The sequence below is a fragment of the Bidens hawaiensis genome, unplaced genomic scaffold (genome assembly GCF_021521415.1).
Source record: "Bidens hawaiensis isolate Kalapana, Puna unplaced genomic scaffold, B.hawaiensis_p1.1 tig00001299_1, whole genome shotgun sequence".
In the NCBI taxonomy this organism is placed as follows: domain Eukaryota; kingdom Viridiplantae; phylum Streptophyta; class Magnoliopsida; order Asterales; family Asteraceae; genus Bidens; species Bidens hawaiensis.
Genome location: NW_027491074.1, coordinates 2,464,299 through 2,608,477, shown reverse-complemented (window position 1 = coordinate 2,608,477; position 144,179 = coordinate 2,464,299). Strand labels below are relative to the sequence as shown.

General features: G+C 38.4%; 1 protein-coding gene across 1 annotated transcript; it reads right to left on the bottom strand.

Moving 5' to 3' along the window:
* Nucleotides 1–38,530: 38,530 nt before the first annotated feature.
* On the bottom strand, nt 38,531–40,412 carry LOC143571083 (uncharacterized). Its single transcript, XM_077056598.1, has 3 exons — nt 40,167–40,412; nt 39,360–39,777; nt 38,531–39,303 (listed from the first exon to the last, which is right to left on the bottom strand). Exons 1-3 carry the CDS (start codon nt 40,410–40,412, stop codon nt 38,531–38,533), a joined length of 1,437 nt encoding a protein of 478 aa, XP_076912713.1.
* Nucleotides 40,413–144,179: the final 103,767 nt, after the last annotated feature.

Genomic DNA, 144,179 nt, shown 5'->3' with positions numbered 1-144,179 from the left:
CTGAACATGGATCTTTGTGACAGCCTCTTAATCAGTATGATTCCATGTTCAGATCTTTTCTTAAACATGTTGGGTTCTCTACAGACTGAAATTTGATCCCGTCAATGCTATTTTTCTTATGTTTATTTTATATTATTTTATACGTTTGTCTTCTGTGAATAACATAAACTCTTCAACGGCTAGTGGCTGAGAACCAAATTCAGTCATCTCTTCTTATTGAACATGGTAAACTTTTTTATACACTTAAACAGTTCTTAGCATCTCAGGGGGAGACTAGTTGCAAAGGGGATGAGTTGATAACCAAGAGGAGAGAGGACAGAGATGATGATCCCAATGCTTCGAAAGATGCAGGTGGTGAGCTTCCAAGAACTGAACAAACTCTTGGAGCTTCCACATCTTAGGGGGAGTCTACTGGTCCATCTAGCAGTGCAAGTGGTGAGACGGTAGTGGTGGATGATGAAGCTACTGATCCATCTAGCAGTACAAGTGGTGAAACTGTTGTGGTGGATGATGAGAAAGATATGGATGAAGATGTGTTGCCCCTTAGTGAGATTGAAAAGTTTGGTGAACAGATTGAGATTGACAGTGGCTTAGAGGAAGGTGAGATACCTGATGATAGTGTTGAATATGATATTCCAAGTCAAGAACGTGTGGGTCAAGATGATAATACGTCGGGTGATTCTGAATGGGAGGAACAGCCACGGTGGAAAGAAGAATATGCTCATTGGTTTAACAAAACAAAGAAGCCAGTGGTACCAACGATGTTCAAAAAGAGTTATAATATTAAAGGGTATGCTGAATCAAAAAAGGGTATTATCTGTTGGTTGTATGATGATCAGCTAAAAGTATTTGTGGTGAAAAGATATGATGGGATTCAGTATTTTGCTAAGAAGTTGAGATCATTCAATACGTTACCTGAGTGTGAGGTGAAGGACTTTGCTCGTTTAAGGTTGATTAATATAAGTGGGGACAACTTTGCTAGTTGGGTTGGTAAAATAGTGTGGAGTGAAGTTGTTAAGGAGAAAAAGTTTGAGTTGTTGAAGCCTCAAAAAGGGAAGTTGGTTGAAGATACAGATCGAGGAATGCGGGCTGATGGCAAGCCCTGGATGGTGATGAAGTACAAACCGATTCGTTGTATGAAAGAAGTTCCAATGAAGACTATGCCTCAAGATGTGTTAAAAGATCTTAAATGGTGGTATGTTGATTGCCAAACTGCTGAAGCCGTGATGGAAGATCAAGATGAACAGGAGATCTTAAGGGTGTATGATCCTATGCACTTGGTTAATTTGTCTCAAGCTGATTTGCAGGTACTCAACGAAAAGAAGATTTTTTATATTCCTGCTTGGAAAGATGAAGCGAAGAAATATCAAAGGGTGGTCTCAGTTTGTGTGAGACAAGGTGTACATGCTTGAAGATGGAAGGAACGGCTTTTTGGATTATATGAAGAGACGAAGATGTAAGAGAAATGAAGCTATTGCCAAGGGGGAGTCTATTGGTGCATTGTGGCAATAGTTTATTTGTCTCGAGTTTATTGTGTATGTAATCATTACGATGTTTGGTTTGTGGTGATAAACTAGTTAGTTTTGTTTTTGGTTTTGGCGAACTGATGGTGTTAGGCGAAGTTGTCGTGTTATATTAACCTAACTTCCGTAGTCAGTTTAAAAAGATGTTTTTGGCATGTTCGTCTTGTAAGCGGAAACAGCGTTTTTGTTTGATTAGCATTCATATCTAATAACAAAGTAACCTTTGTCCTACGTGTTACGTGTTCCTTCACGTGTCTCTCGTTTAAACACTCGTATCGTATACGTAGAGGATTTCACGACCTCGTGTTACGAAATAATCCTGTGTTGATCCGGCTAGGAACCTACAGTTATACTAGACATACCTAGGAAGATTTGGGTGCAAAAACCTCAACCAAAACAGTCCCGAAACCGCTCAATTGGACAGCCACCCGGTTAACCTAAAACAACTCGTTTATCGATCAATTTGCGTAATACAAAGCTCAATTAAGGTGTAAAAGACATGGGGAATCATAAAACCAACCTTGAATTGAAGTTTTATGGCTTAATCTTGGCTGCACAGAAGAAATTCGCAAGGGGGGGGGGGGCTGCTACCTTCCGATCAGCCTAAAGGAGTAAGGGGGAGTTAAGGTTTTATGACTTGTGTTATAATATACAAATAATTCATTCTAGCCCCTCTAAATTGAATAATAAGGCATCTTGGAAGAAAAGTTAAACGAATTAACGTACCGGGATGACGAGAAGGGTCAACGACACTATGCTGATTAAGTTCCGACAAATATACATACTTTACATGCTTTAATTCTTTTAAACCGGAAATTAACGGGTGTTACAAGTCCACCCCTCTTACAATGGGATTCGTCCCCGAATCCCGATGCGACAGAAACAACTGCGGATAGAGTTTCATCATCTCGTCTTCGGACTCCCAGGTCGCCTCAGAACCCCTACAGTGCCTCCATTGCACCTTCACCTGCCTAACCACTTTATTTCTCAGACGCCTTTCCTGATGGTCAAGTATAGCAATAGGTTCCTCAACGTAGTTCAGCTTACTATCAAGCTCAATATCATCAAGAGGCACATGAGCCTCCTCATCCGCTAAACATTTCCTCAAATGGGACACGTGAAAAGTAGGATGAATCCCCGCGAGCTCCTCGGGCAATTCCAACCTATACGCTACCTTACCAGCACGGGATAATATACGGAACAGACCAATAAACCTCGGACTAAGCTTCCCCCTCTTACGAAAACGAATAATACCCTTCCAAGGAGAAACTTTCAACATAACCCAATCCCCAGCCTCAAACATAATAGGTCTTCGCCTTTTATCTGCATAGGACTTTTGACGATGCTAAGCGGCCTTCATAAAAGCCTTAATCTTATCGAGCTTCTCAGTCGTAGCCTCAACCACCTCCAAACTACCCAACTGTTTTTGACCAATGGAACCCCAACAAACTGGAATTATACACCTCCTACCATATAACATCTCAAACGGTGGCATTCCAATCGTGGCGTGATAACTGTTATTATACGAGAACTCGAATAACGGTAAGTGACGATCCCAACTACCACCAAAATCGATAACACAAGCTTGCAACATATCCTCGAGAGTCTGAATGGTCCTCTCGGATTGACCATCTGTCTGCGGGTGATAAGCAATACTGATGAGGAGTTTGGTACCCATCTCCTCATGAAATTTATTCCAAAACCTGGAGGTAAAACTGTTTCCCAATCCGAAACCATAGATACCGGCACCCCGTGCCTAGAAACGATCTCACGAATAAACACATCTGCCAGCTGCTCAAAATTAAATGTTTCTCGAATCTGCATGAAATGAGCGCTCTTGGTCAATCTTTCAACGATTACCCAAATGGTGTCATAACTACCTCTAGGAGTACGAGGCAATTTAGTCACAAAATCCATCGTAAGATGCTCCCATTTCCACTCAGATATTTCCAATGGTTGAAGTTTCCCGAATGGCTTCTGGTGCTCGGCCTTAACTTGTAGACACGTCAAACACCTACTCACATACTGAGCCACCTCAAACTTCATCGCAGGCCACCAATAATTCTTTTTTAGGTCTTGGTACATCTTGGTCGCGCCTAGATGAATGGAATAGCGCGACTTGTGTGCTTCATCCAAAATTTTACTTCTAAATCCCCCATACCTCGGTACCCATAAACGCCCATCCTTATACTTCACCCCATCACCGACGTCTTCCAACAACTTTTCCTAACCCCAAATACTTTCTGACATAATCCATTCCACCTGCAAAGCTTCATTCTGGACATTGGCTGTTTGTTTCAAAATATCGGGTTTAAGAATAAGCTGATAAGATTTCACACGAATAGGTTTCGGTCTCTCCTTCCAGCTCAATGCGTCGGCTACCACGTTAGCCTTACCGGGATGGTACATAATCTCCAGATCATAATCCTTAATCAACTCCAACCATCGACGCTGACGCATATTCAGTTCCTTCTCTTCGAAGAAATACTTTAAGCTCTTATTATCGGTATAGATAACGCAAGGAACATCGTACAAATAATGCCGCCACAACTTAAGCGCAAACACAACCACTGCCAGCTCCAAATCGTGAGTAGGATAATTCGCCTCATGAGGCATTAACTGTCGTGAGGCATAAGCGATTACTCGACCTCGCTGCATCAGAACACACCCAAACCCCTTATAAGAGGCATCAGAATAAACCACCAGATCATCGGTGCCATAGGGTAAAACTAAAATCGGGGCATGCGTCAACCTGCTCTTCAACTTGAGAAAAGCCTTCTCCTGCTCAGTACTCGAAACGAACTTAACACTCTTCTTAGTCAACTTGGTCAATGATGAAGCAATTTTCGAAAAGTCGGGAATGAAGCGGCGGTAATACCCCGCCAAGCCTAGAAAACTACGAATTTCGGATTGCGACTTAGGAGATTCCCATTTGTTTACGGCTTCCACCTTTGCAGGGTCAACCAAAATACCACTCGGGTTAATAACATGACCCCATAACTGAACCTCACGTAACCAAAAGGAACACTTCGAAAACTTCTCATACAACTTGTTCTTTCACAGAGCTTCCAAAACATCCGTGAGATGGCCGGCGTGATCGGATTCACTTTTGGAATACACAAGAATGTCGTCGATGAACACATTAACCGAACGATCGAGCATCGGCCTACACACCCGGTTCATAAGACCCATGAACGCAGCTGGTGTGTTGGTCAAACCGAAAGACATCACGAGGAATTTATAATGCCCGTAACGAGTGCGGAAGGCAGTGTTAGGAATATCTTCCTCCCGAATCTTCAATTGATGATACCCGGACCTAAGGTCGATCTTCGAGAACCAACTAGCTCCTTGGAGCTGATGAAATAAATTGTCGATCCTTGGAAGAGGGTACCGATTTTTAACAGTGAGCTTATTCAATTCACGGTAGTCAATGCACATCTGCATGCTACCGTCCTTCTTCTTAACGAACAGGACCGGGTGACCCCAACGTGAGATGCTCGGTTGAATGAAGCCCTTGTCAAGCAAGTCTTCCAACTGAGCCATAAGTTCTTTCATCTCATTCGGTGCTAGACGGTAAGGGGCTCGAGCAACGGGTTTTGCGCCTGACACAAGGTCTATCTGGTACTCGACCTCGCGGTCCGGCGGCACATCTAACACATCATCTGGAAATACATCTGGGAATCTTGAACGCTAAGAACATCACCGACGATAGCCACCTCGGTTTTCATATTTATAGCATACGCTAGATACGCCCCGCAACCCCGCTGCATCAACCTTCCCGCCTTAAGCATGGATATGATATGTGGCGTCGCACCATTCGGTCACCGAAGACCGTAATTTGGGTCCCATCCGGGGCCCTCAGACGAACAAGCTTCTGATCACAAATGATTTGAGCATCAACACTCGCGAGCCAATCCATCCCGAGCACCACATCGAAATAACCAAGCGGCAAAAAATACAACCGCACCGGAAATCTATACCCAGACAACTCGATGGAACAACCCTGAATAGCCCTAGACACTGAAACGGATTGTCCTACGGCGACCTCAACCTCAAACACATCGACTACGCGCTCAGGTGATTTATTCAACGAGGAACAGAAAGCGGTAGACACAAAACTTCTACTGGCGCCCGAATCAAATAATGCTGACGCATGTAATTCATCAAGTAAAAAGGAACCTGGGATAATATTATTGTCACACCCCGACTAGGTAGTTGCGGAAGCGTAATACGGGAATGTAACAGATAACACTGGTATCAACAACATTGTTTATAAAGAAATTCATAAACTAATTTACATCATAATACATGGGTTGGTACTAAGTTTACAAACTAGATGAGAATCACATAACCGGTTTACGAGCTTTTATATAATATTATGTATCTGCATCTATTCACAGCTATTCAACTCTTCTTCTAACACCAAGCACGTATGCAAATCATTCCACTTTTGCTTTACCTGAAAAGCATGTTAAAACGGGTCAACTACGTCTAGTTGGTGAGTTTCAAGTTTCACGAGTGTCAATGAAATCAGTACACGAGTTCGTAAAGTTTACAGTGTGTATGTATATATGTATGTGTATGATGTATTATACTAAGCCACAAGTGAAACCGAAACGAGCTAAAACACATGGCCTCCACTGCCCATGCACTCCCTTTGGCATTTAACAGCCACTTTGCCCCCAAGTATGTACTATGTCTAACACCACATAGCAGTATGTAAAAATATAATGACAATGTGCAACTGGGTTTACATATGTTCCGGCATACCCCTCCGGCTCTGTCAGTTGGGTTTGTCAAACCGATAGTACTATCCACACGTCACCGGCACGAAGTTAATCACTTGTGTTTGTGGGGACTTGTCAAGTGTTAGTACTTAGATAATCCACATCATCACACGTTTTCAAGTATATCAGTATATGTAAACATGCTTTTCACCCCAAAAGTTCGTAAAACAGTTTATAAAGTGGGGGTCGTGAAACTCACCTTATCGTAGTTCGCACGGAAATTACGTATCAATAAGTCAGATGCCTCGTTTATAGCCTGATTCCTATAAACGGTATCGTATAGTTAATACTAGTACAGTGTTCAAGCTAAGTCGGGCTGTATAGATAATCTGGGTATAGCTGTTAGGCCCAGAACATGACCATAGTCTTAGATTGTGACGTTGTATACTATGAAATGTTTAAAACTGGATTTGGCTCAGTTTCACCGTTTCTCGAGCCTAGCCCAGTTGATCGTTTATACGTTTCGGGATTAGGTAAGATCACACAAACTTAAGTAAAATATATTGATTGATAAAATGATTTGATTTATGAAAGAATTTTAAGGTTTCGGTGTCTGGTTTGATCGCAGGGTTCGTTTCCGTTTTCACACGGGTTTGATTATACAAAACGCGCATAATTCACCCGAATTTTCCGGAATTCTCATAAAAAGTTCGTTTTTATCAATATCATTCAAAAATATGATATTTGACCACCTTTGACATTTTAACATACCAGTCAGTCCGTTAAACACAAAACTGCCGGTTTCGTTAAAACAATTATAATTTAAGTCTTTGATTAATCATAACTAAATATGTACTTATATATAAATTATGTAAATTTTTGTAAAAATACATTAAGACATGGAGAATTTTATAAAAATGTTTTCAGAAATTTTATGATTATTTATTTATTTATAAAAATTCATTTAATAGGTTATAATCGTGTAATAAATGGCCCGTTTATATCAAACGACCTCCGAAAAATCCGATAATTTTTAAAAATGGTCTCAATGTTATTACATAGCCCCTGCAAAATTTCCAGAACCTAACTCTTTTGACAAAATGCCTTTTTGTGCGTTTTTCGGCTGTTAAAATTCGGTTAAACCATGATTGCACAAACCATACTTAGGCATTTCCAATGATCCCCAAAATTTACCAGTGATCTTACTATCACATATTAAACTCCAAAGACAAGTTTCATAAATTTTCAATATGTTTAGCTATTTTTCCCAAATAAACGCTCATAAACGGAAATAAATTCACCAAATATTCTCCGTTTATCGAAAAATTACCAAATTTGAACAGGGACTCATTTATATGATCCCTAATGTTCCTGCAAGTTTTCACAAGCTGAAAACAAGCACGTCACAACCTAATACTAAACAGCCCCTAAACGAGTGTTACGGGTTTACCTTGTCGGTTTTGGATGAATTTTGCTAGCTTAAACGACTCTCCGGGTCTCGGGTTGCAAACTCAGTATATCTACATATCATATAACATCAAACCAAGCATAAATCATCCATGTAACAGCCTTGATAATTAGGGTTTCGGTTTTTGGTTCAAACCGAACTTTCTAATCGTAAAAACGTTGTATTCATGTTCTAATCCGCGTTTTTGACCAAAAAAATATATGTTCCTGGTTTGTAAACATGTTTAACATTAAAACATGGTTTTACTTGATTTTTAGGGTTTTTGGATGGTTAAACCTGTTTAAAACTAACTAATACATGTTTATATGTTAATTATATGAACCAAACTTGGTCAAATTTTCATAAAACTTGATCTTACCTTAGGGTTTTGGATGAAAAGAGATGAAGAACAGCAGGAGCAGAACTTAGGTAAAGTTTGTGGTGTGAAATGAATATAGAAATCTCAAGAAAGGTGGCTAAAATATCTAATGTGGGGGTTTCCCAACTTGGCGGCCGCAAGTTTCTAGGGGCCCTTAATGGGCTGTTTTGGCCCATTAATCTGATCATACAAGCCCAAACATGAAAAGCCCACTTCAAATTTAGTCCGGGTTCAGTTTTTTGCAAGAAAATTAATTCGGGGGTGAGAAATAGCGCAAAAACGAGTGTTTTTCAGCTTATTTTTGTAAAATAAGAAAAACGTACTGACTCGTTGTAAAATTCCAAAATATTTTCACGAATTGCTTAGAACATGTCATATAAGTGTTTTATAAATCTTTTTCGGCTTAACGGATGCTACAATGCTTGTTTTGATATTAACGATTGCGTTTAAGCTTATAGCGTATCGATAAACGAAACCTTTTTCGTTTAAAGAGTTTTAAACGTACTGGGGCCTAAATATCAATATGTTAGCCTCTATAATATATATATAACTCGTATATGACCCCTCAGTATGTATACGGGTCATAATTAGTATCGGTCGGTTACTCGTTTAAGCACTACGAATTAACCGATTTATCGTTTACTTTTTACGTAATGAATATAGTGTACCTCGTTTTATCGCGAATGTCACATTCTCCCCCCGTTAAGAAATTCCGTCCTCGAAATTTAATGTGTCATCGGTTTTATTTTTAGGGAACAGGTGTGGGTATTTCTTTCGGAATTCGTTCTTTCGTTCCCAAGTATATTCGGGTCCTTGTTTTGAATTCCACCGAACTTTTACCAATGAAATTTTGTTGTGTCGTAACTGTTTGGTTTTCCCGTCTACAATTTCTACCGGTTCCTCTACGAAGTTGAGCTTTTCGTTGATCTGAACATCTTCCAGTGGTACTATTGTCGTTTCATCAGTCAAACACTTTTTTAGATTCGATACATGAAACACGTCGTGAATAGTGCTCAGTTCTAAGGGTAGTTTTAATCGGTAAGCTACGGGACCAATTTTTTCGACAATCTCAAAAGGTCCGATGTATCTCGGGGCTAGTTTACCAGTCTTTCCAAATCTTATAACACCCTTCCATGGCGATACTTTTAAAAATACCTTATCACCTATTTCAAAAGATAACGGTTTTCTGCGAACATCGGCATAACTCTTTTGTCGGTCACGGGCAGCTTTCAATTTTTGCTTAATCTGGTGAATTTTATCGGTGGTTTCCTGAATTAAATCGGATCTTGAAATTTGAGTATCACCCACTTCTGTCCAACATAGTGGTGATCTACATTTTCGCCCGTATAGAGCTTCATAAGGTGCTGCTTGTATACTACTGTGATAACTGTTACTATAAGAGAATTCAATGAGCGGGAGGTGTTGATCCCAATTCCCTTTGAAGTCCAGTACACAAGCACGAAGTAAATCTTCTAAGGTTTGGATGGTTCGTTCGGATTGACCATCGGTTTGGGGATGGTAAGCCGTACTTAGGTCGATTCGGGTTCCTAAGGCTTCTTGTACTGCTTGCCAGAATTGTGAAGTAAAGTGACTGTCTCGATCGGAAATAATCGAAAGAGGTACTCCGTGTCGAGATACTATTTCATCGATGTAAATTTGAGCGAGTTTTCGGTGGTGTAGTTGTTACGGATGGGAATAAAGTGTGCGGATTTGGTTAACCGGTCCACAATTACCCAAATTGCGTTGTGTCCTCGAGAGGTTTTAGGAAGGTGTGTCACAAAGTCCATGGTAATTTGTTCCCATTTCCATTGTGGGATTTCGGGTTGTTGTAACATTTCCGAAGGTTTTTGATATTCCGCCTTTACCCTTGCACATGTTGCACACTTACTTACATACACGGCTATATCCTTTTTCATACCAGGCCACCAGTAAAATTCTTTAACATCCTTATACATCTTATCAGTACCTGGATGAATAGAATATTTGGATTTGTGTGCTTCATCAAGAATCAACTTTCGGAGTTTATGAAGTGTTGGAATCCAGACCCGGTTTTTGTAATAATATACTTCATTAATTTTCTTCTCAAAATTCCTTTCATTTCCATGTAGTTCTTCTTTTTCTAGCTGATCTGCCTTCAAGGCCTCATCTTGTGCAACGCGAACTTGTTCGGTTAGGCTACTTCGAACAATCATTCCGAGTGCTCGTACCCTTAATGGTCTGATTCTGTCTTTTCGGCTTAAAGCATCAGCTACTACGTTGGCCTTACCCGGATGGTATTTAATCTCACAATCATAATCATTTAACAGTTCTACCCATCTCCTTTGTCTCATGTTTAGCTCTTTCTGATCGAATATGTGTTGTAGGCTTTTGTGATCAGTATAGATGGTACATTTAGTGCCATACAAGTAATGTCTCCAAATCTTCAATGCAAAGATAACTGCTCCCAATTCCAAATCATGGGTCGTATAATTCTTTTCATGTACTTTTAATTGTCGGGAAGCATATGCTATTACTTTCTTTCTTTGCATCAGTACGCATCCTAAACCTTTACGAGATGCGTCACAATATACCACCAATTCATCAGTTCCATCTGGAAGGCTTAATATTGGAGCCTCACATAACTTCTGTTTTAACGTTTGGAAGGCCATTTCTTGTTCTTCTCCCTATTCATATGCTCGATCTTTTTGAGTTAGGAGGGTTAAAGGTTGTGCAATACTTGAAAAGTTTTCAATGAATCTTCTATAATACCCGGCTAGTCCTAAGAATTGACGAATTTCTCTTGGTGACTTAGGCACTTGCCAATTTTTAATGGCCTCAATTTTACTTGGGTCTACTTGGATCCCTTGATGGTTCACAATGTGTCCCAAAAACTGTACTTCTTGTAGCCAAAACTCACATTTGGACAACTTTGCGTATAACTTTTCTTGCCTCAATAATTTTAAGATTTCCCGCAAAAGTTGTTCGTGTTCCTCCTTACTTCTCGAATATATCAAAATGTCATCGATAAACACTATCACAAACTTGTCAAGGTAAGGTTTGCAAATTCGGTTCATGAGGTCCATAAACACTGCGGGTGCATTTGTCAACCCAAACGGCATAACCAAAAATTCATAGTGACCATACCGAGTTCGGAAAGCTGTTTTTGGTATGTCTTCTTCCTGAATTCATACTTGATGATAACCAGATCTAAGATCAATTTTTGAAAAATACTTCGCACCTTGAAGCTGATCAAACAAGTCATCAATTCGAGATAAGGGGTATCTATTCTTTATAGTCACTTTATTCAATTCCCGATAATCAATACACATTCAAAAACTCCCATCTTTCTTCTTTACAAACAACACTGGTGCTCCCCACGGTGAGTAACTAGGGCGAATAAAACCCCTGTCCAGTAATTCTTGTAACTGGTTGGACAGTTCTTGCATTTCAGAAGGTGCAAGTCGATAAGGTGCCTTAGCAATGGATGCTGCTCCCAGTATCAAGTCAATACGGAATTCAACTTGTCGGGTCGGTGGTAAACCAGGCAACTCATCGGGGAATACATCTGAATACTCGTGTACCACTGGGATGTCTTCCAATCGTTTTTCCTCGGGTTCCTTAACTGTTACCCTCGCCAAGTATAAAGTACAACCTTGGCGTAAATATCTCAATGCCTTAAGTTGAGATATGAGAGGCAGTACCGTACCAGATTTCTCACCTTGAACAATCATAGCTTCATCATTCGAAAGAGGTATCCTAACGGTCTTATCCTTACAGACAATTTCAGCTTTATACTTAGATAGCCAGTCCATACCGACTATAACATCGAAACTTCCCAATTCCACTGGAAGTAAATCAATAAGGAATGGGTGGTCGTTTAGGATAAGGGAACAGTCTCGGACTATTCGGTTAACAAGTATAGACTTACCGTTAGCGAGTTCTATAGTATATGGTCTTGTTAGTTCACTAACCGGCATATTTTCTAAAGGTAAGAAATTAACAGATACGAAACTTCTATCGGCGCCCGTATCAAACAAAACTGAAGCATACTGACCCGAAACTAAGAATGTACCTGTCACCATATTCGGATCATGACGCGCTTCACCCGATCCTAATACAAACGCGCGTCCCCTAGCTGCGTTGGAGGTTGATGCTTGTGCTTGGTTCTGCCTTCTCACTGTACCCGGGTTCAAATTGGGGCAGTATCTCCGAAAGTGTTCCGTACTGCCACATTCATAGCAGACACGGAGGTTCGTGGTAGGTGGGGTTTGTTGGTTGAGTTGTGGGCGGGTTGGTTGAGGTCGAGGGAGTTGAGTTTATTACGGTGGACGGTTAACAATGTTGGTGGGGGTTCTACAGTTGGGGGCATAGTGTCCCGTTCTTCCACACTTTTGACAAATGATCGGTTTGCAATCGCCCACATGATGAAAGTTACATCTTCTGCACTTCGGTAACGTCCCTTTATAGGTCTCTTGTTTTACATTAGAACTGGTCATGGCATAACTTCGGGTATTCGGACGAGCCCGCTTGTTTTGAGGGTTTCCTTGCATTCTTGTCCCATAATCAGTTCGTTTTAAACTTGTTGTTTCACCTGGCATCCTTATCACTCCACTTCTCATCAGATCAAAAGTAACGACACCCGTTTGAGATACAGCACTCTCTAATGTCGGGTGGGCAACTGAATTCACTATACTTCTCAAAGCAGGGGTCAGTCCCCAGATATAACGTTCAATTCGCTTCGCTTCCGGTGTAACTAACCATGGCACTAAGCGGGATAGTTCGTTAAAATGATTCGTGTATCCCACCTGGTCCGCTCCTTTCATTTCCAGATTCCATAACTCGTGTTCCAACCTCTGAATCTCACTTTTAGGACAAAAATGCTATAGCATGAGGGTTTTTAATTCAGTCCATGACATACGATTAATAGCATCTTGTCCCCTTATTTGGACTATCGTGTTCCACCACATCAGCGCTTGGTCTAGAAACATACTGGTAGCAAATTTGACCACGCGATTCGGTGGACACTCACTGATATTAATTATTGATTCGGTCTTTTCTATCCATTTGACCAGCCCGCTAGGTCCTTCAATACCTTTAAAATCAACCGGTTTACATGATGTAAATTGTTTATATGAGTACTCCTGACGCGGGGGTTCTCGGTTATTATTATTATTATTATCGGTATTGGTCCGAGTATTATCATTATTAGTTGTGTTAACAACCGGTACAGGGTTCGGGATATTATCAGGGTGCACAACAGGTTCTGGGTTCCCAGTGACATTCATAGTTGGGAGAGTGTTATTATTATTTATGACATTATCAGTATTCACCGAGGTAGTAACACCCGGGGCTACATTAGTGTCCGGCGGAGGTGTATTAACAGTGGGCGTGGTGGTGCTCGTAGGTTGATTAACAGTATTGTTAGCACGTATGCCTGCAGTGACTTGTGTTACAATTGTTGGTATCACTGCTTGTAGTTGACGAGCAATCATTGCGGCCACTTCCGCCTCAGACAAAGGGTTTGCTTTCTTCGGGGCCATTCTATAAATTAATCAATTATATAATAATCAATATCGTTTCACCATGACCAGCACAACTTTACGATATTACACTTTCACAAGACATAACTATGCCAAAGAAAACACATTTGTATTAATTATAATCATTACTGTACATATGCATCCAAAATTAGCGCATAGGCTTAACCTGGTATAGGCCAGCGCTTGTATATGCGTATCAAAATTTGTCACTAAGTGACATGTAGACTTAACCCGATAAGGGCCAGTGCTTGAAATAGTACTAAACCACAAACAACTCCCAAGTCAGCCCAACACGCTGTAACAAAATGCTGCTTGGGATATCAAAAGACTATATACATAAGACTAGACTATTATGTCCTATCCATTCTTTGCAACATGGAGCCACAACCAAACAACAGCAGCCACTAAGGCCGCATTAACCGCTAAGCATACCCCCAGTAGTATCATTGCTCGATCCTGACGCCCGTGGCTGTTAGCACTGGATCTTTGCACAATTCTGATTTCTTGCTGCATATACCTCATGTGATCATGCATATCATGTCTATGCTGGTTTAGGTTATTTATCGAATGTGATTGTTCTAAAAGCTGATCAGTCGCTAAACCAAACCATGCTGAATCAGAATGACGAGGTGGCTCGGGTACCGGGGCGGGTAAACCCCAAGTAGGAATAGGTATCTCAGTGACCTGGACACGTGATGTTTCTCCCCTATGGTACGTAGATCGAGGTGGGGGAGAGGTGTGCTCAGGTGGACGCACTGAAATGCGAGCAGTCTGATGGTTTCTAATAGTGGGTGGGGGTACTGGTGTATGCTGTACAGGTGGAGTAGGGGATCTGGGTGCTCTAACAGGTGAATGATAAGCACTAGTAGCTCCCTGTCCTGCAACATTCCTAGGGGATTCCCTAGGGGGGTAGGTGTCACAACGGTAACCCGATAAGTCGGGTTGATCTGGGGGTACCTCGTGAGGAATTACCGCATCTGCACCTTCTTCCATTTCCTCTGATTCCTCCTCAGTTTCCTCTTCCGGATCCTCCTCCTCCTCCTCAGGCCTTGTTGGTAGGGTATTAGGTAAACGATCAGTAGATCTTGACATATTCTTGCACAATGGTTAGTGATAAGAATAATATCCTTCTATATTAATCATAGTAAAATACATGCAGGTATTTATACACATAAGCACAAATAATCGTTTATATACACAAATATTTATCTATTATTATATTTTATACACATATGTTGCTGTTTTTACCTATTCGATTGTTTATCGACTTCTTCTCGAATTTCCTCGTACAAACAAGTCTGTTATTACGTTCCGGACCATAATAACCCACTTGTCCATTCGAGTTCATCACGAGAATCATTCGTGTATATTATTTAATATTATTTTATTCCCAGAGTTAATCGAGCCTACGGTTATCTTAGGGTATCCTAAGGGACATCCTAATTCTTTATAACCAATGGCTTTGATACCAACTTCTGTCACACCCCGACTAGGTAGTTGCAGAAGCGTAATACGGGAATGTAACAGATAACACTGGTATCAACAACATTGTTTATAAAGAAATTCATAAACAAATTTACATCATAATACATGGGTTGGTACTAAGTTTACAAACTAGATGAGAATCACATAACCGGTTTACGAGCTTTTATATAATATTATGTATCTGCATCTATTCACAGCTATTCAGCTCTTCTTCTAACACCAAGCACGTAAGCAAATCATTCCACTTTTGCTTTACCTGAAAAGCATATTAAAACGGGTCAACTACGTCTAGTTGGTGAGTTTCAAGTTTCACGAGTGTCAATGAAATCAGTACACGAGTTCGTAAAGTTTACAGTGTGTATGTATATATGTATGTGTATGATGTATTATACTAAGCCACAAGTGAAACCGAAACGAGCTAAAACACATGGCCTCCACTGCCCATGCACTCCCTTTGGCATTTAACAGCCACTTTGCCCCCAAGTATGTACCATGTCTAACACCACATAGTAGTATGTAAAAATATAATGACAATGTGCAACTGGGTTTACATATGTTCCGGCATACCCCTCCGGCTCTGTCAGTTGGGTTTGTCAAACCGATAGTACTATCCACACGTCACCGGCACGAAGTTAATCACTTGTGTTTGTGGGGACTTGTCAAGTGTTAGTACTTAGATAATCCACATCATCACACGTTTTCAAGTATATCAGTATATGTAAACATGCTTTTCACCCCAAAAGTTCGTAAAACAGTTTAGAAAGTGGGGGTCGCGAAACTCACCTTATCGTAGTTCGCACGGAAATTACGTATCAATAAGTCAGATGCCTCGTTTTTAGCCTGATTCCTATAAACGGTATCGTATAGTTAATACTAGTACAGTGTTCAAGCTAAGTCGGGCTGTATAGATAATCTGGGTATAGCTGTTAGGCCCAGAACATGACCATAGTCTTAGATTGTGACGTTGTATACTATGAAATGTTTAAAACTGGATTTGGCTCAGTTTCACCGTTTCTCGAGCCTAGCCCAGTTGATCGTTTATACGTTTCGGGATTAGGTAAGATCACACAAACTTAAGTAAAATATATTGATTGATAAAATGATTTGATTTATGAAAGAATTTTAAGGTTTCGGTGTCTGGTTTGATCGCAGGGTTCGTTTCCGTTTTCACACGGGTTTGATTATACAAAACGCGCATAATTCACCCGAATTTTCCGGAATTCTCATAAAAAGTTCGTTTTTATCAATATCATTCAAAAATATGATATTTGACCACCTTTGACATTTTGACATACCAGTCAGTCCGTTAAACACAAAACTGCCGGTTTCGTTAAAACAATTATAATTTAAGTCTTTGATTAATCATAACTAAATATGTACTTATATATAAATTATGTAAATTTTTGTAAAAATACATTAAGACATGGAGAATTTTATAAAAATGTTTTCAGAAATTTTATGATTATTTATTTATTTATAAAAATTCATTTAATAGGTTATAATCGTGTAATAAATGGCCCGTTTATATCAAACGACCTCCGAAAAATCCAATAATTTTTAAAAATGGTCTCAATGTTATTACATAGCCCCTGCAAAATTTCCAGAACCTAACTCTTTTGACAAAATGCCTTTTTGTGCGTTTTTCGGCTGTTAAAATTCGGTTAAACCATGATTGCACAAACCATACTTAGGCATTTCCAATGATCTTCAAAAATTACCAGTGATCTTACCATCACATATTAAACTCCAAAACCAAGTTTCATAATTTTTCAATTTGTTTAGCTATTTTTCCCAAATAAACACTCATAAACGGAAATAAATTCACCAAATATTCTCCGTTTATCGAAAAATTACCAAATTTGAACAGGGACTCATTTATATGATCCCTAATGTTCCTGCAAGTTTTCACAAGCTGAAAACAAGCACGTCACAACCTAATACTAAACAGCCCCTAAACGAGTGTTACGGGTTTACCTTGTCGGTTTTGGATGAATTTTGCTAGCTTAAACGACTCTCCGGGTCTCGGGTTGCAAACTCAGTATATCTACATATCATATAACATCAAACCAAGCATAAATCATCCATGTAACAGCCTTGATAATTAGGGTTTCGGTTTTGGGTTCAAACCGAACTTTCTAACCGTAAAAACGTTGTATTCATGTTCTAATCCGCGTTTTTGACCAAAAAAATATATGTTCCTGGTTTGTAAACATGTTTAACATCAAAACATGGTTTTACTTGATTTTTAGGGTTTTTGGATGGTTAAACATGTTTAAAACTAACTAAAACATGTTTATATGTTAATTATATGAACCAAACTTGGTCAAATTTTCATAAAACTTGATCTTACCTTAGGGTTTTGGATGAAAAGAGATGAAGAACAGCAGGAGCAGAACTTAGGTAAAGTTTGTGGTGTGAACTGAATATAGAAATCTCAAGAAAGGTGGCTAAAATATCTAATGTGGGGGTTTCCCAACTTGGCGGCCGCAAGTTTCTAGGGGCCCTTAATGGGCTGTTTTGGCCCATTAATCTGATCATACAAGCCCAAACATGAAAAGCCCACTTCAAATTTAGTTCGGGTTCGGTTTTTTGCAAGAAAATTAATTCGGGTGTGAGAAATAGCGCAAAAACGAGTGTTTTTCAGCTTATTTTTGTAAAATAAGAAAAACGTACTGACTCGTTGTAAAATTCCAAAATATTTTCACGGATTGCTTAGAACATGTCATATAAGTGTTTTATAAATCTTTTTCGGCTTAACGGATGCTACAATGCTTGTTTTGATATTAACGATTGCGTTTAAGCTTATAGCGTATCGATAAACGAAACCTTTTTCGTTTAAAGAGTTTTAAACGTACTGGGGCCTAAATATCAATATGTTAGCCTCTATAATATATATATAACTCGTATATGACCCCTCAGTATGTATACGGGTCATAATTAGTATCGGTAGGTTACTCGTTTAAGCACTACGAATTAACCGATTTATCGTTTACTTGTTACGTAATGAATATAGTGTACCTCGTTTTATCGCGAATGTCACAATTATACTACTGCTTAGCTACATGATCATCACATACGATTCCAAAGGAATAAGAAATTATAATGGTGGAATAAAAGCTAAATAAGGAAAAGTACCTGAAACAACATCCGCATCATCCTTCGCCTCCCTCTTGGAGATGTTGAAGGCCCTCGCCCTGGCCTTCGGCTTCTCTTCCATCTTCACCCTCGAGGAAGTCCCCTGACCGGACCCCCCCCGCCTTACTGGTAGGACAGTTTGATGCCAAGTGACCGGAACCCTTACAGCGGAACCAAGTCAACGTCGGACACTCGAAATGGGGGTGTCCAACCTTATCACAATGAAAATAGGAGCCAGACCCACTCTTACATTCCCCCTTGTGCGGTTTCCCGTACTTCTTGCAATTACTGAACGCTGCATCCCTTTTAAACTCAGAAGTCTCAGACGAATTAAAATTGCTTCCCATGGGCCTCTTACCATACGAATTAGTTTTCCAAGTCCTCCTAGTCTCGGTCGGCGGTAACTTCTCCCTCTGATCATACAATGTACCTGCTAGGGTAACCACCGAGTGAAAAGAGTTCATATCGGTGGTCACCACACCCCTACGAATATCCATCGGATGGCCATTAACATACTTCTTAATCCTCTTTGCCTCGGGAGTAACCAGATCGGGGCCTAAGCGAGCCAACTTATTAAACTTTGTGGTATACTCCCGATGCGTCATACTGCCCGCCTCCAAGGTCAAGAATTCCTGTTCGATCTTATCCAATTCATGCGGAGGACAAAACTGATCAAGAACCAACTTCTTCAACTCATCCTATGTCATCCTCCTAATCGAACGATAATCCATGCCAGATTATCCCACCAACATAATGCCTCGGAACGAAACGAGGTAGTAGCATAAGTCACCATTTTATCCCCCTTGCACTTACTAACTCTCAGAACGGCCTTGATGTGCTGCCAACGCATCCTTAGTACCATCGAAAGAAGGAGGGCCATACTTCTTGAAGTCACCACATGAGCAACCCCGACTAGACACATTAACAGTCCGCACTTCGTCTTCATCCCCACTCGGCACATACACCTCTTCCTCCTCATCAACCTGCATCTCCTTACCCTTCTTTTCTTTACCCGAACTCTTACCAACCATAGACTCCTCCATGGCCCTAACAGCCTCAGCAACGATCTTGGGAATGGCGCGATGGAGCACCTGGCAAACCTCATCCGTGATAGCCGTGCGCATAGCAGGATCTAAGGCGGGGTTATCCCCCTCCTCATGAATCAGGGTCTCCTTCTGCTGGGGAGTAGGAATCTCTCTCTCAGCTTCGGCACGTGACTTACGACCACGGCCATGAACACTAGGACCACCTCTCTTAGATGCTCGAGTATTAACCATGACTTATCCCTACAAAGATAGAATTTTAACGCGGTCAAGTACAAGTGGCATTTAGAACAGGTAATGTAAGGGTAAACTGCTAATGACGTTGATCAAGTGTAATTAGTCGTTTACTTTACTCGCCCGTCCTAATCACCCCCTGCCCCTAACCACATTAGCCTTCTATCTAACATTTAAACAGTTAATCACATACTGGAAACTTTTATATTCAAAGGAATGACTAAAGAATTTAGAGTTACCTGTTGGCGTGCAGCTACTCGCGGTGGGCATACTGGTCTCTTTTCTTACAGTTCGAGTCCAAGCATTCGGGGATGCTCGGATCCCTCGAACCATTGCTCTGATACCAAGTTGTAAGGCCCCGAATACTGGGACCCCTACAGTTGGCATTCATGCAAAATACTTTAATTCAAAAACAGTTCATTTCAGTAAAACAACCAATTCAGAGTATAATTTAGCGGAAAACGATATTTAATACAATAAGTTCCCAAAACCAATTTAAATATGTTTAATAAAACTTTTTTTAAAAAAATATTTAATAATGAAATCTTCCATCCGCGTACACCCTTCACCGTCCAAGTAGCTTCGTGCACGTCCAAGTGATAAGGCATCCTCCTCCTAACCTGAAACTCACACTAACATGCACACAAAGTCAGCTTGACCTAAGTGAGTTCAAGTTTTAATAAATAACATCAATAATATTAATCATAATAGTCATTCCAAAGGTTTTAAACTAAAAAAGGGGTACATCAGTTAGGCCATCATCTTTGATAAATAATCATCCTTATATATGTATATATATATATACAATCATACATATAAACACTTTTATAAGTGCATCCCTATATATAAATATATATATATATATATATATATATAACATCCAAGTAATAACATCAGGGTCGAGCAAACGTACAACCCAAACACGTAATATCTCATCAGTGTATGCAAACACAAAGTAGGCATACGTAACGTCCGTAGTCAATAACGACTACTAACATTGCAAATATTGACCATACAATAATATATACATACATACTATAACATACCAAGGCCTACCATATACAAGAAAGCCTATACACGAGTCAAATGGGTTGGTAACTCGCAAGTATAACGAACCAACTATTCAATAAACGCAATTGCGCGATTTACCGACCCGTTGGAGTAACCGACATCCAATTCAGCCCCAAAACTTATAAAAATTATTTTTCAACAGCCCATACATCAAACCAAATGCCCCCGAACTGAATTGGTCATTTAATCACATCAACACTCGTGTTAAACGAATCAAACTACAATTCTAGTCAACCGAACACTAACAATCTAACTAAAACTAGTTGACCAATCTAACGAACAACAATGAACATGATTTTTAAGTATGTTATACTAGACATACCTAGGAAGATTTTGGTGCAAAAACCTCAACCAAAATAGTCCCGAAACCGATAAATTGGACAGCCACCCGATTAACCTAAAACAAGTCGTTTATAGATCAATAAGCGTAATACAAAGTTCAATTATAATGTAAAAGACATGGGGAATCATAAATCCAACCTTGAATTGAAGTTTTATAGCTTAATCTTGGCTGTACAGAAGAAATTCGCAAGGGGGGGGGGTGCTGGTACCTGCCGATCGGCCTAAAGGAGTGAGGGGGAGTTAGGGTTTTATGATTTGTCTTATAATATAAAAATAATTCATTCTAGCCCCTCTAAATTGAATAATAAGGCATCTTGGAAGAAAATTTAAACAAATTAACGTACCGGAATGACGAGAAGGGTCAACGAAATATGCCGGTTAACTCCCGAGAAATATACATACTTTACATGCTTTAATTCTTTTAAACCGGGAATTAACGGGTGTTACAACACGTAGGTAGCTATTCCTGCATATTTATCACATGCGATGGCGAGTTGGCATACCCGCTATCCATCTCCTTAATCATATTCTAGGATTGATCCATACGCCTCCTAATAGCCATTTGTACCACACGAGTACTTAAGAGACGCCATGAACTAATCTCACCGTCACGGGTGGTGCACATGTTGTCGATACCGCAACAACATGCTCGTGGGACACTCCACAAGAAGCGACACTCAGGGTATTGAAATATATATGATCTTATTCACATAACTCATAGCAATTATATTATCGTAACATATATAGGAACATGCGATAATGAGTATAATTAAATATAATACTATCGCATGAATGAAACTTAAATCCAATGTTATAATCATAATTCAAATCTAACGAATAGTCAAGTGAATTGATAATCCAAAGACGTGAAGAGTTATAAAATATATGTATAAACTCAATGGGTTTATATCAATTGAATATGAAAACAATGAAGATGTGGGGTAAGGATCCATACCTTCAATGTTCCGAAGCAATGCTAACTTGTTTACAAATGTCCTAATTATCTTGCTATTATTCCTCCTCCTTCAATAGTTCACTGGAAAAGGAATAGGTTGGCCGGAATTTGTTTTGAGCTCTACGGGTTTCCCTATGCTTAAGTTTAACAACGGTAGTGATTAAAAGAACGTTTTTCGGTTGATGCTGGTTTCGTGGTGATGTTGCGCGGTAATTTGGAGATGGTGAGGGTTTTGATATGGAGTGGAGATGGTAAACAAGGCCACTATTATGGTGTTTGGTTTAGTTCTGGCTTGTCGGAAAGTGGAAAATATGAAGCGTCATCAGGATTTAATTTTGTAGGTTGTGACCGTGTACATGCTTAATCGTTCGAGACACGAATTTATAAATAACCAGCTTCCTTCAAAAAGAAGGTAGAGAGATGGATTGAGTAACGTCTCCATCTATTGACTTTTCTTTATACAACATATATGATTTCTTTTTCTCCCTCTTTATTTTTATATCTTAAAATTTGAATAGAACGATTAATTTGTATATTTTTTATATGTTATTATTATTATTATTATTATTATTATTTAAGATCTTTTTTTAATACATTGTTGTTATTATTATAATAATTATTATTATTGAAATGTTTAAATACATAAAAAAAATTATTAAAAGATTGGTTATTACAGCCACAATAGTAATAAACTAAAGTTGAGTATGGCCTATGAGCCAAGTTCTACTGTAACTAAACAAATTAACTTGATTATGGCATGAATGCAAAGGAAATACTGTATTTGTATATATTATGGGCGGAAGGAGGGCCATAGTGATTGATGGTACGTGGGAAATACTATATATGTCTAAATATATATCTATATGCATATTATGTGGGTAGGCGTAGGAAATACTATAGCGTAGGAAATACTAGATACACACACACACATACACACACACCGTGTAATGGTTGATATTACGTGGAACTGTTGTGGGCGAAAGTGGGCCATACTGGTTGATTGTAATTGGAAAATGTAGGTACGTAGTATGAACGAACAGTTACGATTTTATCGTAGTTTCAAACTTATATCATAAACATACAAACATTCATATGTATATACAAACATACGGATGTACATATATATAAAAGTAAGTAGACGTTTGTATGCGCGCGTACATACAAACTACGTCTGTGTGGTACGCAAAACCGATTTCATTAAAAAGTATGAAACTTACAAACTATTCGTAGTTGACCTATTTTTAACATGTTTTTCAGGTATTTAGAAAAGTGGAGTAGATTACTTATGTGCTACATGTTTGGATTGTGATTGATGCTGTATAAGTGGTACAAGCATTCGAGTTAGGAGTAAAGTAGCTTATCGGGCTGGATTGGTTTGTATCACCTAGTTTGTAAAAGAAGTTAGATCAATGTAATATATTGTAAATTAGTTAGTAAAGTTTCTTTATGAACAATGTGTTTGATACCAGTTGTGTCTGTTACACTACCATTTTACGCTTCCGCAAATCGCATAACGGGGTGTGACAGGTACAATATTATCCCTCGTGTCTCATATTCAAGTGTTAAAGTGTTTATGCAAAGGGTGTACAACATTTTTGAAAAACGTAACTATAAAGAACTCCGATGAAAAACACATAGAAGATATCCCAGCAGTACATGAATACCCCGATGTCTTTCCCGATTTACTACCCGTATTACCACCGACCCGACAAGTTGAATTCCGTGTTGACCTAATTCCGGGAGCAACGCCCATTGTTAAGGCACCCTATCGACTGACGCCCTCTGAAATGCAAGAATTGTCTAGCTAATTACAAGAATAATTAGATAAGTGTTTCACACATCCTAGCTATTCTCCTTAGGTAGCACCGGTGTTGTTTGTAAAGAAGAAGGATGGAAGCTTTAGGATGTGTATTGATTACCGGGAACTAAACAAAATAACCATCAAATTCCGATATCCTCTCCCATGAATAGACGACTTGTTAGACAAACTTCAAGGGGTGAATTATTTATCCAAAATCGATATGTTAGGGCCACTATGAATGCTTAGTTATCCTCAGATCCGGCTATCACCAAGTAAAAATCTAAGAAGAAGATGTTTCTAAAACGACATTTTGAACTCGGTAGGGCCACTATGAATGCTTAGTTATGCCTTTCAGGCTGATTAATGTACTGTAGTTTTCATGGATCTCATGAACCTAGTTTGTAAGCCATACCTTGACAAATTCGTTATATTGTTTATTGATGACATTCTGATATATTCGAAATCAAGAAGGAACACGAGCAACATTTATGATCAATCTTGGAATTGTTGAGGTAGGAGAAATTGTAGGCCAAGTTGTCCAAGTGTGAATTTTGGATACAAGAAGTGTATTTTTTACCACACGTAGTTAACTGACACGGTTCACGTAGACTGAGCAAAATCGTAGCCATTAAAAATTGGCAAGCACCAGAGTCACTAAAAGAGATTCGCCAATTTTTGGGTTTAGCTGGGTATTACCAGCGCTTTATTGAAAACTTTACTAGTATAGCCCAACCATTAACCCTCTTAACCCAAAAAGACCGAGCTTATGATTAGGGAGAAGATCAAGAAATGGCTTTCCAATTGCTAAAATAGAAACTGTGCCAAGCCCTGATACTAAGTCTCCCAGAAGGGACCGAGGACCATGTAGATTACTGTGATGCATCACAAAAGGTTTAGGAAGCGTACTCATGCAAAGAAACAAGGTTATAGCATACGCTTCCCGACACTTAAAAGTGCATGAGAAAAATTATACTACCCATGACCTAGATTTGGGCACGATTATTTTTGCACTTAAGATCAGGAGGCACTATTTGTATGGCACCAAATGTACAGTTTACACTGATCACAAGAGCCTACAAGACATTTTTGACTAGAAAATACTAAACACGAGGCAAAGAAGATGGGTGGAATGGTTTAATGATTATGATTATGAAATTCGTTACCTTCCGGGCAAGGCTACCATAGTAGCGGATACCTTGAGCAGAAAAATAGAACTAAACTACTGAAAGTATGAGCACTGGGAATTGATTTTCGAAACTATCCTTACCGAACACATCTGTATTGCCCAAGACGAAGCCCTAAAAGTAGATCACTGGGAAAATGAAGACTTGCAAGGGAACAAGCAGAACTTTGAGAAAAAAAGTGATGAAATTCTATACTTCAAAAACCGAGTCTGGATTCCAACTCTTGATAACTTACCGGAGTTGACCATGGATGAAGCGCGTAAGTCCAAATATTCTATTCATCCATTAACAGATAAGACGTACAAAGAATTGAAAGAAATTTATTGGTGGCCCAATATGAAGAAAGATATAGCCATATATGTCGGTAAATGCTTGACCTGTGCTAGAGTTAAGGCATAGTATCAAAATCCTTCGGGATTGTAATACCAACCGGAGATATCTAAATGGAAATGGGAACAAATTACCAAAGACTTTGTAACACACCTTCCTCAAACATTCCAGGAAACGATACAATATGGGTGATAGTTGACCGACTAGCCAAATCCGCACAGTTTCTTTCGATTCTTACCACTTACACAACCGAAAAACTCGCCCACATTTACATTAATAAAATCATATCTTGACATGGCATGCCTGTTTCAATTATTTCCAATCGAGATAGTCGTTTCACCTCTTGTCACACCCCGACTAGCATAATGCGGAAGCGTAAAACGGGAATGTAACAGACACCTCTGGTATCAACACATTGTTTATAAAGAAACATTACAAACTAATTTACAACATATTACAACTCATTGTTCTATCGTTGTTTTACAGTCTAGGTGATACAAACAAAACGAGTTCGTTAACTATACATTCTTACTACTAACGCCTTTGCTTCTATTCACATAGCATCAACCACATACTTCAGGCAAGTAACCGGTCACCAAATTACTCCGATTTAGGTACACCTGAAAAGCAGTTTAAAACTGGTCAACTACTAGAGTTGGTGAGTTTCACGAGTTTCAAGAAAACAGTAATGAGTATTCACAAGTCAACACTTGTAATCATGAAATAAGTACGTATGTATGTAAATGATGTAATTATGCTAAGCTACAGTAAAGCCTTGACTGTATGTTTTGCGTGCATCCATTTCCCACGCTCCATCAACCACTATGGCCCCTTCCCGCCCACAACATGCCCCGGTAGCTATGTCTAACACTACATAGCCTATTTGTATAAATATGGTCATGTGCAAACGACGCTATGTGACACGGCAACCAGGCCGATTTCGTTTGGGTTTGTCAAACCAATAGTACTATTCACAAGCCACCGGCTCGAAGTTAATCACTGTGATCGTGGGGACTTTCGTGTGTTAGCACTTAGATAATTCACATCAATACACGTTTCAGGTATGTATAATGAAATCAAACATGCTTTTCACCCCAAAAGTTCGTAAAACTGTCTAAAGAGTGGGGTCATGAAACTCACGGTTTAGTAGATAATCAGTACTGTATCAGCTCGTGGTTGGTTCGGTCCGCTATCAGTAGTTCCTATAATCAATATTATAATAATATTAATATTTTAATATTATTATAATCTCAGTACTAAACTGGGCTGTATAACTAATCTGGGTGTAGCTGGAACGCCCAGAAAGTGGCAATAGGCTTAGGTTGTGATGTTGTTCAATGTCTAATACTTAAAACCGAATTTGGCTCAGATTCCCGTTTTCCCAGCTGGGCCAAGTTGTTCGTTTACTCGTTCAGAAAACAGTTATGGGAAAATAAGCTTGGGTAAATGTATTGGTTAATAACATGATTAAGTTATAAAGAAAGATCACATACTGGGATCCCGGATTAGCCACGGGGCCCGTTTCCGTTTATTAAGTTTGATTTGAGAACAAACGCGCACAATCCACCCGGATTGTCAAGGTTTCTCACAGAAAAGTTCATTTTCACTTAATTAGTCCAAAAATATGATTTGTGATCACTCTTGGTGTTTTGATTTTCCCCCAGATTCACTAGTCGCGAACTTGCCAGTTTTTATAAAAACTGAATTTGTTTAATATTCAGATTAGCATAATTAATTAACCGTTAAACATTAAATTTTGAAAATTTAGCCACATATCAATTAAAATACGTAGATTTTTATAAAAATATTTCTGGAATTTATTTACTGATTTATTAATTTATAAAAATTCATTTTCTCAGCTATATTTCGCCTGAAAATCGTCTGTTTACCCCAAACAATTTCCAAAAATTCCATAAAAATTCCTGAATAATCAAATCATGTCCCAAAACGACCTGTATCAATTCCAGAATGTAAAAAGCTCGTGCGATATTCTTTTCGGCCCAATTTCGGCTGTAAAAATTCACACGAACGCAAATAAACAACACACCTTTAATCTTCTCCAAATGATACCAAAATTCATATGTGATCAAAATACATCAAATATGAGTTCCCAGAAAATTTTCATAATTTTTGAAGTATTTTAGCTATTTTTCCTAAATAAACGTCCGAATTCGGTAATAAATTTGCCAAATATTCTCGGATGGTCGAAAAAATTACAAAATTTGAACAGGGACTCATTGACATGGTCCCTGATTTTGCTGAAAAATTTCAAGTCCTAAAAATATGCACATCACAACCTTAACCGAAATAGCCCGTAAGCGAGTGTTTCGGCATTACCTTAGCGGGTTTGGCTCGTTTATGACTTTTTAATCAAGTTTTCAGGTTCCTGTGCTTCTAAGAAAGCTAGGTACAAGTCCTATATCAGAAACCAAGAAATTTTTCATCAACATAACAGCCCGTAACTTAGGGTTTCGGCTAGTGCACAAAAACGAACTTTTGAACCGTAAAAATGCCGTTTCAACCCTTTAATCCGTGTTTTTGCCAAAAAAAACTATCAAAACAGGTTCCTTACCGTTTGTATGATCAAAACATGTTTATGGACCATTTTTAGGATTTTTACACGGTTAGGAATGATTTTTAGTAACCAATACATGTTTTTATGGTATTAAACAAGTTTAAACAAGTACAAAAGCTACTTATTTAAGCACCTTACCTTAGGGTTTGAAGGTATTCTGACTGGAGCAGAACTTGTGTCCAGAATTTTCAAGAAAATGATGTTTAAAATGTTTTGGATCTAGTTTATATGTGAAAGAACCAAAGGGGGGTGGGGGCTGCTGTTGCGATCGGGATCCACATGGGTCCACCTTGCGCCCATTTTGGCCCAATTTTCTGATTTCTCAAGCCCAAATAAGTAAAGCCCAGTCCAAATTTAGTTCGGGTTCGGTTTTTGGCGCGAAAAACTTATCGGGTGCGTTAAACAGCGCGAAAACGAGTGTTTTTCGGCTAGTTTTGTGTAAAATTATAAAAACATACTATATGTTTGTAAAAATCAAAAATATTTTCACGGATCGCTTAAAATATTTCAAAGTGTTTGGTAAGTCTTTTTTGGCTTAACGGATGATACAATGCTTGGTTTGTAACTATCTTTCGCGTTTAAATCTATAGCGGGTAGTTAAACGAGCATATTTTTGTTTAACTTGTTTGCTATCAAACTAAGGCCATATTTCTAATATTTTAGCTTTTATAGATCGTATATCACTTATAGATGGCCCCCCCGAGATATCTGGGTCATAACCCGACCCGTTCGGTTAATCGTTCGTTTGTTACGCAAAAGGCATTTATTTGCTTAATCGGTAATTACGTACTGAGGTGTATCTTGTTTTGGCTCAAATGTCACACCTCTCGTTTTTGGTATGCGGTGCAAACAGCCATGGGAACCTGAATCGATATGAACACAGCCTACCATCACAAAACTGACGACCAATCGATCTGAACAGGCCAACCATCTCCTCTTGTTTTTGTATCTACCACTTGTTGAATTTTTGTATAATAATAGAGATCGTAGTAGCATACAAGCGGCACTATATGAGGCATCGTACGGGCAAAAATGTAGATCACGACTGCGTGGGAATGAAGTTGATGACACTCAAATTTCCAGATCCGATTTGATTTAAGAAACCACAGACAAAATTCGTAAAATCGTAAACAAACTAAAAATCACCCAAGACCGACAGAAAAACTATGTAGACGTTTGTAGAAAACCATTGTCCTTCGAAGTAGTTGATAAAGTATTCCTGAAAGTATCACCGTGGAAAGGTGTTATTCGATTTGGTAGAATCAGTAAACTAGCTCCACTAACATTGGATCGTTTGAAGTTATTTATAAAATCCGTCCCATAGCCTACCGACTGAAGTTGCCCTTGGAGTTATGATCTATTCACGATGATTTCCACGTATCGAACCTGAAAAAGCGCCTTATTGATGAGGCCGATATCGTACCACTGAAAGACTTAAACATAAAAAAAAATTAAACTTTGTAGAGGAACCAGTGGAAATACTAGAGGGGAAGATTAAACAACTAAGACTTAACAAAATCTCTCTAGTCAAAATTCGGTGAAATTTATAACGGGACCCGAATTCACGTGGGAACGAAAAGCTGAATTTAAAAAGAAATACTGCACCTTTTTCCTAATAAGGGAGTAGCTGACTAATCGAATTTTGGGAATGAAATTTCTAACCGGGGGAGAATAGACAAAACCAGGTACACCTTAGTATGCATTTACCGAATAAACGATTAGCCGCTTATTGCGTATCGAACAAACGAATAACCACACGGGTCTGGTTATGATCTGGATATCCTATGGGGCCATTTATAAGTGATATACATTTATTATAAGCTAACATATTGATGTTATGACCTTATTACTATAACAAACCAATTAAATGAAAACATACTCGTTTAACTACCCGCTATGATTTTAAACGCGAAATATAGTTGCGAAACAAGCATTGTATCATCCGTTAAGCCGAAAAATACTTACAAAACATCTATCTGGGACATTTTAAGTGATCCGTGAAAATATTTTCGATTTTTACAAACAAATAGTATGTTTTTCTAAATTTACAAGAAATTGGCCAAAAAACACTCGTTTTCGCGCTTTTTGTTGTATTCGATATACTTCTCGCAAAAAACCGAACCCGAAATAAATTTGGACTCGGGAATTGTCGTTTAGACACGAAAAACAAGATTAGTGGGCCAAAATTAGGCCCTAAGAAGGCCCAATAAGTCCCGGGCGCCACTTTTGAATTACCCCTTAACCTTTCTTTTCATATAAACCTGTTGTTCTTCAAACCTTCTAGACAAACCCTAAGGTAAATACTTATTTTTGATCATTTTATGCATGAATTAATCATGGTTTTTACATAACTATTGATCCTTGATTATCAAAAATCATCCCTAACCATGCAAAAATCTTAAAAATTGTCCAAAAACATTTTTAAGCTTACAAACGGTAGGAATCTGAATTGGTAATTTTTGGCTATAAACACGAATTAGGGGGTTTAAATCGCGTTTTTACAGTTCAAATGTTCGGTTTAATACCCTACCCAAAACCCTACGTTTTAAGGCTGATCTTTTGATGATACATGCTTGGTTTTGTGATATAGGGACCTGTAGTTAGATTACTTAGAAGCCCAAGGACCTGGACAATTGGGTAAAAGAGTTTTAACGAATGAAAACCGCAAAGGTATTGCCGAATTACTCATTTAAGGGCTGTTTAGGAGTAGATTTTGATGTGCTTGTTGTTAGAATGTGAAATATTTCAGGTACATCAGGGACCATTTGAATGAGTCCCCTGTCCAAATTTGGTAATTTTTCGACCTGAGAAAATTTGGCGAATTTATTACCGTTTAGGAATGTTTATTTGGGAAAAATACTTAAACTGCATGAAAAATTATAAAAGTTTTTGAAGAACTCAGGTATAGCATAATACTATCAAATATAAAATTTTGGCTCATTTGGAAACTCTAGCTATGTTTTCTGAATTCACGTTTATTTGAGTTTTTATGGTCATTTTTGGCTCAAAAAGGTAACTTGGCAAGATTGTTAGGTTCAAGAATTTTTAGAAGCTATTTTGGGATCTATTTGAATCACACATTAAATTTATCGTATTTTTCAGAAATTGTTTGGTATAAACGGACGATTTACGGGTTATAAATAGCATATCAAATGAATTTTTATAAATTATTAAATCAGAAAATAATTCCAGAAATATTTTTATAAAAATCTACATATTTTATTTAGCAAGTGTATAAATTTTTGTAATTAAACCATAAACGGATAATTAATTGTGCTAATTTAAAAGTTAAACAAATTTAATTCTGATAAAAACTGACAGGTTTGTGATTAACAAATCTGTTGGAATACCAAAACATCAAGAGAGATCAATAATTATATTTTTGGGTTAATTATTAAAACCGAACTTTTTGTGAGAAATCCGGACAATTCGGATGGATTGTGTATGCTTTTCTCCTAACCAGACTGGATAAACGGAAATAGTAATCAATGATCTTTCTTTATAAATTTAATCATTTTATCAACCGACATATTTACCCGATTTATGTGGTCATACATGTTTTCTAAACGTGTAAACGATCAACTTGGCACAGTAGGTGAAACTGGGCTAAGTTCGGTTTTAAACATTAGACATTGAACAATGTCATAGTCTAAGCCTATTGACATGTTCTGGGCGTGACAGCTATACCCAGACTATATATACAGCCTAGTTTAGTATGAAGATTATAATAATATTAAAATATTAATATAATTATAATATTGATTATAAGGACTAAGTAAGAACGAGTGAGACGAACCACGAGCTGATACAGTACTGAATACCTACTAAAACATGAGTTTCATGACCCCTTTTTCTAAATTGTGTTACGAACTTTTGGGGTGAAAATCATGTTCATTTATTTATATCTATATACCTGAAACATTTGACAATGTGAATTATCTAAGTGCTAACACATGAAAGTCCCCACTAACACAGTGATTAACTTCGAGCCGATGGCTTGTGAATAGTACAATTGGTTTGACAAACCCGTACGGAGCCGGCATGGTTTTCTGAGACTTTACCCCGTTTGCACATGACCATAATTATACAAACTAGCTATGTGGTGTTAGACATGGCTACTTGGGGCATGATATGGGCGGAATGAGGGCCATAGTGGTTGATTGCGCGTTGGAAATGGAGGCACGCAGCATGACGAACAACCAAGCCTTCACTGTAGCTTAGCATAATTAAATCACATACGTACATACATACATACATACATACATACATACATACATCTTGACATGTTCTGGGCGTGACAGCTATACCGAGACTTTAAACATTAGACATTGAACAATGTCACAGTCTGAGCCTATTGACACGTTCTGGGCGTGACAGCTATACCCAGACTAGATATATAGCCCAGTTTAGTACGAAGGACTAAGTAAGAGAGAGTGAGACGAACCACGAGCTGATACAGTTCTGAATACCTACTAAAACGTGTTTCATGACTCCTCTTTCTAAACTGTTTTACGAACTTTTGGAGTGAAAAGCATGTTCATTTATTTATATCTATATATTTGAGACAGTTGACAATGTGAATTATCTAAGTGCTAACACATTAAAGTCCCCACTAACACAGTGATTAACTTCGAGCCTATGGCTTGTGAATAGTACTATTGGTTTGACAAACCCATACGGAGCCGATATGGTTTTTTGAGACTTTACCCCGTTTGCACATGACCATGATTATACAAACAAGCGATGTGGTGTTAGACATGGCTACTTGGGGCATGCTGTGGACATAATGGGGGCCATAGTGGTTGATTGCAAGTTGGAAAAGGAGGCACGCAGCACGACGAACAATCAAGCCTTCACTATAGCTTAACCTAATTACATCACATACATACATACATACATACATACATACATACATACATACATACATACATACATACAAACATACATACATACGTACGTACGTACATACATACACACTTACTTACATGCGTATATACAAACTATGACTTGTGATTACGCATAACTAATTTCTTGAGACTCATGAGACTCACCAACTATATGTTGTTGACCCATTTTAATGTGCTTTTCAAGTATACCAAAGTTGGAATGAACTGATGATGTGTGACCTGTTCTGGAATCGGTGCTATGTGAATAGATACAAGCGTACTAGTAAGGAGTGGCACAATTAATGAATTGATTTTGTCTTGTATCACCTAGATTGTAATGAAGATAGAACAATGTAATATAATGTAATTTAGTTTGTAATATTTCTTTATAAACAATGTGGTTGATACCAGAGGTGTCTGTTGCATTCCAATTTTATGCTTCCGGATTTCCTAGTCAGGGTGTGAAAGAGGTACACAAACAAACCATGTTAGCTTCGGTTATGATGGAACCCCACTATTTATCATGTTTGTAATTACCACAGATGGATCTTTCAATATGATATCAAGTATACATTCTGTTAGATAGAAACTAACTACGTGGTGATTCAAGAACAAAGATGAAATAAGAATGATGAACACGATAGTATGACTTCAAAGCACACGTATATTACGTCTGGTACTTAAGTCCCTTGAACATAACCGATTACAATGATAACAATTGTGATGTATAACCGTAATCATAATAAACATATCTATATATAGGGTATTAGAAAACCACACAAGGCCAAGCCCATACTAAACCAAAGCCCAAAAGCCCACCAAAACCAACGTAGGAATTTCGGTTATCACTAAGAAAACCATAAACCCATATACAAAAGCGTAAACCATATATCTCCCCCTTAGTTTATTGATTTCTTCTATCAAGGTTTATCAATGAGATGTGCATTAGCTTCCCTCAATGCTCCTACCAACGCTTAGTACGCATCATGGAGTCAACCATGCCCATGAATTCCTTGGTAGCAGGCTCGTACAATGAATCAACAAAAGTGGCAAGTTGTAAGTCCCGTATTAGAGGATCTTGCAATGTGATACCAAATACACAATCAAATGTGAAAATAACAACGTGTTGATTCAATACGTGAACGATAATAGCAATAAGAACACACAAGAAAGGCTTCAAAACACACTATTATAAAATAGTCGGGTGCTTAAGCCCTTAAGAGTTACACAATGTCACGGCTTCAATACTAACAAATGACCAACCATTTACAAGGTGAAATGCATGGTATTTATAGACATATACCATACCTACGCCCAACACAATCACAAGCCCACCGAAAACCCTTTTCGGTTTACAAAAAAAATCCTAACAACATATATATAATCATAAACCATTTATTTTAGCCCAACATTCTCCCCCTTGGTTTATTTCTTGACTAGTCTTCATGTTCGAGTATCTCTGCATCAGCTTCTTTATCAGCCTCCTTATAAGCTCCATCCCACAATTTTGTACGTATTATTGATCCCACCATACATGTGTATTCTTTGGCACAAGGCTCATACAGGGGCTCATCGGTGATTTGAAAACCACTAAGCGTCTTGATGTCTTGTTCACCAAAGCGAAGTAAGTCTCGTGGATCAACAAATCTAAACGATCCCTTCTTTAAACGGATGATAACTATTGTGGTCTCACCATCATAAGTCCAAAACTTCATGTCTTCAAGAACACCATCAGGTAGTCTTGAGTTCAGAGGAATTGAAGTAGCTTTCTTGGTGGGTGGCCACATTACATTCATCATCGTCTTTCCAGTGCGCGGATTGAGAACACCCTTGGCCTTCTTCACAAAATATTCAGCAGGAATCATCGAAGGAAACCCTTTCTCAACTTGATTGCTCAAGTAGATCCAGAAGTTAGTGGCCTTTGACTCCTTACTTGGGTTATGGAAAGGTGCCTTGATCAATTCACTTAAATCCACCCTTGTCCATGAACCGAAGTCCTTTATCTTCTTGTAATACTCGAGTCCTCCAGACTTCCTTTTAACCCACCACATATGTTTTTCAACATCAAATCCCCACGACACAATCCCAGAACGATCGCCGTATTTATCAAAGAACCGCTTTCGAAGCTCAACAACGAACTTCTCCGCAACGATTGGTGCAGCTGCAGCTTCAAGATCAGCAAATTTCCCTAATTTTACCAAGGGATGGAGTCCTTGGTATATAATCTTTGTTCCCTTCCTTGATTGTTTCATCAGACTAAAAGTAGTAGGACCCAAACTCTTCAAATCGAGCGTCTCGACAAATCTCACCAGTTGTGGATAATGTGAATCAAAAATCATCTGTAGAAACCTCGGATACATGAGGAACATCTCCTTCTTCTTCCCCTTGAGGTTGCTCATCATCTCATTGAAAATGAATTTGGAGTAGTTGTAATCCCAATCCATGATCAAAGCAACCACCGCGGACATCTGTGTATGACTTATTTCATCAAAACCTCCCTTTTTTCAGGATATTCAGGTGAAGAAGATATGAATGAGGAAACGCCAGTACGGATGGAATAGATTCTTGATGGCGGGAGGTTAAGCACGTTCGTAGCTCATCCGAGAGATGATCTCTGCGACCGCATCCACTGGGTATTCTGTAGGGTGATCAGGTTGATCACCAAACAGAAGTACTTCGCAGATGATGGCCTCATAGATGACCAACGGAACCTTCTGAATATTTGATTCAATCACCGTTGCTCCCCCTGGTCCCCTTTGGTTGATGGAAGCATGATTCCAAAAATCCGAGACCATCTTCTTGCATATAACAGGATTTTCCCGAAGGGCGTGTGAAATTCTGCATGTATTAAGCCCAACAATCATCGACTTTATCTCCTGGTGAGAAGGAGGGGGATCAAACAGACAGCCAGCTGCATTGTGAGAGTCAGCTGTTTTCAATGGTACTTGATCAGCCATATCTTGATCATTTAGATGATACACACAATGTATATGAGATGATTGTCCTTTGATGAAAGGTTCTGCTAATGTGTTTGAAGAGGAGATATAGGATTTGAATGATTATGATGATAATGATAATTCAAAATCTGAATTATGCCTCTTAAACTTCAATTGTGATCAGATTTGGGCCGAGAACGCATTGGGCCGAGAACACAAATGGGCTTAGAACACATATATGCTCAAATCCAAGATGGATAAGTCCGTATGGGCCAAACCCATGCACATACCAACCAGGCCACACATGACCATCCTTCAATTCATGTTTAATAAAAACGATGCCTTAACATGTCGGTCTTAACGAGAGTACAGTGAGATAAAACCGAGACGCAAAATAAAATAAAAAGTAAAATTAATTAAAACAAAATAAAACACATACATCAAGATTTATCCAACGATCAGGCTTTTAGCAGTTTTAAACAATTTCGGGATCAGATTTCAAATTTTCACGTGGCACTAAACTTTTAAAAAAAGATCCTAACATGGAATCATATCGATTAGGATGCTTTCACAATGATTAATTTTCAGCCTTATTATGACACAGAGAGCAGGTTGATAGCAGGTATTTGCAAACTTAGCAAGATTTTCATTGCCTCAGTGATACGCATTAGGTTAAATTAGGCTTAAATCTTAGATGGACATCACTTTTGAACTTATGATGCCTCTTATCTCTTCTCAAAGCATATTTGGCTTTCTCCGGATCACCCCAACTTGACTCCAACCCCCTAGTACTTGATCAAAAGTTTATGATAAAATTTGACTCTCATCCATAGATGTCATCTCCGAGTCACTATCCCGGAGGTAGACACATTAAATTGTTGAGTCAGCTTTTTAAGCATTTAAGGTTGAACGTTGGACTTATATGCCTTTAATTCGGAATGCTTTGCATTCCTCTAGTTCTAGTTGTACCCTCAAAGCTTTTAAAATTTATTTGAACGTTGATATATATATATATATATATATATATATATATATATTAATATATGCACAATAAGTATTTTTGGTGATCAAGATACTGACAGGCTTGTGTATGACCGGATAATTGCGTTTCTACCTATCATTCGGAGAGATGTATCTAGACACATACATATATGTTCAAAATGACTCTCCACAATAAGTTTTAGAAAATTTTTGTTTATATCACTTTAGACTCTTACGCATCATGGAAAGCTACCGTACATAACAATGACTATTCAAAAGCCTTTTAAGCCTATTAACTTCACACGTTAGGCACACAAAGTCGATTTTCCTATCATTTTCCAAAGGTTGGATCATATTTTCATTTAAAACATTTTAAAAATTTTCATGAGGCTTGTAACTGAATATTTATATCACTTCCCGATGTTAAAACAATAACTAAAAACCAGTTTAGAACTCAGCCGCCCCCGTCACTTTTATCCTTTAGGTCAATGGCTATCCCGTTTGTCTACGACTAAACTACAGGACCAAACACATAAAGATACATGTCCTTCAGGCTTAAATGACCGAAATAATTTTAAGCATGCTAAGAAAAACATTTTTCTTTTTTTTTTAATGAAAACACACACGCACACTCTTTTTGAATATTTTTAACTTTCTTCCCTTAAATTTGTGCAAAATTTTTACCGAAAACCGAAAAACTTTTACGTACAAATTTACCTCATGTAAGACTCAATCATCAAAACGAAGCATCTTAAGGAATCCCACAAGCACATTGAACCTGGCTGTTCCGACCAGTTTAGTAAATAAGTTCGCCACGTTATTATTGGTATGGACTTGTTCAAGATGAATCAGTTTCCGGTCGTAACAGTCACAAACAAAATGGACTTTGATATCAATTTGCTTTGTTTTGGAATGCTGAACAGGATTTTTAACAATTGCAATAGCAGCATCATTATCATAAAAGATGGGAGTGTCAAGAAATTCCAAACCGTAATCCAGCAATTGATGTTGCATCCAGATAAACTGTGAGCAGCATGCAGAAGCAGCCACATACTCAGCCTCGGCGGTAGAAGTAGACACCGTCTGTTGTTTCTTGCATTGTCACAAAATCAAGTGATCACCAAAGTATTGACATCCCACATATGTGGATTTCTTGTCAATATCATCACCTCCATAATTGCTGTCAGCAAAAGCATACAAATCAAATTTTGTGTTTTTGGGATACCAAAGACCAAGCTTCGGTTGCCCTTTCAGATAACGAAAAATACGTTTGACAGCAATTAAATGAGAGAGTTTAGGGTTAGCCTGAAAATGCGCGCATTGTCAAACAGCAAACATGATGTCGGGACGACTAGCAGTGAGATACATAAGGGATCCGATCATCAATCGATAGTATGTTTGATCTACGAATTTCCCTTCAGCATCAGAAGAAAGAAGTGGTCTTTCTGCCATGGGAGTCGCTGCCGATTTGGAATCTTGGAACACGAAATTTGCTAGAATGTCTTCGACATATTTCCCTAGATGCAGTAAAATCCCTGTTGCACTCTGACGAACTTGTAAACCCAAAAATGTCGTCATCTCTCCCAATGAACTCATCTCAAACCTCTTCTTCATAACCCCCTCTTTTAGAGGGGCATTTTGGACATTTTGTCTCTCCAAAAAGCCATAAGCAATTTTAAGAAGCAATCTCAAACACCTCCTTAAATTCAGTACACAGAGTGGTGCTGGTAGAAACGAAAATGATGTCATCCACATAAATTTGAACAAGGATGAGGTCCTTTCCAACCGTCTTCAAAAAGAGTGTCTGATCAATGATCCTACGCTTGTAACCATGTTCCAACAAGTGAGCTGTTAGCGTAGCATACCATGCCCGAGGGGCATGGTGAAGACCATAGAGAGCTTTGTCTAGCTTGTAGACGTGATCAGGATACTTAGAACTTCTGAAGCCTGGTGGCTGATTCACATAGATTTCTTCCTTTACTTCCCTGCACAGAAAGGCGGTCTTGACATCCATTTGATAGACAGTAAATCCCATATAGGATGCATATGCCAATAATATACAATTGCCTCAAGTCGAGCTACGGGAGCGTAAACTTCTGTGTAGTCCAACCCTTCTACCTGACGAAATCCACGAACTACAAGACGAGCCTTGTTTCTTACAATAACCCCAGTATCGTCTTGCTTGTTTCTAAAAACCCATCTCGTGTCAAGCGAATTTTTCCCACTAGGCAGTTCCACCAATTTCCAGACATTTAGCTTGTCAAACTGATTTAGCTCTTCATGCATTGCATCTACCCAGCTAGGTTCATGAAGTGCCATGTCAACTGATTTCGGTTCGATCTGAGAAATGCAACAAAAGTAGAGACAATTGTTTATGTTTCCTGTTTGACTTCTTGTTGATACACCCGACTCAAAGGGACCAATGATATTTTTAATTGGATGATCCCGTTGAATTCTTGATGGAACGGAGTGATCTAGAACAATGCTGGTGGCCGGCAAATTTGTGAGTTCATCAAGCGAATCGATTAGAGGATTTCTCCAACCAGAAGCTGCTGTACTATGCTGATACGAGGTACTAGCAATGTATTTGTTCGGAATAGCATATGGAAAGAGAGTACTTCCGAAAACTTGTCTGATGAGACTCTCCACCTCAACTAATGGAACATTAGCCGAAGGTGTTGAGGTTGAAGGCAAACCATTTTCAATCGGAGAACTTGGAGTTGATTCTGAGACAAGTGTCGGATCAGGATCTTGAGAACCCAGGATGATGGTTGACTATTGTCGAACAATTTTGGCGGATCAATACCCGCGACTGACCCCTTTTGAAGAATATCAAACAACTCTTCATCTTCATCAGCACATCCCACTATATCAGAAGTTTTAGGATCGACAGTTGAAGGCACATTGAATGACTTGAATAGTTCATTGTAGTCAAACAACCAGTTAGGTCCCACTCTAGCATCCGTCTCGTTTTCCTCAAGCCACCGAATATCGTACGATTCCACGATTTGCTTTGTGGACTTGTTGTATACCCTGTAAGTAGTGTGACCCACATAACCCATAAAATAGCAGTCATCGGCCTTTGCTCCAAATTTCGGAGTCGAGTCAAGGTTCAACAGTGTGCAGGGACATCCGAACGCATGAAAATGAGCAACAGTGGGTTTGTGTCCATAGATGATCTCATATGGACTCTTCATCTGGCTTTTGTTGATCAGAACCCGATTCTGCACATAGCATGCAGTGTTAACAGTTTCAGCCCAGAAAAACAGCGGTAGTTTTGAGTCCACAGCATAGTTCTTGCTGCCTCGATAAGAGTTCGGTTTCTTCTCTCAGCAACTCCATTTTGTTGCGGTGTGCGAGCTGAACTGTATTGTCTGAGCACACCCCTTTCAGCACAGAAGTGATTCAACACGAAGTTCTTGAACTCAGTTCCATTTTCGCTACGAATACTCTTAAGCTTCAGATTCAGCTAATTTTCCATTAGTACCACGAACCTCTTGATCAGCTCTGTAGTTTCACTCTTATTTGACAAGAAAAATACCCAAGTAAAACGTGAGTAATCATCAGTAATAACTAAACAATAAGAGCTACGTGAAAGACTCAATACGTGTACCAGACCAAACAGATCCATGTGAAGCAACTGAAACACAGATGAGATGGAATTAAACACTTTCGGCTTGTGAGGTTTGCGGTGATGTTTGCCCAAAGCGCAAGCAACACATTTCTCAATTGTTGTTTTAGAAAGGCGGTTCAAGTTTTTGACATTTTCATGTCCAAGACGACGATGCCCCAACATGGCATTATGTTCCGATACTTTTGAAAATAGACATGTAATTTCTTCTGGAACATTTCTGTTCATGTCGATCACGTAAGCGTTATCTTTTATTTGTGATCGAACAAGAACCCAGTCTTCTGGTATAATTATATCAGGTTATAAAATCAAGCACTCTTTGTTCGTGAAATGAGTTGAAAAGCCTTTATCACAGATCTGCGAAACACTGAGTAGACTGTGTTTTAGTTCTGGAACAAAGTTTACATTTTCGAATCTCAATACTCCATTACATACCGTACCCTTCTGCGTGATTTTACCTTTCTCCCCTCCCGCAAGGGAAACATAGCCTCCATTAAAGATCTGAATGTCGTTCAATTGAGATATGTCCCCTGTCATGTGCCTGGAACAGCCACTATCAACAAACCACGGTCTGATGATATTCCTCCATAGCCGTTCCTACAACATGTGCGAGATTAGTTAGATTTTGGTACCTAGTCCATAGTCACTCTGGGCACACCAAGTTTATCAATTTTAGATACGGATAATCAAGACATGTCTTCCCGATTATCTAGAATTGTACATGAGGAGTTCTGAGGTTTGGAAACCGGAGACTTAGGTAACCATTTGTATTTCGGTTTTAAAATTTTGAGGCTCACACAAATGATTTGATTTGTCTCAGGTTTACGATCGGAAGATCGTGAAAGATTTGATTTGTTTTCTAATTTCGATCCCGAAACGTGTGAAGGTATCAAAACCAAACTCAGTTTTCTGACGTGTTTTTGAGAAATGGCAGGAGTTGCTTGTCTAACTTGGCACGATCGGCCTTGTCTCGAATCCAATTTCCATCAGAAGGACTTGCCTTGAAATACTTTGATTTATTTGAATGTGATTTGTTGATAGTATTCTGAGTCATGCTCCTCAAACGGTGTCCATAATATGGGACATAAGGATGATGCGGGAAGTTTCTAGCAATGTGATCAGGAATGCCACAGTTGAAGCAAGTTTGTCGCTTCACATGTAAATCTGGGTGGCCAATTCCTGGTCTTGATCTAGTTTGCAAATTTTGCTGTCTCGCATCGACCTTAGTGGTTGATTTACTTGCACTTTTCATGCCTGTGTTTACTTCTTTAACAGGTTTTGGTGGTGTGAATTTACTAGCATTTTCCTATTTAACATCAGTATTTAAAGATACATCACACTTATTAATACTACTAGAACATTCAACCACACAATTGTTTATGCTCTTAAAAACAGAGCCCACACAAGCATTAGTCTTAACAGAAGATAAATCACACAATTCAAAACAACCATTATTAAAATTGTCTTTGTTACGCAAAACAAGTAAATCTTCTTCATCGTCCACCCAATCCTCAATGATTACTTCATCAGCACGCGAAGTAGAAACATTAGTATCATTCACTTTCACAACTGATTGAGCTGGTTTGACAAACCCGGTTATTATCTTTTCATTAATTTCAGATTTGTCATATTTCAAAGATTCCTCTTTATCTTCCTCAATAACAAAAGGAGAGGGAGTATAATTATCATTGTATGGAGGTGGAACCACATTATACCCAATTCCCTCACCCTTCTTTTCTTTCCATCTTAATTGCTTTTCAATCATTGACTCAACGACCGCACTAGAAACATCAAACTTTTTAAAATTGAACTCAGTGTTTTCAAATTTATTCATTAATTTAGCGTTTTCCAAAATAGATGCTTCAAGTTTGGCGGTTAGATCAGCAATTTTCTTATTGGCATATAAGATGTGACAACACTTGACATTGAAATCACTTTGCAGTTTTGAAAAGTCTTTGTTTGATGCTTCTAGTTTTTCTGTAAGACCCTTCTCAAGTTTCTTAAGTGTATAGTTTTCGTGTTTTATATTTTCCATTTCCCTAACAAGATTACTATTATGCACACGAAATAGCTCTACCTTTCTAATGCATGCTTGAGAACATAAATTAGAGTTTACCTCAGATGAACCAGCAGGAGTAAAAGCCATGAAAGCAAATTGGAGACTCTTCACCTGATCTTCAGTCTCATTTCCTTCTTCAACATCATCAACTTGAGCGAGGTTTGCTGTCTGACCCAGAATAGTGAGTGCCTCCATCCGATCAGCTAATCAAACTGTTGTGCAACTAATCCTTGCTCGTTTCTTCCAGCAACAACATTATCTCCCCTTGCACCATTCACAGGAACCAGAGCCCTTTCAGTATTTCCCTCCTTTGCTGGATTTGTGCATTCTCTAGCAAAGTGTCCTGGTTCATGACAGTTGTAGCACCTGAGGTTCTCCTTGTTGAAACCCACCTTTTTGTTTGCAGGTAAGTTACAATTGTTCGCAGCAGTATACGAATTTGCATGGTTGATTGCCCGCTTTTTGTCATCCATATCACGTGACTTGATGATAGCGATCACCTTAGATAGGGTTAGTCTAGAAAGATCCTTTGTCTTCTTGATAACAGCAACGTTCATATCCCATCCTTGTGGCAGAGAGTTGATCAACTTGTTATTGGTTTCAATTAGAGTTAAGAGTATGTTGGCTGATCTCATCTCGGTTACAAGTGTGACGAATCTTTGCAGCTGACTTTCCAAGGACTCACCCAGAACATGATTGAACATATTAAACTTTTGGCGCAGCAAGTTTTGACGGCTGCGCTTCATGTCTTCATTTCCCTCATAGACCTCTATAAGTGCCTGCCATAAGGCCTTTGCTGATTGCAACTCGCGGAATCCTTGAGCAATCTCAGGTGATAGGGCCATTTTAAGAGTGGCAAGTGCCCTCTCATCTTCTTCTACCTTGTCATAGTCAACATCAACATACAATTCGATAGGCTTGACAGCAATCTCTCCTTCGGCTGTCTCATATGTGATCGGTTGAAGACCTCTAACTATGCTCCTCCACACCTTAGCATCTTTCATCTTGACAAACTTTTCGAACCTAAATTTCCATTCACAGAAGACTTCGTGCTTCAGCAGACGGGGCACACGGGTAGCAGTACCCATAATGAAGTCTAGCTCCTGGTGAAGTGCTGATTTATTGGATGAGTTGATGGATTGATCCATGATGATTATAAACCGAAAACAAACCCAAAGGCTTTAAACAGCCCAATCCAAACAGGCCCAGATGAACAGTAGGCCCAACAGAGAACCTAAGTGTAAACAAAGAACCCAAAGACTGACCCAAGAACCAGATACTTGACCCGAGAACCCAATTGATGATCCAAGAAGTAACCCATCTATTCTAGAACCCAATTAGTTACCCGAGAACCCGAATAATGACCCGAGAACTGTTGAGTCAACCAGAGAACCAGTGAACCAGTAAACTATCCCGAGAACCCTCAATCTTGGCTGAGAACTCACTTTAACCACCGAGAACGTTCAAAATTGGCCGAAAACGATCAAAGTCTTCCCGAGAACCACTTTTGAAATGTTTTTAGATAAGGAAACCATCTCAAATCCCTAAAAATACGGGATTTGAATTCCAGTTTTGATTTTGGTCAATCTTGTGTTCAAAATAGTCAAAAGAATTCCGATGAACATGATAAACACAACTTCAACAGCCACCACACTTGTAATTCCAGAAAACACACCAAAACATCAACCAAGAACCCAATAATTGAACCTTGATACCATAACCGAGCCTAGAATAGGTCTATAAGCTCTGATACCAATTGTAAGTCCCGTATTGGAGGATCTTGCAATGTGATACCAAAGACACGATGAAATGCGGAAAATAACAACGTGTTGATTCAATACGTGATTGATAATAGCAATAAGAACACACAAGAAAGGCTTCAACACACACTATTATATAATAGTCGGGTGCTTAAGCCCTTAAGAGTTACACAATGTCGCGGCTTCAATACTAACAAATGACCAACCATTTACAAGGTGAAATGCATGGTATTTATAGACATATACCATACCTAAGCCCAACACAATCACAAGCCCACCGAAAACCCTTTTCAGTTTACAAAAGAAAGCCCAACAACATATATAAAAGCATAAACCATTTATTGTAGCCCAACACAAGTTTCTTGATATTTTTCTCTCCAAACTTTAGCAAATCTTAAGGATCCATTATTCTGTATTGTCCCTTGTTGATTCGGATCAAAACAAAAGTCGTTTCACCATAATACGCCAAAAATTGCATTTTATCCAAAGCACCTTCAGGAAACCTCTTAGTAATAGGAATCACTTTTACTTTGTCGGTAGGTGGCCACATTATTGTTATCATTGTTTTATTTGTAAGCGGATCAATAACACCTTCAGCTTTCCTGACATATGGTTCTGCAATAGACATATTAGGAAATCCCTTTAAAGCTTGTATGCCCAGAAGTTAAAGAACTTCCAGGCCTTAGGCTCACCACATGGATTATTAAATAGAGATCTAGATAACTCGGTCAGATCAACTTTAGTCCATGATCTAGAATCCCCTTATTTCTTGTAGTACTCCATGTTCCCACTTTTCCTTTTTACCCACCGCATTACCTTGTCACTATTATATCTCCAGGACATAATCCCTGATCTATCACCATACTTATCATAATAGTTCTCTCTAACTTCAATAACAAAATGTTCTAGATGATCAAAAAATGTAACATTCTAATTTGAGTTCTTCATGATCAGCAATTTCTTTTGTAGCTCAACTCGTTGTTCAGAAGACTCTTGTTCCCTGGCATGAATTTAGTAAAACCAGGTGTATCTCAAACATCAACATCAGTATCTACTTGTGCATCACAATATTCTTGAAAATTTTTGAAATAATCACCAAACCGTTTGATCAGCGTGTGATTCATATCATAATAAAGTACTGTAAAACCACCGATATTGGCTTGTAGTTCCAGGATCTTGCCAACTTTCTCTATATTGTTTTCTTCTAGCTGCTTGATATTAACATATTTAACCACTGAATCTTGCTTCAACATAAACACTATTCATTGTAAAGCTTGAATATCAACCGAAGCAGAACCAACATCAATTCCTTTACCATTGCCCTGAAGAAAACTAATTTTTATGATAAAATATATGGTAAATTTTTTGATGCGCTTGAACTTAAAACAACATGTTGAGAAAATGAACTTGAACGCTCAACATGTGTTTCAGCAGCAATTTGAGTCATTTCCATTTCATCTCTTTGGGCTTTCATTAGACTTAACCATAATCACTAGCTCATCTATGGCTTGAGTAACAGTTGATTCTTTAGCAAAATCACATGGTGTAGGATCTCTTCTTTTTCTTTTTCTTGGAATTTGACCAATTCTATTCTCTTGATCACTCTCAGATGGCAGATCTTGTATAACAGGAACCATTTGAGGAGGCTACAAGGCAGTTTGTTGTATCATTTCTCTCATAGTAGCCATTTGTTCAGGTGTAGGGAAAAGACACTGCACCTCTACATGGTGTTTTTCCTCTACACAGGGTGGTGATTGAGGATTTTCCGCCTCGTCATCAGAAAGAACCTCATAAGTAGGAGAATGTTCTTGATGAGCAGACACAACATGTTCCTCAGTAATAATAGCAGGCATAACAACAAATGGATTAGCCTCTGTTTCGGCAAACTTTCCAAATTTAAATAGAGGACGAAGCCCTTGGTACACAACCTTAGGAGTTTTCCTCTTCTATTTCATCAGCCCAAATGATGCCAGACCCATGCCTTTCACATCCAAGGAGTTACGGATCTTTCCAGTTGAGGATAATGGAAATCAAAGATCATATGTAAGAACCTAGGATACATAAAAACATCTCCTTTTTTTGTTTCCCTTCAAGTTTCCAACCATTTCATCAAACACAATGTCACACCCCGTTAAGCGATATGCGGAAGCGTAAAACGGTAATGTAATAGACACAACTGGTATCAAATACAATGTTCATAAAGAAACATTATTAACTAATTTACAATATTTTACATTGTTCTAACATCTTTTAAAACTAGGTGATACAATCAAAACTAGTTCTTCAACTACTTCACTTCTAACTCGAATGCTTGTACTAGTTTACATAACATCGATCAAAACCCAAACAGATAGCACGTAAGCACTTTACTACACTTTTCTGAATACCTGAAAGCATTTTAAAAACAGGACAACTATGAATAGTTGGTAAGTTTCATAAGTTTTAACGAAATCAGTTATGCGTACCACAAAGTCACAGTTTGTATGTACGCGTGGATGTAAGAAAATGTATTTATATTTGTATATTTACACCGGTGTCCTTGTATGTACATATATATGTGTATAAGTTAAGGATAAAAGTTTGAAATTACAATAAAATCATGAATGTTCGTTCGTACTACGTGCCTTCATTTTCCACGTAAAACCAACCACTGTGGCTACTCTTCTACCCACACTGGTTCTACTTAAGGTCAACCATTACATAGTATGCATATATATATATATATATATATATATGTATATATATATATATGTATATATATATAAATATATGCATACTATGTGAATAGGCATAGGTAATACTATAGTATTTCCAACGCTATAGTATTACCTATGCCTATTCACATAGTATGCATATATATATATATATATACACACACATATACGCGTATAGTATATCTCAGGCATCATCAATCATTGTGGCTCCCCTTCTACCACAATATGCATAGTCACATTATTTTCTTGGCATTCATGACATAATCAAGTTAGTTTGTTTAGTTGCAGCAGAACATGGGTCATAGACCATACTCAACTGTAGGTTATTAAGTTGCAATAGATCTTGGCTCATAGGCCACACTCTACTTTAGTTTATTAAGTTGCAGCAGAACTTGGCTCATAGGCCATACTCAATTTTAGTTTGTTAAGTTGCAGCAGAACTTGGCTCATAGGCCATGCTCAACTTTAGTTTGGTAAGTTGCAGCAAAACTTGGCTTATAGGCCATGCTCAACTTTAGTTTATTACTATTATGCCCCCCCTTCTACCCACAATAGCCCGAAGACATACGATAGGTTGTTTCTTGTCCCCTAATTTGCTCAACATTATTCCACCACAAGCGCGCGGACCACAAACATAGAAGTAACAAATTTGACAATACAGTCTGGTGGACAGTTAGTGATATTAATGATCGATTCAGTCTTCTCGATCCACTTTACCGGTCCATTTGGTCCTTTAGTTCCACTAAAGTTCATAGGTTTACCTAACATGAAGTTCTTTAGTTGATATCCGTGTTGCGGGGGATTTTGGTTGTTACACCTATCGTTCAAGTTCGGTGGCGGATTATCATTATAAAGAGTAACATTAGTATTCAACGGGGGAGTATTAATTGCGATAGTGTTAGTATTTATTGGTGGAGCATTTGTGGTTGTATTAGTATTTGTCGGGGGATTAGTATTCACGGCCACATTAGTATTCGGCATTTGATTTGTATTCATAGTTGTATTAATACTAGCAGCGAATTGTGCTGTTATTGTCGGAAGTATTGTCTGTAGTTTCCGAGCAATCATCTCGACTACATCTGCTTCAGATAATATATTTGTTTTCTTCGGGGCCATTCTGTACAATAACCATTTATACCACAATTAATAACAGTTCGCTGCTTAACTCATCACAAAAGGAAGCATATTAACATGTAATCAGGCATTTCAAATAGCACATATGTATCACACGGATCTGTTCCCGAGTCTACACACTAGGGATAGTACATAGATTTAGCCTAATAGAGGCTGTTGTCTGTAAGTATATATCAAGAGTTGCTACCAAGTGATAAGAAATTTTAACCCGGTAAGGGTCAGTATTGTAACAGATAGCCCAAATTGTCCTCCATATCAGCATACCACACACTATTAGATGCTTGCATGGAGTATCGAAGAGATTCTATACACAACAATATCATACTATCCTTATCTATCTAAGTACACATTATAAGAATTATAAACGGTTTACAACTCGCTCGACAATTATTCCGGTACGATCCTTTCATTGGGCAATTGTGCTTGTCCGAGCTTTCCCGTAAGTAGACATATGCCCGTTACGAGTTTAATCAGTGCGCTATAATAGGGATGAATTTGGATATTCCATTGGACCTCTGAATATTGTTAAATACCGCTATAAAATATATTCTCTCATCCGGTCATTCGGTATCCTTATGTATGCTAGGTCTACTAAAAATGGTAATTTACTGGTTGGGTGTAAGCATGTCCCATACTAGCCAGGGTACATCATCGACTCAAGAGTAAGGGGTTTCCTTTCTATAATAACCGATTGAAGTGGCAAAAATGTCGAAGTGATTGAAGGTATTCGTACAAAAATGTTTTGATGAGTTTATTAATTAAGGAGGTTCATCGGGATTGGTCGTTCTGGCGATTTGTAAAGAAAATCAATATTATTAGTATTTCTTTTTGAAAATCCGTTAGCACATAATATGTACTGGTGGTCACGGTCTATCATATTATAATTGAAGATTTTGTAAAATAATTATTATATTTATGATTTAATAAATCAGGTTCGTCACTAGCTATTTTCCTAGGAATAGCGTCTATTCCTAAACAACGGAAGTGGAAAGATGATCGGAAAGCAGTTTAGTTTACTGTTAGAAAACAGGTTTATAAAATAAAGATTAGGTCCGAATTAGAAAGTACTATATCCCTTATTGAGATGAGCATATGTAGATCGCACCCCCCTTTAGTTCTTTCTTTGGGTCTTGCATTTCACGCCCGATTTGTGATTCTATCATACATTAGGATTCAGTTCGGACTCGATAAAGCGTTATCAGAATTCCCGTTTTGTGGTAACATCGATTCTTCATTCGTCATAAAGTTAATCGATCTCAATCTCTTTAGGTGCAACAGTTAGTCATAAATTAACATTTTTCGATCGCTTTGATCCGAGTAAAGAATATTATTAATTAGGGAAAAAATAAGTTATTTTATTCTTTATGACTTGATATAAGTTTAGTTATAATAAAATATAGTATTAGTTTTTAATAAATTAAAATTTTAATTATGATAAGATTAATATTGATTATAATCAAATATATATTGGTAACGATAAGATTTAATATTATCGTCAGTACCGTACATACAAGTATCCATACACCTTGTTTCAGAAAAACACGTATGCATATAACATATCTACTCCACATCACCTTTATACATGCATGTTGCAATTTTTACCTATCGGTATGTTCCCGACTTCTCCCCGAATTCCTTCGTACAACCAAGTCTGTTATTACGTTCCAGACCATAATAACTCACTTGTCTTACAAGTTCATCCCGGCATCCATCAGTATATATCGTTACTCATTATTAAATTTCTCAGATATAATCTAGCCTACAGTTATATTATAGGCATTCTAATGGATAACCTAATCCTTTATAACCAATGGCTCTTATACTAATTTCTATCACACCCAGTTAAGCGATTTGCGGAAGCGTTAAACAGTAATGTAAACAAACACAACTAGTATCAAATACATTGTTCATAAAGAAACATCATTAACTAATTTACAATATTTTTCATTGTTCTAACATCTTTTACAAACTAGGTGATACAATCAAAACTAGTTCTTCAACTACTTCACTTCTAACTCGAATGCTTGTATCAATTTATATAATATCAGTCACAAGCCAAACAGATAGCATGCAAGCACTTTACTCCACTTTTCTGAATACCTGAAAGCATGTTAGAAACAGATCAACTACGAATAGTTGGTGAGTTTCATAAGTTTTAACGAAATCAGTTATGCGTACCACAAAGTCACAGTTTGTATGTACGCGTGTATGTAAGAAAATGTATTTACGTTTGTATATGTACATCTGTGTCCTTGTATGCACATATGTATATGTATAAGTTAAGGATAAAAGTTTGAAATTACCATAAAATCATTAGTGTTCGTTCGTACTATGTGCCTTCATTTTCCACGTAAATCCAACCACTGCGGCTCCCCTTCGACCCACAATGGTTCCACTTAAGGTCAACCATTACACATAATTTATATATGTGTATATATATCTAGTATTTCTGTCACGCCCCGTTAAACGAATTGCGGAAGCGTAAAACGGAAATCCAACAGATACAACTGGTATCAAATACATTGTTCATAAAGAAACATTACTAACTAATTTACAATATATTATATCGTTCTAACATCTTTTACAAACTAGGTGATACAATCAAACCGGTTCTTCAATTACTTTACTTCTAACTCAAATGCCCATGACATCAATCACCAATCAGACACGTAATGCACAGGAAATTACTTCTCATACCTGATTACCTGAAAAGCATGTTAAAACAGGTCAACTACGAATAGTTTGTGAGTTTCATAAGTTTAACGAAATCAGTTCTGCGTACCACACAGTCATAGTTTGTATGTACGCGCGTATGTAAAAATATGTATTTACGTTTGTATAAATATGTACAGCCATATCCTTGTGTGTGCATATGCACACATGTACGTTTATAATATAAATTCTAAGTTTCGGTAAAATCGTAATTGTTTATTCGCACTACCTGTTTCCAATTTCCGTGTTTAACCAACTACTATGGAACCCCTTCCTCCCACAACGGTTCCACATAAACTCAACCATTGTGGCCCCCCTTCCGCCCACAACGGTTCGGCATTAACATCAACCACTGTGGTCCCCCTTCCACCCACAATGATTCCACGTAAACTCAAACATTATATAGTGTAAACACAAATAATTTGTATATTCTACACATAATATTTCCTACGGCTAATCACATAGCATGTATATAGACACATATAGACATATAGTATTTATCACGTATCACCAAATACTGTGGCTCCCCATCCGCCCACAATACGCGTAATCACATTATTTTCTTAACATTCAGGTCATAATCAAGTTAGTTCGTTTAATAAGTTGCAGCAGAACTTGTCTCATAGGCCATACGCAACTTTAATTTATAAGTTGCGGCAGAACTTGGCTCATAGGCAATACTCAACTTTAGTTTATAAGTTGCAGCAGAACTTGGCTCATAGGCCATACTCAACTTTAGGTTAGTAAGTTGCAGCAGAACTTGGCTCATAGGCCATACTCAACTTTAGTTTATAAGTTGCAGCAGAACTTGGCTCATAGGCCACACTCAACTTTAGTTTGTTACTATTGTGGCCCCCCTTACACCCACAATAGCCCCATAATCATCACAGACCATGTTATCCCCATGGCCATTACGGACCACGTTGTCTCCCAAATTAGTTATGTTTAAAATTACATAACGTGTTTGTATAAACATGCTGTCACGTGTAATTTCATTATGTTTTGCAATTCGTATTACCTCCACTCAATATATCAATCAACGATAATAATCATCTTTCATCAACACGTAGTCAATCATTATGTTTGTAGGGACTTTTCATATATAAATGTTCAGATATTTTATATCTGATCCGTTTTCAGATAGATAACGTGTATAAACATGCTTTCCACCACAAAAGTTCGTAAAATAGTTTAAAAAGTGGGGTTATGAAACTGACAGTTTGGTAGACACTCAGTGCGAGGTCAGCTCGGAGTTCGTTTCCCTTGCTATCACTTAGTCCCTATAGTCCATATTATAATAATATTAATATTTTAATATTATTATGATCTCAGTACTAAACTGGGCTGTATAACTAATCTGGGTATAGCTGGAACACCCAGAAAGTGGCAATACGCTTAGGTTGAGATGTTGTTCAATGTCTAATACTTAAAACCGAACTTGGCTCAGATTCCCGTTTTCCCAGCTGGGCCAAGTTGTTCGTTTACGCGTTCAGAAAACAGTTATGGGTAAATAAGCTTGGGTAAATGTGTTGGTTAATAAAATGATTAAGTTATAAAGAAGGATCACATACTGGGGTCCCGGATTAGCCACGGGGCCCGTTTCCGTTTATTCAGTTTGATTTGAGAAGAAACGCGCACAATCCACCCGGATTGTCCAGGTTTCTCATAGAAAAGATCGTTTTTACTTAATTAATCCGAAAATATGATTTTTGATCACTCTTGGTGTTTTGATATTCCCGCAGGTTCGCTAGTCTCGAACATGCCGGTTTTTATAAAAACTGAATTTGTTTAATATTTAAATTAATATAATTAATTAACCGTTAATCACTAAATTATGAAAATTTAACCACTTATCAATTAAAATATGTATATTTTTATAAAAATATTTCTAGAATTATTTACTGATTTATTAATTTATAAAAATTCATTTTGTCAGCTATATTTCGCCTGAAAATCGTCCGTTTACCCCAAAAAATTTCCAAAAATTCCACAAAAATTCTTGAATGCTCAAATCATGTCCCAAATCAACCTGTATCAATTCCAGAATGTAAAAAGCTCGTGCGATATTCTTTTCGACCCAAATTCGCCTATAAAAATTCACACGAACGCATATACACAAAACACCTTTAGACTTCTCAAAATGATCCCAAAATTCATAAGTCATCTAAATACATCAAATCTGAGTTCCCAGAAAAATTTCATAATTTTTGAAGTATTTTAGCTATTTTTCCCAAATAAATGTCCCAATTCGGTAATAAATTCGCCAAATATTCTCGGATGGTCAAAAAATTAACAAATTTAAACAGGGACTTATTGAAATGGTCCCTAATTTTCCTGAAAAATTTCAAGGCCTAAAAATATGCACATCACAACCTTAACCTAAACAGCCCGTAAGCTAGTGTTTCGGCATTACCTTAGCGGGTTTGGCTCGTTTCCGACTTTCTAACCAAGTTTTCAGGTTCCTGTGCTTCTATGCAAGCTAGATACAATTCCTATATCACAAACCAAGCAATTTTTCATCAACATAACAGCCTTTAACTTAGGGTTTCGGCTAGTGCACAAAAACAAACTTTTGAACCGTAAAAACGTTGTTTCAACCCTTTAATTCGTGTTTGTGGCCAAAAAAACTATTATACCAGGTTCCTCACCATGTGTATGATCAAAGCATATTTATGGACCATTTTTAGGTTTTTTACATGGTTAGGAATGATTTTTGGCAATCAAGCTATGTTTATATGATATTAATCGAGTTTAAACGAACCAAAAATCGATTATTTATGACATTTTTAGCTAGTTTCTTGCTGGTTCTTGATAGAGAGCTGCTTGTGTCCAGAATTCTCATGAAAATGATTTCACAAAATATCTTAAACTTGTTTAATATTTAAAGGAAAACCAAGGGTAAAAAAGTCTTTTTTGGCAGGCTGGGATTATTGGGGCCCCTTTGGGCCCATTTGGCCCAATTTTCTTGATTTACGTGCTCGAATGTGAAATGCCGAGTCTAAATTTATTTCGGGTTCGGTTTTTGGCGACAAAAATATCGGGTGTGACAAACGGAGCGAAAACGAGTGTTTTTCGGCTATTTTTGTGTAAATTTATAAAAACATACTACATGTTTGTAAAAATCAAAAATATTTTCACGGATCGCTTAAAACATTTCCATTAAGTGTTTGGTAAGTCTTTTTTGGCTTAACGGATGATACAATGCTTGGTTTGTAACTATCTTTCGCGTTTAAATCTATAGCGGGTAGTTAAACGAGCATATTTTCGTTTAACTTGTTTGCTATCGAACTAAGGCCATATTACTAATATTTTAGCTTGCATAGATCGTATATCACTTATAGATGGCACCCCGGGATATCCGGACCATAACCAGACCCGTTTGGTTATTCGTTTGTTCGTTACGCAACAAGCGGTTAAACGCTTATTCGAGTTTGTAAGTACTAAGGTGTACTCGGTTTTGCCACGGATGTCACAATTTCCTACGCTATAATATTTCCTATAACTATTCACATAGTATGCATATATATATATATATATATATATATATATATATATATATATTCAGGCAAAGTATAGAATGAAAACCCACTTGAGTTGTGAAAACCCGCGAAAACCCTATGTAACATCGTTTTTTTTTTGTTACATGTAATATATGTTGTAACATCTAATACAAAACATCGAAACATTAAAAAAAATTGTCTTGCTATTTTTTAACATATTTTTTCTAATTTTTATACGTTTTTAGGAGAGAGAAAAGGTTAAATTTATGTTAACATTTTTTTATTATCTTTAATTGTGGATCACAAGATTTAATCTTTAATTAAAAACATGTGGTTGAGAATGAGTTTCTAAAGATTTCATAACTCAAGTGGGTTATTATTTTAACCTAATCCGATATATACATATACACGTATAGTATATCTCAGGTATCATCAATCATTGTGGTTCCCCTTCCGCCCACAATATGCATAATCACATTATTTTCTTGGCATTCATTCCATAATCAAGTTAGTTTGTTTAGTTGCCACAGTTCTTGGCTCATAGGCCATACTCAACTGTACACCTATACTCAACTGTAGTTTATTAAGTTGCAGCAAAACTTGGCTCATAGGCCATACTCAACTTTAGTTTATTAAGTTGCAGTAGAACTTGGCTCATAGGCCATACTCAACTTTAGTTTGTTAAGTTGCAGCAGAACTTGGCTCGTAGGCCATACTCAACTTTAGTTTAGTAAGTTGCAACAGAACTTGGCTCATATGCCATACTTAACTTTAGTTTAAGTTGCAGCAGAACTTGGCTCATTGGCCATAATCAACTTTAGTTTAGTACTATTTTCGGCGCCCTTCTGCCACAATAGCCGACAGACCACGTTGTTACAAACCACGTTATTTCTTAAATTAGTTATGTTTAACATTACATAACGTGTTTGTATAAACATGTTGTCACGTGTAAATTCATTATGTTTAGTCGTTCGTACTATCTCCATTTAATATATCAATCAACAACACTAATCAACTTTCATAAGCACGTAGTCAATCATTTTGTTTGTAGGGACTTTTCATATATAGATGTTCAGATGATTTATATCTTGAACCGTTTTCAGATAGATAATGAATATAAACATGCTTTTCACCTCAAAAGTTTGTAAAAATAGTTTAAAAGTGGGGTCATGAAACTCATAGTTTTGTAGGTGCTTAGTGCGATGTCAGTTCGGGATTCGTTTCCCTTGCTATCACTTAATCCCTATAATTAATATTATAATAATATTAATATTTAAATATTATTATAATCTTTATACTAAGCTGCGGTGTATAGCTAGTTTTGGGTGTGGCTATAACGCCCAGAAAGTTTGAATAGGCTTAGATTGCGATGTTGTTTAATGTCTGATGTTTAAAATCGAACTTCGCTTAGTTTCCCCGTTTCACCAGCTGGGCCAAGTTGCTCGTTTAGGCGTTTGGAAAACAGTTATGGGGATGTAAACTTGGGCAAATGTATTGGTTGATAAAATGATTAAGTTATAAAGAAAGATCACAATTTAAGGGCCTGCATTCGCTACGAGGCTCGTTTACGTTTATTCAGTTTGATTTGGAGAAAAACGCGCACAATTTTTCCAAATTGTCCGGATTTCTCACAATTTAGACACTTATTAATTAAAATACATAGAATTTTATAAAAATATTTCTGGAATTATTTACCGACTTATTAATTTATAAAAATTCATTTTATCTGATATATTTAGCCCGAAAATCATCTGTCTATGCAAAATTTCGTGACCTAACAATATGCACATCATAATCTTAACCTAAACAGCCCGTAATCGAACATTTTCTGTATTACCTTTGCGGTTTTCGCCCATTTCGCTCTCTTAATCCAATTTCCCGGTTCTCGTGCTTCTATATAAGCTAACCACATGTCTTTTATCATAAACCAAGCATGTATCATTAAGAGACCAGCCATGAAAGTTAGGGTTTCGGTTATGGTTCTAAATCAAACTTTTGAACTGTAAAAACGTTGTTTAAACCCTCTAATCCGTGTTTATGGCCAAAAAAACTGATCAAACCAGGTTACTAACCATGTGTAAGATCAAAATATGTTTTTGGACAATTTTTAGGGTTTTTGCGCGGTTAGAAGTGAATTTTGTTAATCAAACTATGTTTATATGTAATTAAACATGTTTAAAATTGATCAAAATGAATGTTTACCTAGGGTTTTTGGCTGGGAAAGTTCAAGAACACCGAGAGCAGCTACAAGGTCTGAAGTTTGTGCGAAAATATCTTTAAAATGTGTCTTATATTGTAAGATATATCAAGAAAGGTAGACTTTTCAACATTGGCAGGCCGGAAGCTTTAGGGCCCCACGGGCCCCACTTTGGCTCATTTGCCTCGTTTTGCATGACCGAATGTCAAATCCCGAGTCCAAATTTATTTCGGGTTCGGTTTTTGGCAAGAAAAATATATCGGATATGACAAACAGTGCGAAAACGTGTGTTTTTTTGGCTAATTTATTGTAAATTTAGAAAAACATACTATTTGTTTGTAAAAATCGAAAATATTTTCACGGATCGCTTAAAACATTCCCACTATGTGTTGTGTAGATCTTTGTCGGCTTAATGAATGATACAATGCTTGTTTCAAAACTATCTCTCGCGTTTAAGTTCATAGCAGGTAGTTAAACGAGCATGTTTTCGTTCAACTAGTTTGCTGTTGTACTAAGGCCATAATATCACTATACTGTCTTATATTAAACGTATATCACTTGTAGATAGCCTCCCGGGATATCTGATTCATAGCCTGACCTGTTTGGTTAATCGTTCGTTCTTTACGCAATAAGTGTAACCGGTTTTGTCACGAATGTTACACACAAACTTAGAAAAGTTGTAATCCCAATCCATTACCAAAGCAACAATGGCAGACGATTGAAATTGACTTCTCTCATATGAACCTCCCATGCTTCTAGCAACATACTGCCCAAATGTGTGTACCAATATCCTTTGAATATTCAGTTGGATGATCAGGGTTATCACCAAACAATAAAGCTTCCTGAATGACATTCTTAGCAATCACAATCTGTCTATTTTAAATAATATATTCAATATATCCCAGTCCCCCCTTACACATTGTGGATTAAACTTTGCTTTGCTCTAGAATCCTGATACAAGCTCTTTTGCAGACAACTTGATTTTCTTTGATCGCGTGAGAAATTCTGCATGTATTCCATCTAACAATCATGGACTTAAACTCTTTGTGAGCTGGAAGAGGGTCAGACAGATATATAGATGTATTATGAGAGTCAATAAACTTCAATTGCACCTGATCAGCCATGAGAGTCAATAAACTTCAATCTATATATCTGTATACATCTATACAGATATATAGATGTATTATGAGGTATAATATGATCACAAACGAGCTAAATTAGACACATATCTTAAAATAATAATATAAATATGGCATAAAAGTTATGGTCAACATCCCTTTTATCTGGTCAACACAAGATAAGGATTTCGGTCAACAACCTTATGATTTCGATTAAACCATGTTTTCGGTCAATCGAAATCCAAGAACCATTATGGGCTCTTCTCCTATCATAAAATTAGGCATTGATAATCACACAAAACATATAATCGGTAATAGCTATGCCTTAAACAAGTATTCATTCAAACTGATTTAAAAATTTTAAAACCCTAAATACAAAAAACCTATGACAAACAGTAATCAAAAGACGATGATCAATCTTTTATCTTAATATATAATTGATTAGCAGAAGAGAAATATTTGGTTTTAGTAAGAGGAACAACGCTTTCGGCTAGAGATATTTTGAAAAGTGATTATCGAAAACACATCCCAAATTAATTTTTAGTGGTCCTGATCTAGCAAGTAAAACATAATAGCATTTTGGGTTGTAATGGGCTGTCAGTATTGATGAAAAACGATCCGGTCACTTTAAAATCTTTTAATAAAAACAGTTTTCTCAAAGACACTCGTTTAAATAATACTTTGCTAGATCTGGTCCACATTTAACTTACCCCATTATTTACACTTTTAACAAAGTTGGGATCAAATCATTCTAAAACCGATCTAGTAACATTTTTCAGCATACACATACTTTGCTAGATCTGGTCCATTGTCGATATTGTTGTTCACTTAAATCCATGCCCGTAATACTTACTTAGAGGGATAAGACTGAACACAATTTAGGTTCTTCATGAGTAGTGTGACACACACTTTAGACCTTAAAACCAGTAGATCAAAATGAATGCACAATCAATGTACAAGTTAAATATTGATGAATTAGCGAAGATGATAAAGGATATTACTGTTGAAAGGACTTGATAGGGTCTAATGGCGTGTAGGATCGACGTGTAATAATGCAATATCTACCCTTCAATTAATGTGCAGAGTCCATTAAAGGTAAAACACACTAGAAATCTCTTTCAAATCTTCTTATATTATCAAAATAGTCAATGTACAATATGATTCTGGCAATATCAATGCTCTCATACAATGGAATTAACTCTTTCTAACAAATATGTCTAATCAAATATTTATAGACATGAAGAACAACTTATGTGTCGCATAAGTCTTATCCGATGCATAACTTATTCTTCTTATATGTCTTATGCATTGCATAGAATTTATGCGCTGCTAACATGTACAAAACACATTATCGACTATTTTTAATACATACAAGACCGTAGCTATAGACGTTTAAGCACCAACAAATCCCCCTCGAATATTGCTAGTTTTTGATCTTCAAAAGTCTTAAGTCCTTAGCTCCAAACACTCTAAAATTTGCATGTTGTATCTTTTGAGGATAGTTGATCAAAATTGAATACATACTAATACCTATTCATATTAATATCCTCTAGTCGAGTTTTATCTGGATGGTGATCAAAGATATTATCAAGAATGTAAGTTTGGTTATTAGTAGACCAAGTATCACCATCATTTTACCCGACTAAATTCATGAGTCTCCTGACCGATTGCATTATAGGCTCAATCATATTAAAATGAAAGTCAAAAGATAATAATAAATCAAGACATTGTCTTTATTAACAACTCTTCGTCCTTTCATTGTAAATCCTTGAATTGTTGTCTTCTCACACAAAACTTTGTCATCTTCTGAATTTTCCTCAACATTCTCACAGTCCATCAATATCTATAAATACACAACAAAACAAAAGGCACATTGTACAGATATTTCACTCGTATCTTCAAACCAATTAGAGTTATACGGACTTAATATATCAATTTATATGTATATCATATATGATGTTTACTTTGACATTTCAATCTTCAAAATAAATATGACTCGATCAACTAAGTTTAATCATGAAAAATTTGCAGATTATCAATACAAAACAATCGATTATTAGTTAACACTTTAGCGAGGTTTTCTATTTTGCTTTATCCAAACCGATATGACCAAAAATTAATGATATTATAATCACTATACTGATTACACACCAGATTAAGTCACGGAGTATACAAATCTTCACAAATATAACAACATACCCAATTTTAGTTTGACCCTAATCTTATACCCTTCATTACACAAATGAATCATTATCGTAACAATCAAGCTTGTTTAAACCATTAATCAAAATTTTAGATTAGGTCTGATTATACCTTTTGTTTTATGCTATGATAAGTCAGAAGCACTGAATTCATGAAGAATCCTACGCTCATTGCAGTGTTCCAGCATTCTATTGTTCTTGAACTCGGTCCCGTTGTCGCTTCAGATTCTTTTGATCTGCAGATTGTACAAATTCTCCAACTTTTTGAATAAAATCATCAATCTGTCAAAGGTCTCATCTTTAGAATTTAAAAACATTACCCATGAGAATCTGTAATAGTCATCAGTGACAAACAAGCAATATAGTTCGACTGTGTTACTTTTCACATTTATTGGACCAAAAAGATCCATGTGCAAATGCTCAAACGGTAAGTTGATAGAATTAACCATCTTCTTCGGATGGGACTTCTTTGTTTGCTTTCCTTTCTTGCAATTTATACGGTCTTCATTAAAATGAAAGCGGACATTCACCCCATATAGTAATTGATTATGTACCAAATAGTTCATCTTTCTCACGTGAATATGACCCATCCGACGATGCAATAGTATTGACTCCTTTTTTGATGCCTTCGACATGAAACATTTAGTGGTACGAGACGAAGTAGTAGCCATACTCATGTTGAGAACATAGAGATCGTTCTCTCGAGGAGCACGCATCAGAATTCACTATTCAGGTATTTTAAATCTTGATTTTATAATCATGCACTCTTTGTTGGTGAAATGAGTTGAGAAACCTTTATCACAGATTTGTGATATACTAAGAAATTGTTCTCCAACTTAGTGATGTAATGCACTTTGTCAAACATCACCATGCCTTTTGACAGTGTACCTTCGCCCATAATTTAAATAACTAGAAATAGTATATTTCTATCATTACTCAAGCATACTTTTGTCTTAACTCGAGCATCCTCGAGACCATGCTCGAGACCTTGCTCGAAAATACTTAGTCTTTTTCTCCGTCATCGAGTATGCTCGAGACCTTGCTAGAAAATACTTATGTTTTTCTTTCTTTTCCTGAGCATGCTCAAAACCAAAAGTGTGCTCGAAAACACTTGTATTTTTCTTCTCTTTTCATGGCCATGCTCACGAGCCAAAGTGTGCTCGAAAAGGTTTTCTCAAGTAAAACAAAGTGTGCTCTACACCAAAAGAGATTGTTTTGAGATAAACAAGGATTTTCTTGGGGTTTATGTGCTCGAATATAAACTTGATGTGCTCGACTTTGCATGCTCGAGTAATCGATAAGCTACCTTTCGAGTAAACCTATCGATGCTCGAACAGCAGAATCATTTCGTTATGCTCGAAAGACTTCATGAAAGTTCAAGACTTGTCCACTATGCTCGAGCAATAGATAAGATACCTTTCAGGTAAACATATCGACGCTCGAACAGCAGAAACATTTCCTTGTTACTTCATGACAGTCTTGTCCATTATGCTCAAGCAATAGATAAGATACCTTTCGGGTACACATATCGATGTTCGAACAACAGACCTTTCTTCTGCATCATCAATCAATTATTTTCCAATACAGCACCTGCTTGAATATTCCCTCCTGCATTTTCCGTCTGCTGCTACGAATAATGATTAGATTGCTCCTAGTACCTGTTCATTCTTGACTTCTACATATCAGATTGTACCAGCAGCAATGTTCTTCAATATTCCCTTTACTGTTTAAGCAGCACACTCATATCAGAAACAATTACGAGCAGATAAAACCCTAATTTTCAGATCAAGAACCAAGCTTCTTCATCTGAAATTAATCGTTATAGCAATATCCCAGTCATCTCGATATCAACCATCTATCTTCAATCTATCAACAGCCGTACAAATCTGAAAATCATCTTCAATAACAGTTTTGCCCCAAAACAAGCTAATATATGACCAAATAAACATGAAATTGATGTTGAATCTCCGAACGAGTCATCAACCCAAACATCAATCCACATAAATTTTATCCAAATCATCAAATAATTTCAAAACCCTTAAAAGTTTTCAACAAACTTCATCGATTTAATGTCCATGGTGGATTCAAGAGCGAGATGAATCAAATTCAGCGGTTAGTCTGAACGATTCGATAACCCTACGCTGATACCAACTGACAAGACCCGAGACCCGGTGCGGAAGTGTGAATAATGGTCGTTCTTAACGGTGGAGCTCGGATCTAAGCTAGGATCGAATCGTATTCACTCTTGAAAGGTGTTTTGAACGGATGAGTGGTGTTTGGGAGAGATCCTAAATCGATTACAATGAACAATAGACTAGATGAACAAATATATGTAATTGAAACACAAATAAAGAAGTGGTAGTATGATTTCATTAGTCAAAAGATCGTCATACAGAGCACTCATACATACACACATACATACAATAAAGATCAGCCACCTCCAGGAGAGCTCATCCTGGAGGCAGCGGCTCTCTCTAAGAGGTAAAACCTTAGATCTCACACAATACACAATACACTCGTACTAGACAAATTAACAAATACATTTATTTATACTAGTCTAGCATAACTTGGTCTTCAAGCCATCCACCCTTGGTTGAAACAAAAAATATTTAATTATTTTTCACCCATAGTAATAATAATTCGATTCGTCGGTCTAAAATATAAGTCCCAACACGCACCCTTTCTCTCTTTGTTTTTGATAAACTGCTATAGTATTATTATTATTATTAATATAATCCAAACACTGTTAATATGTAAATATAATTGAAAACCATTCACTAACAGATGTCTTTCCCCAGAACACTTTGTTAATACATTACACTTGCACAGCAAAGACCCAGGTTTGAAACACGGGTCAATCATATTTTTTTTAAAATTAATTTCCAGCTTTATTAATAAACTTCTTAATCAATTTTAATCATTTAAAAATCAAAATAAATTTAAAAAACCTTCTAAAATTAAATAAAAATTATGTAAATTAACTATAATTTATATCTCACCTTTTTACATTTAAAAATCAAGTTTCTCTTTTTCGTAAGTCGTTATTAAAAATCGCTTAATAAACATAAAGTAAACTTTAAATACCTAGAAAACGTTTAGTCAACGCTATAATTATAATTATAACTTACAAACAATAGTTCAAGTATTTCAAATGTTTAAACTTCATATTCTCACCGTTAAAATAAATAAAATCATATTAATAACCGATTTCCGTTAAAACATAAATAATAACTTAATAATCAAAGAGCCATAATATTTGTAATGAATTATAATAAAATAATAACTAACTTCTAAAATTATTCATGCAATTAATCAACCTCAAACTCCCGTTAGAATATTCGTTAAAAATCGGGTTTATTCTTATTTATAGTTCGTACGGATCGACCGCTTCGGTTTCCTTTGACGCCTTCGAGTTATTCTCATTTCTCTTACTTCAATTACTAAGGTGAGTTTTTTACCACCACTTTTTAATGTTTTATCGTTTTGGGGTAGTATATGTATCCATATTAAAATTCAAGTATTGATTTCTTCTATTACAAAACTACAATTCGTACATGAACTTGTGCGTTACTTGTATTACTTGCACGAATATTACTTACATGTTGGGAAGCCTCATTAAGTATGATCATACGCCCCCTTTGCACTCCGGTCCATTTGTATCGAGTGGAAAAGGGCCTCATTATCCAAGTACGTTGGTTGTTACCAATTGGAAAGGACCTTACTTGCTTGATTACCTAAGTATGTTGGTTGTTACCAACTGGAAAGGACTTATTTGCTCGTTTATCAATTGTCCATGAGTTGTACGGTTTTTATATATGTATTTAAAACTATGGAAACTCACCGGCGATGCATAGCTGACTTTATTTTATACATATTTTATAGGCATGGTGATTATAGGATGAAGTATGAAGACACCTAGATTACCTAAGTTAATTAATAAACGAGACATTTGTTTCAAGTTGTATTCTTATTTGAACTTGTGTTACTTGGCTTATTAATGAATTAATGTTATAATGGTCACAAAATAGTGTCACGTGTGTTTGAACAATCTGTACGTCACACCCGGGCGTTTCCGCTTAAGCCGGGATGTTACAGATTTGTATCAGAGCCATGGCTATAAGATAGTGCATTAGATGTAGTGTTCTAGTTTAGCTTGTACCATAATTGTTTAAATTGTTTAGGTTGCATGATTAGAAAATTATGTGGGCCTTTATTTGATTGTTTGAATGCACTTACTATTATTGCCATACGCCTCGTGTACATAAAAGCACACACAAGTCCAACGCTTATGCCTAAACGTAAAGGTTTTCAAATCTTTCAAATCAATTTTTACTATGGTGTTTCGATAATTCTCTGCATAAAGATGATTCGTCGTTGCGGGTATGTAGTAACTGGAAGGGAGACGTGCTTGTTTCCCGAACTCTTGACACCAAGGTTCATGAAATCTAAGGATAAGCAATGCGCAAATATCATATCAGACGCTGGACCCGGTTGCTTACCTGGAGAGTTCGGGAAGGGTATGAAACTTATTATGCCAAAATGTACCACCCAAACGCCATACGAGTCACCACTTTATGTTTTCAACCGTGATCATGTCCTCTTTGTGATAAGGATATGGTTGCATCCCTAGGATGTCACACAAGTCATGGTGGTTCATGCGACGTGTGACTCTGACCCTCAAAGTTTTACAATGTGTTTTAACCGAAAGTCTGTCAAGTCATGGTGATACACGAATACCCAGCTTTTGGTTTGATTTATTTTAGAAATTTCGATTTTGTGTTGGAACACGAGAGTCCATGGTGGTTCATGAAAACTCTAAGTTCCTCACAACACTTATTATAGTTGAGGTTTTTATATTTTAAAACATTAACAAAGATTTCTTTTCTTTATATATATCATGCACTATTCTGAGTCTCATGATTTTCGTTACCCTGGTTCGCAGAATGGCTTCCAGTAACCTTAAGCGTCGATCATCTGAACCTCTAGCCACATGATAACTTCCTAGATCACCAAGCACCTGACAGCGGTCCTCCATAATATCATGACCCAGATGCACTAGAACATCATGGCTAACGTTAACCCTCCTCCCCCCCCCCCGCCTTTAGCTCCCTTTGTGACCTATAAGATCTTTACCGATGCCAAACCTACCTATTTCGATGGAACACAAGGTGCCACTGCCCTACTTCAGTGGTAAGTAAAAATGGAAAGCGTGTTTTACCAAATTGAATGTCTTGATGATAAGCGAACCCGAATCGCTACAGGTATGTTCGAAAAAGGCACATTTACGTGGTGGGTCAAGGAAAAGTCGACCCGCGGTGCTGAAGTTGCCATGGCCTTGCCATGGAACGAATTGAAGGACCTCATGACCCGATAATTTTGTCCTCCGAATGAGCGTAGGAATTTGGAGGCTGAGTTTTGGAACCTTAAGTAAGAGGGTGGTGAGCACTCCATGTTAGGAATTATATTTTAGACCGACGCATCAAATAATTATTATTATGGGTGAAAAACTAATTAATATTTTTGATCTCAACCAAGGGTGGATGGCTTGAAGACCAAGACATGCTAGACTAGTATAAATAAATGTATTTGTCAATTTGTCTAGCATGAGTGTATAGTGTATTGTGTGAGATACAGGGTTTTATCTTTGAGTTTTGGAACCTTAAGCAAGAGGGTGGCTGATCTTTATTGTATGTATGTGTGTATGTATGAGTGCTCTGTATGACAATCTTTTGACTAATGAAATCATACTACCACTTCTTTATTTGTGTTTCGATTACATATATTTGTTCATCAAGTCAATTGTTCATTGTAATCGATTCAGGCTCTCTTCCAAACACCACTCATCCGTCCAAAACACCTTTCAAGAGTGAATACTATTCGATCCTAGCTCAGATCCGAGCTCCACCGTTAAGAACGACTATTATTCACTCTTCCGCGTCGGGGCTCACGTCTTGTCAGTTGGTATCAGAGCAGGGTTATAGAATCGTTCAGACTAACCGCTGAATCTGATTCATCTCGCTCTTGAATCCACCGTGGACGTTAAATCGATGAAGTTTGTTGAAAAATTTTTAGGGTTTTGAAATTATTTGATGATTTGGGTAAAATTTATGTGGATTGATGTTTGGGTTAATGACTCGTTCTGAGATTCCACATCAATTTCATGTTTATTTGGTCATATCGGTCCAGATCTGATGTAACAGTGTTTTTAGCTTATTTTGTGGCAAAATTGTTATTGAAGATGATTTTCAGATTTGTAACGGCTATTGATAGATTGAAGATAGATGGTTGATACCGAGATGACTAGGATATTGCTACAACGATTAATTTCAAATGAAGAAGCTTGGTTCTTGATCTGAAAATTAGGGTTTTATGTGCTTGTAATTGTTTCTGATATGAGTGTGCTACTTGAACAGTAAAGGGAATATTGAAGAACATTGCTGCTGGTACAATCTGATATGTAGAAGTCAAGAATGAACATGTACTAGGAGCAATCTATTCGTTGCAGCAGATGGAAAATGCAAAGGGAATATTCAAGCAGGTTCTGTATTGGAAAATCGTTGATTGATGCTGCAGAAGAAAGGTCTGTTGTTCAAGCATCGATATGTGTACCCGAAAGGTATCTTATCTATTGTTCGAGCATAATGAACAAGGCTGTCATGAAATATTACGAGCACAAGAAAATGTCTCTGTTGTTCGAGCATCGATATGTTTACCCGAAAGGTATCTTATCTATTGCTCTAGCATAATGGACAAGTCCTGAACTGTCATGAAGTATTACGAGCACGAGGAAATGTTTCTGCTGTTCGCGCGTTGATATGTTTACCCGAAAGGTATCTTATCTATTGCTTGAGCACAGTGGAAAATTCCTGAACTTTCATGAAGTCTTTCGAGCACAATGGAATGATTCTGCTGTTCGAGCATCGATAGATTTACTCGAAAGGTAGCGTATCGATTGCTCGAGCATGCAAAGTCGAGCACATCAAGTTTGGATTCAAGCACATAAACCCATCCTTGTTTATCTCAAAAGAATCTATTTTGGTGTCGAGCACACTTTGTTTTACTTGAGCAAACCTTCCTCGAACACACTTTTGCTCCTGAGCATGCCCATGAAAAGGGAAGAAAAATACAAGTGTTTTCGTGCACACTTTTGCTTTTGAGCATGCTCAGGAAAAGACAGAAAAACACAAGTGTTTTCGAGCAAGCCTTCGAGCAAACTTTCGAGCATGCTCGATGAAAGACAGAAAAACACAAGTATTTTCAAGCAAGGTCTCGAGCAAGGTCTCGAGCATACTCGATGATAGACAGAAAAGACTAAGTATTTTCGAGCAAGGTCTCGAGCATGCTCGAGTAAAGACAGAAGAATGCTCGAGTGACGACAGAAAAATACAGGTGTTTTCTCGAGCAAGGGCCTCAAGCAAGACCTCGAGCATGCTCGAGCAAAAAAAAAAATTGTATGCTTGTGAAGGGACTTTGATTTATGTGTGCTCGTGAATGAATTACAGTTGAGATTTTTGGTGCCGTTGACCGTTTGACCAAGCTGATCTTTATGGAAGATATATACCAGGGTTATTTTGGTAAATTTTATCCAATCATCAACAAGCAAAAGGAAATCAAAGCCTTATCAATTTTTCACAAACTTCATCATAGAGCTTTACAAGAACAAATGTTGACCAAGCTTACGGATTTAATCCCTTATGAGTGTCAACCAACATAATGTTTTGTTTATCTTTGTTTATTACAGAATCAACAATCTTGATAAGGATGGTCAAGGTTGCTTCACCAATACTTGATTTGAAGACACAATTTTCAAAGGCAATTGCAACGAAATTGGAGGAGTAAAAATTCTTGAATTTCATTGCAAATTGCTTGCTTCAAATCAAGTGAAATGACTCAATTTAAGAAAAAGTTGATCAAGATCAATAATCCAAGATTCTTTAGAGATGTTTCATTGTTTGTGAGTCTTCTGATTTCCTAGTACAGTTGAGAAGATAGAGTCATCACTAGTAACATGGTGAATGGATGATCAGTAGAGTTTAACCTCCTATGAAGACAGTCACTTGACAATCAAGAACGGGTTATGGTTGACTTGAATGCTATCTTGATTCAGGGAATGGTTTGAAGATGATTTACAAGGGAAGAAACAGATTTGAAGAATGGAAGATTATTTGATGATTACATTGAGTTTATTTCTTTTTGTGATGACCTTGTTACTTGAAATTGATCTTTGACGTTCAACGCCTCTTTCATATGCCCATGGAAATGTATCCGAATGTGATATAGGAGAAATGATCTAAAATGAACAACTGGAGAAGCTTAACGTGAGGGGAGAATTTCAACGAAAGAGAACGAGTTTTTGAGGTGATCATGGAAGAAAATTCGATGGCATCGGTCTAAAGGGAGATTGTTGGGAATTATATTTTAGACCGACGCATCAAATTATTATTATTATTGGTGAAAAAATAATTAATATTTTTGGTCTCAACCAAGGGTGGATGGCTTGAAGACCAAGACATGCTAGACTAGTAGAAATAGATGTATTTGTTAATTTGTCTAGCATGAGTGTATAGTGTGTTGTGTGAGATCTAGGGTTTTATCTCTTAGAGAGAGCCGCCACCTCCAGGATGAGCTCTCTTGGAGATGGCTGATCTTTATTGTATGTATGTGTGTATGTATGAGCGCTCTGTATGACAATCTTTTGACTAATGAAATCATACTACCACTTCTTTATTTGTGTTTCGATTACATATACTTGTTCATCCAATCTATTGTTCATTGTAATCGATTCAGGCTCTCTCCCAAACACCACTCATCCGTCCAAAACACCTTTCAAGAGTGAATACGATTCGATCCTAGCGCAGATCCGAGCTCCACCATTAATAACGACTCCGCACCGGGGATCGGGTCTTGTCACTCCGCTTACACCGCTCGTTTCAACGAACTAAGTGTGTTGGTACCGCATCTCGTCACCCCTGATTCGCGTGCCATTGATATGTATATCCGGGGACTATCGAGACAAATTCAAGATAGTGTCTTTTGTAATTCTCCCAAGGAACTTAGCGATGCGATTAATCTAGTCGCAACATTAACCAACAACCATGTCAAAGCCGAGACTTTGACATTGAAATCATTCAAGAAACCGGCAGAAAAACCCGCTGCTGAACCCAAGGAACCCTAACCCGAATCATCCACATCCGCATACTCTTCCCAAAACCGCAACAAGAAGAGCAAGAACTCTGCGTTAACCCAACAACCCAAACCTCAAGCCAATCCTGCACCACTTCTCAAGAAACCATATAGCAGGCCTCACCTGTTTCGTAGCACCTACCAACGTCACCATCCCACCTATGCCTCTTGCCGACAGTGCACCCACTGCAACTGTTAAGGGCATCTTAGCCCCACTTCTCGTGAAACTACCATAGCGGCTCCCCCGCGGGCTGCTCCACCGAATCCATGACCCGTACCATATGTCTAACCCATCAACCAAACGAGAGCTTGCTATAATTTTTCCGACCTTGGCCACTTCCACAACGTGTGTCCACGACTCCCAAATGTGAACACACTTCGACAGGCTCCCGCTTCGCAATTCCAGCTCCAAGCATACCAAGCCTACCAAGCTATTCAACTGCAAATCCCTCAATTGGTGGCTACTTAACTGCTAGCTATCCAAGCAACCGCACCTCAAGAGGGTAAAGCCGCTCAAGTCCCCAAGCCGTTGTAGCTCCTCAAGATAATCGTGGGTGTGCTTTCATGATGAGTGCCCAGCAAGCGCAACAAAACAGCGATGTGGTGAACGGTACGTTTCTTGTAGACGACCACTTTGCAACCATTTTATTTGATACCGGTGCCGATATGAGTTTTGTGTCTTTTGAATTTGATTCCTTGCTTGCTAAACCCCGACCTAATCTTAAGAGCTCGTACATTGTTAAAGTAGCGAATGGTAAATCCGTGACGATCGATTCCGTTGTTCGAAGTTGCAAGATAAATCTTAATGGCCACATAATCTCAATCGACCTCATCCTGATGCAATTGGGAAGTTTTGACATCATAGTAGGCATGGATTAGTTGTCCTCTCATCGTGCCGAAATCGTTTGCTTCAAGATGATTATTCGTATTCTGATTGCCGATGGTCAAACTCTTCGTGTTATTGGTTAAAAGCCTTCTCCTTCGAGCCTTAACCTCATAACTTATTCTCAAGCCCATACCACACAAGAAGTATGTAGCATTCGTGGCTCACGTTGTTGAAAAGAAGGAGCAAAAGATTGAAGACATTCCGGTTGTTCGTGAGTATCCCGAAGTGTTTACTGGGATGTCGTATCTGGTCTTCCTCCTGTTCGTGAAGTTGAATTCCGCATTAACCTTGTTCCTGGTGCAACTCCGATTGCAAAAGCTCCCTACCGTCTTGCACCCTCCGAGATGCAAGAATTGTCTGCCCAACTCCAAGAACATTCGGAAAAAGGGTTCATTTGCCCTAATTCATCTCCTTGGGGCGCACCTATTTTGTTTGTCAAGAAGAAAGATGGTTCCTTCCATATTGTATCGATTAAACAAGGCGCTGAATTTACTTGTGAGCGGGAAGACCAAATGCGAACTAAGTATCCCAATTTGTTTGATACGAATTCTTAAAACTTATTTCGGGAAGAAATTTTCAAAAATAGGGAATGTTGTGACATTCGTCAATTTTCGATTCGTGTTTACATTTGTAAACAAGAACCAAAAGACCCGTTGGGTCGTTTGGATATTTTGTCATTATTATTTGTCATTAATAAAGTACTCCCGAAATTTAATGTTCGACTTTCGTTCATTTATTACTACGTTCAATTACTTATGAAATGTCGAAGTTTATCGATAACCCGTTTAATCGCGTAAACGATCCAAACCAAAAACTATAAATAGCTTAAGAGGTATTTAAATTTCCATTTAAATGTTTCTTAAACATTAGGGTCTAAATTGTAACATTCATTTAAATTATATTAATTAAATAATATTAAACCAACCCTACCCCGCCCACCCTCTCCTGCCAGTTTTTCCGGCCACCGTCGCCGGTTGCGGCGCCGGAGTTCCCAAACACCTGTCCAACCTTGATTTTTAACCTAAATAAATTATATAAATTTATTAATCGTCAATATTACATCCTAACCAACTTGTTAATTACGGTATAATAAACTAAAACGCGTTAATCCAACCCGTGATACTCACCAGAAAATCCGGGTAATCAAATCAAGGCATTTAACACGTAGACGGTCCCTTAGCTAGTATAAATAGGATCCTTACACTCGACAAAACTCGCTCACATTTCTCAATCGCCCTCTAATACACCGATTTGTTTGTAATTGGGAGTTGTTTTTCTGTTGTTCCGAAGACTCTGTTCTCGGTCAATTCTTAACATTTCCAGGTAATTTTTATATGAAACTTAACGGCGATTAACCTATAATCAAAACCCCTAAACTTATTGGAACAAACATTGAACAGTTTCCTCAATTGAATTATTAGGGTTTATGGCCTTATAGATGAAGAAGATGAAGTTTTCATTATATATATATATATATATATAAGGTTTTTCATGTTTAAAATGAATATTACTCACAGATCAATTGGTTAAAATATGTTAATGTCACAAGGCACACCTAGGTTAAAACCCGGGTCACGCACCCTTTCTCTCTATGTTTTTGATAAACTGCTATAATATTACTATTATTATAATTAATATAATCCAAAATATGTTAATATATAAATATAATTGAAAACTATTCTCTAACGGATGTCTTTCCCCATCACTTGGTTAATACATTACACTTACACAGCAAAGTCCCGAGTTCGAAACCCGGGTCAATCATATTTTTGTTAAAACTAATTTCCAGCTTTATTTATAAACTTCTTAATAAATTTTAATAATTTACAAATCAAAATGAATTTATAAAAACCTTTTTAAATTATATAAAAATTATGTAAATTAAATATAATTTACATCTCACATTTTTACATTTAAGAATCACGTTTCTCGTTTTCGTAAGTCATTATGAAAAATCACTTAATAAAAGTAAAGTAAACTTTAAATACCTAGAAATCGTTTAGCCAACGCTATAATTATAATTATAACTTACAAACAATAGTTCAAGTATTTCGAATGTTTAAACTTCATATCCTCGCCGTTAAAACACTTAAAATCATATTAATAACCGATTTCCGTTAAAACATAAATAATAATTTAATAATCAAAGAGCCATAAAATTTGGAATGAATTATAATAAAATAAAAACTAACTTCTAACATTATTCATGCAATTAATCAACCTCAAACTCCCATTAGAATAGTCGTTAAAAGTCGTGTTTATTCTTATTTATAGTTCGTACGGATCGACTGCTTCGGTTTCCTTTGACGCTTTCGAGTTATTCTCATTTCTCTTACTTCAATTACTAAGATAAGTTTTTCACCACCCATTTTTAATGTTTTATTGTTTTGGGGTAGCATATGTATCCATATTAAAATTCAAGTATTGATTTCTTCTATTACAAAACTACAATTCGTACATGGACTTGTGTGTTACTTGTATTAATTGCACGAATATTACTTGCACATTGGGAAGCCTCATTAAGTATGATCATACGCCCCTCTTTGCACTCTGGTCCATTTGTATCGAGTGGAAAAGAGCCTCATTATCCAAGTACGTCGGTTGTTACCAATTGGAAAGGACCTTATTTGCGTGATTACCCAAGTACGTTGGTTGTTACCAACTGGAAATGACTTATTTGCTCGTTTATCACTTGTCCATGACTTGTACGATTTTTATATATGTATTTAAAATTGTGGAAACTCACCGGCTATTTATAGCTAACTTTATTTTATACATATGTTATAGGCACGGTGATTAGAGGATGAAGTATGAAGACACCTAGATTACCTAAGTTAATTAATAAACGAGACATTTGTTTTGTTTATGTTTTGATTTCAAGTTGTATTATTATTTGAACTTGTGCCACTTGGATTATTAATGAACTAATGTTATTATGGTCACAAAATAGTGTCACGTGTGTTTGAACAATCTGTATGTCACACTCGGGCATTTCCGCTTAAGCCGGGGTGTTACATGTGACAAAAAGTTGACTTTGCCAAACGAGTTGACTGATTTTCACAGTTGTCAATTTTACTTGTCTTACTCTAAAAATTTCTCAGTTTTAGTCTCACTCAACCCATTCTCAGCCATTTTAACATAAACCTCACTTTCATAATTTGAACTATTGACGGATTTGGCAAAATTTATATCAATAGACTCTGTAGACACACTCTAGAGTCATTCAATGGAGTTTTGATTTACACATTCAATGCCTTCTCAAAACCATCAGGTCTCTTTGGTACTTAAGAATTCCAAAGAGGAGGAGGAATAAAATGATACCTTAAGCCATGTTCACTGTGATCACCAATATTTCCCAAGTTTTTGATAAAAACCAGATGTTTTGGGAACAATATGGTCAAACACATATGAAGTTGCCTTGTAACTTGTAAGTTTCAAGTTAACAATCTCAGTTTCAATCTTTATTGATTGAAATTCTTTCTTAAGAGAGGCATTGTCATAAATATGTCTATTGATAGCAATCTGCTTGTCCTTAATAGTATGTTTCAACATTAAAATCGTCATTTCATCCTATAAAAATTTTGTCCCATAATTTCTTTTCACACATTTGAAGCTTATCATAAGATTCTTTAACACTTTTAAGATCTTTTAACACTGAACCATAATGTGTCTTGAGTGTTTCATATTCACAATCTTTTAATTCATAATATTCACACGGTAATTCACATTTCTCACACACATTAGTTTGAGAAATTACTTGATTTGTCATAAGAACTTATTGAGCAGGCACAATCACTTCAACTTTCTCACTGTACTCACATACCCCATCTTCAACGGGAGATTCCTTAACCTCAGTATCCTTATCATCCTCACTGAAATCTATCTTTCCATGGGGCATCTTCTCACCATTGATCCAACCTACAAAATTTTCATAAATACCAGGTGGAAAGATAGTTTGAAAGAAATTTGGAGGAATAAGATGAATTTTGTCATAGGTGCCTGGCATAAAATCCTTTGTTGAATCATCGGGATCCTCATCGATAAAATCTTCAATTAATCCAAAGGCATTAATGTAATATAGATTATCAACCTCATCATCATCATCAACTTTCATCCCATCATTAACATTTATCTTCTCAATAAACTCTACAGTAATCTGGTCAAGAAACTCAGTCTTCTCAAAACATTCCTCAGCAGTCACTTTGGAACAGTTTCTTCCACTTCAGCAATAGTTTCTTTCTCCTCTGCTACCATATGTAACGCCCGTTAATTCCGGTTTCAAGAACTAAAGCTTGTAGAGTATGTATAATTCTCGGGATTTATCCGACGTTTCTCGGAAGCCTTTACGTCATCCCGGTACGTCTAATCGCTTAACATTTCTTCCAAGTTGCATTATTATTAAATTCCGGGGGCTAGAATGAAAATGCTTTATAATATAACAATAAACAAAAAACACTAAACCCCTACCCTAGCTGCAGCAGCGATCGGCCCAAAGGAACAGCCCCCTCCCTTACTTGATTCGACTTTTTGATCGATTCCAAGCTCCTAGAAGTAGTTCAAGGTATGTAATGCAATCCCCAACACTCTTTTTGTTCACCCCTAATCGTTTAGATGCTTAATTTTGCCGATACTTCTCGTTGGACGGATTTTCGGCCAAGGTGTAATTGACCCACTTCCCATGGATAAAAATTAGAGTTTCCGGTGTAGAAAGATCCCCAGGTGTGGCATTTACATCATATTAAAATTTCATAGCCATTGGAGGTGTTTAGGTCGATCAATCGATTTTAGTTCGAAAACTAGTGTTTATCGGGTGTAGAATTGCAAATTGTTGAGTTTGATGCGTTAATCGGTTGGATGACCAACCGAATCAGTTTGTACCGCCCTAGGGGAGTCTAAGGGATGTGGGAAAATTATATTTTTGATGCTCGGGGCTGTTGGTGCTTGGTCAATCGAGTCGGCGGTGCGCGAATTTTCGTTTAAATGTTAAATTGGGAGTTGTAAAAAGGAACCGTCAACCCTATCAACTCGGGTGACTTAATTATGATGAATGAAAAGGTTTAAAATGGGAATTTGGTCCATTTGGGGCTGATTTCTTTAACAAATGGTTTTAAGGTTCATTATGCGCGTATTCAACTCGATTTGATTAGCCTTGGGCCAAGTTGTTGGGCCTTATGCGCGTATTCAACTCGATTTGATTAGCCTTGGGCCAAGTTGTTGGGCCTGGGGCCAAGTGTTGGGCCTCGGGCCAAGTTGTTGGGCCTTGGGCCAAGCTTTGGGCCTTGGGCCAAGTTGTTGGGCTTGAATGGCCCATTAGACAAGAGTGTTCTTACGGTCTAGCTTAGTAACACGTTGTGTATACTTTACAGGCCCTTGCTTGTGATTGTGCACTTAGGGATTTCCTAGCTCGTTGCAGGTGTTCGATTGATTTCAGGTGACTTCTTGATGCCCCGTTTAAATCTTTTTCAGTTTTGGGCTAGCATGCACACCTAAGCGATTTTGCTTGACGAAATGTTTTAAATGGTTTTACATAGGCTTACTAGTATTGGTAGGCCTTGGAATGTTATAGAATGTGTATGTATATATATATTTATATATATTTTGAATGGCCAATATTTGGCGTATGTTGTAGTCGTCTCAACTACTGAATGTTGTGTATGCCTACTTTGTGTTTGCATGCGCTGAATGTTACGCGTTTGGGTTGTACGTTTTCTCGACCCTGAATGTTATTATTAAATGTTATATATATATATATATATATATATTGATATATATAGGAATGCACGTATAGAGATGCTCATACGTAAGAATGACTATTTATTGAATGTGGTGACCTAACCGATGTACTTCCGGTTCCTGTTTTAAAGCCGTTGGGATGATTATTAAGACTTTTGCTACTTATTTAAAACTTGAAATCACTCAGCTTAAGCTGACTTTGTGTGCATGTTAGTGTGAGATTTCAGGTTAGGAAGAGGATGCCTTATCGCTTGGACGTGCATGGAGCTACTTGGACGGTGAAGGGTATACTGGAATGAATTATTGTTTATGAACATTTTATTTCAATAGACTTATAAAAGTTATACTTAATTTTGGTTTTGGGGTTAAATCCCCGGGTTTTGGGAACTCATTCATTTATTTATGTTTTCCGCCGAATTATACTCTGTGATGTTATTTTAATGCAAAGAACTGTTTATAAGTTTAATTATTTTTACGAGTGTTTTTGAAGGAATACCAACTGTGGGGTTCCCGGGTTTCGGGGCCTTACACGTTGGTATCAGAGCCTTGGGTCGAGGGATCCGAGCATCCCCTTATGCTTGGACTCGAACTGTAAGAAAAGAGACCAGTATGCCCGCCGCGAGTAGCTGCACGCCAAGAGGTAATTTTTAATTATTTAATCATTACTTTAAATTTAAAAGTTTCAGTATGTGATTAACTGTTTAAGTGTTAGATAGAAGGCTAACGAGGTTAGGGGCAGGGGTGGTTAGGATGGGCGGGTAAAGTAAACGACTAATTACACTTGATCAACGTCATTAGCAGTTTACCCTTACCTTACATGTTCTAATTACCACTTATACTTGACTATGTTAAAATTCTGTCTTTGTAGGGATAAGTCATGGTTAATACTTGAGCTGCAAAGAGAGGTGGTCCTAGTGTTCGCGGCCGTGGTCATAAGCCACGTGCCGAAGCCGAGAGAGAGTGTGACATTTGAGCCAAAACAAGGTACACCTCAGTACGTATTTACTGATTAAGCAAATAAACGCCTTTTGCGTAACAAACGAACGATTAACCGAACGGGTCGGGTTATGACACAGATATCTCGGGGGGCCATCTATAAGTGATATACGATCTATGCAAGCTAAAATATTAGAAATATTTTCTTAGTTTGATAGCGAACAAGTTAAACGAAAACATGCTCGTTTAACTACCCGCTATAGATTTAAACGCAAAAGATAGTTACAAACCAAGCATTGTATCATCCGTTAAGCCGAAAAAGACTTACCAAACACTTTTTTGAAATGTTTTAAGTGATATGTGAAAATATTTTTGATTTTTACAAACATATAGTATGTTTTTATAATTTTACACAAAACTAGCCGAAAAACATTCGTTTTCGCGCTATTTAACGCACCAGATAAGTTTTTCGCGCCAAAAACCAAACCCAAACTAAATTTGGACCGGGCTGTTCGTATTTGGGCTTGAGAAATCAGAAAATTGGGCCCAAATGGGCCCAAAGTGGGCCCATGATGGTCCGATCGCAGCAGCAGCAGCCCCATAATGGCCAAAATGGGCCCAAAGTGGGCCAAAAACCAAACCCAAACCAAAACTAAATTTGGACCGGGCTTTTCGTATTTAAACTTGTTTAATACCATAAAAACATGTCTTGGTTAATAAAAATCATTCCTAACCGTGTAAAAATCCTAGAAATGGTCCATAAACATGTTTTGATCATACACATGGTAAGGAACCTGTTTTGATAGTTTTTTTTGGCCATAAACACGGATTAAAGGGTTGAAACGACGTTTTTACGGTTCAAAAGTTCGTTTTTGTACACTAGCCGAAACCCTAACTTAAGGGCTGTTATGTTGATGAAATATTGCTTCTTTTGTGATATAGGACTTGTACTTAGCTTTCTTAGAAGCACAAGAACCTAAAAATTTGATTAAAAGGTCGGAAACGAGCCAAACCCGCTAAGGTAATGCCGAAACACTCGCTTACGGGCTATTTAGGTTAAGGTTATGATGTGCATATTTTTAGGACTTGATATTTTTCAGAAAAATCAGGGACCATGTCAATAAGTCCCTGTTCAAATTTGGTAATTTTTCGACCATCCGAGAATATTTGGCGAATTTATTACCGAATTGGGACGTTTATTCGGGAAAAATAGCAAAAATACTTCAAAAATTATGAAATTTTTTAGGGAACTCATATTTGATGTATTTTGATGACATATGAATTTTGGGATCATTTGGAGAAGTTTAAAGGTGTTTTGTTTATTTGCGTTCTTGTGAGTTTTTACAGGCGAATTTGGGCCGAAAAGAATATTGCACGAGCTTTTTACATTCTGGAATTGATACAGGTTGTTTTGGGACATGATTTTAGTATTCAGGAATTTTTGTGGAATTTTTGGAAATTTTTTGGGGTAAACGGACGATTTTCAGGCGAAATATAGCTGATAAAATGAATTTTTATAAATTAATATATCAGTAAATAAATTCCAGAAATATTTTTATAAAAATCTACATATTTTAATTGATAATTTATTAAATTTTCATAATTTAATGATTAACGGTTATTTAATTATGCTAATCTGAATATTAAACAAATTCAGTTTTTATAAAAACCGGCAAGTTCGCGACTAGTGAATCTGCGGGAATATCAAAACACCAAGAGTGATCAAAAATCATATTTTTGGGCTAATTAAGTAAAAATGAACTTTTCTATGAGAAACCTGGACAATCCGGGTGGATTGTGCGCGTTTCTTCTCAAATCAAACTGTATAAACGGAAACGGGCCCCTTGGCTAATCCGGGACCCCAGTATGTGATCTTTCTTTATAACTTAATCATTTTATTAACCAATACATTTACCCAAGCTTATTTTCCCATAATTGTTTTCTGAACGCGTAAACGAACAACTTGGCCCAGCTGGGAAAACGGGAATCTAAGCCAAGCTCAGTGTTAAGTATTAGACATTGAACAACATCACAACCTAAGCCTATTGCCACTTTCTGGGCATTCCAGCGACACCCAGATTAGTTATACAGCCCAGTTTAGTATTGAGATTATATTAATATTAAAATATTAATATTATTATAATATTGATTATAGGGACTACTGATAGCAGACCAAACGAACCACGAGCTGATAGAGTACTGATTATCGACTAAACCGTGAGTTTCATGACTCCACTTTTAAACTGTTTTCTGAACTTTTGGGGTGAAAAGCATGTTTGATTACATATAAATACCTGAAACATGTACTGATGTGAATTATCTAAGTGCTAACACACGAAAGTCCCCACGATCACAGTGATTAACTTCGAGCCGGTGGCTTGTGAATAGTACTAATGGTTTGACAAACCCAAGCGGAATCGGCCTGGTTGCCGTGTCACATAGCGCCGTTTGCACATGACCATATTTATACAAACAGGCTATGTAGTGTTAGACATAGCTACCGGGGCATGTTGTGGGCGGAAAGGGGCCACAGTGGTTGATGGAGCGTGGAAAATGGATGCACGCAGCACATACAGTTAAGGCTTCACTGTAGCTTAGAGTAATTACATCACATACATCATTTACATACATACATACTTATTTCATGGTTACAAGTGTTGACTTGTGAACACTCATTACTGTTTTCTTGAAACTCGTGAAACTCACCAACTCTAGTAGTTGACCCGTTTTAAACTGCTTTTCAGGTGTACCTAGATCGGAGTAATTTGGTGATCTGTTACTTACCTGAAGTGTGTGGTCGATGCTATGTGAATAGAAGCAATGGTGTTAGTAGTAAGAACGTTTAGTTAACGAACGAGTTTTGTTTGTATCGCCTAGACTGTAAAACAATGATAGAACGAAGAAATGTAATATATTGTAAATTAGTTTGTAATGTTTCTTTATAAACAATGTGTTGATATCAGAGGTGTCTGTTACATTCCCGTTTCCGCTTCCGCATTGTGCTAGTCGGGGTGTGACAGAGAGATTCCTACTCCCCAGCGGGAGGAGACCCCTATTCTTGAGGAGGGGGATAACCCCGCCTTAGATCTAGCTTTCCGCGCGGCTATCGCGAATGAGGTTTACCAGGTATTCCATAGAGCCATTTCTGAGATCGTTCCTGAGACCGTCAGGGCCACGGAGAAGTCGCTGGTTGGTAAGGGTCCGGATAAGGGAAGGAAGAGTAACGAGGTGCAGGTCGAAGAGGAAGAGGAAGTGTATGTGCCGAGTGGAGATGAAGATGAGGTGCGGACTGTTAGTGTATCGACCCCCCTTCCTTCGATGGTACTAAAGACGCTTTGGCAGCGCATCAGTGGATGAGAGAGATAGAGGCCGTTCTGAGGGTTAGTAAGTGCAAGGGGGATGACATGGTCACTTATGCTACCGCCTCGTTTCATTCCGAGGCATTATGTTGGTGGGATAATCTGGTACGGGCTATGGGTGATCGAACGATTAGGAGGATGACATGGTATGGATTGAAGAAGTTGGTTCTCTATTAGTTCTGTCCTCCACACGAATTGGATAAAATTGAACAGGAATTCTTGACCTTGGAGGCGGGCAGTATGACACATCGGGAATACACCACAAAGTTCAACAAGATGGCACACTTATGTCCCGATCTGGTTACCCCTGAGGCAAAAATGATTATGAAGTATGTGAAGGGCCTCCTGGTGGATGTTCGTAGGGGTGTGGTAACCACCGACATGAACTCCTTTCACTCGGTGGTTACCTTGGCAGGTACATTGTATGATCAGAGGGAGAAGTTACCGCCGAACGAGGCCAGGAAGACTTGGAACACTAATTCGTATGGTAAGTGGCCTGGGGGAAACAATTTTAGTTCGTCTGGCAAGAGGGTGAAGTGCGGCAAACTACACAAGGGGGAGTGTAAGAGTGGGTCTGACACCTGTTTTCGTTGCGATGAGGTTGGGCATCCCCATTACGAGTGTCCGACTCTGACTTGTTTCTGCTGTAGGGGTTCCGGTCACTTGTCATCAAATTGTCCTACCAGTAAGGTGGGGGGGTCCGGTCAGGGGACTTCCTCAAGAGGAAAGATGGAAGAGAAGCCGAAGGCCAGGGTAAGGGCCTTCAACATCTCCAAGAAGGAAGCGAAAGAGGATGCGGATGTCGTTTCAGGTACTTTTTCCTTATTTAGCTTTCATTCCACCGTTATAACTTCTTGCTCCTTTGAAATCTTATGTGTTGACCGTGTAGCTAAGCAGTAGTATAATATCGTCCCAGGTACTTTTCTACTTGATGAGTTACAGGCATCAGTTTTATTTGTCTGCCGCTTTCTGTTCCTCTTTGAATAAATCACCCGAGCGCGTAGTTGATGTGTTTGAGGTTGAGGTTGCCGTAGGAAAATCAGTTTCCATGTCTAGGGCTATTCAGGGTTGTTCCATCGAGTTGTCTGGTTATAGATTTCCGGTGCGATTGTATTTCGTGCCAAACCCGTTGCCCGAGCTCCCTACCGCCTAGCGCCGAATTAAATGAAGGAACTTATGGCTCAGTTGGAAGACTTGCTCGATAAGGGCTTTATTCGACCGAGCATCTCACCTTGGGGTGCCCCGGTCTTGTTCGTTAAGAAGAAGGACGGTAGCATGCGAATGTGCATTGTCTACCCTGAGTTGAATAAGCTCACTGTTAAAAATCGGTACCCGCTCCCGAGGATCGACGACTTATTTGATCAGCTCCAAGGGGCTAGTTGGTTCTCGAAGATCGACCTTAGGTCTGGGAATCATCAGCTGAAGATTCGGGAGGAAGATATTCCTAAGACTGCATTTCGCACTCGTTATGGACATTATGAATTTCTGGTGATGTCTTTCGGTTTGACCAATGCACCGGCTGCGTTCATGGATCTTATGAACCGGATGTGTAGACCGATGCTCGATTGTTCGGTTATTGTGTTCATCAACGACATTCTTGTGTACTCTAAAAGTAAATCCGATCACGCCGGTCATCTGCGGAAGAACAAACTGTATGCGAAATTTTCTAAGTGCTCCTTCTGGTTGCATGAGGTTCAATTCTTGGGTTATGTTATTAACCCGAGTGGTATTCTGGTTGACCATGCAAAGGTGGAAGCTGTGAATGAATGGGAGTCTCCTAAGTCTCCATCTGAAATCCGTAGTTTTCTGGGTTTAGCGGGGTATTACCGCCGCTTTATTCCCGATTTTTCGAAAATTGCTTCTTCACTGACCAAGTTGACTAAGAAGAGTGTTAAGTTCGTTCGGGGTACAAAACAGGAGGAGGCTTTTCTCGAGTTGAAGAACAGATTGACGCATGCCCCGGTTTTAGCTTTACCTGATGGCACCGATGATTTGGTGGTGTATTCTGATGCCTCTTATCAGGGGGTTGGGTGTGTTTTGATGCAGCGAGTCGAGTCATCGCTTATGCCTCACGGCAGTTGAAGCCTCACGAGGCGAATTATCCTACTCACGATTTGGAGCTTGCAGCCGTTGTGTTTGCGCTTAAGTTGTGGCTGCATTATTTGTACGGTGTTCCTTGCGTTATCTATACCGATCATAAGAGTTTTAAATACTTCTTTGAACAAAAGGAACTGAATATGCGCCAGCGTCGATGGTTGGAGTTGATTAAGGATTATGATTTGGATATTATGTACCACCAGGTAAGGCCAACGTGGTGGCTGACGCGTTGAGCCAGAAGGAGAGACCGAAGCCGATTCATGTAAAATCTTACCAGCTCATCCTTAAACCCGATATTGTGAAGCAAATAGCCAGCGTTCAAAATGAGGCTTTGCAGGTGGAATGGATTATGTCAGAACGTGTTTGGGGTCAGGAGAAATTGTTGGAAGACATCGGTGACGGGGTGAAGTATAAGGATGGTCGTTTATGGGTACCGAAGTATGGGGGATTCAGGGATAAAATTTTGGATGAGGCACACAAGTCACGGTATTCTATTCACCCGGGCACGACCAAGATGTACCAAGACTTGAAGAAAAATTATTGGTGGCCTGCGATGATATTTGAGGTGGCTCAGTACGTGAGTAAGTGTTTGACGTGTCTGCAAGTTAAGCCGAGCATCAGAAGCCGTTTGGGAAACTTCAGCCTTTGGAAATACCTGAGTGGAAATGGGAGCATCTTACTATGGATTTCGTGACTAAACTACCTCGTACTCCTTAGGGTAATTACGACACCATTTGGGTAATCATGGATAGACTAACCAAGAGCGCTCACTTCTTGCCGATTCGAGAGACTTTTAATTATGAGCAGCTAGCCGATGTGTTTATTCGTGAGATCGTCTATAGGCACGGGGTTCCGGTATCTATTGTTTCGGATAGGGATACGCGTTTCACCTCCAGGTTTTGCAAAAGGTTTCACGAGGAGATGGGCACCAAACTCCTCATCAGTACTGCTTATCACCCGCAGACGGATGGTCAGTCCGAGAGGACCATTCAGACTCTCGAGGATATGTTGCGGGCTTGTGTTATCGATTTTGGTGGTAGTTGGGACTGTCACTTACCGCTGGTAGAGTTCTCGTATAATAACAGTTATCACGTCACGATTGGGATGCCACCGTTTGAGATGTTGTATGGTAGGAGGTGTAGGACTCCAGTCTATTAGGGTTCCATTGGTCAGAAGCAGTTGGGTAGTTTGGAGGTGGTCGAGGCTACGACTGAGAAACTCGAGAAGATTAAAGCATTTATGAAGGCCGCGCAGGATCGTCAGAAGTCTTATGCGGATAAAAGGCGAAGGCCTATTGTGTTTGAGGTTGGGGATCGGGTTTGTTAAAAGTTTCTCCCTGGAAGGGCATTATTCGTTTTCATAAGAGGGGGAAGCTCAGTCCGAGGTTTATTGGCCCGTTCCGTATATTGGCCCGAGTAGGTGAGGTAGCATATAGGCTGGAATTGCCCGAGGAGCTCGCAAGGATTCATCCTACTTTTCACGTGTCCCATATGAGGAAATGCTTAGTGGATGAAGAGGCCCATGTGCCTCTCGATGATATTGAACTCGATAGTAAGCTGAACTACGTTGAACATCAGATTGCTATTCTTGACCGTCAGGAGAGGCGTCTGAGGAATAAGGTGGTTAGACAGGGGAAGGTGCAGTGGAAACACCATAGGGGTTCCGAGGCCACTTGGTAGTCCGAAAACGAGATGATGAAGCATTATCCGCAGTTGTTCCTGTCGCATCGGGATTCGGCGACGAATCCCGTTGTAAGGGGGGTGGACTTGTAACGCTCGTTAATTCCGGTTTCACCAAGTAAGAAACCATTTAGGTGCGCATGCTAGCCCAAAAGTAAAATGAGTAAAAAGGGCATCATGAACTCAAATGAGATCGATCGAATACTTGCAACGAGCTAGGAAGTTCCTAAGGGCAAAATAGCAAGCAAGGGGCTGTAAATTATACATAACGCGTTGCTACACTAGACTGTAGGAACACTCTAGCTTAATGGGCCTAACAAGCCCAAAACTTTGGCCCAAGGCCCAACACTTGGCCCAAGGCCCAACATCTTGGCCCAAGGCCCAAAGAAAGTCAAATTGGGTAGAATGCGCGTGAAATAATCCTTAAAACCATTTGTTAACCGAATCAGCCCCGAATGGACCAAATTCCATCTTAAACCTATTCATTCATCATAATTATGTCACCCGAGTTGATAGGGTTGACGGTTCCTTTTTACAACACTTATTTTAACATTTAATCGAAAATTCGCGCACCGCCGACTCGATTGACGAAGCACTAACCCCGACAGCCCCGAGCACCAAAAAAATAATTTTTCCATAGCCCTTAAACCCCCCTAGGGCTGCACGAACAGAATCGGTCGGTCACCCGATCAACTAACGCATCAAACTCAACAATTTGCAATTCTACACCCGATAAACCCTAGTTTTTGAACTAAAATCGATTGACCGACCTAAACACCTCCAATGACCACGGAATTTTAATATGACATAAATACCATACCCGGGGATCTCTCTACAACAGAAACTCTAATTTTTATCCACGGGAAGTGTGTCAATTGCACTCTAGCCTAAATCTACCCAACGAAAAGTTTTGGCAAAATTGAGCATCAAAACGATTAAGGGTGAGCAAAAAGAGTAGGGGATTGTAGTACATACCTTGAACTACTTCTAGGAGCTTGGAATCGATCAAAAAGTCGAAGCACGGAAGGGAGGGGTGGCTGGAAGGGGCCGATCGCAGCAGTAGCTGTGGATTAGGGTTTAGGTTTTTTTTTTAATGTTATATCATAAAACATTTTCATTCTAGCCCTCGGAATTTAATAATAATGCAACTTGGAAGAAATGTTAAGCGATTAGACGTACCGGGATGACGTAAAGGCCTCCGAGAAACGTCGGATAAATCCCGAGAATTATACATACTCTTCAAGCTTTAATTCTTGAAACCGGAATTAATGTGCGTTACAAGTCCACCCCCTTACAATGGGATTCATCCCCGAATCCTGATACGACAGGAAAAACTGCGGATAATGCTTTATCATCTCGTCTTCGGACTCCCAAGTGGCCTCGGAACCCTTACGGTGTTTCCACTGCATCCTCACCTGTCTAACCACCTTATTCCTCTAACGCCTCTCCTGACTGTCAAGAATAGCAATCGGTTGCTCAACGTAGTTCAGCTAATTATCGAGCTCAATCTCATCAAGAGGCACATGGGCCTCACCATCCGCTATGCATTTTCTCAAGTGGGACACATAGAAGGTAGGATGAATCCCCGCGAGCTCATCAGGCAGTTCCAGCCTATACGCTACCTCACCTACACGGGACACTATACGAAACGGACAATGAACCTCGGACTAAGCTTCCCCCTCTTACGAAAACGAATAATGCCCTTCCAGGGATAAACTTTTAACATAACCCGGTCCCCAACCTCAAACACAATAGGCCTTCGCCTCTTATCTGCATAAGAATTCTGACGATCCTGTGCGGCCTTCATAAATGCTTTAATCTTGTCGAGCTTCTCAGTCGTAGCCTCGACCACCTCTAAACTACCCAACTGCTTTTGACCAATGGAACCCCAAAAGACTGGAGTCCTACACCTCCTACCATACAACATCTCAAACGGTGGCATCCCAATCGTGGCGTGGTAACTGTTATTATACGAAAACTCCACCAACGGTATGTGACGGTCCCAACTACCACCAAAGTCGAAAACACAAGCCCGCAACATATCCTTGAGAGGCTGAATGGTCCTCTCGGACTGACCATCCGTCTGCGGGTGATAAGCAGTGCTGATAAGGAGTTTGGTGCCCATCTCCTCGTGAAACCTTTTGCAAAACCTGGAGGTGAAATGCGTATACCTATCCGAAACAATAGATACTGGTACCCCGTGCCTAGAGACGATCTCACGATAAACACATCGGCCAGCTGCTCAGAATTAAAAGTCTCTCGGATCGGCAAGAAATGAGCGCTCTTGGTCAATCTATCCACGATTACCTAAATGGTGTCATAACTACCCTTAGGAGTACGAGGCAATTTAGTCACAAAATCCATAGTGATATGCTCCCACTTCCACTCAGGTATTTCTAAAGGTTGAAGCTTCCCGAACGGCTTTTGATGCTCGACCTTAACTTGTAGACACGTCAAACACTTACTCACGTACTGAGCCACCTCAAACTTCATCGCAGGCCACCAATAATTTTTCTTCAAGTCTTGGTACATCTTGGTCGCGCCCGGGTGAGTAGAATAGCGCGACTTGTGTGCCTCATCCAAAATTTTATCTTTGAATCCCCCATACTTCGGTACCCATAAACGACCATCCTTATACTTCACCCTGTCGCCGACGTCTTCAACGATTTCTCCTGACCACAAACACGTTCTGACATAATCCATTCCACCTGCAAAGCCTCTTTCTGAACGCTGGCTATTTGCTTCAAAATATTGGGTTTAAGGATAAGCTGGTAAGATTTTACACGAATCGGCTTCGGTCTCTCCTTCCGGCTCAACGCGTCGGCCACCACGTTTGCCTTACCTGGATGGTACATAATCTCCAGATCGTAGTCCTTAATCAACTCAAACCATCGACGCTGTCGCATATTTAGTTCCTTTTGCTCGAAGAAATATTTAAACTCGTATGATCTGTATAGATGACGCAAGGAACCCCGTACAAATAATGTCTCCACAACTTAAGTGCAAACACAACCGCCGCCAGCTCCAAGTCGTGAGTAGGATAATTCGCCTTGTGAGGCTTCAACTGCCGTGAGGCATAAGCGATGACTCGACCTCGCTGCATCAAAGCACACCCAAGCCCCTGATAAGAGGCTTCAGAATACACTACCAAATCATCGGTGCCATCCGGTAAAGCTAAATCGGTGCATGCGTCAACCTGTTCTTCAACTCGAGAAAAGCCTCCTCCTACTCAGTACCTCAAACGAACTTAACACTCTTCTTAGTCAACCTTGTCAGCGAAGAAGTAATTTTTCGAAAAGTCGGGAATAAAGCGGCGGTAATACCCCGCCAAACCCAGAAAGCTATGGATTTCAGATGGAGACTTAGGAGACTCCCATTCATTCACAGCTTCCACCTTTGCAGGGTCAACCAGAATACCACTCGGGTTAATAACATGACCCAAGAATTGAACCTCATGCAACCAGAAGGAACACTTAGAAAATTTCGCATACAGTTTGTTCTTCCGCAGAGCCTCCAACACTTCCACAAGATGACCGGTGTGATCGGATTCACTTTTAGAGTACACAAGAATGTCATCAATGAACTCAATAACTGAACGATCGAGCATCGGTCTACACACCCGGTTCATAAGATCCATGAACGCAGCCGGTGCGTTGGTCAAACCGAAAGACATCACAAGAAATTCATAATGCCCATAACGAGTGCCGAAGGCAGTCTTAGGAATGTCTTCCTCCCGAATCTTCAACTGATGATACCCGGACCTAAGGTCGATCTTCAAGAACCAACTAGCTCCTTGCAGCTGATCAAATAAGTCGTCGATCATCGGGAGCGGGTACCAATTTTTAACGGTGAGCTTATTCAACTCACGGTAGTCAATGCACATCCGCATGCTACCGTCCTTCTTCTTAACGAACAAGACCAGGGCACCCCAAGGCGAGATGCTCGGTTGAATAAAGCCTTTATCGAACAAGTTTTCCAACTGAGCCATAAGTTCCTTTATTTTGTTCGGCGCTAGGCGTTAGGGAGCTTGGGCAACGGATTTGGCGCCCGATACAAGGTCTATCTGAAACTCGACCTCGCGATCCGGCGGCACACCTGATGAATCATCTGGAAATACATCCGGGAAATCCCAAACAATAGGAACATCACCGACGGTAGCCACCTCGGTATTCACATTCATAGCATACGCCAGATACGCCCCGCACACCCGCTGCATCAACTTTCACGCCTTATGCATGGATATATTATGTGGCGTCGCAACATTCCGATCACCGAAGACGGTAATTTGAGTCCCATTCGGGGCCCTTAGACGAACGAGTTTCTGACCACAAATGATCTAAGCATCAACATTCGCGAGCCAATCCATCACGAGCACCACATCGAAACAACCAAGCGGCATCAAATACAATCGCACAGGAAATCTATACCCAGACAAGTCGATGGAACAACCCTGAATAGCCCTAGACACGGACACGGATTTTCCTACGGCGACCTCAACCTCAAACACATCGACTACGCGCTCGGGTGATTTATTCAACGAGGAACAGGAAGCGATAGACACAATATTTCTACTGGCGCCCGAATCAAATAAGACTCACGCCAGTAATTCATCCAGTAGAAAGGTATCTAGGATAACATCACGCTCTTACTTAGCTAAACAGTTGCTCATACATTCTTGAAGGAGCGGGGAATTTAAGCGGTCAAGTACCAAGGAACCCAGAGTGACAGTATGCTACGCCTCAGCTAAACAATTACGCGCAAAGCGTTCGAGAGGATGGGAAACGAACAGGAGAATTTAGGGAATAAGATAAACTTTAACGCTAATGACTCGAGAGTTAGCGTTATCCTGTCCCTACAAAGACGGAGCCCTAACATAGTCAGACACAAGTGGTATTTAAAACATGGAAGGTAAGGGTAAACTTCTAATAACGTTGATCAAGTGTTATTAGTCGTTTACTTCACCAGCCCGTTCTAAGCACCCCTGCCGCTAACTACATTAGCATTCTATCTAACTCTTTACAATTAATCACATACTGGAAACTTTCAAATTCAAAGGAATGACTAAATAATTTTAAAGTTACCTCTTGGCGTGCAGCTACTCGCGGTGGGCATACTAGTCTCTTTTCTTACAGTTCGAGTCCAAGCATTCGGGGATGCTCGGATCCCTCGAACAATGGCTCTGATACCATCTTGTAAGGCCCCGAACACCAAGAACCCCACAGTTGGTAATCATCCAAACACTCGTAAAATTTAATAAACTTAAAAACCATTTCTTCCATTAAAACAAACGTACCAGAGTATAAATTTTGCGGAATACATGAAAAATGTAATAAGTTCCCGAAACTCGGGAATTTTGCCCAAGAACCAAAGTAAGTATAACTCTTATAGGTTTCCTTGAAATAAAATATTCATAAACAATTCTCCTTTCCAGTATGCCCTTCACCGTCATAGTAGCTCCGTGCACGTCCAAGCAATAAGGCATCCTCTTTCAAATCCTGAAACTTACACTAACATGCACACAAAGTCAGCTTGAGCTGAGTGAGTTCAAGTTTTAAGTAAAAGATATCAGTAGTAAAATTCATGATAGTCATACCAAAGGTTTTTAAAAGTAAAAAGGTACATCCATCTAATCATCATGATCGAACTTAAACATCCTCATACATACATATACAAGTGTATATGTAAACATCCATTCAATAACATCCCTATATACATAGCAGTATATATATATATATATATATAACATCCATGTATAACATCAGGGTCGAGCAAACGTACAGCCCAAACACGTAACATCAGTGCATGCATACACAAAGTAGGCATACACAACATCAGTAGTCGAAACGACTACAGCATCGCCAAATAGAGGCCAAGAAATAATGTATATACACATATATATATTTAACATCCCAAGGCTTACCATATACTTGCAAGCCTATATAAAATCATTTTAAAGTAATTTCACAAAGTAAGAAAACATTTAGGTGCGCATGCTAGCCCAAAAGTAAAATGAGTAAAAAGAGCATCATGAACTCACCTGAGATCAATTGAATACTTGCAACGAGCTACGAAGTTCCTAAGGGCAAAATCACAAGCAAGGGCCTATAAATTATACATAACGCGTTACTAAATTAGACTGTAGGAACACTCTAGCCTAATGGGCCGTACAAGCCCAACACTTTGGCCCAAGGCCCAACACTTGGCCCAAGGCCCAACAACTTGGCCCAAGGACCAAAGATAGTCAAATCGGGTCGAATGCGCGTGAAATAATCCTTAAAACCGTTTGTTAACCGAATCAGCCCCGAATGGACCAAATTCCGTCTTAAACCTTTTCATTCATCATAATTATGTCACCCGAGTTGATAGGGTTGACTGTTCCTTTTTACAACACTTACTTTAACATTTAAACGAAAATTCGCGCACCGCCGACTCGATTGACGAAGCACTAACCCTGACAGCCCCGAGCACCAAAAAAATAATTTTTCCACAGACCTTAAGCCTTCTAGGGCTGGACGAACAGAATCGGTCGGTCACCCGATCAACTAACGCATCAAACTCAACAATTTGCAATTCTACACCCGATAAACAATAGTTTTCGAACTAAAATCGATTGACCGACCTAAACACCTCCAATGACCACGAAATTTTAATATGATGTAAATGCCATACCCTGGGATCTTTCTACACCAGAAAATCTAATTTTTATCCACGGGAAGTGGGTCAATTGCACTCTAGCCGAAATCTGCCCAACGAAAAGTTTTGGCAAAATTGAGCATCAAAACGATTAAGCGTGAGCAAAAAGAGTGTAGGGGATTGTAGTACATACCTTGAACTACTTCTAGGAGCTTGGAATCGATCAAAAAGTCGAAGCACAGAAGGGAGGGGGTGGCTTGAAGGGGCCGATCGCAGCAGCAACTGTGGATTAGGGTTTAGGTTTTTGTTTAATGTTATATCATAAAACATTTTCATTCTAGCCCCCGGAATTTAATAATAATGCAACTTGGAAGAAATGTTTAGCGATTAGACGTACCGGGATGACGTAAAGGCCTCCGAGAAACGTCGGATAAATCCCAAGAATTATACATACTCTTCAAGCTTTAATTCTTGAAACCGGAATTAACGGGCGTTACAGGACTTCGAGAACACTTTACTTAGAATAATTTATGATAGAAAGTATTCTCTTCTAGCATGCTTCATCCTTCTTGACTAATCATTACTTTGCTCGAAATTGTCCACCGAGCAAGCATATTCTTCTTGACGTCTTCAATCCTGCCTGTAACATCCAACTTTTTGTTAAATAATAAATGACGGAAAGTTTTGTTATTTAACTGTGTGTCGTTAAGTTAGTCGTGTGTTAAGTGTTTGGATAATATTTGGATTTGGAATTGTGAGTGGGTTGTGGGGCCCATGGCCCACTATATAAGCCTAACCACTCCATCTTTTCACCACTTTGTTACCTTTCACCACACACACACACTCAAGAACACATGCACACACACACTTTCTCTCTACATTCCTGATCCAAATCCATGTAAAAAGAGGAATAATATCGTGTGTAGACATCATCAAATAACAAGAATCTTCGTCCAGATCTACGTATTGTCCGGATCTGAACTCGAACCCGAAGCAAAGGTAGGTTTTGGTTTAATGGTCAAGTTTTATGGTTAGAATCGTCATGCAAACAGATATAATGATAGATTGGGTTGTAAAATGTAACAAAAATATAAACTTGTTAAGTTATAACCTCTTGGGTCACTTAAGATGAAAAGGTGACCTTGGACTATGAGAGATATGGGTTCAGGATCAGGTGCACGGGGTCAGAATGTGTCGGAAGATGGCTTTAAAATAGTAAGATTGAAGAAAAGAAGAATTTCGCATCGCATAAGCCATGCGTAGCGAAAAAGGTAATTTCGCATCGCACAGCTTCATGCGAAGCGAAACAGCTTCATGCGAAGCGAAACAGCTTCAAGCGAAGCGAAACAGTTGCATGCGAAGCGAAATCCTTCCATGCGAAATTTTATAAAAATTCATTTTCAGCTCAACCCCAGCCAGGGGCGCTGCCCCTTGGACCCTGCTAGGGGTTGCCACCCCTAGACCCAGCTACCAGGGGCACTACCCCCGGACCCCCGTTAGTTGAGGGTGTCATTGACTTAGATATAAGAGGTAGTAGTAATGGATATTTGACACTCGTAATGCGTTATACAGTTAGCCGTGCACAGCTAAAGAAGGGCATTACTATTAACGGCGAGAGAAACCGACTTCAGGTGACTTTCTAGCCCCTTTATCTGTTATGTTTTTGGGGCTGTGTGCATACTCTTTTCTGATAGTTGTTAATACACTTAACTTAAGTGGTAAGTGTATGATATGTGTATGTTATATGTATGACTAAGTATTGAATGTTATTATGGAATGTTTATACGAATCAATATGTCATAAGTATGACTAAATATTGAATGTTATTATGGAATGTTTATATGAATGAATATGTATATATACGTATATACATGACCAGAAGATATGTAAAGTATGCATGAACGAAAATGAATGGATGATCGAGTGATGTGACAGGTATAGTTATTGGAGACAAAGGGACCAGACCCTAACAATATCTGAGACAGAAGGGACCAGACCCTAACAATATCTGAGATAGAAGGGACCAGACCCTGATAATATCTGGGACAGAAGGGACCAGACCCTCATAATATCTGAGACAGAAGGGACCAGACCCTCATAATATCTATTATGGTAGAGATAGAATAGCTTAGGGTAAATTACAAGGCCTTATGAAAGAAAGTATTTTAGCGTGTGTGCATTTGTATAAAGTTTGTATGAAAGAAGTAAGAGTAAATAAGGTATGAATACGTATCTTTGGATGCGTATGAGTAAAGATATGAATGTATAGTATGTTAAATGTTTAACCAGAAATCACTCAGCGTAGCTGACTTTTAGTATGCATGCAGGCAAATAGATTGAGGCAGCTGGCTTGAAGAGGGACACATGGCATGGATGGAAGAGATTGGCATCTACGAAGAAGTGTCATGACTGTTTTAATTAATGTTAATGGAAAGACAATTTGTATGTTAAGACAAAAATGAATGTTTGTAATGTGATGTTTGAAGTTTTAAATTATTCCGCGAAAGTTTAAATTAACTGTAATTTTAGAACTGTGTTTATGAGTAAATCCAACACCAAAGTAAGGTTACCGAGAACGGGGCCTTACACTGCCTTAACTTATTCAACAATCTTTGGCATGCTCGGATGTGAATCTTGCTTGGGACTAAACCATGCTCGAAGTCTATACTTAGAACATATGACATCCTCTTATTGCATCCATGCTCGACACCAATGTGCTCGGATCACTTGGCTTAAACTTGAATGATCAAGTCGTTTGCTCGATTGGCAATCCGTAGTCGATAGAAGAACACTCTTGCTCGGAGAAGTGTAGATTGCTCGAAGCCTTCACCACTTTGAAGAATATACTAAAAGACCAAGCTCGAGGTAGTAAACCATGCTCGATGACCTTATCTTGCTCGTAGTCCATACTTAGCCGATTGCAAGAGGAGGTTGAGAAGATTCCAATCTTCCTTTGTAGATATCCGACTCAACAATCTCCCCCTAGATTGGAACAAGCTCAGATGCACCAAAACATACCTACACACATGCATCAAAATCCTAAGATAGTCAATTTAAGTGCAAATATTAGTATATTACATAAGGGAATTCTGCCATTTAGGAATTACACATCAAATTTAAACATTGTTCAAAATACAAAGCAAAATACACATAATAACAACAAACCAAGATAAAAATGAATAAGTGTGATCATCCGTATGCTCCATCCTGCTATCTTCTTCCCAGGCTCCTTTCAGTAGCTTTCTCCTTTTTGAGTTTTACCAAGGCAGCCTTTTGCTTGAACATATCCAGCTCCACACCGTCTTCAGAATCAAGAGGAAACTTAGCATTTATAATGTCTTTTAAATCTACGATGTGTATGAAGTGTAGGTTTTCATCATACTCAACCACCGCAATAGTTCCTCCTTATTCATTTCTCAGATATACAGAGTCATTGTTCCGATTGTAGGTGAGATGAGCTATTTTTCCATTTTGTTGCACTTGAGAGTTTGGCTCCTTCATATCCCTTCTCATGGCCAAGCACTCTTTCAAGGTTCTCCTATTTCCACTGGAGTTGCTTGCCTGACGAGTTATACTTTTCTTGGAGTCCCATAGGGAGAGTTCTAAAGTATACACTTCATTTCTTCCTTTTTTTCTCCGTTCTCTCTTAGCTTCACTGTGGGCTTCTCTCCTTCTTTGCTCGAGAAATGGGAATCCCTTTTGATTTAGTTTTTTCAAGAACTTTGAAAGGCCATTCCTTTGTTTACCAGCAAGCTGATTTTTTTGTTGATTATCATGTAGGTCCAGCTGAGCCATTTTTGTAGTTGTTCCCTTGAAAAGTTTCTCAAGTCGTCCCTAAAGATTATCAAACTTTCTTCATTATCTTCAGTCACAACTCTTAAGGTCTTTGATCTTTTATCAAAGTAAAGATGTGTTGGAAAGTTCAAGTTCTTTGTAGATTCAGGCCTCACAATCTCTAACCTTTTAGTAATTCTGCTTGTTCTTAATGGAGAATTTTTCTTTGCTTACTCTTGCTCTGATTCTTTAAACCATTTTCTGATAGTTTCATTAGTCTGCATCATTAATATTCCCACATTTGCACCTCTTTTGCAAAGAATGATGATCATTCTTGCCCTTTCTTCTTCTTCTTGTTTCATCTTGGCTTCCAATAATTTTCTTTCAGTTTTCAGATATAGCCTTTGCTCTCTATGATATATTACAAGTAGTTGATCATGAGGCATGCTATCAAATTCAGCTTCAGTTATTCCTTTTTCCATCACAATTTCCTTTATTGTTTGCACTCTTTGAGGATCTTTGAACCATTCTATCACTTCTGCTTTCTTCTTTTCCTCTTCCTGTCTTTCCTTCTCCAATCTCATTCTCAACTCTTTCTCTCTTATACAATCTTCACTGCATTTCCGATCTTTATGAGAGTCTTTAACCATTTGCACTTTCTTCTTCAATTCTTCATGAGATAGGTCGATTAAAGAGTTGTAGTTGTATCCATGTAATTGCAGGAATTTGATATCCTTGTGTTTGCTCTTCAAACTCTCATATTCTCTTTCATCCCGGGCCTCATTTTCAATTCTTTTCGTACTTCTCTCGGCCTCTTTAAACACTTTCTTTTCCCTCTTCTTTCTCTTGCTTACCTTTTCTACATAATTTACTACATCATCCATGAGAGCATTCTTGTATATTTTCCAAATGTGTCAAATGATTGTATGTTTAGAAAGGAAGTTTTATGTCCGGCTTTTATCAAGAATTCTCGTTTAGACTTTCTACTCCTCTAGTCCTCAGCCTCTTGTGCAATATTTTCTTTAGACATTCTCTGAAGGTATTTTAAATTATATTGGAGGCTCAAGAGGTAGGCTCTATCCTCGTTTTCTTTGTCATCAGTTTTCTTTGTGCTTTCTTCTTATTTATCAATCTCCATATGTTCATCTAAGTTGTGAAGGGCTCCGATCATGGGTTCTTCAGTTTTAATTATCTGAGTCCTTTCAACAACCTTGTGCTGTGTTTCCCTTCTTTTGTATACTTTCACAGACTTTTGTCTTTTTTCTTTGGGGGTCTCAATTTCAGATGTTTCTTTTCTCTTCAAAGACCCCCTAACTTCAGGCTCTGGATTAGTTATTATTGGCTCTTTATTCACACTTACCGGTTCATCGTCAAAGATTTCTTCAATTCTGGTCTCAGCAATATGAATCTCTTCATCAATAACTTCATAAATCCTGGGCTCTGGTTTGTCTATCAATAGCAGCTGGCTTGCTTTCCATTGTTCTTCTCATTCTGCTGCTTGAACCCTTCTTGCCGCTGCCACAGTTTCTAGTGCATGCTCATCTGGATTCAACAAGATATCATAATGAGTTCTGAGCATGACCAGCTGGGCAATGAATTTCACATATGTGTTCCACGGCATTTTTGGTCCTTCATATTCTTTAGGTTCTTCTCTGACACCCAGACCAAATTCAGTTTCAATTTCAAGCCCAAGATCAGGCTGTGCAGGCTCGGGCTCATCTATGGTTTGTGCTATTGGAGTTTGTTCTTCAAATTGTTTCCTTTTCAACGCCTCTATAGCTGCCTCTGTGGCCTCATCAACTAAATTTTTCAGCCTCTCTTCATCTTCTTCATTCTTTTTCATATCAATAAGTGCCTCCAGCACCTCTTAAGGAACCTCCTCGTCTTCTTCTCCAATTACCACTCTATCTCTCTCTTGATTAATGAGTTTTATTACACTTTAAACAGACTTGACTTCAACAATGTCTGGATCCACCACATCATCTCTTTGCAGCATATCATCTCTAGGTTGCATTTTGCGTGAAAATTTGGGATGTAGATCTTCATCAGTGAGTGCAATCCCTTTTCCTTTATGTTGTCTTTTTGTAATCTAATCTTGAGTTTCTTCTTTCTATTCTGACTCCCCCTCATCCAATGCATCTTCTACATATTCTTAATTAATCATCTCAAGAGCATTGGATGTCCCCACTTGAGTTTCTTCTTCACTGGCCTCATCATATTGTTCCTTTAAGTATTTTAGGGCATCTGCTTCTTGTTGTACATTCTCCCCCTGTTTTGGGGCATCTAAGGTCTTCACAACTTCAGCCTGCTCCAGGGTTTGAATCCTGATCAAGGCTTGCTGCAGAGCTTGCTCTAATGCCAGATTCTTTTTTTCTAGAAAAGCATTTCTCTCCTTCAACATTACATTTTGAAGTTCCAACTCAGCATTTTCATTAATGAGAATGTAGACATTTGGGCTTGAAGTTGGGGTTTCTTGAGTAGGTTTGAAGGCAGGCTCAGAGAATGGTTTACTGGAGGATGTTTTAGGTGAAGGCACATTATAAGAAGTGTTTATAGCTGGAGAAGGGTCATATAGAGCAGAGGTTGGTGGTGTAGGGACAAGTGTTTGTTGAATAGAATGAGTAGGGGGTGATATGGGTGGTGAGAAATGAATTTGTTCATGGATATGTGAGATTGGTGGTGTTGGGAGTGTTGTGTATTGTATTGGTTCAGGACTTGAGTAGGTTGGTTCTGTGGTGCTAGGAGATGAGAGAATATTGTCATGAGCAGGTTCATCAACCGGGTTATCAATATATGGTGCAGGGCCGGCAAACTCAACTATTTCGTTACCAATAGTTTGAAGAGCAGTTTCATTCACTTCATCATTACGCTCCATAACATCAACATTCTGAGCCTCATGTGCAATTGGTTCAACAATTGGCTCATTAAGAGCACCATCATTGTGATTTCCTTGATCATCATCATCATTAGGTCCACCATCACTACCACCTTCATCTTCATCATCTTCACTGTGTCGTGGAGTAAGGGGTACATCAATCACTCCAATTTCAGGAATAAGTAGCCAAAGGAGAATGTCACATTTTACATTTGAATTAAATTTGCTCCTCGCCTCCTTGATCCTTTGACAAATATTCGGGTCCTGCAACCTAAAAACTGCTCCTGTCAATGGTAGATTCTGCAGAGACCTATTAATGAGTATATGAAGGAATCTTGGGTACGTAAGAAATCTCTGATTTAATCCCTTTTCAGCATTCGACACAAAACCATTGAAAATAAATCTTGAAAAATTAAATGGTTGCTGATACAAGATGGCTATTGTCATTGTTGCAAGCTCTCTACTCAAGAAAGTCCAAGTTCCTCTTCTCGGAGATAGGGACTGGATAACATGATATATCAAGAATCTGTAGATCAGGGGAAAGCTTCCTTTCTAAAACTGTCCTTCATTCACACCTCCTTGATATCCCATTGTTTTTTGATATATTCTCAGAATTCTTGGAACTGAATATAGAGACAGCATCTTATGATTGTCATTTAATTGTAGTGCCTCTTTGATTGATGCTTCAGTTACTTCAATATCTTGATTTAAAACAAAGGTTTCAATTCTTTTTCCATTAATGTCATTAACATAAGTGGCAAAACTCCAGAAATCGGTGATATGATTTCTGTATATGGTAGGATTCTCTATCAGTGTCACCCACAAGTTGGAGTTATTGAGGAAATTGATGATAAACTCCAACTCCCTATTTTCATCGTTTACTTCCAACAGGGCGCACATATTGTGCTTAGACTCGAACTTCATTGCCATCAGATCTGTTCCGTAGTAGTTTGCGAACCTTCCCACGTGCTCGAATTAAGGATAATACTCGAGATAATCTTCAATCTAATATAATTCAAACACAGGCTGGCAAGCTCGTGATATGTAGCGTGCTCGAAGGTACTTAAACCAATTTTTCAATTACAACACCCAACTCATGTGCTCGAAGTAAGGAAATATTCGGTCAATTATTCATACTCGAAACACATTCAAAACAGATATTAACTCAACTCTTACTCGAACATAAACAGATATTCCTATGAACACCTATGCTTGTAAAGTATATGCATGCTCGACAACACTTCAAAAATCTATCATGACAAACATGTGCTCGTAATGCACCTTATTTCAGCAAATGAATCTGTGCTCAAATAACTTAGAATTCATTTCTTTGTGCTCGAAGTACATGATCTATGCTCGTACGACTTAAATTAAATTTCACATCACATCAGTGTGCTCGAAGAGTAACAGAAATAATGTTAAGCATAGTATCATGCTCGAAAACATTTCCTTCATTTCAGAACATAGGTTTGAAACACTGAAACATTTGTCCAGCACTTTGTGCATGTTCACACAAAAACTTTGCTTAAATCACTAATATTTATCATTCACGACACTTTTCCAGACTCAAGCATAATTTTAAGGTGAATAAAAGATCAAAATTCAGTTAATAGGTCACTTCAAAATAGTTTTATAGAAAGATCTCAACATGGGATCATATTGTTCAATAACTTTCACAACACTTCATGGTCGGCCTTAGTATGATTTAAGTGAGGTTGACATTAGGTATTAGCACTTAGCATGATTATCATAGCTTTCTGTGATATACTTAAGGTTCATTTTAAGTCAGGGTGTTTAGGACTTATTTGTATGCCCTACCCCTGTAGTTCCCTTGGAGCCCCTTTAAGTCTGAATATATTTAAAATTATTATATTTGTAATACATTACTTAAATTTTTTTTTGTTTTTTTATATGCTATTATATTTATACTTTTATTTCTGCTCAGATAAGAAAAATAATCAAATCCTTTTAGGATGACCAAAACACCAACAGGCTCGTGTATGATTGGATAATTACATTTTTGTCCATCATTGGAAGAGATGTGTTAGTGAACATATCTTAATCTTCAAATGTATCACCACATCAGAATTAGCATGATCATTATATTTGTTTCACATAGGCAATTACACTCATGGGAAGATACCATACAATTTGTCAATGACTGAACAGAAACCTTTTAAGCCTATAATCAATGTGTTAGGAGTTTAAACAATGTACTATCATTTCCCATAAGGTTGGACACCATCTCTATAAAAAAAACATTTTAAGCTTCTTCAAAGCTTGTAACAGAATAATATTATCATTTCTCTTATGTGTTCAACAAAAACTGTTTCTTAAGTCAAAACTCATAATGATTGTTTCAAGAATCACTTTCTCTGAAAAATTCATTTTGCACTTGATTATGAAAAGCAATTTGTCATTCAAGAACATATGACTTACAAACAACACGTAAGATAATCAGCAAACTCATACAGTCTTGAATAATCTTTCACTCGAGCACATAAGAATCCTATCGAGCAAACTTTAGAATCTATCATTTCAATGCATGTGCTCGAAGAACTTCATGAAAGTACAAGACTTAACATTGTGCTCGAGCAATAGACATGTGCTCGAAATACTTAGACTGGTTTTCAAGACATATGTCCATGCTCGAACAGTAGAAACATGTCACCTGTGCTCGAAATACTTAGACAAGTCTTCAAGTATTATTGTATGTGCTCGAAGAGCAAGAAAAACAATATCAAGCACAGATTCATACTATTATCACTTAAATTACTAAAAATAGATCAAGTATGCAAAAATTCAGGTATTAGAGACATGAACAGCTAAAACATGTTGTATTTCGCAAACGATTCACCAAGCATGATTCATTTAATCAAAATGGTCAATTAAACATGCAGCAACAAATCATGCACTCAAGCATAGTGAGCAGCAAATAGATAGTCAGTAAGCATCTCACTTAAGCATACATAATCAATCAGATTTCATTAGCATTAATCATTCCTAGGCATTTTAAAAGAAAATGAATCTAATTCATTTTAGGTCCACAAAACACGAAGCTAATTCATGTAAAGATAACTTATGAAGGTAAACTGCATCTAGTGTTATTGAATCATCTAGTGTTGGATAACACGAAGCTTTGTTTGTGTTATTGAATCATCTAGTGTTGGAATTCCGCACCAACACCTAGATTGTTGATATCATAATTGGAATGATCCAGATTCGGGACTTACAATTGGTATCAGAGCCTTAGACCTTTTCAGGCTCGTTATTGTGATATCAAGGATTCAAGATTTTGATCTTTGGTGGTTGTGGTTTGATTTTCCGGTGTGGTTTGCTTGTATTTTTGGTGAACAAGTGATCGGAGAAGAAGGAGAATCACTTTTGGGAAAAGATTGGTTTTGGTTTGAAAACAAATCAAAATCCAAACTTTCTCGGAAGTTTGTTACGCTTCAGATTCACTTTTGGTGAGAATCATTGTTCTCGGCTACAACTAGAACTTGGCCACCACAGTTTTCGGTCAACAACTAGTTTTCGGCCAAAGTCAATTCTCGGTTACACTTAGTTATCGGCTACTACCAGTTTTCGGCTAGGGTAGTTTTCGGTTGACTTGAGTTTTCGGTCAATAATTATTGTTCTCGGTCAATAGAGGTGTTCTTTGCTGACTGAAGGTGTTTTCGGTCAACCTTAGTTCTCAGCTTAGTAAACTGTAGGCTCTATTTGGACCTGATTAGTTGATTTGGACCCTATAGTTGGACTTGGACTATAAATTCTTCTGGACCAAAATCAATTTTTAAACTAATCTAAAAATGGAACAGTTAACCAACAACAATGTATCATCAAGTGATCTACTTCATCAAGAATTAGATTCAATAACGGGGACAACAACTCGTGTACCTCGCCTATTGTCTTATGAGAGGTTCAGCGAGTGGAAATTTTGATTTGAAAAATATGTTAAAATGAAAGATGCTAAGATCTGGAGAAGCATTAGGACCCCAAATCATCATGTATGAACATGAAGATTCAAATGAGGTTGTTGTGAAGCCGGTTGCACAGTATGATGATGATGATTTTGCCAAAGTTGCAGAGGATGAAAGGGCTTTATCAACTATAACCATGGCTCTTTCACCTGAAATTGCCCTTGGTTTTAGAGAACTTCAGTCTGCCAAGGAGCTATGGAGGCACTAATCGAGGTGTATGAGGGAAATGAAGATATGAAAAGGATTCGCCAAGAATTGTTGCGACAAAAGTTCAACATATTCAACCATGTTCTGGGGGAGTCGTTGGAAACTCAACTCCAAAGGTTCATATCTCTAGTGACTGAAATGAGATCAGCTAGTATTTATCTAGCAACTTCAGAGATAAACAACAAACTGGTGAACTCATTGCCAAAGAGTTGGGATATGAATGTTGCTGTTATCAAGAAGACTAAAGATCTCAATAGAATGTCGATCTTTGAGATGATGGCTACTATCAAGGCATGTGATATGGACGACAAGCAACGTGAAATAAATCATGTGAATTCCTATAGTGCAGCTGGTTACAACGTTGCTTCCAACAATGCTCTTATCTCTCAAGATAGTTTCTCTATGTTCAAGGCCACTCAGCAACCTCCTACCCAAGGAAACTTTCAGATGTTTAAATCTACTCAAGGCCATTCATCCTCTATTCCACCTCAACCAGCTCCAGTTTTCTTCACTAAGTCTACTCAATCTTCATCAGCTCAACTTCCATCTGCTGGTGCTGCTCAAGGTCTGAACACAAGCCAGCTTCCCTCCATTCCGAAAGAGACTCAAGAAAACATAGCTCTAATGGCAGGGTTCATGAACTGCTATAATGCATTTCTAGCTGGAGACTTGGTTCAACCAGTTGTGGCTGCTGAACTCGATCAGATTCACCTTGATGATGTTGAGGAAATGGATATAGCTTGGCAAATCGCCATGGCAGTGTTTCGTGCCAAGAAATTCACTAAAAGGACTGGTAGAAACAATTGGAACATGCCTAATAATCAGAAAGTGGGTTTTAACAAGAACACTCGGTGTTATAACTGTTACGAGCCGGGTCATTTTGCTCGTGAATGTACTAACCCAGCAAAGTAAGGAAACACAGAAAGGGCGCTGGTTCCAGCGGGTAATGCTAGGAGAGATGTTGGTGAGAGTTCGGGAAATGGTGAAAGGGGATTGATTGCTCAACAGTTCTCTTGGGAGGATCAGATGGCTGCTCTCAACATTGGAAGTCAGACCGCAAATTTTGAAAATGTTGAAGACATTGAAGAAGAAAACGTTGCTGAGGAGCAAGTCAAGGAACTTCAATTCGCGTTCATGGCGTTCACTCCCTCCAGCTCATCTGAGGTAAGTTTTCAACCATGCTCTCTAGATTGTGTTGATAAAATCAACTTATATAAACTTCATAATGATAACTTAATCAGAGATATGGAAAAAGTAAAATCAGAAAATTTTAAACTTAAGAAAAATGAAAAATTCTTTGTAGATAAAATAGAAGCATATAAAAAGGATCTCTCTAAGCTTAAGTCTGAATTTAGTATAAAGTGTTGTCACCACCTAGATGCTAAGCAGTAAATTGTTGAATTAACTGCTAAACTGGAAGCCTTCAAATTGGAAATTTTGTACTTAAATGCTAAATTTAAAAGAGCTGAACTTGATTTTAAAAAATTCGAGGGTTCCAGTAAGGTAGTTAATTCAATGATTGACAATCAATTATGGTGGAAGGAGAAGGAAGGTGAGGGATTAGGATACAGCAAGGTACCTCCACCTTATAATGACAACTATGTTCAACTTCCTGCCACCAAAGAGCAGGAAGAAAAGGTACAGGACATGAAGTACGGTAAACATGATAAAAATGACGTATCTGATCATGTGAGTGCATCCACCTCAGGAGTGAACGATACTAACGTGTTTACTTCATGTGCAGAGAAAGTAATTGTTGAGGATTGGACTGATGAGGATGATGAAGCTTGTGTTTCGTTTAATAAAGACTTTAATTCTGATGTTACTTTAAAACTACCTGCTTTGAATTCTGTTATTCCGACCTTTTGTGTGGGCTCTGTTTTAAAGAGCAACGATTTTTGTGTGGTTGATTCAGTTGAAACTTTAAATTCTGAAAATGTGGTTTCAACTAAAATTGAAAAATCTAAAAATTTTAACAAGTATCTACCACCTAAATTTGTTAAGGAGGGTTGCTATAATGACAAACAAGGTGACATGTTTCACAATGTGAAACATGGTTCTCGCAAGTTTAAACCAACTGGTCCACACAACCAGTCTAGACAAGGAGTTGCCCAAAATGATTTTTACATAAAGCGACAAACGTGTTTTAACTGTGGCACTCCCGGTCATATTGCCAGAAACTGTCCACATCGTCCATATGTTCCATATTATGGATTTTATCAGGGGAATATGCCCTATATGCCTCACAATTCATACAGGCAAAGATTTAGGCATTATACGGCTAATCCCTCTGACGGTGATTGAAACCGAAACAAATCTGTCAGGTTTGGTCCTCATCAGACCAAGCCTAACATGTCTCAGAAAAGGGGTGGAAACCATGTTCCTACTTCAAAAATTAACTCGATTTCTAAACTTCGGCCTGTTGGGAGAACAAATTCGTTTTTCCCTCTACACGCAAACCAGAGACTAAACCATCCATTCGTACAAACAACAGTAAATCCTACAATGGTAAATATAAATGGATGCCTAAGTCTCCAATAAAGAAGGTTTCTTCTTCCATGTTAGATAATCGAGAAGATATGTCATGGCAGCCTGTAACTAGTGTAGATGAGTCAGGTGTACCCAGTGTCACAATGGACTGGGTGCCAAAATCTAACTAATCCTGCACTTTGTGCAGGAGCAGCTATGGAGGAATATCATCAGACCGTGGTATGTTGATAGTAGCTGTTCCAGGCACATGATAGGAGACATTTCCCAGCTGCGCGACATTCAAACCTTTAACGGTGGGTATGTGTCCTGCGGGTGGAGAAAAGGGAAAGATCACACAGAAGGGTACTGTAAGTAACGGTGTTTTGAAATTTGAAAACAAAAATTTTGTTCCAGAATTGAAGCACAGTTTTCTGAGCGTGTCACAAATCTGTGACAAAGGGTTTTCAACTCATTTTACTAAAAAGGAGTGCTTGATTTTGAAACCTGGTATCATTATACCAGAAGACTGGATTCTTGTTCGATCACAACGAAAAGATAATGCTTATGTGATCGACATGAACAAAAAAGTTTTTGATGAAATAACCTGTTTGTTCTCAAAAGTGTCTGAACATACTGCAATGCTTTGGCATCGTCGTCTTGGTCATGCAAGTGTGAAAAATCTATACCGACTTGCTAAAAATGATTTGGTACGTGGATTACCTGTTAAGGATTTTGTTACCATTGAAAAGTGTGTGGCTTGTGCTCTGGGCAAGCATCATCGTAAATCACACAAGCCAAAACTAATCAACACCATCCCCTCAGTTCTTCATCTATTGCATATGGATCTTTTTGGTCTGGTTCATGTTTTAAGTCTCTCTCACAGTTCTTATTGTTTGGTTATCACTGATGATTACTCACGCTTCACCTGGGTGTTTTTCTTGTCCAATAAGAGTGAAACTGCAGAGCTGATCAAAAGATTCGTGGTACCTATAGAAAATCAGTTGAATTTAAAGCTGAAAGGAATTCATTGTGACAATGGTACGGAATTCAAGAATGCATCCTTAAATCATTTTTTTTCTGAGAGGGGAGTACTTCGTCAGTACAGTTCAGCTCGGACTCCTCAACAGAATGGTGTGGCTGAAAGGAGAAACAGGACTCTTATTGAGGCGGCAAGGACCATGTTGTGTGATTTTAAGCTGCCATTATATTTCTGGGCAGAAGCTATTAATACGGCCTGTTATGTTTAGAATCGGGTGATAATCAACAAATCACAAATGAAGACTCCTTATGAGATTGTCTATGGACATAAGCCTACTGTCGCACACTTTAAGGCTTTTGGTTGCCCATGCACTCTATTGAACCTCGAGTCTACTCCGACATTTGGGGCCAAAGCTGATGATTGCTACTTTGTTGGTTATGCGGGCCATACTGCCTACAGGGTCTACAACAAGTCTACCAAACAAATTCTAGAATCTTATGATTTTCATTGGTTGGAAGAAAACAAGACTGATGCTCGTGTTGGTCCGGACTGGTTATTCGATTATAATGAACTCTTCAAACCGTTCAATGTGTTTCCGGTCATCAACACAGAACCTTCAGGCAGCACTACAGTGGATGTTGAGAAAGGTGACTCACATGCAATATCCCACATCTCTCCACTTCTGGATGACGACATCCCAGACCCAGTTATTGACGACAAACCCACATCCGTCTCTCAGCCAATAGCAGTTCCGGAAAATGAATGTTCGCCAAGTAAGTGTAAAGATACCGCAACAGTCAAGGGGGAGAGTCTTATTCGTCAGATTTTCGGCAGCACACTATTTCCCGATGTCATTTCAAATGAATATGTCGCCAGCACTTCGTACTCACATAGTACAGTGACCTCTGGATGGAAGAACCCCCTTGCTGACATTGAAGTGACTTTGTCAAACTTGAATTCTACCAGTGATGTTTCTGATCAATTACTTCCTTCAAGAATTCAGAAAGATCATCCAGTTGAGAACGTCATAGGTCCTCTTGAAATGGGCGTGTCCACCATAAGTCAGACTGGAAATATAAACAGTTTTTTGTTTTCTTGTTTCATATCTCAGATTGAGCCAAAGACAGTAGACATGGTCCTCCAGGAACCCAGTTGGGTAGACGCTATGCATGAAGAGTTAAATCAGTTTGACAAGTTGAAATTTTGGAAATTGGTTGACTTACCGGAGGGAAAGAAAGCTCTTGATACGAGATGGGTGTTCCGGAACAAGCAAGATGTCACCGGGGTTATTGTTCGAAACAAGGCTCAATTGGTAGTTTGTGGTTTTCGTCAAGTTGAAGGGTTGGATTACACTAAGGTTTATGCTCTGGTGGCTAGACTTGAAGCCATCAGAATCTTTCTGGCCTTCGCTTCATTTATGTGGTTCACAGTGTATCAAATGAACGTTAAGACCGCTTTTCTGTATGGCGAGGTCAAGGAAGAGATATATGTGGATCAGCCACTGGGTTTCATTGATTCAAAGAAGCCAAATCATGTTTACAAATTAGACAAGGCATTGTATGGGCTTCATCAGGCTCCTCGAGCATGGTATGCTACATTGACAGCACATCTTCTAGATCATGGCTATAAGCGAGGAACCATTGATCAAACTCTGTTCCGCAAAACTGTCGGAAAAGATTTGATCTTAGTCCAGATCTATGAAGACGATATCATCTTCGAATCCACCAGTGCTGAGTTGTGCGCAGAGTTTGAAGAAGTAATGTCACACCCTCAAAATCCACTAACGGAGTTTTACCGTCGGAGGGTTTGAACTAACAGGATCGGATTCATTAGTTATAATCAAACCATAAAACAAAGTTTCAAAACCATGAAAACGTTTACGAGTAATAAAATGCGGAAGCGTAAAAACCATAGAAACCAATGTTGCGTCACGCAGGACGACTTAAAACCCAATGATAACAGTTTAAAATAAGTTTGCATTATTAAAAGTGTTTCAAGCAATGCATGATCCTAAACCGCGTGCCCGCCTCGGCTACCTGAGAATAACATACTAAAAGTGTCAACACAAGGTTGGTGAGTTCACAAGTTTATATAAAATAAAGCGTTTAGCGTTTGCGTTCAGCGATTTGCGTTACAGCGTTTTGCGTTACAGCGTTTTGCGTTACCAGATAGTGTTATGTCAATTATATATCTATAGGTAGCTAGCCTATAAAACAAGTATCACTAAGTGTTCGACACCGAAGCTGACTGTTTATCATTTGCCTTGCCACCAGGTCTATCCCGACCATGGTATGTGTTTAGCCAAGATTACAACCACTCGACCTCCAGTCGAGTTTAGCGTTGGGTGGGGTTTTTCAAACCCAGTAGTACTACTCAACAATGACTCGCTATTATCCAATATTAAACGGTTTGATGTGAATGAAGGACTTTAGTTATTGCGTTTGCCACTTAGTCTTCACAAGTGATATATAATCTATATTAACAAAATCTTAAATGCGTTTTCGGAGTATGTTATCTCCCCCAATTGAAAAGCGTTTGAAAATAGTTTAAAAGGAGGAAAGTGAAACTCACTGTTTGCGAAGTATTCCCAAAATAATTCACCAAGCTGCTCGTCACAGAAAAACTCTCTCTAGCGTTCTAAAACAACAAAGAGATTTTTTTAAGTGTCGGAAATTTATCGAGTCTCTAGACCCGGCACATAATACCTATACACACAACATGTTTCGTGTTTACTCTTGTGAATCGTGTGTGACTTGAACAAGTGTATTTGTGATGCGTTACATGTGTGAGCAATTATTTACGTGTCATGTATTTATAATGTACATCACTAGCAATTACTCCACGTAAGGGCAATTTGGTCAAAACATAACAATTATATAGCAAGTATCATGTTTCATGCATTTTCACAAAATTCAGCAGCTAGTTTCACCGAGACAGAAATTCTACTTGAAAGATTGTACTATTCCACCGATCATAGCATCTCAATTAATCTACCAAAAATCATCACAAAAGCATATATGTGTTAGGTTTCTAGAACATATTTTATTTTATTTTTATTCCACATAGATTTCTCATAATGATCAAAAAATTACAGCAAACTCATAACAATCAAATAAATGCGCAACAGAATGTTATTTGAAATTCCTGTTAAACGGAAAATCCAAAAAATGCAAGACCACTTGGGTTAGGTTCATAACTCAATAAGTCAACTTCCAGAAGTGGAACTAACCCAATTGGTCTCGTAGTTCATGAGATATAATATTTACAAAACAACCTAACAGCAGGTCTAACAACTCAGCTTTGCACAACATTTTTGTAAAATCATAAAAGTTAACTTTTTCACGTTCAAAAATTGGAAATTTATATTCTTTAGAAACTAGACTCAACCTAGTTTACTGTAGTATCAATAATCTCAACCAATTTTCACCTTTACACCCCGTTACAGTCAATTAAACATCAATAACACAATCTGTCCAGAAACTGTTTGCATCCAAACTCAACATATTAACTATCTATGAACCATAATTCATTCATATAACACTCTAGACTCCATAATCACTATCCATGCACATCAATTACACATTACGTACATGATTAGGGTTTTTGTTTGAACTCAAATCAAAGACACAACAATTAACATGTAGCAATATCAATTCTAGTTATCAATTCATCATCAATACATCATCAAATCAAACAAACTCATATGAACACAATAACATGTAAAAATCAGAATCTAGGGTTTGTAATTAACCCAATAAAAGTCAAGATTAAGTATAAAGGATGCATAGGATAGTCGTTTAAACCTTCCTAGCACCTTAATCTTCAATCAAAAGCTTGAAATTGATTGTATGTATGTGTGTGTATGTCGACGGCATCCAAGGGAGCCAGGGGGGGGGGCGATCGGATTGTGTGGGGAGGAGGAAAGAGTTAGGGTTAACATATTATAAATAATAATATGTTACACCTTGGCCCCTCCACTTCTAAGTATTACTTATCTAGCTTAAACTAACTTGTTTACATCTTGAGTTAGTGTTTTAACCAATAATATCACATAACACATAAGTCTAACACCTAATTATCACATAATTATTGTTTTGACGTTTTTCGTTTATTGACCAATCGTTTGCGTCAACTCGTTTGCGTTTTGGTGCAATTCACGAAAGACTACACATGTAGTAAGTGTTAAGCGTCATTTAAACACTAGTTTAAATGTAATGAGGTGTGCGTTATAGATTCAGTGATCTTAAGTTTGAATTGACGGAGTTGAGTTAAGGGAGTTAAACTGAAATTGACGATTGTCACATCATTCCCATGTTAAAGAATTTTCGTCCCGAAAATTTGTGTCAAGTCGTGATGAGTGTCTGAAAAAGTAAGAAAAATTTTCAGTTTGTCATATCATCCCCTAGTAGAAAGAAATTTCATTCCGAAATTTAATTCATACCTCCGGTGATTTCTGACGGTTTGCTGGGTTTCGCGGTTTTCTGTGTTTGGTCAGCCCTTCAAAAAGGTGAGGATACTTTTTCATCATTTGATCCTCGCGTTCCTACGTGAACTCCGGTCCACGTCTCGAGTTCCAACGAACCTTAACGATTGGAATTTTGCTGTGCTTGAGCGTTTTGGTTTACCAATCCAAAACCTCGACTGGTTCTTCAATGAAACGTAACTGTTCATCAACTTGCAGTTCCTCCAAAGGGACTACTTGGGTTTCATCAGATAGGCATTTCTTCAAATTAGATACGTGGAATACATTGTGTACGCCACTGAGTTCCGTTGGTAGGTCCAGTCGGTACGCCACCGGACCAATGCGCTCAGTTATTCGATAGGGTCCAACATATCGTGGGTTGAGTTTGTTTCGCTTTCCAAAGCGAACCACACCTTTCCAAGGTGAGACTTTGAGTAACACTCGATCGTTCACTTGAAATTCGAGTGGTTTTCGGCGCTTGTCGGCGTAACTCTTTTGGCGATCTCGTGCTGCTGCCATGCGATTTCGGATTTGAACAATCTTTTCCGAAGTTTTGAGTACCAGTTCTGGACCAGTGATTTGGCTGTCACCCACCTCTGCCCAGCAGAGTGGTGATCGACACTTCCGTCTGTACAGCGCTTCAAACGGCGCTGCTTTGATACTTGCGTGGTAGCTGTTATTATACGAAAACTCTACCAAAGGTAAGTGAGGTTCCCAACTTTTTCCGAAATCCAATACACATGCACGCAACATGTCCTCTAAGGTCTGAATAGTTCGTTCACTTTGCCCATCCGTCTGAGGATGGTATGCTATGCTCATATCAAGACGGGTGCCTAGTGCTCTTTGTAGCGACTTCCAAAAGTGCGAAGTGAAACGGGAATCTCGATCAGAAATGATTGAGACAGGCACTCCGTGCCTAGACACCACTTCTTTTATGTAAACGCGAGTCAATCTTTCCATTTTGTCCGATTCCTTAATCACTAAGAAGTGTGCAGACTTAGTCAACCGGTCAACGATCACCCAGATGGTATCGCATCCCGTCGGTGTCTTAGGTAAACCTGTGATAAAATCCATTGAGATGTGTTCCCATTTCCACATTGGGAGTTCCGGTTGTTGCAGTAGACCAGATGGTTTCTGGTATTCTATTTTGACTATGGCACAAGTCAAGCACTTGCTCACATAGGTGGCAATGTCGGCTTTCATGTTCGGCCACCAGTAAAGTGCCTTTAAATCATGATACATTTTATCTGAGCCAGGGTGGATAGAATATCTGGACTTGTGTGCTTCGTCCATTACCAGAGTTCTCAACTCTCCGAACCGTGGAACCCAAATCCGGTTCTTAAAATATCGGACCCCGTCCGATCTGGTTTCAAGTTGCTTGTTCATGCCCCGCATGAGTTCTGATGGAAGATTATCATCTTTCAAAGCTTCGAGTTGCGCATCGCGAATCTGGTCGGGTAAGTTTGCATGAATCGTGAGTTGCAATGCTCGCACTCACCTGGGTTTATCTGTTTCTTTTCTACTGAGGGCGTCGGCCATTACATTGGCCTTGCCAGGGTGGTACTTGATGGCACAATCATAATCCTTAAGCAGCTCGACCCAACGACGCTGTCGCATGTTCAGCTCCTTCTGATCGTAGATATGCTGGAGACTCTTGTGGTCGGCGTAAATGGTAAACTTGGTACCGTACAAGTAATTCCTCCATATCTTAAGGGCAAACACCACAGCTCCGAGTTCCAAATCATGGGTCGTGTAGTTCTTCTCGTGAACCCGTAGTTGTCGAGAGGCATAAGCTATAACCTTCTCGAGTTGCATCAGCACACAACCGAGACCTTGTATTGATGCGTCACAGTGTACCTCGAAATTTTCCGTTCCCTCGGGGAGGGCTAGGATAGGGGCGCTATAGAGTTTGGTTTTCAACAGTTGAAAAGCGGATTCTTGCGCGTCACCCCAATTGTACTTAGTGCCTTTGTGAGTCAAAGCGGTGAGGGGTTGAGCAATCTTTGAAAATCCCTCGATGAAACGTCGGTAGTAGCCGGCCAGTCCTAGGAATTGCCGCACCTCAGTCGGAGTCTTAGGTGCTTCCCAGTTTTTGATGGCCTCTACCTTACCGGGATCGACATGGATACCATTCTTGTTGATCACATGTCCTAAAAAGTGAACCTCGCGAAGCCAAAACTCACATTTCGAGAGTTTAGCATACAGTTGTTCCTTCTTCAATAATTCCAGAATTACCCTTAAGTGTTCTCCATGGTCAGCTTCGTCCTTGGAGTAGACGAGAATATCATCAATGAAAACAATCACAAACTTGTCGAGGTACGCCTTGCATACTCGATTCATGAGATCCATAAATATGGCTGGTGTGTTGGTTAGGCCAAAAGGCATAACCGAAAACTCTTAGTGACCATACCATGTTCTGAAAGCCGTCTTTGAGATATCTTCTTCGCGCCCTCATAGTTAGTGGTAACCAGATCGTAGATCAATCATCGAGTAATAACTCGATCCTTGAAGCTGGTCAAACAAATCATCAATTCGGGGTAAAGGATAACGGTTCTTGACCGTCACCTTATTCAACTCCCGGTAGTCGATGCACATGCGGAAAGTCCCGTCTTTCTTTCGGACAAATAAGACAGGGGCTCCCCATGGTGATGAGCAAGGTCGGATAAAACCTTTATCCAATAAATCCTGCAACTGAGTGGACAACTCCTGAAGCTCCGCCGGTGCGAGCCGATACGGGGCTCGTGCTATGGGTGCTGCACCGGGTGTCAACTCGATTTGGAATTCGACTTGTCGTATAGGAGGGAGTCCAGGAAAATCCTCCGGTCAAAAAAATCCCGCACAATCGGTATATCTTCAATTCGCTTCTCCTCCGCGGGTTTCTCAACAATCTGCGCCAAAATTGCCGGATGACCCTTTCGTAGGTACTTCTGCGCCTTCATGAGGGTAATGACACTGGTGGCCATGCCGCTTCTCTCACCTCGGATCGAAATGATCTCGTCGGAAGGGGTAGTGATGTGGACTATCTTGTCGTGACATATAATCTCCGCTCGGTTCTCGGATAACCAGTCCATGCCGACCACGGCATCGAAACTACTAAGCGAAAAAAGAATAAGGTCAATATCGAAAACATGACCTGACAGTTTTAACTTACATCCCGCAAGTACATGAGTCGTTACTATAGTCTTACTGTCAGCTAATTCAACAGGAAACTTAGCATCTAACGGAGTTGGAGTTAAGTCTAAGAGTTGACTAAAGGCTTTCGACACAAAACTCCTATCAGCTCCAGTGTCAAACAATACAGAAGCAAAACAATCGTTCACAGGGAACTTACCAGTCACCACGTACGGATCATTGTGGGCTTGACCCGACCCAATAACAAAAGCTCTTCCTTTACCATTGTTTCCACCACTACTGCCACTTCTATTACCTCCATTGTTGTCGTTCTGTTTCAGCTTGGGACAATCTTTCCTGAAATGACCTTCCTGCCCACATTCGAAACATCCCTTCGTCGTCATAGGTGGTTTAGGAGCACCCTTTGCCGCAAGGTCTCCTCTACATTCCTTTACCTGGTGACCCATCTTTCCGCATCTCTGACACTTGACACGGTCACACGGGCCAGCATGATGGTAGTTGCACCTATTGCACTTCGGATATTTCCCAGCATATCCGCTAGAACCCTGCCCACTACCGTTGTTATTGTTGTTGTGACTCTTATTGTTGAAGCTCCGAGTGAATTCGGGCTTACGGTAGTGTTGTTGCTGTGGGAGGTTCGAGGATGAGGATCTGGTGTTGTCAAACTTTCTCTTTCCGCTGCTCGGGTTGCTGTTGCTGTTGTTGTCATTACTCGGGTTGTCACGGGCTTTAGCGGTTGAACACCTAGGTGGTAACGCACCTTGGGTCACAGCTTGATCCGTCAGTTTGTGAGTTAAACGGATCGCTTGTTGAATCGTGGCTGGTCTGGAAGACGTCACCATGCCCTGAATTTGCGGTGCTAACCCATCAATATATATTTCAATCCTCTTACTCGGCGGATCTACCATCCGCGGACACATCACCGCTAACTCGTGAGAACGGGTAGTGTAAGCTTCGATTTCTGAGCCCACCATCTTCAATGACCAAAATTCTGACTCTAACTTTGCAATCTCTTCTCTCGGACAGTACTCTTCTCGCATCATGTTTTTGAACTCCTCCCAGTTCATCGCGTTAGCCAGTTCCAATCCAAGGATCTGCACGTTTGAATTCCACCAAGTGAGGGCAGAATCCTCAAGTGTTCCAGCAGTGAATTTGACCCTACTGGCAGGGGACAATTATACATCTCAAACGCCGATTCGGCCTTCTCAGCCCAACGCAGGAAGCCTATAGCTCCCTCAGTGCCCTTAAACGTACTGGGCTTGCAGTCAAGGTAATTCTTGAAGGTACACATTCCAATTGGACCTCCAGCTTGGTTCTGAACATGTGCGGCTAGAGCGGCCACCGCATGGTCGTTCAGCAGAGTTTGGAGTTCTGCTGCAGTCAAGTTGATGCTACCACGTCCGTGTCCAGTGTTTCTTCCAGACATCTAGGTGTTATCATTCTCAGATGTCATCGCCTGAGGACACCTCTGAGTGTGCGTCCTCCTCAGCCGGTTCTTCCTCCGGTTCTTCTTCAGGTTCCTCCTCAGGATCTTCCTCGGGGTCCTCCTCAGGCTCCTCTTCGGGATCTGCCTCAGGCTCGGCCTCAGGCTCTGCCTCAGGTTCGGCTGCGTTCTGAGCAATTTGCATTTGTAAGACATCGCAACCCTCTAAAGCTATCTCGGTTCGGGTTCTTGCTACTTGGAGTTGCTCTTGCAAGTCTATCATCTCGGCTTGCATCTTTCTCATAATCTTCATCTGTTGATCACTAGCCTCTTGCATTTCCTTTATTGCCACTGTCATGCGGGCAATTTCCTCCTTAGTCTTGGTTCCGTCTTTTAACAGTCCGGAAACGTTAGTTCTTGTATAGCGCATGTAACCCACGTCACGCTCCAAAAAAGAAACGACAGCTGCGAGAACTCGCTCTACAGGTTCGGTTATGGGTGGTAGGGTGTTGGGATAAGCAGGGTGGCTCGGGTGAGGTAACGGGGGAACTTGTTCGCGCTAGACCATACGTCTGATCATATTAGGGTACCAATCCCAGCCAACTTCGTTTTCGTACATGCCTCCGGATAAGCGGTACCTCTTCGGTACGGGAGCTTTGAGTTCCGGGACTACACGGGGTGGCGATGCGGTAGGTAACTGCGGTTCCTTCCCGTGAGCATGAGTCATCGGATCGGATGATGATGATGATGGCGGCGTCGACATTCCTACAGGTAAGCCGTGTATGCGCGCGCGTATGAGTGAAAGAGGTAAAGAGATAAGATAACAAAGACTACACAAAACTATGCAGTGCGTATCATTATAACTAATGGGTCGTCGCGGTTATAGTCTAGTATCCATGCAGCTTCTAGTTCGCTATAACCAATGGCTCTGATACCAATCTGTCACACCCTCAAAATCCACTAATGGAGTTTTACCGTCGGAGGGTGTGAACTAACAGGATCGGATTCATTAGTTATAATCAAACCATAAAACAAAGTTTCAAAACCATGAAAACGTTTACGAGTAATTAAATGCGAAAGCGTAAAAACCATAGAAACCAATGTTGCGTCACGCAGGACGACTTAAAACCCAATGATAACAGTTTAAAATAAGTTTGCATTATTAAAAGTGTTTCAAGCAATGCATTATCCTAAACCGCGCGCCCGCCTAGGCTACCTGAGAATAACATACTAAAAGTGTCAACACAAGGTTGGTGAGTTCACAAGTTTATATAAAACAAAGCGTTTAGCGTTTGCGTTCAGCGTTTTGCGTTACAGCGTTTTGCGTTACAGCGTTTTGCGTTACCAGATAGTGTTATGTCAATTATATATCTATAGGTAGCTAGCCTATAAAACAAGTATCACTAAGTGTTCGACACCGAAGCTGACTGTTTATCATTTGCCTTGCCACCAGGTCTATCCCGACCATGGTATGTGTTTAGCCAAGATTACACTCACTCGACCTCCAGTCGAGTTTAGCGTTGGGTGGGGTTTGTCAAACCCAGTAGTACTACTCAACAATTACTCGCTATTATCCAATATTAAACGGTTCGATGTGAATGAAGGACTTTAGTTATTGCGTTTGCCACTTAGTCTTTACAAGTGATATATAATCTATATTAACAAAATCTTAAATGCGTTTTCGGAGTATGTTATCTCCCCCAATTGAAAAGCGTTTGAAAACAGTTTGAAAAGGGGAAAGTGAAACTCACTGTTTGCGAAGTATTCCCAAAATAATTCACCAAGCTGCGCGTCACAGAAAAACTCTCTCTAGCGTTCTAAAACAACAAAGATATTTTTCTAAGTGTCGGAAATTTATCGAGTCTCTAGACCGGCACATAATACCTATGCACACAACATGTTTCGTGTTTACTCTTGTGAATCGTGTGTGACTTGGACAAGTGTATTTGTGATACGTTACATGTGTGAGCAATTATTTACGTGTCATGTATTTATAATGTACATCACTAGCAATTATTCCCCGTAAGGGAAATTTGGTCAAAACATAACAATTATATAGCAAGTATCATGTTTCATGCATTTTCACAAAATTCAGCAGCTAGTTTCACCGAGACAGAAATTCTACTTGAAAGATTGTACTATTCCACCGATCATAGCATCTCAATTAATCTACCAAAAATCATCACAAAAGCATATATGTGTTAGGTTTCTAGAACATATTTTAATTTATTTTTATTCCACATAGATTTCACATAATGATCAAAACATTACAGCAAACTCATAACAGTCAAATTCATGCGCAACAGACTGTTATTTGAAATTCCCGTTAAACAAAAAATCCAATAAATGCATGACCACTTGGGTTAGGTTCCTAACCCAATAAGTCAACTTCCAGAAGTGGAACCCACCAAATTGGTCTCGTAGTTCATGAGATATAAAATTTACAAAACAACCTAACAGCAGGTCTAACAACTCAGCTTTGCACAACATTTTTCTAAAATCATAAACGTTAACTTTTACACGTCCAAAAATTGCAAATTTATATTCTTTAGAAACTAGACTCAACCTAATTTACTATAGTATCAATAATCTCAACCAATTTTCACCTTTACACCCCGTTACAGTCAATTAAACATCAATAACACAATCTGTCCAGGAACTGTTTGCATCCAAACTCAACATATTAACTATCTATGAACCATAATTCATTCATATAACACTCTAGACTCCATAATCACTATCCATGCACATCAATTACACATTACATACATGATTAGGGTTTTTGTTTGAACTCAAATCAAAGACACAACAATTAACATGTAGCAATATCAATTCTAGTTATCAATTCATCATCAATACATCATCAAATCAAACAAACTCATATGAACACAATAACATGTAAAAATCGGAATCTAGGGTTTGTAATTAACCCAATAAAAGTCAAGATTAAGTATAAAGGATGCATAGGATAGTCGTTTATACCTTCCTAGCACCTTAATCTTCAATCAAAAGCTTGAAATTGATTGTATGTATGTGTGTGTATGTCGACGGCAGCCAAGGGAGCCAGGGGGGGCCGATCGGATTGTGTGGGGAGGAGGAAAGAGTTAGGGTTAACATATTATAAATAATAATATGTTACACCTTGGCCCCTCCACTTCTAAGTATTACTTATCTAGCTTAAACTAACTTGTTTACATCTTGAGTTAGTGTTTTAACCAATATTATCACATAACACATAAGTCTAACACCTAATTATCACATAATTATTGTTTTGACGTTTTTCGTTTATTCACCAATCATTTGCATTAACTCGTTTGCGTTTCGGTGCAATTCCCGAAAGACTACACATGTAGTAAGTGTTAAACGTCATTTAAACCCTAGTTTAAATGTAATGAGGTGTGCGTTATAGATTCAGTGATCTTAAGTTTGAATTGACGGAGTTGAGTTAACGGAGTTAACCTGAAATTGACGATTGTCACAAGTAATGAAGAAACGTTTTGAGATGAGTCCGCTGGTTGAAATGACAAAATTTCTGGGGTTACATGTTCGCCAAAGTTCAGCGGGAATTTTGCTGCATCAAGAAAAGTATGTTGAGGATATGCTCGCCAAGTTTGAGTTTCAAGACTCCAAGAGTGCTATCACTCCCATGGCGGAAAGGCCTCTACTGTCATCTGATCCAGAAGGGAGTCCCGTAGATCAAACATACTATCGATCAATGATCGGGTCTCTAATGTACCTCACCGCCAGCCGACCCGATATCATTTTTGCAGTCTGTCAGTGTGCTCGTTTTCAGGCTAATCCTAAACTCTCTCATTTAATTGCTGCCAAACGAATTTTTAGATATATGAAGGGACAACCGAAGTTAGGTCTTTGGTATCCCAAACAATCAGAATTTGATCTTTATGCTTTTGCTGACAGTAATTATGGGGGAGATGATATTAACAAGAAATCTACATCTGCCGGATGCCAGTTCTTAGGAGATCGTCTCATTTCATGGCAGTGTAAGAAAAAATAGATGGTGTCCACCTCGACTGCTAAAGCGGAGTATGTTGCTGCATCAGCCTGCTGCTCTCAGGTTATCTGGATGCAAAATCAACTGATGGATTACGGTTTGGAATTTCTTGATACTTCCATTTTTTTTGACAATGATGCTGCCATTGCAATTGTTAAGAATCCCGTTCAGCATTCTAAAACCAAGCACATTGACATTAAAATTCATTTTATTCGTGACTGTTACGACTGGAAGCTAATTCATCTTGAACAGGTCCACACTGATAATAATGTGGCGAACCTATTTACGAAGCCGGTCGGAACAGTCAGATTCAATGTGCTGGTAGGGTTTCTCAAGATGCTGCGTTTTGAAGACGGAGTATTTTTAAAGTTTAAATTGTGTAAATAATTTTGTTTTTTCAAAATTTCTGTACAAATTTAGGGGGAGAAAAAGAAAAAATACAAGAAGAGTGTGTGTGTGCTTATTTAAAAAAAAATTCAAAAATCTTTTTTGTTCTCTTGCTTAAAATCATGCCGGTTACTCAAGTTTCACGGACATATTTCATATGTTTGGTCCTGTCATCAATTCTTGACTCACGGGATAGCCATTAACCTTAGGACTGAAAGTGACCGGGGCAACTGAACATATATAAAAATTAATTTTTGGTTTAACTGTCGGTTTAAGTTCTTTCACTGAGAATCATGTCGGCCACTTAAAGTTTGATGGACACATTCTATTATGTGTTTGGTCCTATTGTATACCTGTAGACACATAGGATAGCCATTCACCTGAAAACTGAAGGCAGCTAGGATGATTGGATTTAAATCGTCTTTCGAATATCATCTGGGAAGTGATATTATTATTCAGCTAAAAGCTTTTCAGATTGCTTAAAAATTTTCAAATGAAAATTGATCCAACCTTTGAGAAATGATAGATAAATTGATTTTGAGTGCCTAATGTGTGAAGTTATTAGGCTAAAAAGGCTTTTGATTAGTTATTGATGTGTGTGGAAGTTTTTCATGATATGTAAAAGTTGAAGTGATATAAACTAAATCTGCTAAACTTATTGTGGAGAGTCATTTTGAAAACTTTTAATTCATCATTAAATTGTTTTCTAAAAGCTAATTACCCAGTCATACACGAGCCCGTTAGTATCTTGATCACCAAAAAGGTTATATTTCTTAAAAAAAATAAAAATATATTATCATTTAATACATCATTAAATTGTTTCTAAAAGCTTAAAGGGGTCTCAGGGAACTACAGGGGTGGGGCATTCAAATAAGTCCTAAACACCCTGAATGTAAGGCTTGTAAGCCCGGAAGGCATGTAAGTCTAACGTTCAACCTTAAAGCATAAAATCATTTTGTATAGATAAAAATACTTTGATCAAGTGCTAAGCGGTTGAAGTCAAATTGGGGTGATCTGGGAAAAGCCAAATACTCCTTGAGAATAGATAAGGGGCATCAGAGGTCCATTAGTGATGTCCATGTAAGTTTTATGCCTAATCGAATCTAATCATATCACTATCGCAATGAAATTTATACTATCAACCTTTTCATTATGTCACAATAATGCTGAAAATGAATCATTGTGAAAGTACCTTAATCAATATGATCTCATGTTTGGATCTTTTCAAGGTGGTTTTTTTTTTAAATTAGCTGAAATTTGATCCCAATATACTTTGATTTTCTAAAGACTGGATAAGAAAATTTTGTTTTAGTTTAGTTTTATTTTTTATTTTTATTTTTTCTATTCTCATCTACTTTCATTTATTTTATTTTTGCCTCGCGTTTACTCATGTATAAACAAAGCTTTTAAGAGATCGTTTTTCACATAAGTCGGGATACTTTTCAAAGTGCGCTGAGATATTTTTAAAAAGTAATCATTCTCGGTTAAACATGATTTATGAGTTCTCGGTTGCTTGTGATGACGATGTTTTCGGCTGCTTCTTGTTCTCGGCCAGATTTGGGAGTTCTCCGCCTTCAGTGAACAGTTCTCTGCCACATGTTTTCGGCAATCTTTGTTTTCGGTCAGGTCTGATGTGACCAGGTAGTCTATAAAGGCACTCATTACTCCTGAAAAATTCAACTTCTCTTATCTTCCACAATCTTCTCTCACTCTAACCATCAAATCTTTCACCTATCTTGCTGTCTTACTTCTTTTCTTGTCTCCTTGAGATTCTCAAGAAAATTTCTTTAAATAGGTAAGGAACTCTATTATGGTTGAGAGATTGTTAGAGATTATTTGATTTTGATTCATCATACAAACGGTGTGTTTGATCTATGTTGAAGTTACTGATAGTTGGTTTTAGTCATTGATTGTAGTTACAGGTTTGGTCTTTAATGATGATTGGCGGCATGTTGAAGATGATGAACAGTGCTCTGAGGTTTTCGGCATGGACTGACCAGATTCTTATGGTCACTCAGAGAGATCTTCATTTTGAAGAGTTGTTAAAGCATTCTCGGTCAAATCTTGACAAAGGATTCGTTGGTCCTACCAAAGATACATCGTGCTTGACTTTTCTAAGTCAATCAAGTCTAATATTCGTTGCTATGTATGATGACGACATCATGTTTATCTATTTCATATGGAAAGTAGCATGACCTGTGCCGGACTCCCATCCAGGTTCTTAAATTAAGGCGTTTAATATGACACTAAACCTCCAAGTGTCAATTTCGAAGCCACAGTATACACACCGAATGACCTAAATAAAGGTATTGATGGACGATGATTATCTACCACCAAAGCAGTTTTGATCAAGCAATAAACCAAGGGGGATAATGTTGGGCTATATTTATGGTTTATGCTTGTAGGTTGGGCTTAGATAGGATATATTATGTAAGCCGAGAACTTTAGTGGTTCTCGGAGGGCTTTGGGCTTTTGTTGGGCTAGTATGTTTGTTCCCTATATATATAGAATGTCTTGTATAGGGTTGAGAGTTGTTCATTCACGTGGTTATTAGCCGTCTAAGGTTTATCTTAGACGAGTATTGTATTGCTAGTGCTTAAGCACCCGACGTTAATATTAACGTGTGTTTTGAAGCCATTCTTGTGTTCGAAGTGTTTGTGCTTTGTTTGTGTTATTGAATCATCTAGTGTTGGAATTCCGCACCAACACATAATTGTTGATATCATAATTATAGTGATCTAGATTCGGGACTTACAAATGGCCCCGGTGAATGGTGAAAGAGAAGAGAATGTGACTAGTTCGAGTATGGGTGACCGGGGTCTGGTGGTTCATAACTTCTCCCGGGAGGATCTGATGGCAGCACTGAGTTTGAGTAATGAAATTGCCAATTTTGTTGAGATGGATGCTGATGAACAGGAGAATGAATCTGAGAAGCAAGTGATGGATTTTCAGCATGTTTTCATGGCTTTCGCCTCCACCAAACAAACCGAGGTAAGTTCTGTATTTTGTTCTCAATCGTGCATTGATAAGGTTGGCCTGTACAAAATACATAATAGTAATCTAATGAGAGAAATTGAAAATACTAAACATGAAAACTCAACACTAAGGAATCTAGAAAAGGCATTAAATGATAAAATAGAGGCACAAAAACAAAATTTCTCTAAGCCTCAATCCAATTTTAGCATAAAGTGCTATCACCATTTAGATGCCAAAAATAAAATAGCTGAACTAACCGCCGAGTTAGAAGCATCTAGACTGGAGATAGTCAAATTGACAAATAAATTCGAAAAAGTTGAATTCAATTTTAAAAAATTTCACGTCTTTAGTGATGTTGTTGAGTCAATGATAGAGAAACATTTAAAATGGAAAGAACATAAAGGTGTAGGTCTAGGCTATAACATGGTACCACCACCGTATAATAATAACTACTCAAATCTTCTTTTTACCAAGGAAGAGGAAGAAAAGGAAAAATGTCTACAGTATGGTAAGCCAATTGCAATTGGTAAGGTTGATACAGATTCGGCAACTGAATCAACCTCAGGGGTGAACGATTCTAATGTGTCTAGTTCGTGTGAAGATGAAGTCATAATTGAGGGCTGGACTAAGGAAGATGATGAATCACCCATTGACTCATCTGTTTCTTTAAATTTGTATATTTTGTCTGTTTTGAATAACAATGCTACTAATGTGTGTGTGGGCTCTGTTTTCAAGAGCAAAAACAATCGTTTGGTTTCTTTTTCTAGAACTTAGAAGGCAGTGATCTGTCCTTAAATAAAAGTGGTGAACTTAAAAACAAAAATAAATATTTGTCACCAAATTTTGTGAAGGAAAAAGGCTCTTGTGATGTTAAATGTGAAGTTCCTAATGATAAATCCAGAAATGGAAGAACAAACTCACACAACAGAGGGACACCGGGAATCGGCCACAATGATTTTTATGTTAAAAGACAAACTTGTTTTAATTGTTGCATTCCCGGTCACATTGTAAGAAACTGTTCTAGTCTCCCGTACTTTCCTTATTATAGAAGCAATCAGAGAACCATGTCTCATAATGCTTACTAAAATTTTCATTCAAATAATTCAAGGCAATATGAAACAAGGCACTCTGAAGGCAATGGGAGAAGAGTCAAGGCTGACAGGTCAAGCTTTCATCATACCAAGCCCATTGTGACCCGGGAGAAAATTAAACATGGTAAAGTCAAACGTGTCTTCTATCCGCAGACCAAATACCAAGTCAACCACCCATACAAATCAAAAAGTTTTAAACCCAAAATACATGTAGTTGCCAAAGTCCCTGGTAATAAAGTCCGTATCATCACACAATTCCATGTTTGATAACAATGATGATATGACATGGCAGCCTGTAACACGTTTAATTAAGTCAGGCTTACCCAGAACTACTATGGACTGGATACCCAAAACTAACGGATCTCGCACTTTGTGGAGGAATAGCTATGGAAGAATATTATCAGACCATGGCTTGTTGATAGTGGCTGTTCCAGGCACATGACAGGAGACATATGTCAGCTGAGTGACATTCAAATCTTTAATGTCGAATATGTTTCTTTTGCGGGAGGAGAAAAAGGGAAGATTACTCAAAAGGGTACCGTGAGTAATGGGGTTCTGATGTTTGAAAACGTTAACTATCTTCCAGAGTTAAAGCACAATCTGCTCAGTGTGTCGCAGATTTGTGATAAGGGATTTTCCACTCATTTCATCAACAAGGAATGCTTAATTTTAAAGCCTGGTATTGTCATACCAGAGGAGTGGGTACTGGTCAGATCCTAGAGGAAAGATAATGCCTACTTGATTGATATGAACAAGAACATTCCTAAAGAAATTACATGCGTATTCTCTAAAGTGTCGGAACATAATGCCATGTTGTGGCATCGTCGTCTCGGCCATGCAAATGTGAAAAACCTAAACCATCTTGCGAAGAACAACATTATGCGAGGGTTACCTGTTAAAGACTTCGTGACCATAGAGAAGTGTGTGGCTTACGCGTTAGGCAAGCATCATCGTAAATCACACAAGCCAAAACCGATAAACTCCATTTCCAGTGTCTTTTAGTTGCTTCACATGGATCTGTTCGGTCCCGTTCATATCTTGAGTCTATCCCATAGTAATCACTGTCTGGTCATCACCGATGACTACTCTCGCTTCACTTGGGTATTCTTCTTATCAAATGAGGGTGAGATGGCTGACTTGATCAAGAAGTTCGTAGTGCTTATGGAAAATCAATTGAACTTGAAGCTCAAGGGAATTCGTTGTGACAATGGCACGGAATTCAAGAACTCCACACTGAACTATTTTTGTGCCGAAAAGGGAATTCTTCGTCAGTACAGTTCCGTCATACTCCTCAGAAAAATGGTGTCGCTGAAAAACGAAATCGCACTTTGATTGAAGCAGCTAGAACTATGTGATTCAAAGTTACCACTCTTCTTCTGGGCTGAAGAGATCAACATCGCCTGTTACGTGCAAAATCAGGTGGTAATCAACAAATCTCAAATGAAAACTCCCTATGAAATAGTTTATGGTCACAAGTCCACCGTCGCACACTTTCGAGATTTTGGGTGTCCGTGTACTCTGTTGAATCTTGAATCAACTTCCTAGTTCGAAGCCAAAGTTGATGATTGTTACTTTGTTGGATGTGCCGGTCGGACCGCCTAAAGAGTCTATAACAAGGCATCAAAACAAATTGTCTAGTCGTATGATGTGCGTTGGTTAGAAGAAAATGAAATAGATACCCGCTTGGGGCCTGACTGGTTATTTGACTACAACAAGCTCTTCAGGCCATTCAATTTGTTTTCGGTGACTGATTTAAATGACTCAAGAGAAGGAAATACTACTGTGGTCGATGATGAAGAGGATTCTTCCTCCAATGTTCAAGAGTTTCCTATATTGAGTGTGGAACCGTCTGAACCCTCAGAAATCACTAAGCCGTCATCAGAAAATTTGGAAGAAAACGTGATTGCTACTATGTCGCCACAAGAACCTTCTACTTAAGAGATTTTACCGGTTGAGGGGGAGAGTACCATTTGACCAATTTTTGGCAGCACACTATTCCCCGATGTCATTCCAAATGAGTACATTGCCAGTACTTCGTACTCAAACAACACCGCTGCATCGGGATGGAGAAACCCTCTCACTGAGGTTCTCGAAGACCCAACTAATTTGCAAGCAAACTGCTCTGTTTCTAATCATTATGTTCCTTCAAGAATTCAATGGGACCACCCAATTGACAGTATCATTAGTCCCCTTAAAGCTGGCGTCTCAACCAGAAGTCAGACTGGAACGATCAACAATTGTCTGTATTCTTGTTTCATTTCTCAAATTAAGCCTAAATCGATTGATGTAGCTCTGCAAGAACCAAGCTGGGTTGAAGCCATGCACGGGGAACTCAATCAGTTTCAAAAACTGAAGGTGTGGAAGTTGGTCGAGCTACCTGAAGGAAAGAAGTCACTCGACACCAGATGGGTCTATCGAAACAAATAGGATGACACTGGGGTTATTGTTAGAAATAAAGCAAGGCTTGTGGTTCGAGGGTTTAAGAAAATTGAGGGTCCGGATTATACTGAAGTGTATGCTTGGTATATGCGTCGTACATTGGCTTCACAGTCTATCAGATGGATGTCAAGACAGCATTTTTATACTGGGAGATCAAGGAAGAAATCTATGTGGATCAGCCACAGGGTTTTATGGATCCAATACGTCCGTCACAAGTCTAAAAGCTGGTCAAGGCTCTATATGGTCTTCATCAGGCTCCTCGAGCCTGGTATGCGACGTTGACAGCACATCTTCTGGAGCACGGGTATAAACGTGGAACCATCGATCAGACACTGTTTATAAAGATCATTGGAAAGGATCTGATCCTGGTTCAGATTTATGTGGATGACACATCTTTGGTTCTACGAGCACTGCTCTCTGTTCTGAGTTTGAGGAAGTGATGAAGAAAATGTTTGAGATGAGCTCACTAGGGGAGATGATAATGTTTCCGGTTTTGCAGGTTCGTCAAAGCTCGGTAGGCATTCTGCTACATCAAGGGAAATACGTCGAGGATATGTTGGCAAAGTTTGAGTTTCAGTACTCCAAAAGTGCGGCGACTACTATGGCCGAAAGACCACTTCTTTCTTCAGATCCTGATTGGAAACCCGTAAATCAAACATACTATCGATCGATGATCGGGTCTCTAATGTATCTTACTGCCAGTCGCCCTGACATTATGTTCGTAGTGTGTCAGTGTGCTCGTTTCCGAGCTAATCCTAAACTCTCTCATCAAATTGCTATTAAACAAATTTTTTGATATCTGAAGGGGCAACCAAAGCTTGGTCTTTGGTATCCCATGAATTCAAAATTTGATCTTTATGCTTTTTCTGACAGCAATTATGGAGGTGATGACATTGACAAGAAATCGACGTCTGCGGGGTGTCAATTTTTGGGGGATTGGTTTATTTCATGGTAATGCAAGAAACAACAAACGGTGTCCACAAGTACTGCTGAAGCTGAATATGTTGTTTCTTCTGCCTGTTGTTCTCAGGTCATATGGATACAACATCAATTGCTGGACTACGGTTTGGACTTTCTTGAAACTCCTATTTTTTGTGATAATGACGCTGCGATTGCCATTGTTAAAAACCCGGTCCAACATTCTAAAACCAAGCACATAGATATTAAAATTCATTTTATTCGTGACTATTACAACCAGAAGCTAATTCATCTTGAACAAGTCCACACTGATAATAATGTGGCGGACCTATTTACGAAACCCGTTGGAATAGCCAGATTCAATGTACTTGTAGGGTTTCTTAATATGTTATGTTTTGAAGACCGAGTATTTTTTAGGTTAAATTTGTACATAAATATTTTTTGAGGTTATGTTTGTACAAATTTAGGGGGAGAAAACACAAAAATACAAAAAGAGTATGTGTGCGTGTTTAATTTAAAAAATAAAAAATAAAAAATATGCACCTTTTTTTTACTTAAAATTACGTCGGTTACTCAAGTTCAATGGACATATCTCATATGTTTGGTCCCGTAATAAAGTCTTGAATCATGGGATAGCCATTAACCTTAGAACTAAAAGTGACCGGGGCAACTGAACCTTAAAAAAAAATTCTATTTTGATTCATTCACTGAAAATTATGTCGGTCACCTAGGTTTGAGGGACATATACTCCAATATGTTTGGTCCTATCATCTACTTGTAGACACATGGAATAGCCATTTACCTGAAAACTAATGGAGGCTGGGGTGATTGAATTTAAAATTTTCTTTCAGGGTTATAATCTGGGAAGTGATATTAATATTCAGCAAATGCTTACTAGAAGCTTAAAAATATTTTCAAATGAAAATTGATCCAACCTTTGAGAAATGATAGATAAATTGATTACATGTGCCCAACATGTGAAGTTATTAGGCTAAAAAGGCTTTTGATTAGTCATTGATGTGTATGGTAGCTTTCCATGATAACTAAAAGTTTAAAGTTATATAAACTAAATCTGCTAAAGTTATAGTGGAGACTCATTTTAAAGATGTCTGCATGTCCCTAGATACATCTCTCCGAATGATAGGCAGAAAGGCAATTACCTAGTCATACACGAGCTCGTCAGTGTCTTGATCGCAAAAAAAAAACAAAGAAAGAAACTTGTATATATTTCCAATACACGAGCCCGTCAGTGTCTTTAACATGCCTTACATTCATGGTGTTTAGGACTTATTTGTATGTCCCACCCCTGTAGTTCCCCTATGCGCTTTTTAACTTTTAAAATAAAATTTACTTTGTAACAGTTTTCATATATATATATACATGTAAGTCCGGATGGCATGAAAGCCAAATAAGCTTTGAGAAGAGATAGGGGCATCAGAGGTCCATAAGTGATGTCCATATAAGTCTTATGCATAATTGAACCTAAGCATATCACTAGGGCGATGAAAGTCATGCTATGTTCTAATTACCTGCCATCAACCTTTTCACTATGTCATAATAATGCTGAAAATGAATCATTGTGAAAGTATCCTAATCAATATGATATGTTCGGCTCTTTTCTTAGAAAGGCCGGTTGTTTTAAAATTGCTGAAATTTGATCCCAAATATATGCTAATCTTCTGAAGGTTATTTACTTTATTTTATTTTTATTTTTTGTTTTTACCTCATATTTACTCATATTAAAACAAGTGTCTTCAAGAAATCGATTTTTGATCGGGGTTATTTTTCTAAATGAGTGGGTCTGTTTTTTGGTTCAACTGGTGTTTTGGTTCTCGAGATGGTTAGTTTGGTCCAATAGATTTTCTAGTTCCCTGCCAGATCATATTGGCCCAGCGAACTCAGTCTTTGTGAGTTCTCTTCTTTTAGTAAATGGTTCTCGGCCATATGTTCTCGATCAATAAATGTTTTCGGCCAAAGTTTGATGTGACCATGTAGCTTAAGAGGCACTCATTGCCACTTATTGATCATTCTTGAAAATCACAACTTCTATTATCTTCCAAAATCTTCTCTCATTATAACCATCAAATCATTCATCTACCCGCTGCCATACATCCATTCTTGTCTCTTTTGTACTCTCAAGTAGATTTATTTGAAAGGTAAAGAAATCTTATATGATTGAAGGGTCTTCGGTGATCATTGGATTTACTTGATTCACCATTCGGAAGGTTTGTTTTCAATTGAAGTTACTGGCTATCAATGGTGATTGGTATTGTGATGATGATGATGAATATTGCTCTGAGGTTCTCGGCATGGACTGACTAGATTCTTTTGATCAATTAGAGAGATCTTCGTTTTGAAGATGTTTTGAAGCATTCTCGGTCAAACCTTGACTGAGGACTTGTTAGTTCTACCAAAGATACATTGTGTTTAACTTTTCTGAGTCAATCAAGCCTAATACTTGCTGCTGTTCATGATAACAGAGGTCAAGTTCATCTACTTCTTTTGGGGAGTAGCTTGACTTGTGCGGTATTACTAGCCAGGTTTAATATTATCGAAATAAAGGCACTAAATAAGACACTCAACTTCCAAGTGTCTATTTAGAAGCCACAATATATACACCGAAAGGTTTAAATGATGATATAGAAGCACGTCAAATGTCTACGGCTGAAACATTGTGAGCAAGCAATAAACCAACGGGGAGAATGTTAGGTTGTATTTATGGTTTGTGCTTGTAGTTTTTGGTTTTAGTTTTGGGCTGTTTTGGGCATTTACATGTAAACCAAGATCTGTTGATCTCGGTGGGCTTTTAGTTAGTTTGGGCTTAGTTGGTTGAATATATACTAACATATGTTAACGGTTTAGGGTTGGTTCATTGTAATCATTTAACCATGTAAGTTGTTAAATGCTTAAGCACGTGACATATAATATACGCGTGTTTTGAAACTTCTTTATTATGTTTGGTGTGTTGTTGGTTGTTTTCACAGAATCAACTTAGTGGTTAGTTTCACGTTGAAAGATCCGTCACGGGACTTACAGTGGTACCGCGCAGCCCATCTCTTCTGCTGTTGGTGGTGCCTTAGATCGCCTATGAAACTCACGTTCGGGTTCGGAAAAAGTTTTAACTTGGATGGTCCCTGTGAACATGTGTGTGGCATGCACTAGTGAGATAAATAAGTGTAAGCTCAAATAAAAGGCAAATAATATTTTTTTCAAGTAGCACGTAGAGCCCTTAACTAAACAAAAATAAATAAAATGAAACTAATTAAGTTAAACTAATCTAAACTAGAAATAAAAAATAAACAGGCAAGTTCCCAACTCGGGTCGTTCTCTAATCGCCTCAAACCGTGTCCCCGACAACGACGCCAAACCTTGATGTGGGAAAATATAGATAACTAATAAAACGATTTGCAACTAAGTTTTAAAAACCAAACAACCTAACCTAGTTCACACAATCGGCAAGTGTACCGGTCGCGTGTAGCAAAGAGGAACGAAGTCTGGGTATTGAACTCAAGGACACTAAAGGTGGCTCGGATACTAAACCCTAACTAAGTCCTGCCCTAAAAACAATATTTAATTAATTATTGTAATTTTTTTATTTTGTTTTAAGTAATTTAAACTAATTTAACTAACTTACTTAACTTAACAGAGCTAATGGGAAAACTTAACGACACTAACAACACTAACGGAGCTCTCAAATATGATGAAGGGGAACCACCTTGGTAAGGAATCTAAACGACTATCAACGACGCTCGGGTGACAACGAACACATGAACCGGGTTCTAAAGATGATCTAACTAGACACGGTTCTAAAGATGATAAGGGAAAATAGGTCCTCACGGTCAGTTTTACTAAATACCCCTAAAAACGTCTAAAAGGAAAGGTAAGGCATGGTTGATTTTCTAAGTACCCTAACGATTTATTACTTGGTCCGTATCAAAGTCACAAATTCCTCTAAGGCTCGTAATCCTAACAAACCAAGGGAATAAGGGGTAATTCAATATTAAAGATTAAATAATCCGGCTTACAAATTAACCTAATCAACGGCTAGAAAACCGAACGAGGTCTCGCAACAGCTAACTAAATCTACTAGACCAAAGAGATAAACCGACTCCTAATGTCTTGGTCCGACTAAAAGGAGATAAACTACTTAGATGAACAACTCTAACCAATGAAACCCTATGGTGACGTCTACCATAAACGACCAAAAACACTAAGTAATCAGTCTAGCATACAATCCTAAACAAAACACGAAGCTAATTCGTGTAAAGATAAAATCACACGGAGTTTAACTAATAAAATATTGAGAAACTCAATATCAATCATAGAATAAAACCATAATAATATGAACTTGACAATAGAAAATCAATCATATGTTCGTTAATTAACCCAAAACAATTGTCAACACATCGTCAATAAACCAAACATAGGTAGTTCAAATAATTTAGCAACTCATAATATAAGCAATCATGAAAATAGTAGCAATAAACATCATAGTGAATTCTAAAAATATAGTGAGCAATGCATAAAACTAGAAAAAAAAACGAATACTAACAAACCAATTGTTGCTCTAAAAATAATTCTTGTTTCCTTCTCCATAAACCAATGCACCTCAGATACTCAACAGATGCCAAGGAGTAAAATAAATTCCGTGTTGTTTGACTTCCAAAACCCACGGCTCCTCCTGAATCAATATTCCAGCTGGCACACTCCAAGAGAGAGTAAATTCTTTTTCGTCTTCTTTTTTTTTCTTTTCACCAAGAACCTTCTATAAATAGGTCCATAAACCTAAAAGTTGCACCGACTTCCCTTCTAGTTTCGTGGGCCCCATTAAGTTGAATTTCTTCTTTTCCTTTTCTAATAGTAATAGACGAGGCCCATTTGATAATGTGTTACCAATGGTTCTTCTAATATCGGCCTGACAAACTTGTATTAATCATTCTTAACGTGGGCCCAAAGATTTGTAGTGGGTGGACTTTTCGTTTCTTGTGTCTACTACGAAACAAACAACAGTTAAGTATATGTAGTAATAATTTGAGCTTTAGATCATATAATTCTCTTTTCAAAATTAGACACTTTGCACGTTAAGGTAAAAATTGTTACAAGAAATATTATATTAATTTATATAAATAGATAACAATAATGATATAAAATATATATTTACCTTTCTTCTGTTCGTCTCAAAATCAGTTAAGTACTGTATTTTAGCTCATTGTCTAATGAAACATTTAAATTTTAAATATGAGCCAAATAGGAGTTATATTCAATATAAACTAACTCAAAAGTACTTAAAAGTAGGGAACATTTATATAATAATATATATAATTGAGACCACATCAACTGCAGCTTCTTGATCATTGATCTCCATTTCATTTGGTCTTCGGTTGCTTCTCTCAAAGGTGAATCCTTTCTCTTCTGATGCAAGAGATGACCACAGCTTGTTCAGATGAATCTGCCTTTGCTTTTCTTTCTCTTTAATGCTGTCATCCATGTCTTCATTGTAGATTTTGAATGATTTAATCATCTTTTCCAGATCCAACAGCCATTTGGGTCCTTCTACATTGTTAAGGTGATTTTCGTTGAAGATTATGTCTGAGGACTCAATGACCACCATGTGATCTTTAACATACACTCTATAAGGCATTGATTGAGTTGAATATCCCACAAAGACACATTCTAGAGATTTGGACTGAAACTTGTTTAGATAGTCCTTTGTATTCAGTAGTGAGCATTTACAACCAAAAGGCTTCAAGAACTTCACGTAAGGATTTTTTGTTTTTTTAAGATAATCTCATATGGAGTCTTATTGTGAGTTTTGTTCAAAAGAACCTTGTTTTGCACATAGCTGTAAGACCCCGTACCTTGGGAATCCTAGGTAATGACATCCACAATTTCACAAAAATTCAAACCAGATGATTCATTTTTTTTATTTAAAACAAGTTCAGAGTAAATACAGCGGAAAAAGTGTAATTATTTAAAAAAATCCCAAACATGGGTACAAGTGTCCAAAAATCAAATATATATATAATATCCGTTTTATTCGAAATCTTCGACCAGAAATGCCTTCAACCTTCCGTAGTCCCCAGCACATCCAAGCGATAAACTCCAATCCTTAACCTGAAAATCAATCTAACATACACACAAAGTCAACTTGAGCTGAGTGAGTTGAAGTTTTCATAAACGACATTCATTAAAAATTTAAATTCCATGACTATGGAATGTAGGGGAAAATCATGAGTCCATAAAATCATAAATAGCTTTTCTTAACCAAATCATAAGTAAATAAAACATTAAACATCTTTTCACGCAGCACGGGCCTCCTCACCCTGAGTCTTCCCCAAGTAATATATTTGACCCAGCCGCGGTTTAACAAAATAGTTAAAATCATGCAACACGAGCCTCCTCACCCCGGGTCATCCCCAAGTAATATATTTGACTCGGTCACAGTTTAATAAAACAAAATCACGCAACATGAGCCTCCTCACCCCTGGTCATCCCCAAGTAATATATTTGACTCGGTCGCGGTTTAACATACCAAACACGTGATACGGGCCTCCTCACCCCGGGCCTTCCCCAAGTAATATATTTGAGCCGACCACGGTTTATAGAACGACGGGCCTCCTCACCCCAGGTCTTCCCCAAGTAATATATTTGACCCGCCGGGTCATAAACATGCAACACAGGCCTCCTCACCCCGGGTCCTCCCCAAGTAATATATTTGACCCGGTCACAGTTTACCATCACATACACATTCACATACACACATACAAACATCTAATTCAAACATCCAACCAACAATATCACCACATACAATCCATAAATAATGGATAATCTAGGCATTCAATACTAAGCCTAATAGCAACCTTGAGGCTTAGAGCTCAAGTAAAATGTATAACCTTAAGGGATATATGACCTTAAACGAGTCTAAAATATCCTAAGGCATAAAATATAATTTACACATGTCTTCATAAAGGCACAACCACAAACAAGATCATACAATACCAAACCAATAGTTTAAACGAATTAAAATCGGATAAAATCGTAATAAGGTGTGTATGCTAGCCCAAAGCGTAAAAAGATTAAAAAAGGGCATCATGAACTCACCTGAAATGAGCCAATAAAATAACAATAGGTATGAGAACTTCAAAGCCAATCCACAGTTTACAAGCCTGTCGGATTACACACAAAGATTACTAACTAAACGTACCGACTCGCTTATCCTACGAGACGTTTTGACATGATTTGATTGACCAAAAGCCTTGATATTACCAAATCCAATTACATCGACCCCCGAGGCCATGTATTTACTAAAACTACCCTTAGTTAATTTCGGGGACAATGGATTCCTAATTTACCCCCGAAAGTTGTTGACTTTATCGAATACGTGCGTTAACGGGTTTTTTATGCACTTAGATACCGACTCGGCACCGTGTGGACCAAATTTAGTAAAATCACAGCCAACAAGTCCACACGACGCTACACAAGTTGGATGGGTCAAAATTTGCAAGCACGATGCGCAAACTACCAATAAACTCGAATTTACGCCGTACCGACCCGTTCAAGTAACCGACAACCAATTCTGTTGGGTCGGATTTCTTAATAAGGAAGATTGGAATCTTCTCAACCTTCTCAGAAACGGATAAGTATGGAATACGAGCAAGCTTAGACGATCGAGCATGGTTTTTACTACTTCGAGCAAGGTTCTGAACCTTAAATGGTTGATTCTTCTAAGTGTTGAAGGCTTCGAGCAAGCTACACTTCAACGAGCAAGGGTATTCTTCTATCGAGCATGGATTGCCAATCGAGAAAACAGCTTGATCATACAAGTTCCAGCCAAGTGTTACGAGCACAGGATGATCGAGCACATGTGGACGAGCATGGATGCAATAAGAGGATGTCACGTGAATCAAAGCAAAGACTTCAAGCACAGTCAGTTACCGAGCAAGATTTACATCCGAGCATGATAAGGATTGCTGAATAAGAAAAGCTGAAGACATCAAGAAGAATGAGCTTGCTCGATGGACTTATTCGAGCAAAGTTTGAACAAGTCAAGAGGAATGAAGCTTACTTGAAGAGAATATGTATTTTCCGAAAGAGAATATATTCTAAGTAAAGTATGCTCGAGGACACTCTCCGAGCACACCTTGTATAGGAAGCTTGCTCGAGCAAGGTATATACCTTGCTCGAGGTCTGAAACACTTGTATTAGATTTATCTTTCATTATGTAATGTCTAGGACGTATACATGGAATGTTAGGGTCTATATATAGACATCCTAGGGTACGACTAGGGCACGGTTTTTTTGACGGGTTTTTAGTGTTTTTGGGCACGTAGACTGACAAACTTTGCAGACGAATATCAAAAGCCGCCGTCACACAAAACCCTAAACATTCCATTCACTGTATCATTTAAGATAGTGAATCTTTGTCGTTGAAATAGTTTTTACCGATTATTATTTATTGTTTTGTGTTTGATAATTCTCCACAAGCTTTCATTCTCAATCATTGAATATCCTGATTCCTCCGGGATATTCAATCGGTCTTTGAGTAATTAAGTCGGCGTGTTCTTGTCAAACATTTGCTAAGGTTGCACCCGATAGATGGTCCTGACAAGTGGTATCAGAGTTTGAGTAAGCTCACTGAAGACCACGGGACTGAAGGTTTGTGAGGAGAAGTGAATATTAACGGTGCATTGCTATTGATAACATCAGATCTAATAAAATGGAAGATCAAGAAGTTTCAACCAACAAGATTCCAAGGTTACTTGGACAAGAGAACTTCATAAAGTTGAAGGTGTTGTTTGAGGCTGTTGTGAACTACAACGATCCAGAACTTTGGATGGCTATTACTGAAGGGAATTACACTCCTTCAGCCGCTCCAAATAATAGTGCTGCAGTAGATCTAAGAATGAAAAAGAGGGATGACAAAGCACTGTCCATGCTGAAGTTGGGACTTTCAAGGGAGATTCTAACCACTGTAAATCATCATAAGAATGCTAAGGATATGTATGATGCAGTGATTGAAATGTTTGAAGGTAATACTGAGTTAAGAGACATAAAGAAAGATCGATAAAGCAACAATTGGACAAGTTCAAGTTTAAGGAAGGAGAAAGTCTAAAGTCAGTGTTACAAAGGTTCATGACCATTGTAAATGAAATAACGACCACTGATTTGCAGATTTCCGACTTTGAGCTTAACAAGAGGCTTTTATCATCTCTATCTGGGGAATGGTATACTGCAAGCAAGTTCATAAAGGAAAAGGCAAGTTTTCCTACTTTCAAACTAGATGATGTGATTGCCTTCCTCAAGGCTGCTGAACATGAAATGATAGAGAATCACATGATTCGAGAGGACAAGCCAAGCTTCCAAATGAACAATGCACTTGTGGCACCACTGGGCAACATCTCTGTCAAGAATCAACAGCCTATTGTTGAGGAACCATCAGATGCACACTTCTCATGTAACAATCAGTCAAGATTCAATGTGCAACTGATTGAAGATGACCACCCATCTACTGGAAATGGGCAATCAAATTTTGCAAATCACAACCAGACTCAAGGAACAGACTATTAGGCCTTGTTCTCAATGTTCAGTGAGTCTTATCATTCTTTTGTGGCCAAGAATCTGATAAACACAAGCATCATGCAAGAAGACTTAGAACAAATTGATGCTGATGATTTAGAAGATATGGACATCAAATGGCAAGCGGCCATGTTGGCAGTAAGAAGTAAAAGGTTGTATAACAGAACTGGCAGAAGTAGTTTCAATGGACCAAATGAAAGAATTGGATTTGAAAAATCCAAGGCCATCTGTTATAACTGTCAACAACCTGGACACTTTGCAAGAGAGTGCAACATGCCAAGACAGTTTGGAAATCAACTTAATCAAAGTCAGTTCTATCAGAATCAGAATCAGAACTTTTAGTAGCAAAGGACTCAAATGCCCAATCCAAATCCCTATCAAAATCAGAATAGAACCCAGCAACAAACATTTCAACCTCAGAGAACTAATCAAATGCAGGTTCATACAAATCAAAGAAGACTATCTCAAAATGGTGTGGACCAGCAAAGATGTCAAGGGAATGTGGCCGTTGCAAGGGTGGCTCAGGATGGAGAGTTTGACTGGAGTAATCATGCTGCTGAGATGGAAAGAGCAAATGTTGCATTCATGGCCAAAATTAATGAGAAGGCTGAATCTTCAAACACTCAGGTACATTCTGATATTTCTATTTCTAATCTTCTTGCTAAAATTGAAGAATTAAATCAGGAGGTTGGAAAATGGAAAACTGAATGTGGTAGGAAGGATGTCTTTCTAAATGTGTATGCTGAAAGTGAGGCTACATATGAAAGTCAAATCAAAGGTTTGGAGGATGATTGCATGGTAGCATATCAAGCTCAATCCAAAATGAGAATTGAGATAGAAGGACTGAAGAAGATGTTTGCTGAAGAGAAACTCAAGAATGCTGATTTGTTGATTGAAATTGAGTTTTTAAAAAACCTAGTCTCTACTAGAAACATTGTTGGGCATGTTGAAAAGATGACTGAAGAAGAGAAGTACAAGAAGGTTCCACCCCCGTTCTGTGATAGTTACCCATTGAAAGTTGATAAAGAGAGCAGAAATGTGTATCTCAAACAGTTCAAAAATGTGTTTGATGATAAGCCAGAATTTATCAAGCAATATGATGATGTGATGGTAGATCAGAATTAAGAATTTGTAATAAAAAAGGCTGACAAGCAAGAAACTTTGGTGGATGAACAGCATCAAGGAGAGAAAAAAAGGTGGAGTGAATACTCCAGTGAAGAAAGCAATTGTAGCTGTGGAAGCTCTCAGTCATCAAAGAGGAAGAAGAAGAAAGGAACAAAGAAGAAGAAAGGTGACAAAATTCCTCTTCTACCACCTATGACATCAAAGGTGAGAGAGCATCATGAGAAAATGAGAAGAGAGCATGTTCCATTTGACATATGTGCTAGATCACCACCAGCCATCAAGAAGAGAACATAAACACAAAGCAAATTCTCTTATGATCAAAGTCGTCCACCTATCTACCCAGTTTTCTCTAATCATGAATTATTTGATGTGGATGATGTGGACTATGCTCCAAGAAGAAGATGTTCAAAAGAACAAGAGGAAAGTTCTTCACAATTGCCATCTAAGCTGAAGAAGGTTGTTTTTGTTAAAGAAAAATGTTCCCAACCAATTGATCTCAGCAAGCCAATCAAGATGGACTTTTCCAACACTTTGTACTCAAAAACATCTTTAGGGTTTGACTGACCTAAACCAAGTGACAAGATCAAGGACAAGAAACTTCTTGAGGATTTGGGAAACTTTGCTAAAGTGTTATGCACAAAATGTGATGCATATGGGCATCACACTGACTCTTGCTGGATTCTTGAGGATAGTTTTGAAATTCTAGATGTGGTTAGTGGCTATGATATGAAAAGCTACAAAGAAATGTATGAGAGATACTTGAAGGGAATAAAAAATCCATCTGAAGAGAAGAACTATCAGTCTGTGTTGGAACAAAGACTCAAAGAAAATTTGAAGCTTAAAGAAGATGATAGAATCCTGAAAACAACAGATAAGAACAGAAGATCTCCAAATGAAGAAAAGGCTAAGAAGAGATCAGGTGTTCTTAATGGTGATGAGAAGTTTCTGTTAAAACAAGGATTTGAACCAAGTGGATTTAAGTGGAAAGTAAAGAAGGAAGTAGAAGGTGGGAAGGATAAGGTGATGGAGGAAGTTGATGGAAGCTTTACAGTGTCTGCAGTGTACATTGGTTCAGAATTAGACACTGATGATGAGTGTGAAGTTGTGTATGAAGATCCACCACCAGTTCAAATTCCAACTTCTAATACATCCTCCACTTTCTCTGAATTACAAACTGATGGAGTTTGTAGCTCAGAATCAAACTGATTTCTTTTGTGTGTGTGCAGGATCAGTCCATGAGCAAAAATGATTTATGGTATATGGATAGTGGATGTTCAAGGCACATGACATGTGACAAGTCTGCATTAATAGATTATGTGAAGAAGTATGAGGGACCAGTTGCATTTGGGAGTGATGAAAATGGAGGAAAAATTGTTGACAAGGGAACACTCACGAATGGCAAAGTATCCTTTGAGAATGTTCTACATGTTGAAGGACTACAGTACAATCTGCTGAGCATTTCTCAAGTTTGTGACAAAGGATATAAGGTTGCCTTTAATGATGAACATTGCCTGATTTTGAAGCCAGAGTTTGTGATCCCAACAGAAATGATTATAATGATGGCTCCAAGAAATGGAAATCTCTATGAACTTAGAATGAATACTGCAACTTCAAGAGGTGGTTCATGCTTTGTATCATAGGCAACTGAGAATGAATCTGTTTTATGGCATAGGAAGATGTGTCATGTAAATTTGAAGAACATGAACAAGCTAGTGAAAGGTGAACATGTTGTTGGTCTTCCCACAAGAGAGTTCAAGCTGGAAGACAAATGCACATCTTACCTTAAAGGAAAACAACACAAATCATCACACAAGAGAAAACTCCTGAACACAATTGACGAGGTTTTGGAACTACTTCACATGGACTTGTTTGGTCCAGTGAGTGTTCCAAGTGTTGGAAAGAAGAGATACTGCTTAGTAATAATTGATGATTTTTCATGGTTTACATGGGTCTTTTTCATGGGAAGCAAGGATGAGACTCCATAGTTACTCAAGGCTTATGTTTTGAAGATGGAAAATCAACTTGAGAAGAGAGTGAAAGTGATTAGAAGTGATAATGGGTTAGAATTCAAGAATGATACTATGAGTGAATTCTTCACTTCTAAGGGTATTTTCCAACAGTATAGTGCTCCTAGAACCCCTGAACAAAATGGTGTTGCAGAAAGGAGAAACAGGACTTTAATTAAAGATGCAAGGACCATGATTGCTGATGCCAACCTACCTGTTACTTTCTGGGCAGAAGCAATAAACACTGCATGTTATGTGCAGAACAGGGTTCTACTCAACAAGGCTCAAAACAAGACACCATATGAAATTCTCTACATGAGAAAACCTTATGTGAAGTTCTTGAAGCCTTTTGGATGCAAATTCTCACTTTTGAACACAAAGGATTACTTGAATAAATTACAGTCCAAATCACTGGAATGTTTCTTTGTGGCTACTCAACTCTCTCAAAAGCTTATAGAGTCTATGTGAAAGAGCACATGGTCGTGATTGAATCGTCTGACATTATCTTCAATGAAAACCAGTTCAACAATAATGATGGCCCTAAATGGTTATTTGATCTTGAGAAAATGATCAAATCGTTTAAAATCTACATTGAAGACATGGATGATAGTATGTACAGACTCAGATTTGAAGAAAAAGGAAAAGCAAAGCAAGTTGATCCGGACAAACTATAGACCTCAGTTGCGTCTGAAGCAAATGGATTTACCTTTGGAGGTACTATCCAAGGAGAAGATGATCTAGAGAGAGTTGGACAAGAGGCTGAAGTTGAAATCTCAAATGAAGGTCCAAGTGTTATTGAAAGTGAACCCATCCAAAGTCAACAACCTTCTCAAACTAAAGAAATCTGTCAGTTACAATCCCTGTTTGACTCATTGAAAATTAGGAGTAAATGAGGCATCTACATCAGAACTCAATCTTGTTCAAACTTTTACTGAAAATCAAGACAGATCTGAAGATGAATCTGCTGAGATGAATATGTCAAATCTAGAAGCAGAAGTGTTTGTATCACCAGTTGTTTAAACTACCTCTGTTGAAAGAAATCACCCTGCAGAGAACATAATTGGAGACCTACATGAAAGAGTTACCAGAAGTGCATCTGAAAAAGCAAATATCTGCCTGTATGCCTGTTTTCTATCCAAAATTGAACCAAAGAGTATCAATCAAGCTTTAAAGGACAACAGCTGGGTGGAAGCTATGCAGAAGGAATTAGCTCAGTTCAGAGACTTACATGTGTGGGACTTGGTTGATAAGCCCAGAGGAAGGTATGCAATTGGTACAAAATGGGTCTTTAGAAACAAGAAGGATGAAAGGGGGATAGTGATCAAGAACAAAGCTAGATTGGTATCTCTAGGGTGCCTACAAGAAGAAGGAGTAGACTTTGAAGAGGTATTTGCTCCTGTTGCAAGACTAGAGGCTATCAGGATTTTTCTAGCATATGCAGCATTAATGAACATTAAAGTCTATCAGCTTGATGTAAAATCTGCATTTCTGAATGGAAAGATAGATGAAGAAGTGTATGTCACTCAACCTCCTGGATTTGAAGACCCAATTCATCCAAACAAAGTCTACAAGCTCAGCAAGGCATTGTATGGATTACATCAGGCACCAAGAGCCTGGTATGATGATCTGTCTAACCATCTGTTAGAACATGGTTTCTGTAGAGGAGCCATAGACAAGACTTTGTTTTACAAAAGGAGAGGAAAGGATCTGCTGTTGCTGCAAGTATATGTGGATGATATCATTTTTGGGTCAACAAATGAACAAATGTGCAAAGAATTTGAGCAAGTGATGAAGTCCAAATACCAAATGTGTTCAATGGGAGAAATTAATTTCTTCCTTGGATTGCAAGTGCAACAGAAGCCAGATGGAATTTTCATTAATCAATCAAAATATATTCAAGAGATTCTCACCAAGTTCAAGTGTCAAGACTTCAAGACAGTGTCAACACCAATGGACACACATGAGAAAATGGTACCTGATGAAAAGGGGGAGTCAGTTGATCAGCATGAATATAGGGCCAATATAGGATCATTGATGTATCTTACAGCATCTAGGACATATATTATGTTTGCTGTGTGTGTTTGTGCAAGGTTTCAAGCTAATCCAAAGGTGTCACATATGCTAGCAGTGAAAAGAATATTCAGATACTTGAGAGGAAAACCAGACCTGGGAATTTGGTATCCAAAGAACTCTTCCTTTGATTTGATGGATTACACTGCCAGTGATTATGATGGATGCAACATGAGTCGAAAATCAACCTCAGGAGGATGTCAGTTTCTTGGAAACAGATTGGTGTCATGGCAATGCAAGAAGCAAACCACAGTGTCAATATCTACTGCTGAAGCGGAGTACATTGCTGCATCTGCCTGCTGTGCACAGGTTCTGTGGATTCAAAACCAACTGTTGGATTATGGTCTGAATTTCTTACTCACACCTCTTTTAATTGATAATACAGCTGCTATGTTCATTGTTAAGAATCAAGTTCAACATTCTATAACTAAGCACATTCAAATTTGACATCATTTCATTAGGGATTGTCAGGAAAAAGGGCTTATAGAAATGAAGAGGGTAGACACATCTGATAATTTGGCTGATTTGTTCACCAAACCTTTAGATAAGACCAGATTTCATTTTATGTTAAAATGTCTAGGAATGATTAATGCTGATGAAGTATGATTTAGGATGTGTGCTTAAGTGAGGTGCTTACTGATGATCCATGTTTCTCACTGTGAATGTTTGCATGATTGATAGTTGTGCTAATCTGAATTTTCTGTTTGCCTTCATCATGTGTGTGACTGTTTAGGGTGTCATAATCATGTTTGTGAATGTGTGTATGTCGAATTTCTGCTAAAACTGATATTTATAGCTGTTAGTACTTTGATCTGTGCTTGCATGATAAATTTTTATGATTCTAAGTACTTCGAGCATGAATCTGTGCTCGATGTTGTGCTTATTGCTCTTCGAGCACAAGCATAGGCTTCTCATGACAATTCTAACTCATTCGAGCATAGATGTCAGTTGCTCAGTTGCTCGAGCACAGTCTTGCTTTGGAAAACTTTTCTAAGTATTCCGAGCATGGTTCTGTACTTATGGTGTGTCTGTTGTTTTTCGAGCACAAACAAACCATATTTCGAGCACAAAATGATATGTTTTGATGTTCGAGCATGGACATGTACTATGGAAAACTTTCTAAGTATTCCTAGCACAAGTTTCTTGCTTGAGCACAATGTACAACTCTGTCGAGCACAAACTCTATAATGATACATCTTAAGGTTGCTACAGACTTCCGAGTATGCTCGATGGATTTCAAAGCATGCTCCACTGTATTGTGTGCTTTGCCGATTGAAATGTGTGATGTGAGTATTATGTGTGTGACACTTGTGAAGTGTCTGCTTGTCAAATGTGACTACAAGACTATACTATTTTCAGAATCTAACCTTAAAAATGATCTATCAAATAAATGATTTTGAAAATGTAACATGTTTTATGATAAGCAACACTGTTTTGGTGATCAAACATGAGAGATGATAATATTATCCAAGTTCATATTCAGAAATGAATATTATTATTCAGGTGGAGATTGAATCCAACTAATATGGGAAATGATAGCATATTGTCTAATCACCTAACTCATGGATTATAGGCTTAAAAGATTTATGTTCAGTAAACTGACAATTTGTGTAGCTTCTTCTCATGAGTGCAGTGAACTATGTGATACAAATACAATAATCATGCTAAGTTTGATGTGGTGATTCATTTGAAAACTAAGGTATGTTTCCTTGCACATCTCTCCGAATGATAGGCAGAAAGGCAATTATCCAATCATACACCAGCCTATTGATGCTTTGGTCTACCAAAAACAGTTTATCAAATTATGAGCAGCTACTAAATAGCTACATATATATATATATATATATATATATATATATATATATATTTGAAAGTTCATAAACAGAAAATGAAGCAAATGAAAAAGAGTGAAAAAGAAAATAAAATATGCTTCAAAATCATTAATGATAAATAAATATATCATGACCTTAAGGGGCACAATCAGAACTACAAGAGTGGGGCATTCAATAAGTCCTAAACACTCTGAATGAAAGGCATGTAAGTCCGGATGGCTTGTAAGTCCAACGTTCAACCTTATGGTCTGATATCTATGTATCTTATTATTAAATAAACTGCTCGAAAAATTAAAATTTTTGACCAACGCATCAGGGGGTCGAAGTCAATTCGGGGTGATTTGGAGAAAGCTAAATACGCTTTGAGAAGAGATAAGGAGCAACTAAAGTCTAAATTGTGACCATTCTAACTCAAGCAACTAATTGAATCTTAAGAATATCACAAAAATTCATAAGAATCATGCTAAGAATCTACACCTAGTGTCAGCCTGACTTAACTCATAATACGGCTGAAAATGAAGTGGTGTAACAGTTATTGGACAATCTGATCCCATGTTGAGATCTTTCCAATGAATTGACATAACTTTTTGAACTGGATTTTGATCTCTTGTTCACCTCAAACCCAAGCTTGAGCAAACGGAATGATTTCATTAACTTGTAATCGTAATTATTGCAAAGTTTGAGTGTGATTTTTGTCTTAACTTCTAGGCAAATGATTTTGATTTCACCACTGTTATCTGTGTTTGTTTGTAAGTATTTTTGAGTATGATCTAGGAATTAGACTGTACTTTGAGCTTGCTTTTGATGTGTTTTGTTATTTTTGATCTTCAAGCACGAAGATAAACTTTGCTGTTTTACTAAGTATCTTCGAGCATGAGTGCATAAGTATGATTTCAAGTCTACGAGCATGACAACTGAATGATAGGAAACATCTAAGTGTTTCGAGCAAAGTATGTGCTAGGTGATTATTTAGTGTTTCGAGCACATTAGGGTACCAGATTACTGTGCTCAAGTATGGGAAATGTAATGACTTATTTTTATTTAAGGTATTCGAGCACAATGTTCTTCGAGCACACAGTAATGCATCTCGAGCATAGGGAACTGATATTTTTAAGTATACTCGAGCAAGCATTGTGTACAGGGGGACCCAGCCTATATTTTGGCTGTATACTCGAGCGAGGGTAGTAAATGTGAATTTGAAATTATATGACAATTGTCGTGTGCTAGACGACAATCTAAGGTATTGTACCACCAACTCGTTAGGTACAAAAAGGGGACTTAGAAAGTTTTTCACACTTTTCTCTAATTAAACCTAAACAAAAACCCCCTTGCTCGTGCTATCGCCCACTTGCTCGTCCTGTAGTCCTCTTGCTCGCTGATCTTTTAAACTCAATTTCACTTCGATAATTGACATTAGCTCTGTTTCAACTTCGGTAAGACATTGCTGTTTGATAATCATCGCATCGATTTTGAAATTAGGGTTTCCAATTGTGACATTCATGACAAAACGAGGTATACTATATTCATTACGTAACAAGTAAATGATAAATCGGTTAATTCGTAGTGCTTAAACGAGTAACCGACCGATACTAATTATGACCCGTATACATACTGAGGGGTCATATACGAGTTATATATATGTTATAGAGACTAACATATTGATATTTAGGCCTTAGTACGTTTAAAACTCTTTAAACGAAAAAGGTTTCGTTTATCGATACGCTATAAGCTTAAACGCAATCGTTAATATCAAAACAAGCATTGTAGCATCCGTTAAGCCAAAAAAGATTTATAAAACACTTATATGACATGTTCTAAGCAATCCGTGAAAATATTTTGGAATTTTACAACGAGTCAGTACGTTTTTCTTATTTTACAAAAATAAGCTGAAAAACACTCGTTTTTACGCTATTTCTTACACCCGAATTAATTTTCTTGCGAAAAACCGGACCCGAACTAAATTTGAAGTGGGCTTTTCATGTTTGGGATTGTATGAATAGTTTAATGGGCCAAAACAGCCCATTAAGGGCCTTTACAAACCTCCGATCGCCAGCCACCAAACCATACCTTTCTTTTTACATAACTTACTTCCTAAGTATTCTTATTCATTTCAACTTTCAAAACTTTGAAGTCCAAGCAGCTGCAAGAGAGTACTCCAGAAACTCTCAAAAACCTAAGGTAAAAATCAAGTTTCATGAAAATTTAACCAAGTTTGATTTATTTAATTAACATATAAACATGTTTTAGTTAGTTTTAAACATGTTTAACCATCCAAAAACCCTAAAAATCAAGTAAAACCATGTTTTGATGTTAAACATGTTTACAAACCAGGAACATATACTTTTTTGGTCAAAAACGCGG

What these genes read in the sequence shown, in the direction of transcription:
- LOC143571083 (XM_077056598.1), bottom strand. Translation starts at nt 40,412, where the DNA reads ATGAACAGAAATGTTCCAGAAGAAATTACATGTCTATTTTCAAAAGTA. An exon ending in ACATGGATCTGTTTGGTCTG is followed by an intron (nt 39,778 to 40,166) that starts GTACACGTATTG and finishes TGCTATGTGCAG; the next exon opens with AATCGGGTTCTGATCAACAA. An exon ending in TCAAAAGGGGTCAGTCGCGG is followed by an intron (nt 39,304 to 39,359) that starts GTATTGATCCGC and finishes TGGGTTCTCAAG; the next exon opens with ATCCTGATCCGACACTTGTC.